The sequence below is a fragment of the Watersipora subatra genome, chromosome 6 (assembly GCF_963576615.1).
Source record: "Watersipora subatra chromosome 6, tzWatSuba1.1, whole genome shotgun sequence".
NCBI classification, from domain to species: Eukaryota; Metazoa; Bryozoa; class Gymnolaemata; order Cheilostomatida; family Watersiporidae; genus Watersipora; species Watersipora subatra.
This window is the reverse complement of record NC_088713.1, coordinates 10,832,743-10,976,921: the sequence shown is the minus strand read 5'-3', so window position 1 is coordinate 10,976,921 and position 144,179 is coordinate 10,832,743. Positions and strand designations below refer to the sequence as shown.

Sequence of the window (144,179 nt, the reverse complement as noted above, 5' to 3'; positions counted from 1 at the left end):
TAGCTTCTGTCTACACTTTTGTGCAACCTCATTCGTCGAAATATTTTTACAACTATATTCACACATTAAATTAAGCCATGTCTATTGTGCTTATGCATCTGTCTGATTATCATGGTAATGCTGTCACTTTGAGCGCTGATATCTCAAAAACCAACATTCTAATTTAAATTTCTACTCCTAGCATGAAGAACATCCTATTATATTCTGATAAGCATGAGCAGCCTGTTGGTCACATTAGATGGTTAAAAGACTTCAGAAATTGTTTGTGCCATTTGGCAGGAAATATGGGTCACATGATCAGATTACAACTGGATGATTAGACCAAACAGAAACAAAACCTAAAATAGTGAGCATCTGTAAGTCATAAAGGCTTTCGGGTAGAAGCAGAAAAGTTTGTTGTAAACTGATGTTACGAGACATTTTATTTTGAGCATTTTATTCACCATGCATTTCATGTGATAACATCACATGTAAAAAATAATTATGCCGAGATGAGTATGTCATCGAAATAAAGGAATTCAATTTTTCGACAATTTGGTTATGGCTGTGATAAACTGTTCATTTTTGAGCTTTTAAGAGCTTTTAATTACATTTCTACATATTTTTGACCCACAACACAGCAGATTAAGCCATGGTAAACATTTTAATACCAAATTACTGCAATGTGAATTTTGTTGTAATCCTTTAGAATAGAAGTTTGGCATGGAATCAAATAGTTACCATAGTTTTACTTCATCATATATTGCTAGCTTTTGATGTCAATTTGGTCAGGCATAAAGGATTCTAACAATTACCTTAACCTCATGACTATCAAATTAAATATTTAAGCCGGACCAAAATTACATATGCTGTTATATTTAGTATTTGAAAAAGGTTTGTATATAATTTGCCAGTTTACAAACTTGCTAAACATGGTCTATAATACAATTGAATAATAACTATAAAAAACCTTTTGATTTAGCTGACACAGCACGAGACTGATGCAAGTGAGGAGCTTTTCAACATCATGGCATTCATTTTAACGATTCATTCAACAGCTTCGTTTGCTATTCCAACAACTACCTTTTTGATGCTTGAAGCTCAGTAATGTTGACCGATGCCATTAAAGTGACTGAAACCATGTAGACGCCACAACTAAGGCATAAATTGAGCTAAGACCGTTTTTGGGTCACTATTTTTACAACCATGAGCTTGTCTGAGATAAAAGATTCATCAAATATTTACAGCTAAAAACTAAATAAGCACTCTTCAGTGGCCATTATAATCAATAAAAATATCACATTTTGTTTAACTGTTTTTTCATTTAGGTTGAAGTATCAGTCTTGGTTAAACAAGAAACCGCTTTGAGTCAAATCTAGTAAAATACAGTTAATAATTGTCTTCATGAAGTCGCTTTCAAATATTACAATAATTTACATCATTTTTTAAAGTTAGAACATATACTTTGTTTCACGGTATCAGTGGCCGCTATAAGATGTTGTACGTTGATTTTTAAGATATTTATCATTGTTCATCAGACGCTTAGAAGTTTTTTAACCAGACTGTAATTCACAGTAAGAGCAACACTTGAAACAATGAACCAGATTTAGGCTTTGGCAACTTCAAACCAGTGTCTAGTTTGGACTATCGTTGAATTGATTATTCTCAGACATGCGGTCATGAAATATAAATAGTAAAGTATATATTAATAATAATTGTTATAGTAACAGGTATAGTAGTAGTTAAATATTAATAGTATTATTAAAGATGTTGAAAATAATAATGTAATCACTACCGCGCCATTTGTACTGCTTTGAAGTATCTTGTAATCACACCACGATCCAAAAAGTTCAATAGCAGTGTCATACAGTTAAATAATGGCATCGTATTTTCCACTCATCTCTGTGGCATCATATCAGATGACGCATTCAGAAAAAAGACATTCTTCAGACAAAAATGGCATTGAACTAAAAGTTGTATGATAAATAAAACCCATGGTGAAGTATTCTCCATCAACCGGTAGGTAACTCCATTGATATACTAAAATGAATGAAAAAGTTTATTCTGTGGTAGCTCTAGACATTTGGAGCATTGTTTTGATTTTATTGAAAATTGACATGAGTTTTAGAGGATTTTACATTGTTATTCACTTACATTCCTAGAACCAATCAAATTTTAGTTTTTCCAATGCTGAAAAATTTTACCAAAATAAGTTAATAGGTCCATTACTCTTATATAATCACTCAACATTTGCCATTAAACTTGACAAAAATTTAATAACTGAAATATTTTCAGAGCTAATCCGACTTCTATTTGCTCACACTCAATAGATATGAACTAAATATTAAAAACTGCTTCAATGCAAATGTTTGAAACTTTGCTAGCCATGAAGATGTGAATTAAAAATTACAGATTGAACTATATTCTATCACCTCTATTGAGCTTTAAAATAATTTATAACAATCATTAACCAAACTCCAAGTATGGTTATTATCTTATATACACAACTTATTCTCTAAGGAGGCTGACTGAACATGAAACAACAATAAATATATTCGCGTGAGATTTTACAAATGATTATCCATATAAATATAAACTTATGTGTTTTTACCTGATTGATCATTTGAATAAGTTGTAACAGTGCATGTCAAGCTTTTTAATTGAATCTAAATAACCAATTCAGTACTAATTAGTTATCGGTTGACTGCCCTTCCAGCCTAATTAATTTTTCAGTAGATTTATAATTATAATGGAGCTGGACAAAATTGAGTATAACTGGAGTAACTTTCAAAATAGTCTAGATTTGTTTTTTGCAGCTTAAAGGAATTATTCCTGGCTACAATTTGATATAAATGTCTGTGTACCTTTACAGATTATACTAATCGCAATTCATAGTACCTCCTTGAAAAATCTGTTTGATCAAGTTGATTATTTCTGTTTAAATGCAGCTCACAAACATGTATTTAGTGCTGAAATTGTTAGACTATGTTAGATTGATAGGAAGTTTTATCAGCAGCAAATCAATGGAAATTTCTCAATTCCAAGCAATAGAACATGAATTATGAGCTTCTAACCAATACTACGTCACAGCACTACCAAACACCAAGCGCTTATTTTTGTTCCTTTATGGCCTTGCCTTTGCCTATAACCTTTGGAGAACGCAACAATGGTAAAAGAAATTTGTTGCACTCCGGGAAAGCATTTAAAAAGCAAAAACAAAGGCAAACACGAGCTACATTACCAAATTCATTATACATTAGACAATATACCAAAATCATTTAACTACATTCCACAAAATTCCAAAATTGATTTTAGAAAATTTTTATTTTGGATTTTCATTTGTTTAGCATTGCAAAAACGGTTGTTCTTATTTCTCAAAACAGCTGATGCTTTTGTTGCTAACAGAAACCACTCTATTGCAGTTTACTATTGATAAAAAATTAAACAAAAAAGGCATAAAGATAACCAGACTTTGATTTATAAAAATAGTCGCCCATTAGCGTCAGCATCACAAAACAACATTTATGTCGCCATGCCTGCCAGTCGGTTAATTAAAATGTTATAACTATGTGAAGAATAAAAAATACAAATTTTACACTGTTAGAATATCTGTTAGAATATAGTTTGTTTGAAATTCACTATCAAAATTTCGGTTTTGTTCGTTTTTTTAGGTTTAATTCCATACAGTGTTACATAAAACATACCTTCTTCCATGCAAAAATTCTCATTTTCTTCTTAACATCACTTTCATCGATATTTTGTTCACCTGAGCAGATTACCACATCTGATTTCCTTAAGAAGTTGGCCATTGCCCAGATAAACTTTTTTCCAAAACGGGTATCAACAAACTTTCAGAACAGTTTATATCAATCACCTAATTTGTTCGTCAAAAAATTATTGTCCAATTACATATCGGGTATCAAAATTATTCACACCTCTTAAATGTTGTTTGGTGAATTAATAAAACTGATGTAGCCAAAAGGCTAAGCAATAGAGTGACTCAAATTTTATCTCGAAACATTCGAGATGAAGCTCCCAGAGAACACAACTCATTTTGAATTATTCGGGAACCGGCCTGAAAGGGTTTTAATGACAACCCTACTAGCGGAGTAAATTTAGCACAATCAAATGGTCAAGGGTAGACAGTGTTGTAATTCTGTCACAGATGGTTATAAAAAAATTTATGTCAATATAAATTTGATTGTACCTTGCCAATTCAAATATTTATAGAAGAGCAACAATATATGTACTCTATGTCAATTTTTGGGTCACAATTTCAATCATTCACACTTTGGGTTGCATGGACAGACCAATTTGAAGCGTATTGTTGCGCGTTATATGATAACGCAAAAATTCAATGTACTAATAATTAATCAAGAAAGTAACTAAAATAAGTAGAATATATTTTAATTTTTCATTTAGTAGCAAAACAATGAAGATCAAGTGTAGGTTATGCAAGAGGAAAAAGTCCTGACCGAGATTATTTGAAACCTAGTTTATTCTTTTCGAAGTTAAGTCAGAAGTAAGTTGACATTTTGGTTTTATTGTTCTTGTTTTGGTCATATTACTAATGCTAATCTATGACTAGTTGTGACTTAGTTACTATGCTTTGTTGTTCTTGTCATAATATTAACACCACACGACTTGTTATGGAAATTGAGTTTTCGTCAAACTAATCACGAGTAGATGTTTTTTACAATGATGTAAGTATAAGGTACACTAGATAGTTACTGCTTTTACCAGCCTCTGCACTGACGAGCGCGGTTGAGGCTGACACCGATTTTTCAAGATATGGTCTGGAGAATGCCAGCAGATCTTTGTTTGAGCCAGTGAGAAAGATTTTGCCAAGGAAGTGGCAATACTGAAATATTTCCTTTTAAACCTATTAACATCCCTGCTGCACAGTGGATGAAGCAGGATCAGCAAGCAAAAAAGAAATGGCATGGCCCTAACCCTTCTAGTGTATGCTTTGTGAAGGCCAGTAGCATATCCAAAAAAACTATCTATGTAAGAAACAACCAAACTGAGAAAACGGTTCATCAATCCAAATTTTCAGGCATATTTTCACATTGTAACTACAGTTAATTTTTTAGCTTTGCTAGATTTAGGAGTCAAAGCTGGCTTTTTGTGTGCAATCAAAATCTAGTTGCATACAATTTAATTTATAGGTGCAATTTGTAAGCTATATAAGAACATAACATGTGACACCAATATATACTAATAAACAAATAACAATACAATACTCATAACACTTGAAAACAAATTAAATATCTCTGTACTAAAAATAGTACAGAGTTTACTGTAACTACTAATTTCAAAAATGAGTTGTCGTAAGACAAACTTACAAACAAATAAACTGATTTTAAAAATGTCCATCACAAAACAAAACCACACAGACTCGCATAGGTTTGTAATGTTGGGACAAGTCTCTTACTACAATATAGGTGGGTTAAAGTGCAGTACAGACCAATGGTTTTAAAAGAAAGCAGATTTCCTATTTACACATCGTTAATTTGAATATTTAGAACCGTACAAAGAGGTTACAAGACTGTAATGTTCATTAACAAAATAAAGTATTGCATAAGTTTATTTGGGTTACTATTTCATTCTTACCTTACTTGGGATTTACTGAACTGGCAAAACCCCATGTTGAGTCTTTCCAGAGAGCCCAGATTTCTCATGACAACAGGGCTAACAGAACTGAATGTAGTGTTAGAAAGATTCAGCTCTTTCAAGCTGGCGAGTGATACAAGTCTGTAACAAAAAAATACAAAGGTTATCTAACGACTTCAAACTCTGCATGGAAAGTTACTTGTTCTACATTGGAATAAATACTTTCATAAGAATACAAAATATTATGTTAGTTGGGTCTACAGTTCAACAGTTCAACAGTCCAACCATGTGTATGTTGAGTAATCACTCGGCGTAAAATAATGATCATGTTATATTTAGCATTTTAAATCTTAAATTGATAAATATAAATGAGCAAAATAGTAAATGTTAACGAACATTAGTTTTATTGTCAAACTACTATAAAACAGTACCATAAATGCAGAGTTGGCACACAATCAAAGTTTTGACCAAATTATGAGGCTGACATTTAATTTCACAAAAACTTCAAGGAATCAGAATTTACTAATTATGTTTTGTTGATTTTCTATTACTCCCTCTCACAACTTCTGTTGAGTAAAATGACAGTTTCAACAAATTAAAAACTGCAAATTTTGCGCAATAACAATGAAATTCAGCATACAACGGCGCAAGCGGGACAAGAGTAGGGGTGTCTAATGCATGTCTTATGTTTTTCTCTAGCAAATGCATTCTTTTAATAGGACCTAAGTACATACATGTTAAAATCTAATATTTATAAAGGCTATGTATAACTGTTGTATTAACCTAATGCCATGAAAATGTCATGGCTGTGTTGTAGGTTGAGCTTGAACAGTCCTTTGGTCGATTTTGCTACAACTGGGAGCATGTCCGAGATGAGCCATTTACCAAAGTTGCTACAGCTAAAAATAAATGTAATACATCAAACTTCTAAGAATTTTGAGTGTCCTAATTTTGGGTCAATTGCATTTAAGTTTATATCATCTGCCTAGCACAGCCTCTCTGGTCAACTTAAACGAGTTCCTTGTTCAGTTATAAGATATGTAATGCATAAAACTGATAAACCATAGTACCTTTAAGGAGATTAAAATTTGAAACTCAGACAGTAATGTTAATAAACACGGTAGAGTCTTCCAGAGATTTTTTGTCATACTATTTCATATCTACCTCAGTGGCAATTCAGAGAAGTTCCAACCGCGCATGCTGAGTTTTTCCAGGAAGTCCAGATTTTCGATGACAACTGGACCGGTAGAATCCATTTTACTGTAAGTGAGGTTCAGCTCTTTCAAGCTGGGCAGTGAAGCAAGGCTGTAACAAACGATTAAAATTATTCAATGACTTCAACTTCTGCATTCAAAGTTATTTGGTGCATGATAAATCAAATCTTTCTACGAGATTCCATTATATTTTGTTTGTTGGTTCTACAGATCAACCATTAAACAAGGGGCATATATAATTTTTACGGATTTCACGTGTTAGTTAATGTTCAATAAAAAACAAACATGAAAGTGGGTGGTTTTTCAACCAGTATTTTCTGTCAATAATTAGTCACAGCTTCACAAGCCTATATAAGTTTTATTCGCTACAAAAATTTTTTAGAAAAATTTGAGTAATTTTTTACAGCGCAACTGACAACACTTCAAATTTTTGATAAATTGCACAAGTCGCATATTAAAATTACTTTCAGCATGAAGTCCAGTATTTTCTATAGCTTTACTTCATATGATCCTTACTTTTTGTGTGAAGCTGGTTGACAAGAAAGGTTTCTAACAATTGCCCTTACTTTTAAGCCAATAAATCAATTTTTTGTGGAACTTAATTCCGTATTTTGAAAGATTTAATACCTGGAAAAGGTATGCATTATTTGTCAAACCACAAAGTTTATGCTATGAAAACGCCACAATTATGACACAGATTGAGCTTAGCTATTTTGTTGTTCATTTTGATTATAACTGTGAGCATCTCAAAAGTCAATGATTTATCAAAATTAATTAATTTATCATTATTCAGTGGTCCACATAATCAACAGGAATTACCCAAAGTTCATAGAGTTAACATTAGCTAAACATTTGCAGCTTTAATGCATGTGACATGTCCAGTCGTTGCTAATAAGATATTGCGTTAGGATGACCTAAATAAAATAATATATAATCAGGATGAACTGTAAACATGCATGTACTATATATTGACTAAATATATCCAAAAAAATATAATTGTATAAAATTTAAAAAACTCAACTTTCTATTTGTAGCTTACAAACAATTGACCAAGCCGTATCATATGGCGTGTGGTAACGAAAGAGCTAACTTGTGTTCTACATATATCATCAAACTTCATAAGTTGTGAGTGGCGTAATATTTGGTGAGCTGAGTTTATTTGTTCTACTACCTGTCTAGTGAAACCACGCTTGTCAAATTGAATAAGCAAATTGTTGAATTGTAAGATATGTGATGAATAAAACTGATAAACCATGTATCATCTGCGTTAAATTTAATGTTTACGATTGGGCTATGTTTAGCTGTGTTCATAATATTTATCACTACCTGAATAAAATAATTTTTGTTAAATCGATAAAATTTTAATGCTTCAAATAACTGTAAAACTAACAATTGAACATTTTGGAGATTTACATGTAGATTCTGTATTTTTCAACCTTTCTCCTACAGTGAAGTTTTATTAGATGAAATTCAAATAAAGTTTAGAATTATACAATTCGACCAGCTCTTCAAAATGTTGAAAAATATAAAATAAACCATTTTGACAAAGCAATACTAATATTGCCTATAATCTGGACATCAACACTTATGTTTGACTGTTTATCATTTAAATTCCAAGTATCATATCAAGTTGAACAATGAACGGCTTTCATTAAAGCATAGTAATATTCATGTTCATATTATTTGTCATGAACACATATATGGTGTAAAATGCACACTCAGGATATGATTTTAATCCATTTCCCAGTTGGAATCGCATGGTCGGAAAGTCGGATAGCAGAGTATAGAAACCATAGTAACTATAAAATGCAAACATATTTTGGTAAGAATCATCAAAATTTTACACAATTACAGCATATATCTAAGTTAGTAATAAAATAGGTTGGGTACATTAGAAACTATAGTTACTTACAATAGCCTTAGTATACCACATAACTAAATTTGGTGTATTACCTGATTATGATCTGTATTAAATTATAATGATACAGCGTACTATGTGGAGTATGTACCATAGAGAGTTTCTACCTTTAATACAGATATACATATAACATAAGCGTACACTTTAAATATGTTCTGCTTACTAAACGGACATTCAAAGCTAAATTTTAGTCTATTTTTCTAATTACTTTTAAAAACTTAAACGTTTCATTACTAATATTTATCACTTCTTATTTTCTGGCTCTGTTTTCAATACAATTTTAACCAATCTCATTAAAACCTTTTCAACCTAATTTTGAAAAAAAGTCTGAATGATGTGATTTTTGTAATGAATTGGATTTTTGTTGACATGTAAAGAGAATTTGTCTGACCATAGGTTTATTGAAAAAAATCACAACTGAAAATTCGCTCTTGGTTGTAAAGAGAAAGGACTATAGTTTTACACATGATAATTGCTGAACTACGATAATACTGATGACAATATCACTTTCGACCATTGTGGAAAAGGTTTCAGATAAAATTTTGGCGTCTTCATTATTTTGATGTATGTTATAAGTACACCAACTGCCAAATTTGAACTCGAGAAAACTTTTTGCTGAAATCTTAAAGTGAAATAGCATTCAAATGGGGAAGTAAACAAATCATTGTGTTACACGCCACAAGGTGAAAAATATTGTATATCAGGGTAGTCGTATCCTGAGGGCGCACTGTATTAATTATTTTGATGGAGTCACTTTAAACTTAAAACTATTTACATCAAGCATACAAGTTGAAAATGGCTTTGTTACCAATAGCTGCTATTACACGTCATAAATTATTCTTAAACAATATTCACCTTGTTCATCATATATGTTGACCTTAGTAAGTTTGGTTAGCTACAGTAAATTTAGTGTATTTAGTTTATTTAGTGTTTATAATTCGCAATAATTTGTAACATTATAATCTAATATGTGCAAAACATACCGTAATGAGTTTTTGCCTTCCAGGCACCAATGGTGATAATATATGCTACCAATAATACCAACTGTGGAATAAGAGTTTTAGATTAAGTGGTTTAATGATGAAGTAATACAACAGCTAGGCTAACTGGCATCATATGCAACTGCTGCTACTACCATATGCCATTTCAAATAGTCATTCAAAAAAACCATCAGCCAAATTTAAAAGTTAAATGGCATTGGAACTCATAAGTCAGTGTGTTTGGGTAAAAGTTGAGAAACTAAAGATAATCCAAAGATTCCCCCGTTATGTATTTATTACTACAAACTGACTTATAAAAAGCAAACTGAGATTTTTTAAGTACTCAAAACAACAGCTTTATATATTCTTGCACCTCACTAACAATAAGATGACACATCGTGCTGCATTTTAGCATGTGTTCATTAGTATGTCACGGCTATGATGTGGTCGTTTTTCCGCACAAATTTGCATCATGTCGATAGATCGCAAAATTGTAAATATATCATGAACCATGATGCATATTTTAAAGTTCCCATGTTTTATATATATACATTGTATATATAATAAGTTATATAATGACATACTATCATAGTATATCATTATGTAACATCTTATATAATGCTAGAAATTTATTATAAATTTACAGTAATTGAGAAACTTTGAAGAAAGATTCAACAAATTGTAGACAAGTTTCTCATCAAAAAACCTCACTGCTGAGAAATGAAAACTGCGGTCAGGATAAACCCTACTAAGTTGTTCTACAGAGTTTATATTGCCAGTGACCTAAATGGAAGTTTTTTCAGGACACAAAAATGCAAGGCCAGTTTTTCTAGTGACATCAGTTTATCCAAACCAACTAGTACATCAGGATCCAGTTTCTGCGAGCTGATATCCAGTTCTTTCAGATTGGTCAGTGAATCAAATCTGTAACAAAAAGTCATTTGTAACTATAATATAACTTTACTTTAATCAACCAGTGCTGAGTAATTCATGTAAAGATTTTTTATTATTTTTGTCATAACATTTAGCTGTTAGGAAAACCACTATAAAATTTGAAGAGAGTTAGTTGGTCATAAAGGAATTCAGTACAATATATTTGCAGCTGTACCTCGAATGATGTAACTATACAAAGTATACATAAAAGTAAAAACTTTTTATTCAAATCACCAAATTTTATTAAACGTGTAATTTTACAAAAAATTCCTAATGATTTTTATCGCCTCATTTTATTTAATGTTGAACAGTACAAAATGAGTATTAACTTGAAATAAAATTAAAACTAACGTTTTTTTGCTAATGGGAATACAACGGTTACGGGTTTAGATGTATATTTCATGTTTATCGATATTTTTTTCTTTGTATAAATACAAATATACTCTAAAAGATCTTCTAAGGAAAGTAAACTGCTTTTATCACACTTTAAACATTATTCACAAGCATTTTAATCTGTTAACATCTGTTAACATCTGTTAACACCAGTGTTACCAAAACTAAGAACGGCCACACAGTTTGATGCTTGTCATTAAAATCATAAGACAGTTTATTTTAATCACACAATTTTTTAATTCCAATTCCAGTGCCGTGATCGTGAGACAAAAATGTTTTATTGACTAATGACTTATGTGTCTAATGCAATCACCATCTAATAAGAATATTCAACATTTTATATACATGTAAATACCATACATATAAAATTTTAGTAACAAAATAACAGGTTAATCTTAGTAATTATTTATACGTACAGTATCTGTAGTGTGTCTAGTTTATTTACTGTTTATGATCTGTAATAAAGTTCAATATTGCAATGTACTATGTGCAGGACAGACAATAGCAATTTTTTTCCTTTAAGACAGACATATACAATAGTCATACTCCGTAACTTAAATAAAATTGACTTACTAAAAACATACTAAAAGTTAAGCTTTGCAATGTATTTTGCTAAAATCAATCATTGTCATCGGTGAAAACTTCATTAACATATTTTTTGCTGGTTATGATTTTACTTTAGCTAAGGAAAAAAAAACAGAGCTGAGAAAGAGCGAGCATCGTATCTCTGTTTTGTGAAAGTTTCTGTTTTGTATAAAAAGTTACTGTGAATAATCAATCAATTTTTTGTTATTCCGACACATTCAGCACAAGGACTGCCAAAGGACTGCTAAAGGACAGCCAAAGGACTGCAAAATAACTGGCAACGGACTGCCAAATGACTGTCAAAGAACTGCCAAATGACCGCCAAAGGACTACATGTGTGTCTTCACGTGCATTACCGCGTCACTAGGTGACCATGTCATTTGGGTGTAAATTTACGTTTGAGCATGCATGTTCATCTGTGTGCGCGTGTGCGTGTGTGCCTGCGTGCGTGTGCGTGTGTGTGCCTGTGTTTGTGTGTTTGAGTGATGTATAACACTAACAAGAATAAAACTTGCATCAGCCGAGTAGAATTTAATGTTAATTATTTTGCCAAGGTTGGATGTGTTCATACTTTTTATCCTTATATTCGTGAAACATGCTTTGTCGGATGGAACACATGGTTTAGTGTTTCAAACTACCATAAACCCACTAATTAATAACCTTGGCTCTGACTTTTACAACCTTTCTAAAAATTTAATTTTGACTTGAAGTGATGATCAAGTAGAGTGTGGTGCAGTATATTTCGATTAGAATGTGGAAACATATAGTTAGCTGTTTTAGCGAACCAATGATAATTTTGCCAATACTTTGTAATTTATTTTCAGGCCGAGAGAAAATAATGTTGCTAACCTCATAAATATTCTCTAAAATGTATTCTATTAATGTTGAAGTATCAGACTGAATTTTACAATATAAATAAACTTGTTACAAATCTATGCTAATATAACACACAGATATAACAAGCATGCTACATAAGTATATGTGACAGGTCGTGTCATTTTCAATACAAACGAGGTCAGATCACAAAATAGTTTTTTAGCCCAATGTAATAGAGAAATTTCTCAGCTTTTCAAAACTGTTTTCGGAATTGAAATCGAAGCAACCTAACCTGAGACACAGGTTTTTATCGAAGAAGGTGTTGGTCAATATGGTCGTCACCACAAACTGAGAAATTCATCTTTAATGTTGATGGATTGAATTTTAAACAGTATTATTTGTTGACGTTTTGGAATGTCATAGCAACCGCACGCTACAGACATTATATTTTTATGAATATTGAGATCTATAGGGAAGAGAACATGGCGAACGATATGAAATGGGTCCCGATGATGTCACATCAACTCGAATACATAAAAACAGTGAGGTCAAGGTCACATGTTGGGTCGTTGTAAAGGAACACATTATTACACAGTAAAGGAGTTACTCCCAAAATGTGTTGCACATTGAATTGATTGTTTTGAGCATAAAATTGATGCAAATGTATTAGTGTTAGAATATATACTCAATGCACTCACAGAACTTTTACTGAGATGAATGATTTAGCAACTTTAGGGTAGACGATCCAAAGCTTCTGAGCCCCAGGAGACAATTTGAGATTAATGTTACCTGTTTAGTAGATAAATTAGGTTTAAGTTAAAGCTGGTTAAAATTGATTAAAACATTATTAAAACAACATGATTATAATATAATAATATAATATTAATAAAAAAATAAATTAATAGCACTGCTGCTACTGTCGATGATTGACGTTTACATTTCCGTATCAGGGCGATACAGCTAGCCTTAGTAGACTTTTTAGTAGTCTTTTTGGATTCTGCAGTCGTTGCAGCAGACGTATTGAGCTGTGATGGCTGTTGAATGGGCGCTGGGCACACAAGACTTATTTTGCTCTCATCACATAATTCTCTGATTTCTTTGAAAATATATATCTGACGTTCAACACTTAGACAAGGTGGCGGAATGATTTCAGGCCGCCCTGACCTGGCTGACTCTGCAGACATAAGATGTATATCTTCACTCTCCACGCTATTGGCATGCTTTTTACTTGGACACTGCCTGCAGCAAAAAAACGATTACTGCACACACTGTCTATTAGTATTACATTTATTGTACAACATTATCGAATTTCTCTATGTTGTACTTTCAACTCAGATTAAGTAACCAAGAACCTTCAGATAGTTTGTGTATAGATAGCGCATGCAAGAATTGCAAATTGTTATTTCACTAATTGACAAAATGAGAAACATACCTCAGCTATCTCAGAAAGAGAGGAACTCGGTTAGTTCTGTATTTCTTTTTTAGCAGGCCAAAGCAGACCACAGCTGAACTCCGTGTGACCTGCGACGAGAAAATTCAGTTCAATCTCCTTGTGCAGCTCGTTTGCAACGCACCAAGCCATGTACTGTATTACTGCGTTGTTTTTATTCTGGCCACTAAAAAATGTTTGATATGTGTACATAATTTTATCAATACATTTTCAATACAAACATGAAACTTCAAAACATTGGTTGTTGCTTGCATACCAACAGTTGTCAGCGTGGAAAAAAGCTTTCTCTTCACCAAGGCCATAGGTCTCTACATATTGATGAAAATTGGATACGACGCTGTTGACTCCTTTTGTTGTACAAGCAGTCTCATCAATCAGATAATTTACTTGTGCAGGGAAGGTGTCACAGACTACTCCAAATAGCGCACACCTCCGAGGGTTTTGAAATAGAGTGGCCCAGGTTGCTGTGGGTTGGCAGAGTAGTGGACCTAAGAATTAAACAAAAATAACATTTGTTGTTTTTTATAGGCTTGCAAGTACATTGTACATTTACTATTTTAATTTTTAGTTGTACATTTTTATTTATAAATTTGATTGTTTTTATAATTCTTAATTAGCATTTGCAATTGGCAATTGCTAATGATTAAAACTCAGCAATGTTCAAACATAAAACACTACATTTATAGCCTTAGACCCTTGTGATAGTCAAGTAATTATTATTATATTTCGGGCTGTATGTGTTTGTTTTTTACTAAAATAACATTTACGTTTTGTAACAAGCAACAAGAAATGTTTTGAATTTTTTTGACTAACCTAAATTGGGTTAGATTGGTAATGGAAAGTGCTAGTTAATCGTTTAAACCAAACTGTGGAAGAAGATAATAATACTACAAGATAATTCTAGTAAAATAATACCTAATAAAATAATACTCACAATAATACATTTATGTAATACTTTTCTTAGACTACACCTACCTGCTTGCAGTAAGTATTCATCATCACTGAGATGAAACTCTACATCTGTTGGCAGAGCTGTACTTAGATCATCTGAGCAGGGCTGAGCAGCTGCATTCTTTTTAGAAAGTGTCTCTAAATTACGACTGATATCAGTAAATTTGGCTGAGTATTCCCATCATTCTCAAGATTTAAATCGATATCACTGCTGCCAAAATCACTATCACTTTCTTCTCTACACTGTAAATCTAATTAATAAACATCTACCTCCTCAAAATCTTTCCAAAAATCACCATAATCGACATCGCGGTAAGACTTAAAAAACGATACGTAGACTGAATAACCGGAAATGAAATATCGCCATTTTTACCGTTCTTAGCAACCACTTTAAAGCCTGCAAAACAGTCTAATAAGGCGTGCTAGCAAATCAAACACATCAGAAAGTGATTGCTGACATATGATTCACCCTAGAAAAATCATGACCTCAAAACACAAAACTCTAAGCCGCATGTACGAGTTTCGCTTTGAGAGCCTATTGTGCGCTATATGAAATGCCGCGTTTGTATTGAAAATGATACGAGTCGTCACATATAAAAAGAACGTAAAATTAGATAAATTCCAATGAAATATTCTCAAAAGACATTCAAAGTTTAGCTGAAACAAGATGGATGAAGATGTGAACAATTTAAACTTAAAATGAGTATTTAAGCCTTCCTTGAGTCTAAGATTAGTATGCTCCCCTAAATTATTTTGAGCAAAAAATAGTCAGATACAGTTAATAATTATCTCTATGGTGTGGTTTTCAAAGTTTAAAAAAAATGTAAAGCTTTGAGGTTTGTAAATCGGTTATGATAGGCCATAACAATTGCTGCTGTTGCATGAATGTTGTAGAATAATCTTGAAGATTAGTCTCATTGTTCATCAGACTGTTTTAAAGTTCTTAGGTGGGATTCTTTTCTATTTATAGGGAAAACCTAAGACAATGAGTTGAGTCTAGACCTAACTAACTCCGAATAAAGGTCTAAGTTTGACTAATGTGACAATGGATCTTCCCAGGTACACAGTCATGAAAAGTTTCGTAACCATCACAACAGACCCAAAATATATAACTTTTACTGATAAAAATTGTTAACATTATTGTAATTATTGAATATAACAATATAATAACTATAAGATTATCTGTTCTTGTTAGTACTTATATTTGAGAACTTTTCCATTGATCACTGTCTATTATTGGTTTATGAAGAACAGAGAAGTAAATGGTAGCGATGTTCAAATTAAGGATGTAACTGTATGTATTACCCTTGTAATTACAAAAATAAATAAATGAATTTTTTCAGTGGCAGGTCTATGGACACTTGGAGCATTGTTTTGGTTTCATTTTATATTATCATGAAATTATTTTTGGAGGTTAGCCAATTTCTACAGTAATTCAAAGTAGCAGTATTTTAAAATAAAACTGACAAAAACAGTTTGAAACACTAAAAAATAGTTGCAAATTTTTTGAAGTGAGAACTAAAAACATGATTTGGAGAAGAAATGATATTTAATCAATATTACCTGTAAAACAAATATTGTCATCAAGCTTTTCAAAATAGTTTTCCATAAACCAATTAAATGGTAATTGTTTCCTTTTTATAGACTGACCTGATTTTTTGGAAACTACATTTTTCTAGTTTGAGCTTCTCTATTGATGTGAGTCTCTCTAAAGCTTCAACATCACTGTTATCCAATGCGGTATCCTTGACATTCAACTCTTTTAGACTGGTAAGTGACACAAATCTGTAACAGACAATTGGGACTCAGTTGCAGTACTGTGCACAAACATGATAACAACCAAATTTCAAAACAGTAAATACTTTCAAAACTAGCCTCAAACTTTGCATAAGGTATTGTTGCAAACATTTCCTTTCATGCAGAGTATTACAACCATCGCATCCTTTCTTCACTACTTTTCTAATGTTCATAAATGATGTGGAAACTTACTAAGGATATCCATAAGTTTTTGGTTAAGCTGTTGATGTTGTGCATTATAATAGACACAATTATACACTAAAAACATTACGTGTGCTTGAACTTTTCTATGACACTTTCCTACAGTAGACCCATAAAGAAACTGACTGCTTAGGCAGGATGATCTAAATGATCTATGAAAAAAATATGCTGCATAGATGAACTCGGAGCCAAGGAAAAAGAACAGTTCAGGTCATAAGACACTCGAATGAATGATGATCTCTAATATCAACACTGCAATGCCTGTGCATATCAAGGGCAGGGCCATTAATTCATCTAATAACACCCTAGTATAAATGCAGACATCTGGGTTTTCAGAAAGTTCAAATGAAAAAAAAAGTTACAGCAACGAGTTTTTTACTTAACAAAATTTTCAAAAACTTTTCACAAACACCAGTATCACAGACATTTTAACAGCAAAAAAAACTTTTTACTGTTTTACTATCTTTTCAAGATTTAGCCCGATATCATTAATAAATTAGCTTAACATAGAAACCACTCTCTTCCACATAGTAGTAAATTCTTAATATGTTATGACATTCTTAAAAAAACATCTAGCATACCGAATAACCTCTATTTGAACACCCGTTTTATTTGAATGTTGCCTCAATTAGACAGGTCCAATAGGAAAAATGATTAAAAAATAGAGTGCCACCTATTAATTAAGCGCCACCTTTTTGGATCCACACTTTGACTTTCTTTGATCATTACAAACCCACAGTGGCACGTGATCAATAACAGTATAAACAAAACGCTAATAGTGACTCGGTTACATCAAAAACAGTGGACTCTTTTTGAGGTCATTGTTTGCATCATAGTCTGATTTTTTAACTCTGAAGCTTACAGTGTTTTTAGATAATTTTAAAACAACGGCCATAAAAATAATTATTAACTGCCTTAAACTGATAATAGTTTTTTGTTTTAAAGTGGCCATAACAATTTGATGTATGAAAAAACGGTTAAAAATGACAATAGAAACTGCACCACTATTTTTACTGTATTTTCTGCAAAAATTTTATTTCTATTTTCGTGCTGAAAGCATTGAATGAAAATTTTAACTGGCTGAAAAATTGTTTGGAACCTATTATTGACGAAATTAGAAACTGTCTGACTATTTTGACTGTAACTTGCGCTAAAAGTTAACCACTATTTATGCTCAAATTTGCTCTAAAAGCAAAGCGTGAAAGTTGCGCTTGGTTGAAAAATGGTGTTGAGAACAACCACAATATTGAGCCAGTCCAGCGCTAAATATAAACAATTGAGGTCTGTAGCCACTAAAAAGTATTGTGTAACAAGAAGATACAATGATTCCAAACAATATCAACCATAAGATTGCAATCTGCTAAGGAAATGAAGCAAACACTCATGTTTCAAAAGTGTTCATTTCTTTCATGCATATATTACACTTATAGCTTGTTCATGTCACTTTTCTTTGAATAAAGTGCACGATTAATCAGAATAAGATTCCTCCGCTATGCTATTATTTCACCTGGTTAAGTGGAACATGACGATTTTTTAACCTCAGAAAAAGAACTTTATTTTACAATTTTATTTGCAAAATCTTCGCTCAAATTCAAATTTGGCAATTGGCGTGCTTATTACATACATCAAAACAACAAAGACACCATATCGCTGTTCACCGAAATCATTTTTAAAATGTTTGAAACGGACACAATGACCGATTCCTCTCAGGTCGGCATTTCCCATGTGTAGAACTATAATATTTTGCCTTTAAAATCAGCAGATAAGTTTGAGCTACAATCCTCCAAACAAAAGGTCGGCTGTCAGACAACTTATCTTAATTTGCTAACAACAACTCCATTTAACTATGTATGAAACAGAACCTTTAGGTCAAGTTAAGTTAAGGTTAACCAAGTTGAAAAAAGTTTCAATTGGCTGTCTAAGAGTTGTATTGAAAATAGAACCTGAAATTGGAAAGTGTTAGAATTTTACTGATAAAAAGTAGGAATTCAGATATATTGTTAAAGATACAGAGTACATCTTAGCTTCAAGTGTGTGTTTAGTAAGTTGAAAATATTTAACTCCGTGGCAACCATCGCAAAGTAACTAGCAAATTTATATCGTAGCTAAGCTAATACCGTGAGTTATTCCACCTTGGAAATTCACCCATTTTATGTACATTTTTTTCTATGTAATATAATTTTGTATGATTAATAATTAAGAAAAACTCCTGAATAATCCAAAAAGTCTACAAATATGCCTCAATAATATCTCTGGCAAAAGTTATAACCAAAATCCTAAACCCATGCCGGAAACCGTCTTGCCGACTTAAAGATTTATCATTGGCGAGCAACTTTTTTCAAATCAAGAAATAAGCAGATTCAGAAACTGTGAGACAGGGAAAGACTGCACAAATCAAACTAAAACTTTATTTGCAATGTTTCAAATCTTTCATAAAACTTAAATTTTGCCAGCTAGATTAGTTTTGCTTGAATAAAAACTTACTGTTTAGGCAGTCGCCAAAGTCAAGCTAAAGTTATCATTAACATTTGATAGAATTATGTTTCAACTCTAAAGACTTACCTTCTATTGAACATGAACAGCCTGTTTTAGCTGCGAACTGTAGCAAACATATCAATGAGTACCATGAACTTTAATTTCACATCTATAAATATATATATACATATATATATATATATATCTATATATATATATATATAAATATATATATGTGTATATATATGTATAAATATATATGTATATATATATATATATATATATATATATATATATATATATATATATATATATATATATATATATATATATATATATATATATATATATATATATATATATATATATATACATATACATATATATGCGTATATGCGTTTCCTGCAGCTAGCAGGAAACGCATACACTCAGAGCCATAATCATGTCGCAGGTGTTGTGTATAGAAGTCTATGTGATGAGTATGGCCTTAATAAGCCACAACACTGGTGGGAAGCTCCTGGTAAGGTCAATGAAAATGACCGCGCTAAGATCCTCTGGGACTTCTACATCCGAACTGACAAGCATGTCCTAGCAAACCAACCAGATATAGTGGTGGTAGACAAGGGAAACAAGAGGACTACAGTCTATAATAGATATAGCAGTACCTATTGACTACAAAATAGCCAGCAGAAACAAGAAAAGGTAGAGAAATTTCTCCCTCTTGGTGAAGAGATTGAAAAAATGCTCGAAGGTAAGAACAACTGTAATACCAGTAGTCATAGGGGCACTGGGCAATATAACACCAGCACATAAAATGTGGCTTGCCCAAATACCAACAACAATCAACTCCGGTGAGTTACAGAAAAGTGCGCTTTTGGGAACAGCTAAGATCTTGAGGCGAATGCTCAAACTCCCAGGTCTCTGGTAGGAGACCCGAGTTAGAGCAGAATTTACCACCGATACGGGGTATCCGGGGTGAGGAACCGATTTTTAATATATATATATATATATATATATATATATATATATATATATATATTTGTCAAAGTAGGTCCGTATATCTGTTTGCATTTCGGGCTATGGCCTTTATTAGAACAACTGTGGGTGGACAAAAATGCTGGCACAATGCCATGGAGTACTGCGCTTATGGAAGAGAAGAATGAAATTCTTTAATGGCAGTGTGGTAGACTACTAGCTTCAAAGTTACAGTTGTTTGACAAAGTTTTAAAACTTTCCCAATTGTTGTTTTTTTCCTAATTTATTTCAACTACACAAAATACTTCTCTCATGATATCTAGTTTTAAGGTTAGACTGGGAAATGTTCTTACATGTTAAATACAAATCTGTTTTATGTCCAGACTTTTTAATTACTTGGGCAATGCCGGGTGGGTGCCGGGTATCACAGCTAGTTCATATATATAGTTATAAAAAAATAACGTGCTTTCATATTTAGAAAATAAGAGGAACATAAAAGCTCCCATGCATTACAATACAAGCAATAACATCATCATCGGTTAACTGCGAAGAAGAAAAATATCAACTGGTATAGATTTTTCTCAGCTTCAAAAATTTACTACAATTTCAAAATTCTTTTTACCCGATTTATTGCACTCATATGGGCTACTGTCGCTACTTTTAAAGGTAAGTGTAAAATATAGGTGGCATTTGTTTTGCCCGTAAAAAGAATAAAATTAGCTAACCAATAAGTTTTTCACTGTGATTTGTTACCTTTCTTTGTCCTCTCTAAACTCAGCTTCACTTGATATGCAAAGGTATTTTTCAGAATTCTGCTCAGTCCCTTCAACTATACAGAAATAATAATTTATGTCAAACATACTAAACCTTGTATACAGTGATTCTGTTCACCATGTATATTTTCCTAACATCTCAAAGTCATGATAGTAATAGTCATAGAGTGTAACAAAACATGGCTGTTATAGCTGTAAAAAATCTACATTAAAATCTTATAAAATCGGAAAATAAAATGTTCAGCAAATTCAGCAACTTAATCCCTCATAAAAACTCAGAAAAAGTGACATAATTGATTATTTAGTGAGCATGGCTAGAGTGTGCTTATATTTGTTCTGTTTCTTTGAAAGTGTTTGAACCAGAGTTTTCGAAAGGCAAATTCAGTTTTACAATTTTCCATTTATAGCCATAAAACACTTGCTTTTTACTACTGTGGCTCTATTAGTCAGTCACAACATAGAAACTGAGGCTATCTCCATTCCTTTTAACTTACTGGAGACTACTTGTTGAAGAATGACGCGCAACAAAATTCACATTACAGTTTTTTGGCATCAACAGGTTTAGCATGTTTAAATTCGCTGTGTTTTAAGTGCAAATTAAGTGGAAATGAGATGACAAGCACTTGAAGCTCAAAATAAAACAGTTAATCGCAGCCATCACAAAAAGCTGTCGGTTAAAATATCATATTAAGACATGGTGAACCTTTTGATACCATATAACTGTAACGTGAAATTTTTGCAAGTAAACTCTTAAGCAGTCCTAATCTACAGTATATATATTCTTCAAAGTTTGTCTGTGTGTTTGTGTATTTTTCTGTCAATGTGATTGTCTAGTTATTGCTATTAACATCTTAAAAGAAATAATCTGTATTGCAGAAGATTTGATCTCATAACTTCTCATTCACTGATATAGCACATTACTAATTAGTTCGAACATGATTGATGGAGTCACTAGACAAAATGTGTCACTATATGAGAGTAAATACGCTACCGCTTTCTTTCATAGCATAACTTCATGAAAAATTGTTGCTCTTATTAGTAAGCTTACTCAAAATATCCAGTGGCATTGTGCCTGGCTAATAGCAAGTGGCATGCAATTCACATTACCTCTCATTGTTTATAAGCTGATTTTAATAATCTGGAAAAGCTGAGCATGCATATAGTGCGCGGTATATTATACTCTACATAATTATTTGCAAACTGAGTAGGGGATTTGGATTAAAATAATTTGAAAAATGAAACTGCATCTAATTTGTTTTAAAGTAAAAAATCAAAAACTTTACATGGCAGCAAAAGTGGTACCATTAACAATATTTCTGTTTAAAAAATATTTATTAATAACAAAAGCTTTTACTAAAGAATTACATGTAAATGTACACTGAGCAGACCACAATTTATAAAACAAACATATACCAATGTTCGAACTATGTATGGGTGTTATTTTAATCCTTGATACTAACTAGTCAGACAAATTTACATAGATCAATAAAACATCACTTCTCTTATCGAACTTAAAATGCCTGAGAATCTTTTCCTTACAGTCATCATCATGATTACATCTAACTTCTCCTGACCTCTGAATGAGGGTGGTTTGAACTTTAGTCAAATTAGTGAACAAAAATTGGATGAACTTTAGCGAGATTTCTGCAGTGCAAGTCAAGGTTATGCATTACAATGCAGGTGCATTTGATACTTCCAAACTCATAGTTATTTGACAAGTAAAATCTGAAAACTCTTTGTTTCATTAAAATGCAACAATTTAAAAAATTTTGCGGTGGGAGTAAATTGTGGTGGAATTTATGAACACTTGTGAGTAAAAAGAATATGCAAACTAAGCAATGGATAATATGGGTATGAAGATAACAGACCGAGTGAAGAGAGCTACCGCCTCATGACGCTGTGCTGTTGCGGAAAGCGGAAACGTATTCACACCCATAAAAATATACATATGTATATATATATATATATATATATACGTATATGTATATATACATATATATGAATATATATATACATATACATGTATATACATATACATATATATATATATATATATGTGTATATATATACAGTCAAACATGGATAACTCGAACTTCACGGGACCGAGCAAAAGTGTTCAAATTATCAGAGCGTTCAAGTTATCAGAGCACTGTCACAAGTCCATGTATTTACTTATTTATTAGTAGATACATGTACATATGCAAACTAGAATATAAATCAAAAGCACAAATGGCTTGTTTCAAATTAAATGCTTCTAATGTAAAGTTTAAATTGTTTTTATCAAAAAGTATAGAGATTTTTCTATCACTTGAGATTGGTTTGTTGTTTGAGGTGATGTTATTGCCAGGACGTTTTTTTAGATTGACATTGACAAAACTTGATCGTTGTTGAAATGCTCAAAAGAAAAGACTTATTTTTCTTTTGAGCGTTTTACCCACAATCAATTTTGCTGATTTTTCTTGAAGTTTATGCAAAGATTACCTTACTTTACCTGGGATTCGTTAAGAGCAACACTCCGAGGCAGTTCAATTAAAAGTTTTACGAGGTTTTACGGTACATTGTATATCACTCACGCTTTTTGAATGGATACTTATTGAATGTACACACGTATTCTGTGTTTAAGTCAAACGATTAAGAGTTTTTTTAGCTAAGACAACGTATACATTTAATTACAACAATTTTTAAAATGTTTTAAACATTCAACATTCCGACGTTGATTCAACACGGAATCAACGTCGGAAAACTATTCGTCACGGGCTAGCCGGATCACGCACTCAAGGATTTTTGCCACGGACATACAAAACAACATGCTGTTTTTGTTTTGTATGTGCGTGGCAAAAATCCTTGCGCGCGTGACCCGGCAAGCCCGTGCTATTCATCGTATAGCAGTATAAGTCAAATTTGACCAGACCTTTAGAAAAGTCGTCGACAAAAATATTTTGCCGATGGTGGTAATAACAACGCTTATGAATTACGAAAAGATGAGGTTTACCTCTATGGCTTTGAATAAAATGATTTTCTAAAGCGATAACAACCGTTTCGGTAGCCGTTGGGCAAAAAACAGTTTGAATTAACAGTGTTGAGTTCGAGTTATCTATAGCAATTTATCATCACGTGGGAACGGACCAAAGAAACCGTTCGAATTAACCATGTGTTCGAGCTATCCGTGGACGAGTTATCCATGTTTGACTGTATATATATATATGTATATATATATATATATATATATATATATATATATATATATAGATATATATATATATATACACGCAGGTACATCCAATTTTATATACATGTGTATGTTATTATACATGTATACATATGTACACAGATTTATATACACTGGTATATATGTACACACTCTCATTCTAGTTTTTTATAATGGTTAGAAGGTGTTGATCCGCATGTAACCTTTTCAAGCTGGCTACAGAACTGCTCTAAGTCGGTATGATCATTTTTTCTTGATATGTACAATAAACACATAGTTACAACAAACTGCAAAGTTAGTATGTCATTAAAGATGTGAGGGCATCTAAAAATTTATCAAATTAAGTTGAGAAATATAAAAGGCTAAAACATCACCTTAAATTTGATGTCATTTTTGTCATTGTAGAATAATCCTGTACAGAGATATAGGCATTAAAATGAGATCATATTTTGAAATGCTCAGTTTCAAGCGGGTGCTTTATTTGAGTCATGTACACGTATAGTGATACATATAAAAAGTGTCTACAAGCGATAAATATTGCATCTCTTCTTTAGCCAATCACTAACATGAATTTGTTTATATAAGTCATATTAAAAACTATCGCTCCTAAAACACGTTGTCGGTGATCTCGAAAATTCTTGTCGTTAGCGATTTTACTCAACTACTAGTTTGCACATCAAAATAATTACTAATTTTACTGAATTATTCGGCATCGTTAATTTACTGAATTACTTCATCGACACCTTTTATTGACGAACAACGGACATGTAAGAATGCTTCCAGTTCCAGCAAAGATGACTAAGAGTTTGCTGAGCAACAAGTGATTAAAGTTTGAGGCAGATACATGTAGCTTATGGTTAGAGCTGACAAGCGTCAGCAGCACCATGCTGCAGAGGAAGATAGGAGATGGAGGTAAATTTATCTTTAACTATTGGTCTATTATATATTTACTAAACTAACGGTAATAATTATAGTACTCATTAGTACATTTATTAACTAATGATATTATAACTTTTTGCTATTACTAATCATTGTTTCATAACTATTTTATATTTTCAACTAGCTATAATATTCACTTCAAAGTTTCTTTGGTCGTTTTAGCTAGTAGATTATATTCATGATGAGAATTTTCGTTCACTTCTCCCTTGTAGAATATAAAGAAAATGGATAGATCAGTGCTTATTTTCTATTACCAGAAACCAAGCTTCAAATTGATGCTTTGCTATACTCATGCTTTTATTAAACATTCGTTCATTTTGTACATTTACACTCACAATCAAATTCCCAAAAAAGAAAGCTTTGTGTAGATACACGTTAGAGTGACATATATGTGAATGACACACTCTTATTACACTTGTTTTATTGATTAAAATATATTTATGTCTCACCACCAGCAGGGAAGTGGTGTCAGTGTAGAAACTGCCATACATGGGAAAAAGAGACCTGAATTTGTCCTGCACAAACCATGATATGTTTGGTTTTAGTTTATTACAGTTGAGCATTTTGTCTTATTATATGAGTGGAAACTATGTGAGCGGCCACAACTTTATTGATGTTTTCAATAACCACTTTATGCTGAGATGAAAATCACCTATGATGAAATCTTGTTTGATAGATGAATTTTTGAAGCGTAATCAGTCCTGTATTGACACGTACTTTTGCATATCTTGACTCAATTCCAAAAGACAAAATGTTAAGAGCTCAAAAAATGTTATGCTCCAAGTGACTAAGTAAAAACAGCGAAGTTCACCAAAGGCCGATTGGGTACAAAAAAGGCTATATAAATTTGTTGCCACATTTGGTGGGTTAATTGATTTTAAAAAAGTATTATTTTGCATCCACTAAAGCAATCAACTCATAAAGACCATTTTTTTGTATTGAATCAACTAATCAAATGTGACCAGTAATTTTTTTGCAAACTGATAGCAATAATGACTAGATGATGTTGACTATATATGAATGTTTCAGGAATGCAGTTGGTTTTGCTACACACTTTTAACATATTATTTTTAGAGAGGCGGCTGGCCTATTTCATTAGGTAACTAGTTTTTGCTAAGGGTAGCAACTGATAAGATTGCTGATTCAAACGCCGCGATGAAATAATTCAACTCGACGACCTAATCACCAGAATTACTCAATTGGCAAAAACAGTCTGTAGTTAAATGTTTACACAGCATTTGGAAGCAAAAGATATATCAAGTTTTTAATTTCCGTTATTTGAGGCATTTCAGATATTTATAATAAAGTAGCTAGATTAAAAAAATATTGTAGCAACATTGAGCAAGAAAAATGCCGATAAAGCCCATGTGAGAGAAGACTTTTAGACCGATGTGATTATGAGAGATAAAAACAGGCTGTTTCACTTTTTACATCATTTCGGGTAAATTTAGGCGGGATTCTTTTTCTAAGCGATCAAATTATGTTAATTTTAGTATTTTAATATTTTGGAAATGAGATCGCATGAAACAATGAATAAAACCTCTACCGGTGGAAACAAATTGATAAACTATTTGATAATTACTAAACAAACTTCTTTTGCAGTCAATTAACAAAGCTTTTTCTTGCCACATGTATTCAAACTTTGAATTTACAAGTTGTAGAATGAACCTGATGATAAGCTACTTCATTTTCTAGACAATTTGGTTTTTATGTAAATTATATCTCAAAATCTTTAAATGTTAAATCTATACATGGTTAACTTATAAAACCCATTTAGCAGTTTCCCTGACTTCTGCACTTACATATATTATACAATTATAGTTAAATGTGAATACTGTTCCAAAATTTTTTTTTAACATAGCCTTTTTATTATTTTGTAACCACACTACTGTTGTTTTGAAAAGTTAACTATTAGTTAGAATTACTTTTGGTGGCAGTTTTGATAACAACGAAAACAAGATTGAACTGTCTTTCTAAAGTTATTTATTAAGGCTGAATACACATGTTAACTTAATAGACTGTGTGCTATTTAATTATTAATGCAGTACATTAAAACTTTGTAAGATTTTTTTATGCTTTGAAGTTTGAAAAAAAACTTTGTAAAGTTGGAAACCGTGTTTTTTGAAAATTAATCTAAACATTCCGAAGCTATTATAATTAAATAGTTCATAGAATTGTACTCAAAGTTGTGACCAGACGTCTGACTGCAAGATGGTAAATTATAAACCCTTTCTAAATTAAAGCCATCAGTCATTCAAAGCTTATGTAGTGGTATGGTACATCACTATCTTAAGAAAAATCAGTTAGCAAAGTTAGCAATTTCTTCCATTTAAGCAAACAAGCATTTAAGGATGAATACAAAGCCATCTCTTTCCTGAAGTTTTTTCGGCTTGACAGGTTCTCTTTCCAACAAGAAATGTCTTGTTAAAGGAGACGTGACGGTAGCGACGTTGGTGGATTTTAATAAAATTACAACTTTTGTCTTTGTAAAATGCCATTTCTTTATAGGACACATTATGATAGGGTAGCATGCTTGTGTAGAATATTAGATAACTTACTTTAGTTATATGTGCAATTGCACATGGGCACAAGTTTCAGAAAAAAATGCTTAAAAATTCCAGTCAACATCCAGCCGTCTATTAATGTAAGCATTAACATTTTCCTATCACATGGTGACTCAAATCATATAAAGGTTAAATTATATTTTAATTCCTGCTTATGTCTGACTATTCTACTGGCTACACTATTTCTTAGCGTTCTGGTTAAATTCTATAAACATAATGGATGTAGGCGCATCAATTATACCGCTTCTCCTAGTAAAAATGACTTTGTACAATATTTGCTAATTGTTTTACAAAAGATAGTTTGTAGTTTTTTAACAATCAGTTGTATAACAGTAAACCAAAATAGGTGAATCAAAAACTGATTTGGACAATAATCAAACACACATAAAAAATGTCTGTATGAAAAATACAAATTATAATTACCATATCATGTTTGTAATGATCAAGAAGACCACTTTTTTGCAAACATTTTTGTTAGACTCGTTAACAGTGTTATTATTTATAAAATAACATTGGTCTCCAAATTGCAATTTTATTTTGCTTTCAAGTAGTCATCACAGGTTGATTGTTTTGCGATTAATACTATTATGAATCTAAATGTAATATAGTGAAATGGTGCTGGCACTTTTTTATATCTATATTTAAGATTGCACTGCTTAAACTTTGCTGTACAACCGTGAATTTACAAAAATCCATTTTTTGATTTTATTACATAAAATTGCATGTAAATCATTGCGTCCAGCTGTATCATTGTATATGTACATATCAGGTATTAATGTTTGACTGCCTCCACCAGCAATTATGGTGGTGGAGGCAGTCAAACATTAACACCTGAATTAGACATGATAAAATTGGTGTGGTGAAAACAAACTAACATTGAATGTTGAAAAGAATAATTTGATAGTTATTCCCAGTCCATAAAAATAAATTTTGATTAGCAAATAAAATTTCCATGAACAGAAAAAAAACAAAAACAGATAACATAAATATTTTAGGCGTTACAGTACATATAGATAGTGCACAGAATTGGTTAAGACACATAGAACAACAGAGAAAATAACTGTGACAAAGCTTAGTATATTTTTAGTCATGAATTGAAGATGAACAAGTGCAACCTGGAAAGAATGCCACTATAAACGTTTTTACAATTTTATAAAATTTTTACAAACTTTAGTTTTATCCCGAATAAATAAATAATGGTTAAGTACTGTTTTGTTCTGTTTGATGAAATTTTTTGTGGATTATCAAACTCTCTTCTTAATGTTCTACAAAATATCATTGTATTATGAGAACATTTATATATTTTTATCTTTTTTGATAACTCGGGCACAGCGCCTCAAATAGCCATGATACTAGGCATATGGGCGCTCAATGCACCTTATTTTATTTCTCTCCTTTTCTTGTGATTTAATGTAAAAGGAAACAAACAAACATCTATGTTTTCTAAAGTGGCGGCTTGGATATGTATTCCAAAAATGACAGATGCTGGCTGATATAGCTGATATGGCTGGTGCAGCAGATATTAGGGATTCCCGATATGTGTCATAGCATTTACTGACCACTAATAATTATAAACCTTTGAACACTGACCATCTTTGTCAACGTGTGTCACTAACCCTGGGCAATCAGTCCAACAATCTGAAGTTTATAAACTTTCACTAAATATAATTAAATGTGTTCATATCACAATGATGTTTGATAAAACACTTGTAAAAAAGTCTGACAGAACACAGCAAATTTCAGTGAAAAGAAAAAAAAGGGTTTCAAAGTAACTGTTATTCAGTGTAGATGATAAGATTTTGTGTGACTTAAAAAAAATTTAAAAAGTTTACAGTACCATCATAACTGACAAGCACACATTTATCATCAGTTCATGACTGAAAACAAACTAGAAATTTATACTTATTATCATATAATTCTTCATTTGCAACGCAATCATTCATGACCTACCTTCAAATGAGTTGTATCAATTTTTCATGACATGATAAATAATTTTTAGTGTACAAAAGGAAGTAGATATAGATAATTGCAAACAATTGAAAACGGAAATTAAATTTCTGGTCTAATGCCCTGTGCATGAAATAATTTGGTTGGTTTCCTCTGTTACCTAGAAACGGAGGTTTTAAGCAAGGCCATCTGAATGTCGATATTTCAGCTGTTAAGCTTCACGGCGCTTCTTACATAATGCCAGAATACCGGCCGCTAGGGTTCCAAGGGTTAAAGGCAAAGCACGTGCTGCTATAAAATAGACCATACCTGACCAATTCTCTTTAATGTTCTTCAAATCATCAGATGAGTCTGAGTCAGGTACTTTGCTCGCCATAGCTACAAACATACTTGACATTAATTAATGCTTTATAAATGCTTTGGAAATAAATTGAGCTACCTATTTTAGGTAAACATCTCTGACACAAACAGTTGTTAAACGTAAAATCTGGATCAAAAATAATTTGCAATAAACTTTTATTTAAAGGACTACACAATGTGAACCACTCATAGAAAAAGGTTTTTGAGGTGTATAGACATTTTAAATGTGAAATAAAACTTCATGGTAAAACATCTGGTTCAAATAGGTCTGGTTATGAGAAGGAAATGCTGAAATGCCAGATTAGTGTTTGTTATTTAAGGGTTAGTAATCTATCGTGTAGATATTTAAATATTTCATTTCGTTGCAGGAACATTATTGTTCCATGACAAACCAATGATTTGTTCACTATCACCGATGTGTTATTTTATAAGAACACAATCAACAGTTTAGAGATTGCAAGTCGAAGTTGTGCATGCACAGATAGCTTTCCACCCATGACGATAGTGTTGGACAAGTTTGATGCAGGTATGACATACAAAATTTATTGCAGTCAAAGGATCGAGCTCCTCACCTGATTATTGAAAAAAAACGGTATTTTTCTACTAGCTCTATTCATTCTGACTGGCATACTAGCTGTCTACTTTTCTCCAATTAACTGCTTGAAATTCGGACTTTCAATTTATTATTTAAGCAGTTTTGCTGTTGAAAGGTTTGGTTACTCATTTGATGAGTAAGTGTGATATTTTGGTGTAATCAATATAAATTTATGCTGAAGAGCTAGATAGAATGAGTAGTGAGCAAAAAAGATGATACTCATCATCCGTGTTTTGATTTGCTTCAGTGCAGATAAGGGTCTCTCACTCACTGCATTAGTGGTGGGCAAAACCAATGCTAGATTAGTGAGCCTCATCATTAGTTGAGCTAGAGCACATCTAGCGCACATAATTAGCAGTTGGAAACTTCAAGTAAATCCGCTTACACTGGGATTCTTAGTACTCAGCTGGTAAAAATTACTAAAAGGTTGGGGCAGATCAACCACCCAGCAGCTCCAGGAAAAACGGGCATGTGTATAACCAGCTTTTTTCAGAGTTTTTAATAAGTGTAAGTAACTATAGTGCCTTCTAGACAACGATGTAAACAACTTCTGGTTTTGTTTGGCTGCAGTCGCTTAAACAAATTTCTTTATACAAGAAAAAACACATCTGGGTGCAAGCTTTTAATTTTTTTAAGTTGATGCAATGTGGCTGCAACATTGTTCAACTGATTATATTTATAATTATTTGTGCGGTGTCTTACTGGGCTGAATGTAAAACCTATGAGCTGTTCATTGTTCATTTCATGTTTTAATTGTAATGAAATAGTAAAATGTTGTTCTTAGAAATTGGTAAACATTGGAAAAATCTGTAGCCAAAAAAGTGCATTATGGGATAAAACACTAATCAAACCGCATATTGTGTGAGATAAACGCTGATTGAGCAAGTCTAGTGTTATCGTTTGGCATGAAGTTCACCAATGCAAATTCGCATAAAATGGCATCACACAGCAATATGTTGTACTTTTTTAGCCTAGTCTGTTGCATTTGAGCAAGTTTGGCTTTGTACAATAAAACAGCCTCAAGGTAGAGTTATAATATGCATGTAAATTACAACAACTACTTGCAAAAACTAATTTCTTTCCAAGAGTCAAGTTGCACATACAAAAAAGTTTCGGTGTTGTGGAGATTCATAGTTAAGTATAAGTATTAACACTTTTTTCTGGCTACAGTTTCGCTGGGTTGCTGTTATTGTTTTTAACAATGAGTATGCAGGCGATCAATCCAAACACACCCCTCTGAACAGTCACTCAACAAAAACTTTAAGCTGAAAGTGAGTCACACAATCTAGTATCCATCTATAAAATCACACTACACATTGTTATATACATTTATAATTCAGGAAAAATATAAGCTAGATGGTACAATGATTGGGCTATTTCACAAACTTTTAAAATTTTTAATTTGTAGCACTTCACGCAACCTGATATGTACTGGAAGATTCATATTTGAACGTTTTAGTGCTGTATTTTCTGAGTATTTTCTTATAATTAAAGGCAAAATTCGAATATTCGTGTATCCTGTGTTTTAACGAGCCTGCAGAATTATGCAAACATGCTAAATTTGCCTTTATTGGCATTCTCCTTTTAGCGACACAGCATTACTGCCTTTGGCACCCGAATTTTCGCTAAACCAGTTTCAACACGTCATATTATCAAACCAATTTAATCAAGAAACTATTCCGAGTACAAACGTATTTGTTGAATGCCATTATTTATCATTTTAATGATATCGGTTTCAAAGTTTGAAAGAAAAGTCTGTAAATCTTTGAAATTACAAAACACGTTACAGTATCCCATTAAAATGGATGCTATTTCGCCATAGAGCGCTTCTAAATGATATTTTCATTGTTCATCAAAACACGTTAAAGTATTCAAGAAAGATTGCAACTTTCATTATAGACTGAGCTAAAAAAATGGGTCTTATTAAAAACTTTGTGACTCAAAATCAAATGGTTTTGAAAATTATGATGATCTAATTTCTCATGCACAGCGTTACCAAACCTATGGCAACTACCGCGACAACAACAAAATATTCGGAGAGTGGCAAGCTGGTTAAAATTTTGTTAGGATCTATTTGTGATGAATGGGGAACAGCATGCCTATAAACCCAAATAAAGCTTAGCTAACTGAAATGGCCCTCACTAATGTTTGATGAAATATATCTATGTTTCCATTATTTATAGTATGGGCTGTGATGCTGTGAGAAAAGTGTCAGCATGTTAACATTATGTAATATAACAATAATACAGGGCACTGTAGATAACATTACCATAATAAAATTTAAATCGAGTAAAATTTATGATTGGTGAAACATCAAAAAATTAAAATGCATAAGAAGCAAAACCATGTTTGTACACCAATTTCTCTATGATGAAAAAAGTCAGCAGCAAATAACATTCACTTTTGGCAAGGAAAGATACTCTCATCGACCTTGGTCAGTCCACCAACTACATGCTGCTGAATGTCAATGGTAAGTAGAGCACGCCCTCAAGCTACATATGATATCTCTGTTGTAAGATTATTTTGCCTTCAGTTGTTTTTCGATCTCCACCATAAAACATTTTCTTGTCATACAATATCAACAAAATGTACTATCAAAATTAAAATTTGGCAGTTGGTGACCTGAATACCTCAAAATAACAAAGATACCGATAAGATATTACACAAAAATTCACTTCATGAAACGCCTGCAAGGAATACGACAGGTTAGTTCAGCGTCCTTTGTTGTAAGCTATGGTAAAACGACACCAAAGATAATGATAATACAATTTTAGGGGTCAACAAAAGTTAGACTTGGTTTAATAAAGTACACATTAAAACTTATCTTTAGGTATATGTTTAGTAAGCTGAATTTATTTAGGCTAAACTCAACATCTATGTTACATGCATGTCTTAAAGGTGAGAAAGTCGTCGACTAAAGTCGAAGCTCAAAGATTTTTATGGTACATAGTGCACATAGTATATTGTACTAATACAATCTGTATCTGAAAATGATCATTAAATACACTAAAATTAATGTAGGAACTATAGGCTAGTTACTAACCACTAGGCTAGTTACTAACTTTAATTTAATATTTTGTAAATAAACTTAATGTGCACAGTGTGTTTATAAAACTTTGATGTTTTTAAAGGAGGGGCTTGCATTAGATACTTATTATGGATTTCTATACATCTCCATATGACCATTCCACTCTACAATACCTTATACCTCTCTATACGACCATTTCACCTTACAATGCCAACTCAAGAACAAGTAAAATTCATATAGCGAAGAACAACCACATTGCCATGTTTAATTTAGTAAACAGTCTCCTTAGATCACAAGTTTTACCACACCTTGTGAAATATAGGTCTGTAATGGCCTTCCTTTTGAAGTAAGTTCTGCACAAGAATTCTTTTCCGCGAGCCATGCAAAAAATATTGTGGAGCATATCGCCCATAGCTTGTATGATGGATGATATTTTAAAACCATAATGTTTAGTTTAGACAATTAAATTAACACTCAAATCATATTTAATAAAGACAAGTGTGATTTTAGCAAAAAAGGTCAAGTTATTCGGTCATTCGATCAACCAGAACAGGATTCGTACTAAACACAACGGTTGTCAAGGAAGCTGCAGTGGATGCTGTATTTGAGTCTGTAGAACTTTGCTCTATGTAGAACATGTCACAAGCTCTACGTAGAATGAAAGCTTTAATGTCAAGAACTATATATTGGCCAAAATAAATAATAACGAGGCAGGTACAAAACTGTCATTACAGTTTTACAAACATGATCTGCCTCAACTAGGTTCAAATAAATCTTTCTCTTCAGCCATGGAATGGCTTAGAGCAGTTATTAGGTACGATAAAGAAAACATTACTGGTTGTCTATTCAACTTTCAACCAGCCCTTTTACTATTAAGAGTCTAGATAAATATGAGGAGTTCAGGGAACCATGACGAGTCTACATAACCATGACAAGCCTAGATGAAAAATGAGCATGATCAATTTGGTATCCTAGGTAATTTCTGTATATAATTTCTGTGCCAAACACGATAGCATCACTAACCAATCAAGTGTAACTTTGAGTATTGGCTAGTCACATTCCTTAACAAAATTGTGCAAGGCTTGGTTAGCACACATTTATTAAATACAATAAAGCAAAGAATATTGGGAAAGTCTACATAATGAACTTTCAAACAGATGCTTTTTATTATAACGAGTCTAGATAATCATAGCAAATTAGCATGAATAATTTTTTAGTCTAGGTAACGCCTATATTTATGTAACAAAAACTTACGTCATCACTGATGAATCAAAGGTACATTTGATTATTCTCTAGTCACATTACTGGACAAGATGGTGCAGGTGATAGATTATCACTTCAGGCAGGCTGGGTATACATTGATGCAGACTTGAGAAACGAACAATAACTCAAATACATTGACCAGATCAAAAACGATAGCTCAATAGTTATGTATGATTACTCACAAGTTTTGTTTATGGAATCTACAAAGCTCCAGTATGTCAAACCAAGTTATTTTACTGCACACGTGACTACACGTACCTCTACAGATGAATTTAGTCAATCAAAGTAAACTCGATACAGGATTTTGTTGGCTAGATGGAGTGATCTGAAAATACATAGTCTATCAAATTTAGCATACATAGTTAGTTGGATGGATTGCTTTAGTGAACATTATGAATAGGCACGATTCGTTCTAGCATGAAAAAATGAGCCTGCTATGTTTATGCTGGCCTTTAGGCACATCGATCTGACGATAGAACAACAATATACAAAGTTGTCATTCGAAAGGAGTTTTAAAAATTTGAAAAAATGATTTTAGGTTTTCCATATTGAAAGATTTCCTAAATTTACAATTACCTTGACAGATCCTAAAAAAATGTTTTATGTTACTCTGATTGGAGAACCATTTAGAATAAGGTAAAATTTTATAAGTCCAAATTCAGCTAAAAGTTAACATATCAACGTTACAGTATTAACGTGTTGAGCAGGTTTTAAAGTTTGTATCAGTTGCCACAGGAAAATAGATTTTTTCTTATTGGCTCTTTATAAACTGCTCATGATTAAGTCTTTGTGATTTGAGCAAATTATTACCAAAAAATGGTCGATACACTTCGCATTACTTTTGCAAAATTTAATAGGTGAGAACAACTGCTGAAACAAAAAATATCTGATTAAATTTGAGCAGTAGTGGTCTGCTAATGGTTATTTATGAGTCTAAACAACCATTAAAGCCCTAAACACCTACAAGGCACTAACCACCTACATATTTTGAACCAATTGAAAGTTAGCAATTTCGGGTTCGTGTTTGCAAGACATGTCTGCCAAAGTTTATCCAATTAGGGTAATGCACAAATCATGTGATAGGAGCGTTTTAATTGAATGTCAAAACCTAAAATTAGAAAGCTCAATTTCCAGGCATCATGGCCCATGGGCACTCATTTGCTTGATTGACGCATGATCAATGCACTTTATATTGCAAAATTGAAATTGTCTTTCAGTATAGCAGCCTAGTTAGGCACCTATGATTACAGATTAATTTGTTGGCTAGTCAAAAAATCATCTCGCAATATATACACGTAGTAGCAAAAAAGGAGGTAATAAACCAGTTATTTGAGATGTGAACCTAATGAGCAGATTGCTCAACAAGGTAGGTTCAATCATAGTCATATTGATAATTGGCATGAAAATAAGGGCATGCAAAAAGGTCACAATGGTTTCAAAGTTGGTTGGAAGCTCAACAACCTTTGACTCATTTGCCTCAACCAACTAACTTGAAACCTCATGTTACATATACCTCAACAACATTGCCACCAACAGCCCCAGACACTTGCCCTATTAATAACATTCTAACATAAAATAAGGTAAGTGAAATTCTAACAGTCATATATGACATCATGACAATATATTGTGTGGAAAATACCATAGTTAATAGCAGTGCTATGCTCCGATGTTGAAATTCGCAACACGCAGAAAATATTAACAGTAGAAATATTACCTTTAAAAGTCAGTTATCCGAAAGTAGCAGCGGTTAAACGGGTACCAGCGGTTAAACGGGTAACGGTATCTCTAGTTACGGAGCCGATTGTGCAGGCAAGGGAAATCTGGGTGAGCATGGAAAGTGTTGAGGCAGCTCAGGAAGCAGTTGTTAAAGAGTACTGCGTTATTGACAGTGTTAGTAGAGAGGTTTGTGCAGAACAATCCAGTCATAAACACTGAGGTGAGATTGAAAAAGCGTATGCCATCATAACATTTGATGAACTAGATACTTGAAAAGTGGCTGTAGCTCACTCCAACCAGCAAGCAGGCGGATGCGTATATGAAGGAAGCACTAGCAATGTTGACGCTTCAATAAGCGTAAGTAACATGACAATTCATCACCCGTCGCGACCACCAGAGGTCAACCCAGCACATTCCAGTGGTAAAACTAAAAGGTCAATGATTTTAACCTTATCGCCTCATTCACTTGTCTTTGTGTGTTGCTTAAGCTCAAAAAATAGGCCATTCTGGGCACACAATTGCTAATTTTAGGTTATCTACTGCGCTAAAATGCATCCTACCTGATGCTACGGCCACCCATGAACCAAAGGGTTTGACTATATAACTCTACTAAAACCAACATCGTCCAATATAAAAACATGGCGTCCTGCATGCTTGGTTCAGCCATTGATTTGGCTATACACATATTATTACACGGTTACCCACTGTCCCAGTCTATCAGCTGTTCTCAGAAAGCAGTAAAATAGATAGTTTTACTCACAGGGTTGTGATTTCACCAAACCTTGTCGCCATTTTATGTGTTTTTCATTACTTTTTCAGCCTTTCTGTTTAGGGTTTATAATCGGAAGCGTAATTAATTACTATTTGGCATCATCACACCTCTATTTTAGACAACTGTAAGCATTTATCTTGCCCACCTCAAACTGGTAACTTGTGTTTTTGAAAAAAAAAAAAGATTTTTGAGTCAGTATACCAGCAGTTAACCTCCTTATTAAATTAAGAAAGTTTCGATGAGGAAAATTTGGGATACAAAAACCAGCACAGAAAGAAGGAACATAATTAGAGTATTTTACTGCAAAATGAATGCTCCAGAACATACAATCATAAGAGTGCTTTGTCATAATATAGATCAGGTAGCTTTAAACCAAACTACCATTGCATAGAGAAGAAAGGTGGTGAATGTGAAAAGTAATTTATCTTCCAGAAAAAGAAAGACCCTAATAAAATACTTTAAATGGTGAGGAGCTGGAAGATCAATTGGAGTGAAAAGCAGCAAAGACAGAAGCTAACAAAAAGATGCAAAACAAAATACATGTAAAAAGTAAAGACCGACAACATAATTTACAAAGAAACTACCGCAATATGAAAATATATCCAACTCCAGAAATTTTAAAATCACAAAAAACATTGACTCCAAAAAACAATTAATTTTTTAACGCAAAAAACTTCACTAATAATAAAAGAGTAAAAGAGACTATTCTCAATACAATGTAACACCATAGAAAAGAAAAGCTAATGCAATGTGTCATGAAATACCAGACGCAGATGAGGACAGTTGTAAAGCACCTTAACAAAAAAGAGACAAATTCGTAAGAAATCTCATCACCTAAGCAAGCAAGACTTGAGCACAAATAACTTGCACGGCTTGGAGAATATGTGCAGTCCAAACTCAAAGAAGATAAGTTATGCTGCAACATCCAACAGAAACTAATGATGCATCGTCCAAAAAGTTAATTAGAGTATGAAGTGAAACTTAACCTAGCATCCCAGTTAAAATACGCACAGCTGAATAAAAAATATGGTGAATGCAGAAAGATCAGGTCGTCCTACTGACAACAAACATTAAGCCATGGTCCTGATAAAAAACAGGCACTAGAGATGAAATCCAAAGCACAGGTTTCTTTAGTGTGAATCACACAGCTCAGAAAATGTTTAGACTTCATTTTAGATAATCAACCGCCAAAAACTGCCTGCAGAACACAAAGGCATGTAGCCAAAAAATCCATGAAGTGAGGTGATAAGTAAACTACACATAAGTGCAGCCACAATGTAACCAGAACAAGAACATTTCTGAAATGTTCCTTCAGCGAAAACCAGCTTCAGCAGCATTTGCCATTATTTTTGGGAAAAGACACCATCATAATATTTCACTGAAGACGCCTCATCACATGCTATAATACTACACCAAGTAAGTCAAGCATTGAAAACACATATGACTGTAACCCTGATAGCTGAATTATTGCTAGTAACAGATGTGATAATAAATTAGGTAGATTTAAATTATTGAGAAGAGTAATGGTCTAAAGCAGAGGTTCGCAATTAGTTTTACTGGCTGGCCAAAATCGTAAGTTCAAGGCATAGCACGGACAGTCACGACAGTACATATAATCGATAAGTCAAATGAAGAAAACAATAGAACATTAAAATTCAAAAATCATGTTCATTGAAATGACACTAAAAGTATATTTAACATAAACCAAAGTGGGGTTGATATAATTTTAACATACAGGATCAATGTGAGAAGTGCCATTTTTTGGATGAAGTGTGTTTTTCAAAATTTGGTTTTTGAGACGTTGTTGCAGTTCGTAATATGGCTGATAAGTGTCCTTACGTAAGCTTTGAGCGGTGTCTGCTTTAAATATAACTCATTTTACTGAATCCACTTTCACAGGTCTTTGTTGTTCCATGAAGAGTTAATGATTGAATTCCCATTTTTCGAATAGTGGGATAAATTTCCTTATTCATGGTAGCATAGAAAACTTCTAGCGTTTGTAACAGGTGATTTCGTTGCAATTCCTCATTATCCTGTAAAAATGTTAGCTTCAACTAAATGTTCTTTGTGTCTATATCCGGCACCAACTTTTTAATTGATTGTTTCCCCAATCCGTGGAATTCAACCGTAAAAGGATCAGAGAATAATAAATTGACAGCTTTGCATTGACTGTCAAAGTTAGCGAAGCGAGATTCCATTTCAGATTTTAATTTCTGAATAAATATGCATCACACTTCTTGTACGACCGATCTGTTGATTCCATCGGAAGACTTGTTCAACTCATTGAGGGCATCAAAATGTGTAAAATCGCCTTCTCTCAGATCATCATGAAATAATTACAGTTTATTTTAAAAAGAACAAATCACAGCGTACATTTCAAAAACACTGCAGTTTTTACCTTGCAGGTTCACATTCAGACCATTAAGATGAGGAAAAATATCCATCAAAAATGCAAATTGTAGAATTATTCTCTTCTCTTGCAAAATAAATATGTATTTGTCACATCTTTTTTTTGTTGATTCCTTCAAATAGGCAAGTAATTTACTACGAATAGTTCACCACCGATTGAAGCACTCTTCGCGACTGAGTCATCTTACATCATCGTGTAAGAGGAGATTTGTATGTTTTGCCTCTACTTCTTCTAAAATGGCACGTAACAGTCGCCTTTGTACCTGAGAAGCTGTAACATAAAAATTAATCAGTAGCAGAAGTTTACCCATAATATTGCTGAGGTCATCCTATAGTTTTGCAGCTAAAAAAGAACAGTGAATACTGCAGTGATAGGATAGAAAATTCGAATTCATTTAACAAAGTCTATTTACAAGACGTTCACGAGTGCTTATCATAGGACAACCATCAGTCACATTGCGGACCATATTGGACATGCACATTTCATAGTGATCAAATAATCTTACCAAAGATTCAAAAACATATTTTCCTTTAATGTGGGCATGCTTAGGTAAAAGATCGAGCAATTCATCACTTATACGGTCTTTGAAATAGAGAACACATATTCTCAGTTGAGCAGCACCGTTTATATCATCAGGTTCAATTACAGCTAAAAATCCAGTCTCACTATGTTTGACGCCGTCAAGTATAAGCGCTTTTAGGTTGTTGTCAATATATTCTAACTGCCGTGGATTGGTGTCATGCGACTAGGGAATAGATTTAAATATCTTGATCACTCCATCATGTTGTGTATCTTTCAGCATTTCCGTGGAGACAGCAAAAAGACAATATTTCACAATTTACGAATAAGATATCGGGATCATTTTCTTGCGTAAAATTCATGATACACAAAGTGAAGCCACGTATGCTTTCTGTCACAAAGCAAAGGCATTCTTCATACCAATTTTGCTTTTCTCGGTTGCTGTTATCATTGCTGTTATCTTGTCGGTCCTCGCTTCACTTTTTGGTGGATACTTTGTGTTGAAGCTTCCATGCTCGGTCTCAAAATGTCTTTTCATGTTTGAGGACTTCATGACTGCAACAACTTTATGGCAGATGAGACAAAATGGGCGCGCGGACTTCACGGACAAAATAAAACTAAACATAGACATGAATTCGTTTTTCAATTGCCTGTTTTTGCAGTCAAATTTTCGTTTTTTATAAGATGACGCCATCTTATGAACTAAGGAACAAAAAAAACTATTAAGCGTTCTGGACAGAATTAATTCTACGCACCACGGGCCTTTCACACCGGCAAGCCGACAGAAACTGCTTTATTGCATGTATTGCACGTATTGCAATATCTTCTTTGGGACATATTTAGAATTTGCCTAAACGGGCAAGTTCTACAGCAATTACCACCTCGAAAGAATGTTGTTGCAGGCAAGAAAAATAGGTTTGCGGGCCAGATGTGGTCAGCAGGCTGCCAATTACGTACCCCTGGTCTAAAAGTTTTTTGTCTAAAAGTCTGAATACTATGCCACCTTGAGTGCCTTAGCAAGTAGGTGGTTTCCCATAATGAATTAAACCCAGCAGAACAGAGAAGAGTGACATCTGTTAGACATCTGTCAAAACAATAACCAAATAACCCTAGCATCAGTATTGTGACACGGTTTTAAAGAATTGCAAAGAATGGAAATGACCTATACAACTTATTTTGATGATTAGCACAAGCAAACACCAGTGCAGCTCAACACCCAACATAGAAAATGAACACCAAATCAAGAAACCCCAAGTTAGAACACTATAAGATTCAGACCAAATGTCCTAATGAATACATTAGAAAACCACTATAGAGGGTCCTACCACACAAAGTTATCGTCAGAATAGTCACTTTTAAAATCACTGTCGTCACTTTTAAAATCACTGTCGTCACTCTTAAAATCACTGTCACTTTTTTAAGTTGGTAACCAAAACAACCTCTTTCTTCACATTCGTTATTTAAATACAAATATCCATTCTGGTGGCACTGGGTTGCGTTAAAAACCTGAAACTCGCTCAGTTTGAACTTCTGCTAATCAAAAGCATGGCTCAACCAGCGATCTTCACAAACTTATTAGGGATGTTTGGGAGTGTTGCTGATTACTCCACAAAGAGTGACAGCCGTCTTGGGTTTTTAGGGCTACATTTCTTTACTGAAAATAGACCGAGATTGTCTTTCATAATCATTGCCAGTCACAGACTTGGAAACGGATTTGCTGTCAATGTCATGGCGTTTCATTGCTGTGTACTTTAATTATATGGCAGTCTATAAATGCTGGGCCAGATGCTTCAAACACAAACTAGTAAAGTTTCTGTTGAACGTGTTGATTTATGAACAAATAATAAGTTAGTAAAGGTATGGCTACACATAACAAATTTTTCGTCGGTTCTAACAAAAATCACGAAATGATTGAAACGCACAGAATTATTCTGCGCTGCTAGAATCGTGCTAGCGAGCACGATTCCAGCAGCTTTTGCAATTAGTATAGTCCAAGAGACCTATAATGACACACAATAAAAGTATAAGTGCAATTCAACATACCCTACAGGATGAATTTATTCGCGGAGTTATTTTTCGCGAAAATTGTCTTTTCATGCATATTCGCGGATGAATTTATTCGCGGCTGAAAACTGCCACTCTTTAGGTATAGTTAACTCTATTCCTACGCATGCGCACACCACGTTTTCCGGTCTATATTTAGCTTACAACTGCGTGGCGATCATGCTATTCTACGGTAAACAATTTTTGCTGCACCCAGAGGTTTCACGAATATTCATTGCTTTGGAGGCCTTTGATAAGCCAACAACTTGTGGTAAGTAATATGTTTTTTACATTTACTAAATTGGTTGAATTTTACTTTGGTTCTTCGGTAAAACGCAATATTATTTTTTTCCTTCCCTACTGCTTCATTATTTGTCTTAGTGTGAGAGAGAGATTTTTCATCATACCCCCAAGAACAATGATTGCAAGGGTGGTAGATGTCATTCTTAGAAGGTCACCAATCATTCAGGGAGGTCTGGAAATTGAGGTTGAAGTGACCGCAGCTACTTACGAGAAGAATATATCTGTTTTAAAAAAGGAACAAAAACGCCTTTACGAGCACAAATCTTTGGCCAACCGGCAGAACTTTGCAATAGTAAGCCACGAGGAGAGTTCTGATGATAACTTTCTTACTAGCCATGTAGTAGCGAGAGAATCGCCTTCAACACCTACCCAAGACAGTGACAGCGACCGAGCTGCTATTACCAAAATAACTAGTCAGAAAGCACCATTACACGCTAGTATTCACATATCAAGAGTACCAGTTTAATTTTATTGCTAGACAACCGCCATATGGACTAAACTGTTTATATTTACTCCATTCATCAATTGTAGAATTTTATTTGTATTTGAAATATTTTATTTGTACACTCAAGTTTGTAATAAATTATAATACAGCTGTACATGAAATAAAATATATAATTTAATCATGTTTGCTACAGCGATATCAAGGAGTTGTTGTCGATGAAGGGGTCTAGGTTGACTGGTTGCCTCTCTGCCAATATTCCTCCCTTGATGAATATTACTACTTGTCTCTAGTTTTCGTAATCGGAGTAGGTTGTTTCATTCTCAATCTGCAGTAAACACCAAAAAGAAAAAATATTAATAAGTGTTGAGGAAGTACAAAAACAATAGCTGAAGTATTTGATGAAAGCGATCAGTTTTTAAACAAAAGAATTAACTAATGCAGTTGATTATGGAAAAACGTATCTGCACTGCGAATCAAATACATACCATAATGTCCAGATCAGAATCATTTTCATCCTCGATTTCGGTATTAGAGATTGATGGAGTTGATTCTAATGTAAAAAGACAAGGAGAGCTTTTTTTTGCTATGCTGAAGCCATGCCGAATAACTTGTAAAAACCTTGAATAATTTTGTAAAGTTTGACGCAATGGCAATAAAGCTTGAAGCCTGGCGATGATTTTAAAGAAGTTTTGGAACTTGGCTACATCTAGTACTTCTGCCTCGCAGCTGTTTTTGCGATGACGCCATTCTGCATATTTTGTGACAACCTCGAATAATTTTGTAAATAAATGTGATGCATTGCCAATGGTGTTAGCTCAAAGCTCAAGCAATGATTTTAAAAATGTTTTGGAACTCAATTACGTTTAGTATTTACATTAAAAACTAGGCTAGCGACTGGTTTTCAATTTGATGCACTAGTTATTCTGTCTCGTGATTAAAAATAGAACTAATTATTCACTGAATTTAATAATTCGCGGGATTGACTGTTCGCGAAACCGCGAATTTTTATGACCAACGAATATTTTCATCCTGTAGGGTATTGCCCAGACACAATAATCCGTAATAATTAATCCTACTTTTTTACATTTTGGTGTCTGTGGCGTGTGACACATGACATGCGGGATGTGAGTTCTAGTGCGTGGGATGTGTGGTCTGATGTGTGGGGGTTGAGGTGGTCTGCGTAAATGCTATGAGCCCCCATGTTTTTGGCCAATTTTATTGTGACTTCACAAGCATATGGTTCAAGTTTTCCGTCATGTCTTAAAATGTTTTTAGATTTAGGACTCTGTCTAGTTCCTGAGAATCAGATTTTTAAATACCTACCGGTAGACAACCACATTAAAAAGGAACTTTATCCTCGCATTGCCTTATGCCTTATGTCTGATTTATGACCAATTCACTTCTCAAAGTATTGAAGTAACTCAGCTCCTGTCCTGAGAGTACATACCTATTACCTTAAAAACCGCTACTAATCTTTTTCATGAAGGAAAATAGAGCTATAGTCACTAAGGCTACTAGCAGAACTACAGAGATAGCTGATTGGACTAGGCTGCGTTAGAAAGCTTGAGATATATGGGTCTTGGCTGATGACAGTGATGCGCCAGCAGCAAGGCTTTACAACTCCTGTCTATAAACACAAGTTGAGTGAGTGTTTGTGTTTTTGCCAAGGCGGGTTTCATCATGGTGGGTTTAGCAATGGTGGGTGTCCTCAACATGCTTTGGCAAACATAAGCATTTACATGTTTTATATATAAAAATATAAAAAGGGCACGTCAAAAAGGTTAACAAGAGAGTATAGTGGGCATGCTAGTCATTTCAGTAGATATGTTTGAATGTGTAGAATCTAGTTGATCTTAATGATCGACAGTTCCAGATTTAAGTTCCATTGCTGACAGATATATTTTTAATTCTAAATTCAAGCGCAGGCAATAAAAACTATAACAGAGGTGTTTAGTCTCAATCATGTCACCATAAAAAGAGGGCAACGCCCACATATAAACAAATGCATAAATAATATTATAGTTACTTTACTGAACATTACTGGTGTCATAGTTGATTTAAAAGAAAATGAACACGTCGCAACCCAAACTTCCATTTAACTGTTAACGAACTACACGAGGAGGCTGAGCATACTAAAATTTAAAGAAATCGTATGACTGCTAAGTTATGGAACAAGTTCAACGTTGTTCATTATTAGCCATTGTGAAAACAAGACCCAAAACCGATGAATGACAAAAGCTTAGTTGTTGAAAAATTGCAGTTCAGTAAAATATAATTAATTAAATTTACGCAATGCTGCGGTTTTTTATACTAATTTGCTACAAAGCTTGAAAACTCAAAACCTAAACTGGAGAAAATGAGCGATAATTAGAAGTTGATACAGGTTCAAATTACAAAAGCACATTTTATTTTTAGCTGACTGAAGATAACTGATCTACTCAAAAACCACAGTTAAAAAGTAACCTACTCAGATTCGCCTATAAAGTGGAAGATGCTAGAGAGAATTTGAAACGTAAACTATTTTGTGACAAGTCAACGAGCCTATGTTATAATTAGGGCAAACTTTTGTCAATAAAGTCAGTTTTTTTACATGTTTGGATCACTTTAAAACACAAAAAATCCCACATATGAGCACCCTAGGTACATTAATAGGCAAGTTATAAGGTCAATAAATTGTCAATTTTTAGCTTTTAGGTCAACTTTTATATTTTTGAGTCAATTTTCATTCTTTATGCATACTGGGAATTCAGATTTTGCACTTACTAAAGTATTTTGTTAATTCACTTCCCTAATGGAAATTTAGTGTGTTTTTTCCTTGTGCTTTTTTGTTAAATAGGCCTATGGGATGAGTCAGCGTGGCAAATTAAAATCTGCGCAAGCCACTGGTTGAAAATTATAGCATATGCGCTGCCCAATTATATGACTAGTCAGTTTCACACTAGCAAAGATGCCAAAAGCTAGGCAATCAGGAAGGTTCTTCAGATTATAGGAGAGTTTTCTACCGAGTTCACCAAGACACCAGGCAATGAGCTGTATTGTAAACTATGCAGTTGTGTGGTAAAGTCTTCTAAACGATTTTTGGTGGAAAGCCATAAAAAACTGCCAAGCATAAGAACCAAGTGGAACAGCCAAACTAGTCAATGCAAAAGTTCTTACCAGCAACATGCAATGCATCTAATATGTAGTTACATGTATTAATGTTATTTTTTCAAACTACACTTGCACAGCTCGATTTGTTAATTTATTAGAAAACTATGTATCTTAAATTTAAAGTCAAAAAAGTCAATTTCCCAAAACAATGAGGTCAATTTTTTTAATTTTGAGGTCAGTAAAAAATTTGCCCTAGTTATAATTCATGATCTACAAAAATGAGGCGCTTTAAATCTACCAGCCTGCAATAAATAAAAAGACACACACTAGCTGTATTAATTTAACTACAGTAATAACAATTTTAAATAATCAATATACATGATTGCATAAACGCTATTTGATTACAAGCTAAAAGACAAAAATGTTAGAAAGACCATTTCAGGTAATGCAAAGTGATGCAACTATTAAAAAACCCAAAAAGAACTTAAACATGAATTGATGGTTGAATTTAACAGACACTTCGCATAGTTTCAAAGTATGCTTAACAAGTTTTAAAATTTTTGCTGCAGAATCTGCTCATAGCAGCTCACAATTGTTTCTCATTTGGCCCGAAAGCTTCTATATCGGGTCATCTTAATACCATGGTTTTACCATCTTATGTATCTAAAAGATATCCATCCTAATAGCAACTCATTTCAAATCCATAAATATTAGTAGTTAAGATTTGCTGAAGAAAGTTATGTCTGCCCATTTTCTGTATATTTGAGTAGTTGATCCCGTTTTCCTATTTGCTTATTAAATCTCTAGTTTCTCATTTTTAGTTCCTTATTTATTAAGGTGCTAAAATTTAGTTGTGCAGCATTTGGCATTTGCTGACGTTATGCAACAAAAATACTATTTTATTGATATAGTTTGTTAAAAATCTTTGATCACACCAACCTAAAAAGTGACTGTCATGAAATGAGATTTTATTAGAATTTAACAGACCGTATCTGCATATTTCTACCATTTGCAATTGTTTTTGATGTTTGATGTTTTCATGTCTGACTACAAGGATATCTTAGTATTAACATCATTAAATTGTTTTTTGCTTAAACTGCTCAGATCAAGCAAAACTGCAATTATGATGCGTATATTTGCTAAACAATTGTCGGTATAGGGGTTCTGAGTGATGCAACTTAAATGCAATAGCTATAAACTATAGCTAATGTTATAGTTTATAGCTATAAACTATAGCATTAGCTACAGCAATGATAGCAACTAATGCAGTAAATTTGCGCACATTTTTCTTCTCAACATTTTCAAGGGGGATCAAGTTTTGTTCATATTAGTTTTGAAACATATTGACAGCCTGAGGCCCCCAAACATCAAAAACAATTGCAAATGATAGAAACAAAATAAGAATTTTGATAAAACCTGCTAAAATTTCGTGCAAGCTCATTTTTAAGTAGCAATGTCAAAGAAGTAAGAAACTTGTTAAATTTTTACAAGTTGATTGAAATAATCAGAAAACTTTAGTCCTGTGGTTGAACATGACTTATTATGTTTAATGACTGTTGAAGGGCCATGACCTTATTCTTAAAATTGCCAAAGCTATTATTTTTTGTTGAAAATATTTTTAAATGCTTTATGTCAATGGTGGGCTGTGCTAATGGGCGCAAAATAGTGCAGTTGTTTTACAAAAAAATTTTTTCCGACATTCATGAGACACAGTAAGATAGGATTTGTGTTTGGCTAGCTAATCTTTCAAAACACTATTTTGCTGGTGCATTATTTAGTAATTTTGCATGTTATTTGTGTTTGTATTTATATATGTAGAGAGATAGTATTTTAGTTAATAACCATCACTTCTACATTGAAATACTTTGTTCCACTCATTTATCTTTCCTTGCTAGGACTGAAATCATGGAGCTCCCAGATAACACCAGTGATGTTGCTCGCAAATAAAATTTGACCAGCAAAAATAGTTTTTTTATCCATTCACATGTCTGATTTCAGTATAAAGAAAACCCTAAAATTTGGAAATGATCACCCGGCATAAATCAATGGTTTTTAAACAAAAAAGTAATAATGAGACAACTATTAAGACAAAATAGATACATTGAAAACCAAAACCTGATACAAAAACAAAATATCAAACAAGAATCAAACAAATAAGCACACAGCCAACGTTTTGTCAAATAACACAAACACTTATGTAAAAAAAGCATGGTAATGATGCCTGAAATGGATCATGATACAGGTTTAACATATATCATAATTCACTACAGATTTCAAAACACATAGAAATAAGTTTAAAAAAGAGAGTTCCTGACGTTGCCTATCTTCACCAATAACCAAGTTTACAACTTTTTAGGTAACTTCTTTGTCACAACGAAAAAAAATTTATAAAGGATTTATCATCCTATTTCTGATCTTTTTCATCAAAATCTAAACATAACATAAAAGTGTGACAACGTCAACTGAGCACATTTTCATGACAGATATAGTGTAAAGCTATGGTACAAATTAGTTGATATATGAAAACTCACTTTTTCAGGAAATTGAAGCACTTTCTTTTCTTGCATTTCCCATTTGTGGAGTCACCGCTGCATATTTTAGTAAACATTTATATTTACTGGGTTTCCATGCTTCAAATGAATTCAGATTTTCATCTGCAGACAAGTTTTCTCTCTAGAGTTTCAACCACTCAACTTTGACCATCAATGTACTCCTTGAAACAGAGCTTGGTGAAATACATGTAAGCTTGCCCACGAGTCACGGTCACTCTTTAATTTATTCTATGTACCCTTGTCGCACTAACTCAGTAAGAATAACCGGTCAGAATTTAGTTTTAAATTTTTCTTATTGTTTACTTTTGTATTAAAAACAATAACTGAATATACTACTCACTTCACAAGGATTATTTTTAAGGTCACATGAATGATACTATACTTTCTATACTAAAAGAGTTGATCCTAGAAACTGGTCAGCACCAGTACAGCAGAAATCTGTATAATTGGGAGATTCAGTTATGTAATGAATAACAAGGAGATAAAATAAATAAGAAAAAAACATTATCTTCATAGTGGTAGAATCAACTTTTCTTTGGAAATATATTGGCAGTGTAGTTAGAATATGCCCACATTGTAGTGTGATAAATTGCTCTGAGTTTTTTCATCTCTAATGGGAGAGCTTAAGAGGGATTTTACATATAATGATTCTAATTATCAACTAGAATTGACCTACAGTGAATGTTCCTCTGACACCCATTAGCAGTATCAATGCAAATGCTGAAAACGAAATGGCCCAAATCATTTCAAATTTTTCCCTTTGCTATGGTTTAAAGAATAAAAACACTTGATCAGAAAAAGCAGGTTGAGAGTTTTTTATACAGCGCCACTGTCTTGTTCACTAGAGCAGGAGCAGTTGTCGGGAAGTAGCCTTCTTTACCCCATCAATGCTTTTTCAATGATTCAAACTACTGAGCTATAAATTGTATTCCAGCACACTAACCACCAAACCAAAGCTGCTGTAGTAAAGTATTTGTTTAACTTGCGACAGTCATGTTGGCCAATCAAATTAACTTTCCCTAGAATAGCCGAGACAGGCTACCTTCTTAGAGTGAAAAACGAAATTAATCCTTAATGGCTAAACCCTGCAGACTATTGATATTAAACTGTGTTCAAATGTCAGGCTGCAAGTACTGATAAAAAGTGACTAAGAGTGCATGTATCAGATATATTTTGGAAAAAAACTTTCACTGCTGGCAGCAGAGGTTTAGTGTACTGGTCAGGACCAGGTCATGATAGCCTGAGTTATGTTTTTTCATAAACTGCTTAAGTAGCTTTCTTTTTAATATATACCTTAGACATGGCAGCTGCAATCAAAGTGTCATAATTCTTGAAATCTCAAATATTATTCATCAATGTGTAATTATAATTTATAAATTTATGAATTGCAGGTAGTGTTTTAGTGTTTTGTGTTTAAGCCATTTTTACAAATAGCTCATAATGTGCAAAAACACTTTTATAAATTTTGATTTGAGTTATATTTCAAATTTTTAGTTGTACAGCAAAATTTGTTAGTGTTTATTAGTAAGTTGAAATGTCCTGTTATAAACTTTCATTACTTCATATTAAGGGATTACAATGTAAAAAAAACTTAATAAGTACTAAAAAGGCACAAGCTGTTCCTTTTAATGATACTGATCTTACCAAAAAAGGGCATAGTTATTACGAAGGCAGTGAGTACAAACATGTAAGGCTGGTTAGGTTTTCAACTTAACTATCAGCAATTGGTAGCAAACAATGGAAACTTGCTAGCACAGGCAAAAAACCACTGACCTGAGAAAATAAATATTTTGGAAAGTTTTCCGCTCTCCATCTCTGCTTTAAATAATATATTATTCTTACTTGAGAAAAGCATTAATTCACAATTTCAGCTAGTTTATGCCATGCTAGCTTATTTTTACTGCTCTTTTCTAATGAAATAAAACAAACAAAAAAAAAGTTCTAAAATAAAAATGGTGGGGATTCTGGCATATAAGGCAAGTTAAAAGAGCAAAAACACACTAAGCTAAGGATTCCAGCTTACAAGTGCCTTACTCTGGTTTCCCTCAAATGAAATTACATTAAACTAACTTAATCCCAACAACTACAACTCAAGTCATGCTGGTCATTCAGCAGTAGCCTGATATAATTAGTATTTTTACTTCATTGCTATAACCATGCTACCACAACTTTAGGCTGTTTTTAGTCATATGTGATGACACTAATATTATTGCTCGTAAATTTATTACTGCTAAAAATAAATAATCACCATCTACAGTTCTACTGTGGTAGATCGTGGGCCATTACTCTGTAATTCTTGTAAATATTTCTATATTTATATATCTTGCATGTTGTTTTGCTAATTTTAATATACTGGTAACAACTTGTTTGTTATACTATATCGCTATTATGTTTTGCCTTGGTTTATGTTTTATTGCCGTTATAATGCATTATAACCATGTCAACGCATTATTGATCTTATTTATTGACAATTTTAGTCAGTTTTTTTTGACTCGGTTCCATTGTCCAAAACAGGTAAATAATCGTATATTGCTGGAGCGCACTTGATAAGGGAGCAGAGCAGTGGTCGCAAGCTCTTCCATTAATGGATTTTCTTTCCCAAATGAAGGCTAATGCAAACTATACTTATTATCACTTCTTTATGCAAAATTCTAGATTATGCCTAAAAAAGTCTAGCAAATTTCTTCACGCCATCCCTCAATAAACAATCATCAGAAGTCCATTCATCTACAAATGGCGGAACCTCAATAATTGTAAAGGGTCCATCATGTTTGGTAATTGTGAGGTAGAAAATGCAATAAAAGAGGAAGTTTTGGCGAGGTGAACAAAAGCTCATCATTGTCTGTAAAAACAGTTATCGTTGGCCATCATAAACAGATGATTGTTTCCTTCTGCGCAAGTGGAGTTTACAAGAACTGTAATAAGCTTCTACTGGCTATGCTTAAACATCATGCCAACCTGCATTACACAGCTGCTGATACACAATGAATTATCTCTCTTACGCAACATCTTGTCATGGTAGAAAGGTACAGCAGGTTGCAGTTTTTATGGTCAGCTTGTATGTAGATTGTTTTTGCATAACTAATGCAAATTTAGTGCGTTTTTTTCAAGGTTGGCTTTCGTGCAAGTGGAATGTATGGTCAAAAATCTGCAGTAAATATTTTCATATTTTGGTAACGTGGGTGTTTGACAAAAAATACAAAGTTATTTTTGTTAGCAATCATATGTCAGTTAGTGCTTGGTGGTAATTATAGTTGTATACCAAGATGTATGTAAACTATTTGCGTTCATAGTCTTTACTTGGTATAAAAGACTTGATGAATAATATAGTTTTTTATCGTAAATTATGTTTATTGATAAATTCTTCAAATTTTTGCTTCCATTAATTATGTTTTTGCTGGTCTATATACTTCAACCACATAATTGATTTCACACGTAAAACTGTTTACATACTTCAAGTTGAAAAGTTGTTAGAACTTTGCTTTCTGTAAAGCAGAGTGTAAATAAGTTGATGAATTTCGATTAGTGTAATTTTCTCAAGACATATTAAAAACACACAACTTCATCTACATACTAAAAGTTAACGAACATTCGGCAATTTTTGTCTGTGATTATGCAAAGATATTATTTGTATCACACAGTTTTATCATATTGCAGCATCCTTTCATCTAACAAACAACCACAACCTTCGATATCGTCTCCTAAAGCCTGGTTCCCATATACGTCGCAAAGCACCAGCGATAGCACCGCAGGCTATTAGTGGTGAAATGGGAAACTAGGCGCCGGTTACTGCCGAGGACCGTCAGTAGTTGCTGACGGCACTGCAATAGTTTAGCGCTGTTCAAGTTTTGCAAAAGGCCGCAGGCAAAATCTCCCCAAATTGCACTGTACGAGTGAAGGTCACCATTATAGAAACGGTATGGCGAGCGAACATTTTGTTTGAGTTTAGCGATGGAGCTTATACGCGAACATATGCCACCGAGCCCAACGTCGCAAACATTTTGCTGCGCTAGTTACCGCCTGAGTCTCACAATTGATATAGGAACCAGGCTTTACATAACTACTAAAACTAAACAAATTTTGGGAAAGCATAGCTAAAATATTACTATAGCAAACATATTTTGGGAAAGCAACTGTTTGAGGATCAACTACCATGCATTTTTTTGTTAGCAATCATAATGTTGTTATCATTCAATTGGATCTGAGTTAGTACTTGGTATTAATTACATATTTATACATAGATGTCTGAAAGTTATTTGTATCTATGATATTTTCTTGTTTTACGATTCTTGATTAAAAATAGAGTTTTTTTTATCTACGTACTACAAGTTAAACAACATTCAGAAATCATTATCTGCCCTTACGCAAAGACAACATGTGTATCACACAGTGTGATCATATTGCAGCATAATTTCACCTAGGATAGCAGTCACAACTTTTAAGCAGTACCCTTTCACCTAGCAAACAGCTGCAATCTAAAACATTGTCTCCGTAGATAACTACTATGGCAGAACAAAGTTCATTTACTACAATGAAAATTGCATTTGTCTCAATTTATCTGTTGAAAACCACTTTTGTTTTTTTGTTCGTTTAAGTGCCTCTCTTTTTTGTAACATGCAAAACATTTCTTCAGGTAAACAGACACAAAACAAATTGATGAATTTTGCTTAGTTAATAACTTATAACTTATAAGTTTATGTCACTCAAGTTCATCCCTTACAAACCAGAAACTGAAAGTCATCCAAGAAAGAACTTTTAGATAACAGGATTTCTTAAACACAAAATTGAAATAGAGTAACTGAATAAGATATAGAAGTATGAATAGTCAACACATTTTATCTACATTTAGAACATTCATTCTAAAGGTGTGACGATCACTAGATTAATACAGGCTTTTTTTGATCAAGAGTTAACATCGGATGAGTCAGCAAAAGTTTAGTGTCTTTAGGAGAGGCAGTACCTTAACTTTTCACTTTGTCACTTCTTTGTGCGTTTGTTCTAAAACAGCAAAAAATAGATAAAAATAGTTAGAGTTTATAGATGGTAAAGTAAGGAGAAAAATTCCAAATAAAAAACTATCGAAATTGACTTGTGAGCTAGTTTGAGAATATTTCTAAAATAGTATATACCTATTTATATACTGTTACATATTTTCCCATTTTGGTTAGATTTCACTTAACCTATTGTAAAAGCCAGGAATAGACAAGTCCAATGTCACAAAACAAGCTACATGTAATTTACTTTGAGAAACTGACCAATTCCTATTTATCAATGAATAACTGCTGATAACACTAATTATCGCAGCGAGAAAATCTCTAATAATTAAAACTCATTGTATATGAAGTCCAGACCCTGAATGGATGATACTTAGTACAGAACTTTGTTAATATAAAGTTTTTTAAATTGTACAGCATCAATTGATGAATTTACTTATGCATACAAATGAAAAGTTATATATACCCAAATTAGTGTATGAATGTATGTATTAATATATGTCTATTTTTGTATTGAAAAATTAAACATATATGAATACATCCATTGTAAAACCTTTAGCTGAATGCTACGGCGCTCTATTTTTCAACATTTTCTTATAATAGTTGTGATTAATTGGAAGCAGCGTTCAAATAGAGGCTTGCGGTGTATTTTTTAAATGTATCGTGACAATTTTCGAAAGATAAATTTAGCCCCATTACAGGTGATGCTAATTTTGCCTATATTTTGCTCACATTTTTCTAGGGGAGCGATATTAAACTTGTTGGATGCAATAAAACTTCAAAATTACCTCTAATTTGTCAAAGATGTCTTACTAAATGTGTATAAAGAAATTAAAAACTATTTCTACGCGTTGATAAATATTGCCTGCAATTGACCAGCGGTGATATTATAGCCTGTGTCCTTTTTTGCAATTGGTTGGCTTTTCCAAATTTCATTTCGTTCCAAATTTGAAAAATATTTTTATTTTTTCACAACCAAACGAGCGGAGTGAATGTTTGAGAGTTTTATGATAAATGCATGTGCACACAACTCACGGGAATTATTCATCAACAACATTGCAAACCCTTGTACCGAAATCTCATCAACAAATTTAACTCTTTTTCTGTGGAGTCGTTTAAATATAATAAGGATACAAAACATGTATAAACCTATTTGAATATTTTACCAAGTCTTTGAAAAGTGTCGACAGTATCTTAAAACTTACCCATCTGAACGGATTATACACCAATAGACAGATTTATTTGACCGAAAATCGTTATTAAAACTTGCTAAGCCTTACTTTTATCAAAATTAAGACCGGCAATTGAAACGCCGAGCGACAGAGAATAAAACCATTAAGTCGTGCGCATTTCACGAAAAAATAACGTGCACAATTCACCAGTCAACAGCATTTTCGAATTGCCGAAGGTTTCAGTAATTAATGTAGAAGTACTGAAATATAATCGCTTCTTTTTTGCCGATTTCAAAGTTACTGACATTTTAGACCCTTTAGGGTACTTTAGTATTCTAACTAATGTCCAACACAGTGAAAGTAAAGGAAATGACAATGAAATTTTTTTCTAACAATTGTTATGAGATTATTACAATATTTGATTATGAATTTGGATGACTATTGAAGTGTTATAGTCACACTAACAACATCGATGATGGGCAATATGTTACTGTTATTATTTTTTCTATATAATTTTGTTAAATAAATTTTCTAAAAATCTATGTAAATATCACAACTTCTTGACATTGTTAGCTATGACGTCTAGAAATGTAAACAGAATTGTGCATTGGTTTTCTATTATTACTGTATTCCTATATTAATAATATTGGCTATTCTAATGATATCAGTGCATTTTACTTCTAATACTGCATTTCTCCTATTGCAGGAGGAAAGATATAAACATATAATCATTTCATTATTGCTGCTTGTTGTACATAATAACACCCACACCCAGTACATTACAGCTACCATTGCAGTTATCCTATTGCACTGCAGTGCCCTTTGACTGCTAATATTGCATTTCTCAACCATCCCTTAATTTTTCCAGTATCACTTTGATCGTGGGCTATATGACCGGGGAATTTTTAGGGTATCTATATTTAACGAATTTGTATACAAGCTCATTGCACTCATTGATATGTTTTCTGCAGTTTGGAGCCAAAACTAACTTTTTTACATGTATGTGCAATAGAAGCGTTTTTTTGAGTATCGATCCAATGTAATCCGTGTTGAGATAGCCGCAAAAATGCTGTTACGTGTAAATAAAATGTTAGAAATCTGTGTATTTATAAGTTATATAATGATAATTTATCAAATGATACAAATAATATATATTCATGAACAAGTGACATGAACAAACCATACTAATATCACATGGAGAAACAAAAGGTAAAGTTTGTAAAACCAAGATGTGACCATCGTTTGATCGAAAAGCTGCGTTCTGATTGTGGCTTTCGATGAAATGAATATCTTTTAGTTTCCCAATACTTTCCACAGTATTTTGTGGCTTCAAATCTGCTTTTGCACTGCTACACTAGTCGATATTTGCGTTCAAACCATTTTGACAAAGCAAAACTTTCACGCGTGGCATTTAGCCCAAGTGCCGCACATAAAAGTTGGCTCGTTAAACGTAACTTTTGGCCCTAAACTTGGAAACCGTTTAATATGCATGTTTGTCATAATATTAAAACCGTGTTAAGCAGTGAGCTACAAGTAGCTTAAGAAAGTTAGGAATTATTTCTATGATGTTGCTTTCAAAATTCACCTAACACCTCAAATTTAAACTGCTTTTTAGATGTACGTGTACTTCGAAATGTCAAAACCATGTTAAACAATAAATTAGTATTAGTGTGAGGCTGTTATTGATTATTTCTATTTCTGTTGTTTTCAAAATTTTAACCAAAAAAAACAAAAGCTTTGAAGTTGAACACAGAGATAATTGAATGTTATTAATGTAAACAATTCATTAACAATTCGATTTTGTGTACATTTTTCCACAGATCACCTGATATTATGAGTTCACAAAGAGCAAAGATAGTCAAAGCGTAGGTCAAATGGATGTGGTGTTCAAATAGAGGCTGCCGCTTTATTTTCAAACCTTATCTCATAGTGGCATTCATTTACAGGTGGAGTTCAATTGAAGGTTTTGCGGTATATTATAAATATAGAATCTTGTGCATGTATTTTGGCATAAAATTCAGTCACCTTTTGTAGAAGTTGGCTTTTTTACCAGATCTCCTTCTCCGGTGTGAAGTTTGTGTAAATTAGGCAGATATTCGCTGGAATGAGGCACTATAAATAGACATACCAAAATATATACATGTACAGAAATAAGCAAATATAAATACATAGATATCATACATAAATAATATTGTGCATATATTTTTGGATAAGACTCAGTCACCTTTTCTAGAAGTATGCTTTTCTAGCAGCTCTGCTTTCTCAAAGTTAGGTTGAGATGAAGTAGCTACCGGCTTGCTCCACAGTTCCTCTAGAAATAGAGGGGCATCAAGCCAATGTTTACAAGGTTATGTTTAATACAATATTTTTGCTCAGAATATAGCTGACGACATATTGGAGACTACATAAGAATTTAGGTTATGCGGTTAAACGCTTAATAATTAGCCTCCACAAACAGAAAATGTGCAAACCAACATATTAGCTGTTTTTTTTAAATGGGATATTTCACCGAGAATATTGGTAGCAAACAAAAAAAAATTGGTAAATTAAACTCATGATATATAGAAATCTATAAAGTACAGCTTCTGTAAATAATGTATGTGTTGTTAACTGCCATATTTCCATGTATATAAACCATACATAAGAAGATAATTTTTTGTTTAACTTTTTTGTTGGCGAATTTAATTCTAACTCTAACCAAATTTATTTTTATTCACACAAATGTTGACATAACGCTACTAATTTTGTGATAAATTGAGAAAAAATTAAGATATCCACCTAATTTACAACAAAGGTTGTTGAAAATTAAATACTTTAGTAAGAAATAGATAAAAAAATTAAATTAACTTCATTAAAAAAACTTGCAAAAAGTTTACAAACTTTGACAACAATATTTTGCCAGGAATTTTGATGTCCCTATAATATTCGATTACTATTAATTTTTAAAATGAAATACAAATGCTAGAATAGTCAGAATCACTCAATATAGAGTTACTGGAGTCCGAATAGCTAAAAATTTTGGAAAGTTCTACAGCTGTAAACAATCAGTTTTTCTTTTGTTCGAGCTTTCCAGCGGTGAACTTTCTGTTTGATAATTTGTGAGCCGTTAGCGAGAGGCCTGCTGATTAGTCGATATCATTAGTGACAAGTTTGTATTCACTTTTGACCAGATATTACTGTTCTCTCTGAAGCAAAGGGTGAGTAATTATAAATAAACTAACACATTGTCTAATAGCCGATGTTTCGGCTTCCGACAACAAAGAGAAGATAACCTGAGCCGATACATGGACTGGCAGTAGTAAAAGAGTTAAAACTTTTGGGTGTGGCTTATATATGCAGTCTAAAATTTTATCTACAAACTCTTTCTTGCGTTCAGAAATGAGGTACCTTTTGAAATGCTCAAAAGCCTAAAGTAATTTTTGGCAGTAGGGCGTTGGGAAATATCCAGTATTTGTACTGACATAATGAGGTCATTAGTTATATTTATTTATCCGTGACGACTCCAGCAATTGATTCCATTTGTTGAATTGTTTTTCCTTGATGAAAGAATTGAGGCAGCATTTTGGCTGGCAATTACTAAAGCCAAATTAAGAACAGGACATTTAAAAGGTGTGCTATATTTTGCCCTTCTTGATGACCTGGGTTGCAAATTTCACTTGCTGATTTGTTACTGTACTTGTACTATTTGTACTTGTTCTATTTGTACTTGTTTACTGTAAATTAATTGACTGAAAGCATAGTGAATTATCTTAAAAAAAGAAAAAATGTGCATTGCCACTTTGGGAGTCATTGCGTGCGCATGAGGACAAGCAACGACCATTGAAATGACAAATTTTTTCTTGTAGCTAGCTTAAATTAAGTGTTTTAAACCAACAAAAAACTGTGGTCGCGGCTTTTACACACATTACACATGTAATTCAACACCAGCTTTCAACTTTTGGGTTCTAATCTATACACCATGATAACTTACTGCAAGTAATTGAATTTTTATAATTTTACAATCAAGCAATACATAGTATTTACACAATACAAATATTTTCTAAAGCACCATAAGCAGTATTGGTGTGTTAGCAGCATCACCTACAGTCTCCAGCATTGGGTTCAGGTTAAGTGTTTCTAGTGCAGATTTCACATTTTACTTTACATACCTTTATCTGTTTCATCAGACAGTTCTACTGACCAGTCAATTTCCATTTTGTCACCTAATAACATATTTTCTTGCCAAAAATCGTCTGACAAAGTGTCCAAAGGCATCAATTAAAGTTTGTATGAATCAATCCAGTTTTTTTGAATACAATCACCTGTGTTTTAGCTGCTGGTCATATTCCATTTCTCAAAGCTGTTTAAATACTGATTTGTTCTAAATTAAAAATTATTTTTTCATTTTTATTTAATTTAAAACATATTTAACCCATTTTCACCTAAAAAATGCTATTAATACTATTTTGCAATAAAATGAGTAAAATGATATGATGTGTTCTAGTTTAATAAAATATTGTACAACTTATCGCAAATCCTACAAAAAACATTTTGCAGTTAAATGAAATCTCACAGCCAGGCCTGTATTCACTGGTAGCAAGATGGGGCAGCTAATGTTAGGCGACGATTTATGAACACCTGGGGTGTTGAGGGGGGTGTTGTAAGCCCCCAACAGGTTTTTCTTATATACGGCCTTAGCCGGGCCTCTTGTGTGAAAGTTTATAAATAATTTTATTGGAAAGTATGAACATTTTGCTATTTTTCGAGATTTGTTTTGTTTTAGGTGATGTGACTGATGAGACAATTTTAAATAAGATAGGCAAAATTTGACTGCAGTTAAAACGCTCAAAAACAGACGTATTTTTCATTTGAGCGTTTTAACAAAGATGAATTTTGCCGATTTTATTTCAAGTTCATATGGAGGTTTCCACACTTTCGATGGGACATGGCCAAGCAGATGTTTAGTAAAACTTAATATTTTGCAAACCTTTATAGCGGTCGTTAACAAGAATATTTTGCCGCTGATGATGATAATAATGACGCCTAAGAACTACCAAAAGTTGATGTTTGTATCTATGGCTTCGAATAAAGTGATATTCTACAGCGATAAAAAACTGTCTCCATAGCTGTTGGGAAAATAGCTTTTCAAATAAATGATGTTGAGGTCGAGTTATCTAAAGCAATTTATCATTGCGTAGGAACGGACCAAACAAATCCGTTCCAGTTAACCTTGTGTTTGAGATGAAATGTTACATTTTATTCGAGGGCGAGTTATCCGAGTTTGACGGTACTTAGCTGTGGAAAGTTTCTGAAAAGTTGGGACGACTCAGCTGGCCAGCCGCCCCAGGGAATACGGGCCTGCTCACAACAACATTAACTGGTAACAGAATTTTGTTAGAAAACCTTTTCCCTGAATAGGTGAATTGGAATAAAAATTATCACAGAAAAATTGCATAACAATGACTTTCAATAAACTCAATAATAATAATTATTATAATTATTGCAGTTATTATAATGATAATATTAACGGTAGATAATACTTAGCAGTGTTATCTACCGTGTCCAGCATTGAGTTCAGGTTAAATGTTTCTAGTGCACATTTCACATTATACTTTACTAACCCTCATATGTTTCATGATAGAAGCAGTCTAGATGAAGAAAGTGTTTTAGACTGTCCTATATAAACAAATCTTTTGGATTACACACATTAAACAAAACTTCGAATATTACCACTTTTTGTGATATATATTTTTATATAGACTTGCACACTCACATACCAAAACACTAGACACACACACACACACACGCACGCACACACGCACCCACGCACCCACGCACACAGACACACCTGACACACGCACACACATGTGTACGCATTTACACACACCCGCGCACACGCACAGACCCATACGTACACGGATATGCATACACGCATACACACGCACTCATCTAGACCAACGCATGCGTACAGGCACGCACAAACAACTTGGTTTTTTTATATAGATATGAGCCTCCTTATTTGGATATATATCTGGCATTATACACATATATTTAGTTATATTTGGATAGTTATACTTAACCTTTCTATATACAGTTATATGTATATATATATACATATATACACTGTACATATATATACTGTGTACAGCAGACAGTGAAAGAAGAGGAGCAAAGCATCAAAGCATATGCAGCCTCCATGGCCATCTCAGATAAGTTGCTAGCTGAATTTCAATCGGCTGCTCTTACAACGGACCTACGTCCTGATGATGAGGAAATTGACTGGCACACGAAACCTCTTCATGGTGCTTACCACCAACAAATATCTAATGTTGGCAATCTTCAGCAGACATATATGTGGCTGAACAAAGGAAACCTAACGGCCAATACAGAGTCGCTAATCATGGCAGCCCAGGAGCAAGTGCTCCCAACAAGGCAACTCCAAACGAAAATCTATCACACTAGAGACGACCCTAGATGCAGGCTGTGCTAAGATGCACCTGAGACTATCCAACACATCATCAGTGGATGCAGGCAGCTAGCAGGGAATGCATACAGTGAGAGGCATAATCATGTCACAGGTATTGTGTATAAAAGTCTATGTGATGAGTATGGCCTTAATAAACCACAACACTGGTGGGAAGCTCCTGGTAAGGTGAATGAAAATGACGGCGCTAAGATCCTCTGGGATTTCTACATCCAAACTGACAAGCATGTCCTAGCAAACCAACCAGATATAGTGGTGGTAGACGAGGAGAGCAAGAGGGCTACTATAACAGATATAGCAGTACCCAATGACTACAAGATAGCAGCAAAGAAAAAGAAAAGGTAGAGAAATATCTCCCTCTTGGAGAAGAAATTGAAAAATGCTGGAATGTAAAAACGACTGTAATCCCAGTAGTCATTGGGCACTAGGCGCAATAACACCGGCGCAGAAAATGTGGCTTGCCCAAATACCAACAACAATCAACTCAGGTGAGTTGCAGAAAAGTGCGCTATTGGGAACAGCTAAGATCTTGGGGCGAGAGCTCAAACTCCCAGGTCTCTGGTAGGAGACCCGAGTTAGAGCATAATTTACCACCCATACGGGGTATCAGGGGTGAGGAAACAATTTGTTATATATATATATATTTATATATACATGCAGCATATATATATATATATATATATATATATATATATATATATATATATATATATATATATATATATATATAGAACTATATTTCCCAACTAGGAGGCTTCTATCAATATATAATCCATGTTAGGAGGCTCTGAAAAATTAGGAGGCGTCCAGGGAGCCTCCTAATTCTAGCAGTGCTTATAGTGCTTAACAACCCTATAGAAGTATTTTAAACATGATTCCCATAATTGCCTTATATATCTATATTCATATATATGGAAAAGAGGAGACAACTCCAACAAAAATGTGTAATTTTCTATCAATAAATTATCAACTCTAGGAGGCTCTTATATATGGAACTAGGAGGCATATATCAATTTTAAAATATTCTTACTTTTAATTGTTTTGGTATCGTTTCAGTTAATAGCACAATCTATTTAAAAACACATTGCAATAAGCTTATGACTAAGCATCAACCAATACAAGAAATTAGCAGCTATGTCGGATACAGTCAGTTTTGCTAATATTCATGATAGCTTTATTAGATTTGAGAAATAGTTGTATATTAACAAACTACAATACATTACAATTTATTTGCTGACCCTCTTTATGGTTTTCAAGACTGCCATTTAAGCACTCCCTTTTTTTGCAAGGTTTCTCATTGATCTGCTCTTTTTTGTGAAAATTCACAATAATTGCACATTATGGTTTCAACTGATGTTTAAGCATGGCTGTAGTAAAAGTTTAAATAAGTCTATAATCAGTACAATTCATATTTTCGCTGCCGTTGCGTCCAGCCACAAAATAAATCTTTTTTTGAAACTTTGCATCCGAACGCAATACCTGAGAGATGGTTTTCTAGTCGAAGAATTGATTTTTTAAATTTATTGAAGTAAAGTGGCAAAAGTATAACACAGTATATAACAGCTAGAGAGATGTGGCTGTTATAATGTTGCTGTGGCTGTTAGGACTATTAGCTCTTCACCCATGTAGTCTACTAGAGCTTGGTAGCAGCAGAAGAACTACATGTAAGGGAGCACGTCACATTTGGTAAGTTGATCATGTTATTTTAATCAATTTACAGTTTATTTACTTGAAACATACAGTTGTAGAAAAACAGTATAAATTTTATTTAAATTGAAATAGGACTAGCGTGAAAAAAGTATGTTTCAATTATTATAGCTTTTAAGGAATGTAGCATAGAACACGTTTGATATATATTTTTACACCCGTTTATGTCATCCAACTGCTGATATTGTTCTGCATAGAAAAGTCAAGAAAGGTCAGCATTATAATACCATAAAGGAGAATATCAAAACTTTTGTAAAATCCTAATTTTGGACTTTATTATTGTTACACAAATGTTCAGTTTTGTAACATCAACACAGACACGCCAGCTGACAATTAATAGTTATTTTAGTGAATCAGTTAAGTCTCCAACTTTAATCTATTTTCAGTTATTATTATAATAATTTTTGATGCTTTTTTATAATGATAAGTAAAGTTATTAATGTGGTTCTACTAACAGTCAAAACTGTTATTAGAATAACATGATCATTATGTTATTGTATTATTGTCATCATGAATAGTGAGAGTTTGCGTAGTTCAGTTATGATTTTGTAAGTAATAGTAGTACATGCATATAGGCATAAGCAAGTAAGTGGGGTATATGCAGCCTTTGAATTTTAAAACTTTTAGTATTTAGTTTGAATCTTGTGTAGTAATTGTGTAGTAATTAGGAGCTTAGCTGTTTTATAGAGCTTCAGTAGTAGGAGGCAGATATTCAAGTTTGCCAAAAAAACCTAACCAGTGAACTGAAATGTGTATTTTGCATTCATTTTGGTTTGTATATCTGTTTATGCTATTTGAATTATCTATTCATTTTTTGTAGAAACTTGGAAAGCATTAATGCCAGTATATTCATCAGATGGCAGAGAGTATTAGACAAAGTTGGATGTTCTCTTCTAGAAAAGGTATGTTGCTAAAAACACGTTGGTTTGCATAAAAAATATGTCAAAATAATCAAGGTTTCATCTACCAAATTTTATAATATTTTTGAACATATACATAATTATAGATTAAAAACTATAAAACATTATATCAGTAAGGTTGTATTTTGAAATGTAGTAATGTTTGACGTTTTGGCAAAGTTACTATGATAAGCAAAACTTTAAATTCACCAACAGAAAATATACTGTACAAAGTTTTACTGTAACTAGCAAATGTATACCTGATGTAAGAATGTAACAGCATGCCCAAAAGTAGTTTTTCTTTGTATAGTTGCAAATAATCAATGACGCTTTAGTTATAGATAACTGCTGGATGAGAAGCATTGATGGCCCACACCAAAGACTGATTTGCAGACATCAATTTAAAGGTATGCGATATCGCAATAAGTTGCTGTAAAATAGCACATTATACATGCGAGCCAAAAACTAGTGTGATAATTTGATATAGCCATAGCTTCAGTAAGAAAAGTTGTCAATTTTTATAGGCTTTGTATTATTTCAAACACTTACATAAACCATTATGCCACTTTTGTGTTCTATTCATCTATTATTGGCAGATTACATAATACAGATAGTGCAAACCAATCAAAGGAATGTAGCATAGCATAGAGATTTAGTATTACTCTTCTTAGTCTTTATGAGTCATGGTAGCAATTGCTTAGCAATTGCATAATTATATAAAATGAATAGTTTTCTATGGTTACCCATTACCATTTTTAGTTACTCAGCCAACACTGAGAGTAATTATCAGATTTGAGATATCATGTTTAGAGGCAGGAGATTGACAAATAATTTGTTTGTTTTTACTCTTACCCTACCGTATGCGAATTTATGCTAAATCTATCAGCAACTGTCGTATACACATTTATGCGAATTTTCTAACAATTGCGTGGTCACCTAATTTTATTATCCGTTGAAAACATAACCGATGATTTAAAAACTTTTATTGTATTGTCAGTGTGGTCCGAAGATTTCTCTAAAAGATTAGTCTAAGATAACCAAGCAGTTTCAAATTTTTTTTGGGAATTTTCAAAATAGAAATGGACATTTTTTGTGTAAGTTTTGTTAAGTATCGCGCAAGTCAGAAAACAGATAATTACTTATGTTGATGACATCATAGCCAATTCAAATTCGGATTTTTGTGATTACACAGATAATTAAAGTAGCAGCAGTGACTCTGATGATAGTGAAAGTAATAGTTTTGTAAGTGTAAGGGACATTGTAGAGGATCGTTTTAGCTTCGTAGCGATCGTAGCTTCACATAGCTTTAGCAATGCACAAAGTGAAGGTACATTGATTTTTGCATAGCACTATAATAGCTACTAGTATTGAAATATGTTAACATTTTAGCAAAATAAAATATATTACAAAAAGTTTCTAGATAAACTTTGAAGTTGAAACAAAATTGTATACATATCATGAAGCTAAATTGGCAATTTTCGGTGAAATGGCTGGCGGTAGGCCGGTAGCTTAATTTGTACATGGGTGGCAGTAAAAGGGTAAAGCTATAGAAGAATTAGAGATACAAAAGTATGTATTTCCTTTTGAATGATTAAGTGAACTTTGATGATTCAAGACAATGAGTTTGGCGAATGATATATATATATATATAAGATGCTGCTGAAGTTGCACAATGACTTGCCTTTAATAGTTTGTTAGAAATTCAACTCATGACTTTTAGTTATTACCTCAAAATGTTGAAAACACGCGATAGGAAGGGTCAGAACACTACTAAAACTCATAGTTGCTCAAACCTGAAATACCGTAGGTTTTATACAATTTGCTATACAATAACAAAACTGCAAAACTATTGATAAAAATATAAATAGCAATATATATTATTATTTTTGGCCTTCGGTATCGGGCAGCATGTATGCAGTTTGTTTGCTGATGTTAACAAAAGTTCCACTAATAAGCTACATAATTTGCTCAATTATTGGTGTCAACTTTAAAATTTAAAACAAATGTAGTGTTAGCACTTTTAGAATATACTACAAACAACGCAGAGGAATTTTTTGTGGCATATGACTTCAATTGAAGAGTTCTCTGAAAATGCAACTTGTATTTGCCCATTTAATACTTTAAAATGTCAAAGGGAGCTCATAATGAAAGCAACTTTAATATAATTTCAAGATGCTCAAAGCGGTATGGATGATATGTTGACAAACATTAAAAGGTCACTCTGTACTATGGCTAGTAAGTATTTACATGTATTTAGATTTTGCATTGATGCTTTCAATTAGGTAGCGTAGGAAATCTATTTACATTAGCTAAACTACCAGCATGTGCAATACCCAGCTTTGTTTCCTATCCATCACAAACATTTTGCCAACGCTTATAATAATTCATTGCTCTTTTTAAATCTGATTTCTGAACCAAAGGTAGTTTTAGCGGTATAAGAACATATACTACTCTTCCTATGGGTCTACTCACTGTTTTGTAGCAGCAAAGGCCATTGTTTTTATAAGGTCTGTAAGAATTGTATTACTTATTTTGACTGCCATCGGTGCTCGTAGCAAATATAATTTCAGTACCACTAGCATCAATAAAATTATTATTACTTGTTTCGTAAAGTATTTAGAGCAAAACAATATTTTATGTGCACAACAAACATTTTTGCTGCAAGCTTACCAAAACAAACTAAAACGTTTATTTTTATGTTACATTTTAATTAAAGAGCATGTTCTATACAGTTATTGCTGTCAGTACTATGCAGTTATTGCTGTCAATGTTCTTTGTGCATTCTTGGCACACTTTTATGTTAAACTGCCAATGCATTAAACACTTTAGAAATAAAGTGTCCAAACAAGGATGCATAACATGAGATTTGTCACTGGCTTGTTTTGACCTATATCTAGCACTCTTTAGCCAAAGGTGTCTAGCTTTACTAAAATATTTGGTAGTGAAATTGTACATAAATTCATTGCCTGCATACACATCAATCATGATGCCTATGCTCTTATTATGTGTGTTCTACTATTGCCTGCTTAGCTAATTCACTTTCTACTTCTCAATAGCCTCAGCCTCCGAATGAAAGCTATTGTTGTTATTCCTATTCTTTGTAAATTTATAATGAAGGAGGTTGTGGTTGGGCAGCTCATTTGCTTTTCACTCTATTAGAAGTATTGCAGCACAATTATAACTGCAGTAATAAAATCTGCACAGAATTGCATAATGTGGTCTTATTCTCCAAGGTCTTCTCACTAGCAGAAATCACCTATGTACTTATGCAATTGTGGTTTGTGCTTAAAGTGACTCATTATCCTAATGTGGCATGGCTTGCTACCCCTTCTTGCATGCTAGTCAATTGATTAAATAGATTGTAAGAAACCAGTCAACCTCTCATTCCTACACAACCTAAAGACTCATCACATAAGTTCAACCTTCTAGCGAGATTGTAGCTGCTAAAACTTTTGCTTTTTTCATGCGTCTAGCCATTTAGGGTTTTGCAGCAGCAGAAGAACAGACTAAGCATGTCACAATTGGTATATTTGTTTGTCACAATTGTTTTATATTACTTTTGCCAATTTTGTCACTGAATTTATTGTACCATATTATGGTGAAAGTCCTCATGAAAAGTAGTTTACTTTGCCTCAATGCCAATGCAAAAGGTTAGAACGGTAGTGGCCTATTTTGATATTTAGGGCGAGCCACTTTAAATACTATTTCTAAGCAACTTACTCATGTCATCAAATTGCGACGGCAAACAACAATGCATAGGTTTTCGCAGCTATTTTCGATTTGGATTTTACTGCCTTAATTGCAGGATCGTAATATTGTCAAGTTAAAAAGGTCAAGAAACCCCAACTTTATAATGCTAAAAGAATGAAATTATATCTAATTTTCATAAAATGATAACTTTGTAATTATACACGAGGGTAGCTTTGTGAGATTAACCGACACACATCAAAATAATTATGGTAACATATAGCATGGTAGCCAGCAATTGATGAATATCTGTGACTCTATCGATGCTCCTAACTTTTGTTACTTTTTAAAAAGCATTAAAATAATTATGGATGCTTTTTATTCTGATTAGTAGTGTTAGCTGATTGATAGCACCAAACAGGCAGAATTATTAGTATACTATACTGCCCTGAGCAAGCAAAACGCCGTATCTTGATATTTGTAAATTGTTCAGCACAAGCACAAACGCGTTTTTGTCGAGCCTGGCATCAGTATTAGCAGTATTTTAGTTGTTTTTTTATTTATTATGGTGAGATATCCAACAATCTTTAGCAAAAAACGTTTTTCGTGAAACTTTAAAATCAAAGGAGTTATTTCACTTAGGGCATTTTGTTTGCTTAAATTGACAATTTACTAAGCTGGCACTAGGCAATCAAACGCCCTATCACAGCAGATAGGGCCTTTTGATTGCTTAATTGGACTGGTTTCTCATTGTTAGTTTGCCACAAGACCATTTGCCATGACTGGATTATCAAAGGATTACAAGTTTAAATTCTGATATTAATCCGCAATTAGTCAACAAAATGATATATGTTGCAATTCCTATTACTCATCCAGTCAACACATGGATTAAAGCCCTGTAATAGCCATATTCAACTCAAAAGTTAAGAGATGATCAAAGATCATGGTATCCTTCAAACCTGATGTTATGAAATGAAAGGAATAAGTAAAATAGTAGTTTAAAAAAGATCAAACGCTTTTATTGAAAATAATTTAAAACAAACAACTGAGTGCAATAATGTCAGTATTTTAAAAAAGCAAAACCTTCCAATGGACATGTAATTAAAACAAATTTTTCATCAACTCTCTGAGTCGGATTTTTAAATTGAGACTTTTGTCACTTAGATATCGTCCTGTCATAATAAATATATTATGATAAAAAATATAGCAATAAGATTGAGCACTTAGAAGTGCACTAGCTTGTATGAGCTGCCTTACAACAACCAATTATATATGCTTCAGTTTCGCTTCCCTTTGTTTATATACTCTTTGATTACGTAATGCTGTTCATAATGTCCAACTTTGTGCATGTTCAGGCCAATCAAAACGCTGTATCTGCAGATAGAGCGCTTTGATTGCCACTTTATGTGTGGTAAATGTGGATAGGGCGTTTTGCACATTGTGAAAAGTGCTATTTCTGGTGGTCTCAGATATATGAAATTTCGAGACATGTTAGATCTCAACCTAAATTACATTAAAGCACAAAAAAGTGAATTTTGAAAAACTTGTCAGATAGGGCATTTTGCTTGCTTAGGGCTGTATAAAGTTATGATAATGTATTATTTTCATTGTAGTTAACAAGTTGATGCATTTTAGTTGTAATTTGATACAGATTTAAACAAGAGGCTGAGTCATAAGTAAGTGACTGGAGTAAATGAAATCCTTTAAATTGTTGAAGCTTTAAAATCAATGTTTCAATTTTGTAGAAGAATATCGCATGAGATAAATTATTACTGCTTCATGGAATTTTAGTAATGGGAGGTATGGACACGGATTTGCTGAAAAATCTAAAAACATCAGGCATCTTTTCCATCAATTTTTAATCTGCATAACATCTGTTTCGGCTATTCAAATTGTTTTGCTTATTTTGGTAGAAACCTGGTCACCGCATCCAAGCACTATATCCACCAGATGGAAAATGGTACGAAGCACAGCTGGACGTTTTCTTGAAGGGGGTATGTTGCTGATTAACGGTTAATTTACACAAGAGCGCGCCACATTAATAAAAGTTTTATTTCACAAAGTTTATAAGAACTAAGATTACTGTAAAACCTTTGTTTGAATGCCATGGCACTGCAGTTTTTAACCCTTCTAATTATAGTGGCAAAAATTGTCGATTGCGCTTCATAGTATATGTTCAACTTTTATTAGCTTCAAATTCTATCTAAAACACTTTTGTTATAGATTTTATTTTTCGAACACGTTTAAAAATAGTACTATTCAAAAAACTTAATGCATTCCTACTTCGTGCATTGCTAAAGCTATGTGAAGCTACGATCACTTCGAAGCTCGAAAAACGATGCTTTGCCATGTTCCTTACTCTTACGAAACTATTACTTTGACCACCATTGGAGTCACTATTGGAGCTGCTACTTTTATTATATGTGTAATCACTAAAATCTGAATCGGTCATCAACAATCATCAATACTGTCATCAAAATAAGTAATTCTCTGTTTTTCAATTCTGGATGTACTTGCGAAAGCTATAATAGCACTAACTAATTTGAGAATCAGAAAGAATCTCAAATTAGTAAATCAAGAAACCTAAATGTTTCTTTTCAGGTTGAAAAGTCCTAAACAAAAATTTCAAATTGCTTTGTGAGTTTAGAGCAATTTTATAGGGAAATCTTCGGACAACACTGTCAATACCATAAAAAGTCTTGTACTACAACATAATATTATTATGCTTTACTATTTATCTTGAGGTGTTGACTGATGTTCTAAAAAAAGAATCAAGGAGATTGACCAACCAGAAGCTGAGATATAGCCAGCCAAACCCAAGTCTACCAAAAAACAAGCGTTTTGGTAATCATCATTATATGACGTATGAAATCGACTTGTGTGCCATTGGTCAATTAAACCAACTAATGTGCTCTCCTATAACAATCACGACCTTTTAATTGGTTTAATCCCTGGAAGTATAGAACAATCAAATTGGGCCTCACAATCACTGCTCTGAGAATTCCGAACCAGTCCCTCTGACGTGTAGATTAGTTTTAGCATAAAATGATTACACGCATCTATCATTTTGCAACATTTCGCTATCTTGCTAGTTCAGCTCAGTTTTGTTGTTCTCCCACTTAGCTTCCTTATTCAGACTCATCTTTAGCGCTGTTCATATTTTTTCAACTATAGCTAATAAATGGAATCAATTAAATCAATCATTAATCTCGGTTATCAATTTTACTTTTGTACAAATTATATTAGTTACATCATTTATTCCATACGCAGTTATATTATTATTTTGTATAATATACATTATGATTATTATATTAATCATAAAAATAATTACAGATAAGATAATAGATAAATAGAAAAATCAAATTAAAAACTATCGTTTTCTTTTCATACAGCAAGAGCAGCACGGTCAAGATATTCTTTTTTAAAATTATAGCTGTAGTGAACTTACCGTCTGTTAATAGTGACGATAGTCATGATAATCTACTGAATGCTGCAGTAGGTACACAGTAGAAAAATGATGAATGAACAAAAATCCACCATCCTATTTCTTATTCTAAACAAACTGCAAATCGCGGATGTCGCATGTAGACTATACACAGGCTGTTCGTTGAACAGAGGATCTTCGGAGCAGATCCGAAGAGATCGAGTTAAAATTTGAAGCACAATAGTAAAAATCTGCTCTTCTGTTTTGAAAAATCACGGCGAGGGGTTGTGGGCAAATGCCTTTACCACACAATGTTTGCTTGATTTTTTTGAGAAACCAGAGCTAGTCTGTAAATTCTTTACTATCGTGAGAAGCATTTCACATCTCGTAGCCTAAAACAATCATTATATGTAACAGTGGTAAGGGTGCGCAACACCGGCACATGACCAATAAGTCGATTTCATATGTCATATATCTCCGGATTTTTGAAGGGTTTTCCTCTGATTCGTTATTAGGTAGACCTGTGTTTGGCTGGCTATATCTCAGCTCCTAGTGGGTCAGTCTCCTTGATTCTTTTTTTAGAACATTAGTCAAAGCCTCAAGAAAACTAATAAAACATAATAATATTATGTTTTCTCTATTCTTTAAGCTATAGAATAATTAGCATTACAAATATTTGTATTTCTTTTTGAATGATTTGGTGAACTTTGATGATTCAAGACAATGAGTTTGGCGAATGATATATATAAGATGCTGCTGAAGTTGCGCAATGACTTGCTTTTAATAGTTTGTTAGAAATTCCACTCATGGCTTTTCATTGTTACCTCAAAATGTTGAAACCACCTGATAGGAAGGGTCAGAACACTACTAAAACTCATATTTGCTCAAACCTGAAATACAATAGGTTGCATATAAATTGCAATACAAAGACAAAACTGCAAAACTATTGGTAAAAACATAAATAGCAATATATATTATTATTTTTGGCCTTCGGTATTGGGCAGCATTTATGCGGTTTGTTTGCCGATGTTAACAAAAGTTTTACTAATAAGCTACATAATTTGCTAAATTACTGGTGTCAACTTTAAAAATTGAAACAAATGTAATGTTAGCACTTATAGAATATTCTACAAACAACGTAGAGAAATTTTTGTGGCATACGACTTCAATTGAATAGTTCCCTAAAATTGCAATTTGTATTTGCCCATTTTAGTACTTTGAAATGTCAAAGGAACTCATAATGAAATCCACTTTAATAGAATTTAAAGATGCTCAAAGCGGACGGATGCTATGTAGACCAACAATAAAAGGTCACTCCGTACTATGGCTAGTAAGTAGTTACATGTATTTAGATTTTGCATTGATGCTTTCAATTAGATAGTGTAGGAAATCTATTTACATTAGCTAAATTACCCTCATGTGCAAGACCCAGCTTTGTTTCCTAGCCATCACAACATTATGCCAATGCATATTATAATTCATTGCTTTGTTCAAAACTGATTTCTGAGCCAAAGGTAGTTTTAGCAGTATAAGAACATGTACTTCTTTTCCTATGGGTCTACTCACTGTTTTGTAGCAGCAAAGGCAATTGTTTTTTAAAAGGTCTGTAAGAATTTTATTACTTATTTTGATTTTCATTGGTGCTCGTAGCAAACATAATTTCAGTACAATTTGCATCAATAAAGTTATTACCACTTGTTTCGTAAAGTATTTGGAGCAAAATAATATTTTAGGTGCAAAATAAACATTTTTGCTGCAAGCTTACCAAAACAAAATAAAACATTTTTTATGTTACATTTTAATTAAACACCATGTTCTATTCAGTTATTGCTGTCAGTACTCTGGCCTATGCTGGTAAAACTAGTTACCAAACCAAATTTTAGTTTTTCCGCTCGCCGCTCCAGAGTATTTAATCAACTGAGCTAGTTTTTACAACAGACCTGTATTACAAGACAAAGAATGTTCATATTTATTTTGAATGATCAAAGTAAAACCTAATCCTCAATAATCCCATTTAACTAGTTATGCAAGCAAAATGTTGAGTAATTATGCCAGGTATTCTGCTGGATTAACTAAAAAAATCAGAAATTCACTACACAATAAGAAATAACTTTTTTGGGTCATTTTCCAAATTTAAGTGAATGTGTTTGAGTAGAATGTTTTATCAATTTCTTGACAGTTCAGGGCATTATTATTACTGGTAAAATGTGAATAATAGGACTCAGTATTACTATTGATCAATAAAACCACCCAAAGTCGAGAGATCTAAAGTTAGAAAAAATTTGGTGCCGTGCTAGGTTCAGCCCGACTGATCATCGCTAACAATAAATTGCAGTCAAAAAGAAGTTTTGAACAGCGAAAATGCCCTCAAGATAGAATGTTATTGTATTTTTATTGGCTCTCTATGTGACATTAATTTTTTCCCTGGGTTCTACATAGACACAATGGGCTTGTTTGGAATCTACCCAATTTATGGTGTTGTGGTATTGTGCCGGTTTTGCAACCTGACTCTCCAGGTTCCATCCCCGAGTGGGAAAATGTTTATACTTAACGTTCTAAGAGTGGCTTAAGATGAATAGAAAGAAATTGCTGTTATTGTATGTTAGATTGAGTAACTAAGTATGTTGTGCAAGTAAATCATATTATTACTGTAGATAATATGCACAGCAAGGAAAAATGTGTGAGTTTCATTTTAGCAATCACAGTAACTGAGTTGTGTCCATGCATTGTTTCCAACTAATTTTTTTAAGTTTTTGTATGCAGTGTAGCAGCGATATGTGACTGAATAAGAAACTATAACATAGATCATATTTATAAATATTGAGTTACATTATTTGTTTATTTTAGTGAGTAGAAAGTTATGCAGCCTAAAAGAAAATGGAGCGTTCAAAAAGCCATGATCGGATGATTTATGCAAACTACCAACAATGTCAGAGCTGTATACTGTTAAAAGAAATTGGTGTTTGAAAATTATAATGATGACTTATGCCCGAGCCCACAACTTACTCAAGAAGCTGCAAAATTAAACTGGCAGCAGGGTCTTCTTGTCGTTGAGGCTTTTGTAATATCGCATTAAACTTGACGTCTGAATAAATTTACTCCGTTTGGCGACTAAGCAACAACCATTCTATGGTACTTGACTAGTTGAATTTTTTGGTATCAAGCATGGTGGCTGTTGTTGTTTTATATACACATTTATGGAATCCTACCTTAAAGTTTAACATACTATACAATATGTAAGTTTTAACAACAATTAAGTTATTTCAGAAAAAAATACTTGGAAATGTGCAACAGAGGCCGGTTTGCCCACAACTCATGATCGCACCAATAGGCAAAAAGATATAGTAGATTCTATAGTAAAATGTTGTGAGTGTTTTTAGATAATTTTGTTACTTTTCTGATATGTCATAAGTCAGAGAAGTCATTATGCTTTTAAGTTGCTAAAAGAGAACAAGATTTTATGGCCTCTTAGCTAATGTGTGCAAGTTATGTTACCTTCTTAACATAGTACATAATCGATCATAGCCTTTTTGAAGTATGTACACTGTATACGTCATAGGTACCTCTAGAACCTATGTTTAAGTTAAATAGTTTTTTACAAATGTGAAAGGTATATCGCTATAAGATACAAGTTGTATAGTTTCATGCAACCTTCTGACTAGTACATAAATTATGTTTGTTAAGTAATAATAACAGATAAATAAGTTATAGCAACCTACTAAATGATATATAAATAGCAGCAACCTCTTAAATAATATACAACTCATAGCAGCCTCCTAACTGATATATAAATAGTAGCTACCAACTAAATGAAATTCAAATTATAGCAAACTCTTACGTGATCTATAAGTCATAGCAACATCCTAAATTCTATGTAACCCATAGCAACCTCTGCAATGATATGTAAGTTATAGCAACCTCCTAAATGATATATAAATAGCAGCAGCCTCCTAATTAATATATAATTCATAGCAGCCTACTAACTGATATATAAATAATTGCTATCAACTATGGAAAATTCAAATTATAGCAAGGTCTTAGATGATCTATAAGTCATAGCAACATCCTAAATTATATGTAACCCATAGCAACCTCTGCAATGATATGTAAGTTATTGCAACCTCCTAAATGATATATAAATAGCAGCAGCCTCCTAATTAATATATAATTCACAGCAGCCTACTAACTGATATACAAATAATTGCTATCAACTATGGAAAATTTAAATTATAGCAAGGTCTTAAGTGATCTATAAGTGATAGCAACATCCTAAATTATATGTAACTCATAGCAGCATCTGCAATGATATGTAAGTTATAGCAACCTCCTAAACGATATATAAATATCAGTAGCCTCCTAATTAATATATAATTCATAGCAGCCTCCTAACTGATATATAAATAATAGCTATAAACTATGAAAATTCAAATTATAGCAAGGTCTTAGGTGATCTATAAGTGATAGCATCATCCTAAATTATATGTAACTTATAGCAGCCTCTGCAATGATATGTAAGTTATAGCAACCTCCTAAATGATATATAAATATCAGCAGCCTCCTAATTAATATATAATTCATAGCAGTCTCCTAACTGATATATAAATAATAGATATCAACGATGGAAAATTCAAAATATAGCAAGGTCTTAGGTGATCCATAAGTGATAGCATCATCCTAAATTATATGTAACTCATAGCAGCCTCTGCAATGATATGTAAGTTATAGCAACCTCCTAAATAATATATAAATATCAGCAGCCTCCTAATTAATATATAATCCATAGCAGCCTCCTAACTGATATATAAATAATAGCTATAAACTATGAAAATTCAAATTATAGCAAGGTCTTAGGTGATCTATAAGTGATAGCATCATCCTAAATTATATGTAACTCATAGCAGCCTCTGCAATGATATGTAAGTTATAGCAACCTCCTAAATGATATATAAATATCAGCAGCCTCCTAATTAATATATAATTCATAGCAGCCTCCTAACTGATATATAAATAATAGCTATCAACTATGGAAAATTCAAATTATAGCAAGGTCTTAGGTGATCTACAAGTGATAGCAACATCTTAAATTAGATGTAACTCATAGCAGCCTCTGCAATGATATGTAAGTTATAGCAACCTCCTAAATAATATATAAATATCAGCAGCCTCCTAATTAATATATAATCCATAGCAGCCTCCTAACTGATATATAAATAATAGCTATCAACTATGGAAAATTCAAATTATAGCAAGGTCTTAGGTGATCTATAAGTGATAGCAACATCCTAAATTATATGTAACTCATTTCTGCCTCTGCAATGATATGTAAGTTATAGCAACCTCCTAAATGATATATAAATATCAGCAGCCTCCTAATTAATATATAATCCATAGCAGCCTCCTAACTGATATATACATAATACCTATCAACTATGGAAAATTCAAATTATAGCAAGGTCTTAGGTGATCTATAAGTGATAGCAACATCCTAAATTATATGTAACTCATAGCAGCCTCTGCAATGATATGTAAGTTATAGCAACCTCCAAAACAATTTATAAACAGCAGCAGCCTCCTAAATAATATATAACTTATAGCAGGCTCCTCACTGATATAACTTATAGATAATTGCTACCAACTATGTGAAATTCAAATTATAGCAATTTCTCAAGTGATCTATAAGTTATAGCAACATACTTTATTATATATAAATCAGAGCAGCCTCTAAAAGAAACAAGTTATAGCAAACTCCTAAATGATATAAGTTATGGCATCTTACTAAAGGGTATGTAAGCTATGCCATGCTATGTAATGTTTCCATTGTAACTATTACATAAGTTACAATGGTAACATTCTAATTTATGTGTAATTTGTAGCAATCTGCTAACTGGTAATCATTACTTTTGCTTACTCATTGAGGTTTGAATCATTTTACCTTCAAATTGATATGTAATTTACAACAACCATCTCAAGACATTCTCCAAGTTTTGACAGTTTTTCTAGTATGCATATATACAAAGTATGATAAGGCGATGAATATATATTGTATGATACCATATTCTCCTAAAATTCCCATAAAAATATATAGTAATTAGGAGGTGAATAAATATATATATATCTACAATGTAGATAAATTAGACCATATAGGAGGCTTACCCATATATATTTGCGTTAACTCCTAATCCCTTATATTCCGAAACCTCCTAACTGGTATATATTTATTCAACTCCTAACTCGGAAATATGGGTATATATATATGCATACAGTATATATATATATATATATATATATACATATAGTTATTTATACATATCTGTATATATATTTATCAAAGTATGTCCGTATGTATGCATTCCGGCTATTGCTTTTAAGTTCTTACAATAAAGAATCCGTACTTAAAGAAATTGGATCTACGAGCTTACCATTTGCAAATCCAATGTCCTACCCAATAGGCCACAGATAATGAGTTGATAGCTTGCCGATATAAGTCGCTTTATGAGAGCACATATCCAATAGTTTTGCACACCAGACAGGGCGATTGCATAGGTAATTTATTGTCATTAGCCAGTTTACTAAAATTACTATTGGCAATCTGATAAGTTAATAAGAAGTGGCAGGCAACTCTCATTACTGCTAATTGTTTATAAGCTGATTTTTAATACTTTGACCTTGCCGGGTAGGTCAGCTAGCTCAGCTTACTATATTTTAATTGACACACAAAAATCAATGCACTCGAAAGACAACATTGATGTTTTTGTTAATATTATTTTCTGTTTAGTGAAACCAGATTTGAAAAAAAAACTTTATTGTTTCTGCGGTTTGACTAAAACACCAAACTCCATTCTTTAAAATACTATATAGTAATTCGAAATAACATTTAGCAATCAGAATTATCTGAGCCCCCACTATTGATAACTATCACTTGAGAAAGACGTTTAGGGCGTCATTTGCAATCTTTTTGAACCAAAATTTAAAATTTTTGAAAACTCTAATATTGTGTTATAAATTTGGAGTTAAAAGAAAGCTAACTCTGGTTCACTCTTTTAACAAAATAATGAGCCAACATCGCAATCCTATTGTGAAAACTTTGGAGTTGATGTGCGAAATCCATTGTTCGAGATGTATGTTTTTGTAGAAGTGCTAAGACTAGCTGTTATAAAGACTGTCCTACAGTATGAAAAACGTGGGAGAGTAAAGGTAGTGAATTTTTTTTTATTTTTCCAGCAGCTACAACATCTCAAAAAGACCAGGAAAGGCCATTTCATCTAACATGAAATATTGCAAGCACACTCAGTCTGTTGAAACCATACATTTATGATTAGATTAGGTAATGGTAAACATTGAACGCAGTCAAATCTAAAGCTTTGCATTTAATCAATATTCCTTTTTAACTTTTAAGCAACATCTATGGTGGTGAAGACTTGAAGCAATGTGCAGTAGCAGTGAAATTACAGTAAAAGGCGCTAGAAGTACCATAAGCGTCAGCTAATCCACATTATCAAACTTTTACTAATTTATCGCTGCAGCAAACCTGAAGGTTCTATGGTTGTTCATTGTACATTCAAATTATATATGAGTTGTTGGTTTTAGAGTATTATGGAATTTAATGCTCGATAGACAGCAGAGAACCATTTGCATTAGGAGCACAGTTGCATGATCAGTAAATTCCTAGTATGCATTGTAATTGTAATACATTGCAAAATTAATGGATACTGTAAAGTATTGATGCAGTGAACTTACAATGTGTAACAACTTTGTCTGATAGAGTAGCTAAAAGTGGCTGATAAGGAGGCTGAGCAATACCTCTGGTGGTGCTGTGTTTTGAAAAGTCAGAATCCCTGATGTCAATAGAAGTATGTCTTGGCAAACTCCTGAGAACTGAGGGATACTCTTCAAAGTAGTTTTTTCTCAGCCGAAGTTGTCTCAGTTTCTTCAGCCTTTTAAAACTACAAACAAATGTTTCATCCTTACTTTAGTCTTGGTATGTATACTCTTAATATTTTAGTAAGACTATCCCTTTTAACAAGTTCTGTGGGCTAGTTTGACCAGTAAAATGGGATATCAAAATATATTATATTAATTAAACTAGCATGTTATAATTAGTTGGATTTGTCCATTAAAACTTTTTTATACTATAAAAGTTGTTAGTTTTTTGTATTGTATTTTAACTTTTTCTGCTCAGTGTCGATGGCCTGCAGCTAAGTATTTTAAAATGAATTTGCTTCGCTTACCCAAATAACATGAAAAGAGTGTATTATGTACCATACATGTTCCAATTATTATGAGTATATATTCGTGTAGAATTTTTTTATATAATTCCAAAGTATAAAAGCTAGGATGATATTACATTTTTGTGCTGTTGTTGACTTCATTTGATTTGACAAATGACCCTGACATATGGATATTTTATGTAGTAAACTGGAAAAATTTTTTCAAAAAACTAAAGACCTGTGGTGAATATTTAAAAGGAACTCAAACGTTTTACAAACCACACACAGCAGAGTTTAAAACAATATGATCTACAAGAAAGCAGATGGGAAAAAATAAAATGACATTCCCAATTTGATATAATAGTTTTTATATGAAACAAACTACTTGCATTAAAATATATTTTTATGGATAGTAAATGCGGCTTTAAAAAATATTTTTATGAGATGTACAGTTTGAAGTAAATGGCTATGAGTTATATTACTCATCTTGTTGCATTTGTGGTGCCTATTCTCAATTTAAAAAAAAGAAAAACTATTCACACGTCTAGGTGTTGAGATAATTATAATATAATTGGCATTGACACAATTTTTTAAGTGTTGTAAAAACCAAGCATAATTCATTTTTATTAAAGGAAGAAGAAACATGCATAAATGGTGTTGCGTGCATGAATAGTTTAGTAACAATAAAAGTTGGTAGTGATGGTAAGAAATATAAACAAATCTTAGACTAGAGATGAGCATTTTTAATTTTATGATAATTATAACGACAAAATTTGTTGATTAAAGGAAATTGGGGTGAAAATCTTTTGAAAATTTTATGTTTATTGCAAAAAATGATTTTCTGTAAACTGATACAAATATTGAGAAAAAAAGAGTCATTCAGTTTGTTTTGTAAAAAGAATTAAAAATGAAAACAGCTGAAGAGAACTACACCAAAGTAGCTCCGACTACAGAAATCTTATCTATGAACATTAGCAAATAATTCACTTTATCAAAAGCTTTGCATGTATTATCATCAATAATACCTTGACTGTCTAGTACACTGTGAGAGGTTATCAGGTGTGCCGATAAGGATGTAGGATCTGCGTTATGATTCTAGGATGTGGTTATCACTAAATTTATTTGTGCTAGGTAATGTGCTATTACTGTAAAACCTGTATTGGAACAATACCTTTATTTGAAGGCCACCTCTATTTGATCACCACTATAGGAAATTGGTTAAAAAGTAGAATTCCACCTTGTATTTGAAGGCAACTTTTATTTGAAGGCCACATATATTTGAGCAACACTGACATTCAGCTAATTGGTAAAAAAGATGCCTAACTAGGCATGTTGTACTAGAAGAGCAGTGAAATTTTGCACTATTAAACTCATTGAATCGCATCAAACACAGGAATAAACGCACCTGGATCATGGTGCCAAGCGATTGAGTCTACTACATTGAGTCCTGGGCACTCAATTAAACTGCTCTTACCTATAAGTTGTGTGTTAAACATCTTCTAGGCACCACAAGAGAGCATCTATAAACTTTGGCAGACATGTCAAGGACGTACCAACCCATATACCCAAATCATCAAGTCGATCAAGGAATGTGTGTTGACCATGGCTCTAGATGACTCTGAGTATAACACTATTTATTGTTTCAGGTCAGACGGTGCTAAATAGTTTTTCATATGTGTGAAAATATCAGACCGAGTTAAAAAAGGAAATACTCCAAATAAAACATTAGATAAAGTTAATAATTATGTCAATTGGGTCGCTTTCAACATTTCAAAGCATTATTACAGTGCACCCTTAGGATACGATTATCCTGATATACGATTTTGTCACCTTACAAAGTGAAACGGGATGATTTTTACCTCACCAAACAAATCCTATTTAATCATACGAATATAACAACATTTTTTCAGAAGTTCACATTTTGCGGCTGTTGTGCTTATTACCTATGTTAAAATTACAAAGACACCATGATCCTGCTTGTTAAAAAAATTCACACAACACCTGAAAGAAAGACGATGACCGATTGTTCACAATTAGGCTTTTCCCGATGTTTTGTGTGTGTGTGTGTGCATGCATGTGTATGTGCTTAGTAAGATAAACTTATTTATAGTGAATTCAAAGTTCATGTTATATGTATGTCTGTCTTGGAAGTAAGAACTGTCAACGGTACGCCCTTTGCCACATATTGCAATTTAAAATTTCAATGCCGATCATAACCAATAAATACACTAAATACAACAACGCAACTGTGGATAACTACAATTACTAAAGTTAACATGCTTTTTGTAGCTAATTTTTAATATGTACACCACTTATATAAATTTTTGACAATTTTTACCAGAGGATGTTGGCATTATATAATTATTACAGTTTCTTTACCCCCACATACAATTTTTCACAATAAGATGCTAACACTGAAACCGATCAAAATCATATCTTGAGGGTGAATTGTACTTTGAGTAAAACAATTCACAAGTACATTTATTGATTATTTCCATGGTATCACTTTCAACATTTTAAGAAAAGCCGTGAATCTTTTCGAATATTAAAACATACTTCGATACGCTATAGCATTGGCTGAAATTCCATAATGCGGCATTCCCAAAGAGTATTTTCATTCTTCACCACAAAGCGTCTACTTTTCAGATCAGATTTTAAATCACATCATAGATAAATCTGGAGACAATTGATATGTTTTATATTTTGGTGACTGAATCAGAGTGCAGTTCCAATGATTGTGATCATCGATCTTTTCAGGTACACCGCCACTAAAACCGTGGCAACACTACAGCAATGAAAAATAACTAACTGTCATTGATGCAACCATGTTATTATTATTATTATCATTTGTGGACATTTTTATACTGATAACTTTCTATTAAGAGTTCATAAAAACCGAACATAATGAATGTCAAAGTGGTGGTCAATTAGTGGTTGCGTTTGATTGTATGATGATATTGTATTTTTTAACTTTTTTCTCATAGTGGTATTCTATCAGATGTAGTGTATAAATAAAAATAATATTCAAATACAGGTTTTACATTAGTTTATATTCAGGTTTTATATCAGTAAATCTTTAAACGTTTGTTTACAGATTCACTGTTTCAAAAAAAGTTTACTGAAAAACTTGTTTGCTAAAAACTAAAAACATTAGTTATTTTTTAGTTTATTTTGGTTTTTTATTTAAATTTGTTTCATATGATCAAAGTTATATTTTAATTCATTTATATAGTTCATTAGCATCATATTGCCTATTTTAATGATATTAGAATAGGCAATACAATACAATACAGTCTAACAAGACAATTTAGTTACTGTTACAACATGAACTCTTTTGATAGATTTTAAATGGGCAGAAGTGTTAACTATAACAGGAAAATTATTATTTCATTAGTTCATGGTAAGATTTTACTTTTCTGGTAAAGTGATTTGCATTCAGAACAAAGCTACCTAGAAATACAGCGAAAATATCAGCTTAAAAAAATGCATACCTTTTACATGTCACAAGCTGCAACCCATTTAACAAAGCAGTTCCTCTTTGAAAATCAGTCTTTTGAATGACCTTTTATATTGCTGTAGATGACAACTTGATAAATATTCAGTTTCATAAACCAAATTGAATAATTTGAGCACTCAATTATTTTCGGTCATTAAAACTTTGACAGTTAGATTTAAAATTAGGAAAGTCAAATCCAGTGTATTCTCCTAACATAGACATGCTTGCTTCAAAATAAAGAAAACGATACATCAACAAAGCTTTAACTACCTTAAAACTGAAGTTAAATATTTGAAGTGATTGGTATTCATAACAATACAAAACTTTCTAAAAATGCCATGCGAAAAATTGTTTGCAAAACTATGTTGGCCCAATAGCACCCCAATGTCTATTACAGTTTTAGTTCATTAATGAAAAAATAAATCTTTTTTAAAGCAAAATTGTTGTGAATGGAAAACTGATAAATTTGATTTTAAAATTTGATTTAATAAATGTAGGCAACCAAAAACCTTTTCCAAAATATTTATATCAATGAATAAGGTTTTTAGACTGACCCGCTTGGTAATTTGGCCAGCTGGCAGGAACCCAAGTCAAGATACTCCAGTGAATCAAGCTTGACTATTTCATCAAGAGTCTCAGGATTTAATGGATTGCCCCATAAGGCTAAGTTTCTCAGCTTGATCAACGATGAAAGTCTGCAACAGAGAGCTCCAGCAACTTATTTTTACAACAAATAAATCAGCCTAAATAACAATATATGCGAGACTCTACATCTAAGAACAGTATGATAGAACATTTTTGGTGTAGCCTGAGAATGTAATAACCTATCATGGTACCATCTCTATTAAAAATAGATGTGAGATGCTAATGTTTTAAAAAATATCGTTGCTGACCTCATTAAATTTCCTTTTCATTTGAAGTAGTATCTATATTCATTAGCAAGGCATTCAGTGAAAATGATTCTCTATGTCATTCATTTATTTTACAATTTTGCTTAAAAAAATCCGTGACTGATAAATAGCCATGTCACCTAAAATAAATGTTTAGATGAGAGGAAACAAGCCTTTACCATTGATAACACTCTGTTGCTAAGGTTGTTATTACACATCTATGAATAATCTTACTGTCAATCATATAACACCAGCAGACGGTAGTACAACCTTTAATGAAGGATTTTCAGTGAATTCGAGTTACATGCATAATTTCATTTCAACAAAGGTAAACAAATGTTATTGAAAACTTGAAAATGATTGTGATTGAGATACCTAACTTTAATGAATTAATCACTGTTACCTGCACGCTAAAGGTACACACAACCATGTGCCGACACAAGAAATAAAAATTTATTGAAATTAACTAGTTTGGCTCAAGTAAATGTTAGATGAAGATAAACAGCTTGTGAGTAATTAAAGTATTTGTGAAGTGTCAGAAGTTTCATTTAGAAATTATTACATTATTACTTGTATTTGTACTATTATCATTAGGGCAATAGAAAATTAGCACAAAAGTAGTTAACTCTAATTTCTTACTAAGTCCATTTTATGTTCATTAAACAGTGTCTCAAAAAATTGAATAATAGAACCTTGCTAAGGTGTTCGATTGAGTGTATATAGATACTGACCTAAATGGAAGTTTTTTCAGGTCACAAGACCCCAACCTGAGCTTCTCCAGTGACACGAGCTTTTCTAAACCGACAAGTGAATCAGAATCCAGTTTATTCAAGTTTAAATCCAGTTCTTTCAGATTGGTCAGTGAATCAAAGCTGTAACCAATATACATAGGCTACCATAATATCTGTAACAATAGCCAATCAGGCAAAAGTAATACATGTAACGATCTGACATTCTACTTTCTTAGATTGGTGAAAGGATCGATTCCGTAACAAACAGTCGTAAATATCCACCATATTGCTCGCATTATTCAATAAGAATAAAGTATTTTATGTTTGTTTATAGCTTTAGGTGACACCAACTTGTCAGTGTGTAAAATGATACAGTTTATTGCAACTTATATTCAACTCTGAAATATTTTTCTGTGAATTACATGTGAAACATAACATGACTTATTTATCAAATGTGGTTATACCTCCCATTAAAATTTTTAATCACACAGATTAAAACCTAAATCTGCAGATTATAACATATTTTGTAAACTTCTAAAATTGTCAGTGAATTATCATGCTGCTGTTATTTTATTCTCACACTGAACGTCAGCAGTTGTGAGCTGTCTCGTCAGTTCATACTCATTTTAGATCTTTCTACAATAATCAAATTAAATTGTCAGTTGAAACACAAAATATTAACTTCTGAATGTGCAGTTTTAACAATATTAAAACTAATTATGAGCAGTATGTAAGTAAAAAATAACACAATTACATGATTTCATCACCTAGAAGAACTACTTTATCAATATTACTCGACAAGCTATGAAGTCAGTCGATTCATAAAAAAACAAGAGAAATTGTCCATGAAAGCTAATATGACAAAGTTTTATTACTCTAATAATGCATCAAAAGTTAATAAATGTTGTAAATTATTATGGAAATTTAATCAGACGCAATATCGTGAATGTTTTCATTAGTTGTAACAATTACGCTACTTAATTAAAAGATAATGTATTACGGGAAAAGTATTTTACTGCATGTTTTGTGAAAATGATAGGGTTGTCGGCATTTGTTTTCAATTAGCTTCACTTGAACCAATTAAATGTTTAATAGTATATTATGCTAGTGATTTGAGGGATCAAAGAGCAGGTTTTACTGAAAACTAAATTTTTTGTTTCACACAAACAAAAACTCATGACGCAGCCTCAAAACATATTTTTGAAAAAGGAAGGTTTATAAATTAAAGAGCAGCCCAACAATCTGATTCAAAATGCATTTCACAGTCACAAAGCATTTATTAATACAGCTGTCATATAAAATTGTTTATTACATCTCATCACCTAAGCATTACTGTTTATCACATATTCAAGTATGACTTAACTGAAAACTTAAAAAATACCTCAGCTTGAATCCAGCCACAACTAATCATTGATTAGACCTTTTTCATACTTCTTTGAGAAATTGGTCCCTACAACTGACGACTGATAAAATATTATTTAGCAGGAAATTGAAGTATATATGCAACAGAATAAAGTTCTCAAACATGGTTATGCTCACTTGTTGAAGTTTGGGAATTTTATTAACTAAAAATTCCTTGTCATACAGCCCACGACCAAAGTGATATTGGAACAAAAAAAATGGTACTGATGGTTGAGAAATGCAATATTAGCAGTCAAATGGCACTGCAGTGCAATCGGACAACTGCAATGGTAGCTGTAATGTTCTGGGTGTTATTATGTACAACAAACAGCAATAATGAAAGGAAAAGATTATATATTTATATTTCTCCCTCGCAATAAGATAAATTCAATATAAGAAGTAAAATGCACTGATATTATTAGAATAACAAATATTAATAATATAGTAATACAGTAATAATAGAAAACCAATGCACAATTTTGTTTACAGTTCAAAACGTCATAGCTAACAGCATCAGGAATTTGTGATACTGTATTTATATAGATTTTTAGAAAATCTATTTAACAAAAGCATTTAGAAAAAACAATAACAATAACATAATAATAACATAATATACTTTGATCTTGTAAGTTTGAATGCTTATTCTTCTATTTAAATCTTATAAAATTGAAAAGTTATTCTTATAATTAAACCTTATAAAATTGAATAATTATTCTTATAATTAAATATTGTAATAATCACATGAGAAATGTTAGAAAAAACATCATTGTCATTTCCTTTACTTAAACTGCGTTGGACATCAGTTAGAATACCAAAGTACTCATGAGTGTCTGAAATGTCAGTTACTTTGAAATCGGAAAAAAAATAAACGATTACTTTTCAGTACTTTTACGTTAATTACAGAATTACAGATTTTTATCGTTAGAATCACCAGATTTTTGAACCTACTATTAAACATCTATGAAATTATTATTGAATAGAATTTCACCAAAAACCTTTTTATTTTCATAATATCAGCGTTTTATTGTATCTTAAACTGTTCAGTATAATGAAAATTAGTTGAAAAAAATAAAATAAATGTTTTGTTTGTCATCAAGGTCTCAATGGTATATTGTCTAGAAGTAGCTTTCTGTTTTTTCGTTGTCGATCCCTGCCAAAAGATGAAAATTTTATTCTAAAACGTTCTCAAATTGAGGTTAAGCAGCTTTTCTTATAATTTAAATATAACTCACGATCATTCAAATTTACAAAATTAAAGTATATAGTGACCAATGGTGTGCAATTTGCTACGGTTATTATTTTTCTAAAAATTTTGTTGATGATATTACGGTTGTGCCCAATGTCGCAATTCTGCCAAGCCGTTTTTAATATTTGCAAAATTAAGTAATACCTTTTCTTATAGATACTCATATATTTCTATGACAGCCAGCAAAAATCTGTTTAGATTTTTAAATTCAACATATTTTTTTGGATATAAACCGTAAAATCTAGATAAATATCACATCTTTATGATATTGGTTGATATGACGTCTTAAAATGTAAAAAGAATTGTGCATTTGTTTTCGTTTCTCAAACTTTAACACCAGTTTTCTCAGAACTATGTTTTCGCACTAATGGTCAACGTGCTTTCACTTTATTGACCATAATATATGCTGTAATTAGGCTAAAATCAAATTTTTTTTGCAAGCGAACTTTATAATTTTATCCTCCTGCTATAAGCTTGCTAATTCAGCTCTAGTATTGCATTTCTTTTATTGCAGGGGAGAGATATAAACATGTAGCATTTTCCTTTAATTATTGTTGTTTGTTGTGCGTAATAACACCCAGTACATTACAGCTACCATTGCAGCTCTCCTATTGCACTGCAGTGCCATTTGACTGTTAATATTACATTTCCCAACCGGAAGTATCCTTTCTTTTTTTCCATTATCACATTTTGTCATGGGCTGTATCACATGGAAATTTTTAGCATGATAATAATAATCACCAGATTATGCCATCCAGACAAACTTTTTATTTTATGTGAAGATTTTTATATCAATAGTGATTTTGTTTAAACTAAACCCATATTTTTTGACCTCAACCCTTTTTGCACTTCTGAACTAGTTGATATCATAATACAAATGACCTTTTTGGCTGAGCAAAACTTCTACGCATAGCCACTGAGACTACATACTTTTTTTCCATGCGTCAAGAAAAAATTTTGGTCACATGTACAGCTTGAACATTTGTGCTATATGCTGAATTCACAATGAAACGGTAGTATGGTGTCTATTGCAATTATTGAAGTCAAAAATTGGTTGTTTTAACACATACTAACAAACCAATACACTCATTTTAAAATTGTCTATCACAAAGTGAGCCCGCCCAAAGCTGACATTTGTTTGTTAGGGTAAGACAAATCTCTAACTACTATATAATATGTTTTGGTAAACACTAATTATTTACCCAGAAATCTAATTTCCTATTTATAGGTCTGTAGTTTAAACATTTAGAACCATACGAAGAGGTTAAAAGCAGAGACAGTAATGTCCCTAAACATGACAGAGTCTTGCGAAAGTTTTTTGTGTGACAGTATTTCGCACCTACCTGGATGGTAACTTGGAAAGGTTGCAAGAGCACATAGCAAGTTTCTCTAAAGAAACCAGACTTTCTAGGACCACAGGACCAGCAGACTCCATTTTACTGTAAGAGAGGTTCAGCTCTTTCAAACTAGGCAGTGAAGCAAGTCTGCAACAAAAGGTTCAAAATTATTCAATGATTTCAAATAAAGCTTTCGAATTTACTTGTTGCACATTGAGTCAAAGGCTTCTACAAGAATGATATTTTTAAAAGATTTGAATTTCTGTTATTTGGTTCTACAGGTCAACGGACTAACCATGCACGCAATAAATAATCACTCATTGAAAAACCATTAATCACATCATTTTGATCGTTTTTAAATCAGAATTGACAAAATTGAATGAACAAAGCAGTCAAAATCAAAGAATTTTGAGATTTCTTGCCAAATCACATTAGAGACATTATAGTGTAAATGCAGATTTTGCAAGAGGCAGTTCTTGTAACAAAAACATCAGGCAAAATTTAATTTTAAAAATATTACGCAAAATTAGAGCTGAATAATTTGTTTGCTTGGTTTTCTATTGTTTAATTTTTGCAGCTTTTTCATTTACAATGAAAAACCTGAACACCTTAATAAATGCATACAACTTGCACAGGTTGCATATTGACAGTGACTTTTAGCATAGAATGTAACAAGCTGCTCAAGTGTAGCCAAGTTTATTATTTTACAGCACATAATGACATAAATACTCATTTTATAAAATATAATATATGAAAAGAATGTATACAAGTAGTTGTATTATTAAGCTTACCTCATAAAAATGCCGCAATTTTTGTGAAATGAGCTTAGAAATATTCTCTGTCATTTTTGCTAAAACCGTGTGTGATTGAGAGAGTGAGAGTGGCGTAATTTCGGATGAGCTGAGTTTATGTTTTCTAACACCTGCCTGGTGAAACTCTGCTTGTCAAATTGAACCAGTAAATGGTCGGATTATGTGACAGGTGAGATAAAAAATTAATGAATTCTGAAACACAGGTTCCATGCCAAAATTTTGGACTTGTAACAATCAAAAACTTAATTAGAACTCACAGTGGACTACTTTCTATTATTTCTGTAGAGCTTTGAAGTAACATACAAGTATTTTTAAAGTATAACAATAAAGCTTATAATTTTTCAGAGACTAATTATTCTCTAAGGAAATTGACTGAAAACTAGCGAGAACTGTGTTTCTTTTTTTTCAGATCTATTGGCTAGTGAATTAGTTTTATTTCAGTTTATTCATTAAAGAACAAGGCTGGTTTCTAAACACAGATAAAACCAGTATATTACAACAATCGGTTAAACAGAGTTTAAAAATATAAAAAATCTATTTTCAAAGAACCTTTAGATTTAACTGAAATTACGCGAGACCGATATGAAAGATAAATTTTTCCACAAAACGGCACTATTTTGTGCAAAAAATTCAACAGTTTAGTTTCATATTCAAGAATCAACAACTTTGACACTTGAAGCTCAGGGTAAGGGTTTATGAAAAAAACTCATACGGAAAAGTTCAAAAATGTTAGAAAATCATACCAAGACCAAAATATCAATTGTTAACGCCTTCATGCCCATCTATTCGAAATCTATGGGCAACTGTTGTATCCGTATTTATGAGAATTTCCCAGGCATTGCCTAGTAACTTAAATTTATTATTTGTTGAAAACACAACCAACATTTTTTAGGACTTTTGTGGTATTGACAGTGTTGTCTGAAGATTTCTCAATAAAATTACCCTAAAATAGCAAAGCAGTTCCGAAGCATATTCCAAATTTTCAAATGAGAGTTTCCAACAAAAACAAACACTTTTTGTGTAAGTTTTGTTAAGTACCGTGCGAGTTAAAAAACCAATAATTAGTTTTGTTGATGACATTATATCCAATTCAGATACAGATTTTTGTGATTAAACATATAATTAAACTAGCAGCATTGACTCTAATAATGGTGAAAGTAATTATTTTGAAAATTTTGTAAGAGTAAAGAACATTGTAGAGGGGCGTTTTTGCTTCATAACGAACGTCGCTTCACACTGCTTTTGATATGCACAAGGTGTAAATGCATTGATTTTTTTGCACAGCACTATTTGTTAACATGTTAACAAAATAGAACATATAACAAAAGTGTTCGAGATATTTTTGAAGTTTAAAAAAGCATACATATCATAACGCAAAATCGGCAATTTTCGTTAAAATTTTTGGCAGAAGGCCAATAGCTAAATTTGTACATAGGTAGCAATGAAAGGGTTAAGAAAAAATAAATTAACACATATTTTAATTGTCAATTTATAAAAAATACACTAAAGCACAAAGGTTAGCTATGCAAGAGGAAAAAGTCTTGCTAGAGAAATGCTGTTAAACTTAATCAAATCTTGTTAAAGTGAAACCGGTGGTAATTTGGTGTTTGTCTTTTATCGTTTTTTCTATTGGTCATGTTATTAAATAATTTTCGATGAATTACTAGCTACAATTCAGTTAACATGTTTGGTTGCATTCTTGGTACTATTATCACACAATTATTTATTTTGGTCAATAAATTTTGGTTGAACTTTTCGAGAGCAGATTGCTTTTTACAATCGTCTAAAAGAAGTTGTATTAGATACTTACTGCCCCGACCAACCCTTACACTGATCGAAGTTGTTCAGGCTGACACAGATTTTGTCTACATGTGGTTTGAAAAGTGTAAGTAAATTTTTATTCAGTCCGCACAGTAATATCTTGCCAAAAAGTTGGCAATATTGCAAAATAATATCATCAACTGGCTACCATTCCTGCTGCACAACTGATTAAGCAAGTTCAGCGGTTGCAAAAAGAATGACATGATCTTATTTCCCATTGCGTCAAGTTTTTGAAGTCTAGTGGCTCATCTAAAAAAATTGTCTCAGAAAGAAACTGCTTAATTGGAGAAACCGCTCCTCATTCTAAATTTGTAGGCATTTTACCTTATGTAAAGGAATTTGCCAGCCTTTACTTGGCACTATTTCATACAGAAATAAATTGCGCGTGGTTTCGTTCAACGTTTTATTAGAAATGGAATTCCACTAGCCGACGAGCGTACGGCCATTTGCTCTGCTCAACTATGTGAGCACGCTCCTTTATTTATAATAGCATCACCCGTTCTGGCTAACGGCAAACAGTGATAATACTGGCTAACAAGGTGAATAAACAGGATCGCTAGTGTGTTGGTATGACAACAAGTGATGATAAGTGATAGTATAATCAGTAAAACAACGATATAACAAAAAAAGCACAACACATACAATAAAATAAGAAGCGTAACGTCATGACCCAGCATCGACCACACCCTCCTCTCCATTAGAGGCATTATCTAATTAAACAACATAGGTGAAGCAACCAGACGGGCCCACGTCTCAAGCTGCTTAACATGGTGTTCTAAGCAGCTAATTTCTTGTTTAAGAAAATGTTGGTCGTCGGTCGCTGGTGTATCCTGTTTCTGGTACTATGGGCTGCCTTTTGGAATTGTCTCTTTTCCTCCTGAAGTTATCGCGGCATGGCCTGAATACAGGTGGCCAGCTTGAAGCTGTCCTAATAAAGTGGTCTGGCAGTCTGGACTAGATTCCCAGGTCATCTGGTCTGTGGCCAGGTCGTCGTACCCTCTTATTGTCTGATAGACCCAATTACCGTAACAGCCTTTTTCTAGTGCGGGACGATTAATGATTTAGATCTTTTGTAGCGGTGCTGGGATTTTCCACTGCCTAGAGGAACATCGCTAGGTGTTTGGAGTCCAAGTACATAGCTAACTCATCGGGACTTTCTAGAGGGGGAAGGTTTATTTCCTCTCCAACTTTGCTTTGAGGAGGTGCTGCACGAGGTCCGGAGTTCGAACCCTCGTGCAAGTTTTATTTTCCGGCATTGGTCTGTAGAGTCGCCTTTCCCATATCGTCGAGCTTATCAGCTAGACTCATTTAGAAAGGGAACTTCATTAATTCTTCATCAGGATGCGGGTAGCTTCTTCGTGAGGGCCAAGCCCTCCTGGCTCTTTTCATATTTGTCCCCCTTCGAGGTTCAAGCGTCGCCGGAGCACTGCCAGTGCTCCCTTGGCAGGCATGATAGGGTTTCAATCTGGACTCGTGTTGAGTCAAGGTTTGGCTCTGTCTTTTTACCACATAGATGTGGTTCAGCCAGACGGTTATGACTTGGTAAGGGCCCACAAACTCAGCTTGTAGATTAGCGTTTGCCCCTCTTCGCCGCTGCATGTTTACCTACCACACCCAATCCCCAGGTGTGAAGAGCTGTGGCTTTTTTTGATCTGTCTGCCTAGTCTCCATCTGCGCCTCCCTGAGGGCTTCATGTGCTTTTGCCAAACTCTGTTGCTTCTGCAGTATGTAGTTGCTTGCTGATTGCATCTCCATGGAAGGGGGTGACATTCTAAATGTTTGGGCAGGCGCAACTCCCTGCCGAAAATTATGAACTCGGCCGTCTCGCCTGTGACGGTGTGGGAAGTGCCTCAAAACGCCTGCATCAGCTGGAACAGGAGCTCATCCTATTCTTCCTGGCATCGTTCCAACAACATGGCCGTCAGAGAGTCGCCCAGACCTCAATTGTTCCTCTCTACAATCTCCGTTGGCCTGTGGATGGTAAGGAGTAGTCCGTGTCTTGTTCACTTTCCAGAGCTGGCAGGGCTCCTCCATCAGTTGGCTATCAAATTAAGCACCTTGGTCTGTATGAATTTGCTCATGAAGCTCCAGGTAGCAGAACACTCTTTCATCGAGGGCACTGGCCACCACTGGAGCAGTGGCCTGCAAAATGGCAATGGCATCCTGCTATGAGTAAAGTGGTCCGAGAGCACTAAGAACCACTTATTTCTCCTTGGGGTGGTGGGGAAGAGGCCTACTAGGTCAATGGCGACCTTTTGCCAGGGTCAGCCAGCGTATAATCGCTTCTGGCTTCTTGCAGATTTGGTCCCTCTATGCTTGGCGGCCTGACACACCTTACAGCTATGTACTAACCTGCAGACAGTGGCTGTCAGTCTGGGCCAGTACCATGTAAGCTGGAGGCGGCTTACCATCCTGCCCACTCCAAATAGGTTATGGTATGTGTCTGCCAGATAACTGGCTCCCTTAGAAGTTGGGGGCACACAGCGCACCATCGGATTTGACCATGAGGGGCCACTCTGGCTTTTAGCACGCCATCTCGACTGATACTCAGCAATTTCTTTTTACTAGGCAGAACCCTGAGCTCCTGGCTCAGTTGTTCCAAACAACTCCAGTTGTTCCAATGGTACTTCAATGTGGCTCTGAAACGCTCGTTACATTAGGGCTACAGCATTTTTGCCCTCGCTTTGCAACCAAGCTAATTAGTTAGTTAGCTGAGCCGATGTCTCAGGTCCCAGGGTAGCCTCGACCAGCCTCGAGCCGGCTTGTGCTACCAAGGCAGCAAAGTGCTGGCCCAAATGGCCGGTCGTCTTGCACGCGGTCCTGGTGACCCCTGCCCAGCTCTTATGTGAATCCTGGTGGCGACTAGTTGTGCTTCGGGTTATCACCCACTCAATGTCAGGGGATCCCAGAATAGCCTCGACTGGTCTCGGGTCGACCTTAGCTGTTTCTGCGGAAACAGGGGTTCACACCAGCAGACCGGCGACCACGTGAAGGCCTGGCAATCCATGACAGAACGTGGTTTCTCCAATCACCCTAGCCTCATCCTGCTCCTCTCGGTCCAACTCCAGCCGGGTTGGACCCCCATCGCGGTAAACTATCTAAGCACACTGTTGACAGTCTTTGCAGGTCTGACTGCTCAGGCCATCGGCGTTGCCGTGGTTTAGTCCTGTGCGGTGTTCCAGCTTATACTTGAACTCGGCTAGTACCTCTAGCTAATGTGCGACCCAGTGGGAGGGCCCCTTCCTGCGGCAGTGCCGTCGCAGGAAGGCATGGTCCGTGCAAAGCCAAAACTCTTGCCTATATAAGTACGAGCGGAAGTGATTTACCGCTTTGACCACTGCCAACATCTTTCTGTGTGTCACGCAGCAATTTCCCTCCAAGGGGTGAGTGTTTTGCTGTAGTGATCTATTGTTCCTGGTTACGATACTGTTGTGACAGCGAAGCTCCTACGACGCACCCGTTGGCATCTATATCCAGGATATAGTTATTTTTCAGATCCGGACCCTCCAGCACCGGTGCTGTGTTGAGGCTTGGGTGCAGTGTGTCAAACGCTGCCTGCTCCTTACCTGTTCTATCACTAGGGCATTTCCTTCTCCACTAGCCAGTGGAGGGGTTTCACAATGGTGGCAAATCCAGGGATGTACTGCCGGTATCTGACGGTACCCAGGAACCCTTGCAACTCTCGGACTCTACGCAAAACTTGCCACTGCTCAACTACAGAACATTTCCTTGGACTGGGTCCGTGGCAACCCCTTCACTACATACTATGTGGCCCAAGTACCACACTTGAGACTGTAGAATTTTGCACTTTGCTGGTTTGAGCTTGAGTCCGGTTTGCTGCAGCCACTTGAATACTTCCTCCAGCCGCTGGAAGCGGGTCTGAAAATTTAGTGCAATAACATTCCTGTCATCCCGGTATAATAGTTATGTGTGCTAGTTGAGCCCATTCAAAACTTTCTCCATCCATCACTAGAATTTGGCTGGGGCAGAATACAGTTCGAAAGGAAGTACTCTCCATTTCCACAATCCTGGGTGAGTGATGAAGCGTGGATTTTCCCTGGCATCTTCGTAAAGCAGAACTTGCCAGTATCTGCTGACGAGATCGAGGGTATTAAATTATGAGCTTCCACCTAAGGCATATAGACTTTTGTCTATCTGGGAAAGGGATAGGCGTCTTGTTTTGTTACCGCATTGAGCCTTTGGTAATCCACACAGAACCGCCATTTTCCATCCTTCTTCTTTACTAACACAATAGGCGACCTCCATGCTCCTCCTGCCGGCTCAATCTACCCTCTGGCAAACAGGTCCTGTACCTATCTCTCAGTCTATGTTTTCTTTTTAGGCCCTAAGCAGTGAGGAGGTTGATGAACAGGTTGGGTCCCATCTTTCACATGTATAGAGTGCTCCATGAGCGACGTTCAACCCATATCATCATCTACAGTGCTAAACACTGACCCATACTTGGTCAGTAGGGTAGCCAGTTTTCTAGCCTACTCTGCATTCTGGCACGAGGGTCTGGCAGCCTGGTACAATTATTTGAGATGCTGGGAGATTTGTGGATTAGCCTTGACTCATGTGATCGGCACAGCAGGGCCTTCTTTGAGGGGAGGAATGCCGGCATTGGGAGGAGAGTCTTCCACAGAAGAGTAAGTGCCTACAGTGGTTCCCGAACGGATGGTCAGAGGTTGGGGGTTGGATTGAGACACCTAACCAACACATTTCCATCTGCTCCGGGCTCGTTCATGCTTGTAGCTAGAGGCGGGCCTTCAGGGAACCATCCATTATCTCGAGTGGACAGAAATTTCATGAGGTCAACCTACACTTCTCCGCAACCTCTGTTCTAGCTGACACAACCAAGTCTCTAATTTCTTGGACTTTGTTCTGGAGCAGCTTCCCAGCTCGGTCGGTACATGCCAATGGCTTTCCATCCACCTTCACCACGGGTCGTGCGAGCTCCATCGAGAATTGGTTTGCCATAAAGAAAGGCGTTCCAAGAATTGCGTCTTCACTAGTTTGACTTACTATGAAGACTTTTTCGGTCTTCACTTCGCCGAGCCTTACTAAGAGACAGATTACACCATAAAAGGGTAACTTGGTCCCATCAGCAAACATGCCATGGGTGTCACTCTCCTCAAATGTTTCTCTTATACCACAAGAAGTCGGTCGAACACCTGTTTTCCCAGCAGGTTAGTGGTGCATCCGGTATTAAACAGGCAGTGCACTGCTCGACCTTCGATTTTACTTGAGAGGAAGTAACTGGCAGAGTGTGGACGCTCCAGCAGGTGTGCTTGCGCAAGGTCTCTGTGCTCAAAGGAGGCTGCTTGAGGCTGCTCCGTTTGTGCAGGTATAGAACATGCCTGCGCAAGTCTCTTTTGATGGCAGGGTTGTCCTCTGCGAGACAGGGCACCAAGGTACCTGAGAGGAAGCCAAAGTGCTTACTTCTGGAGGACTCATGCCTGACTCTTCTAGGTGTAATGTATGGAATAGATTCTAGGTAGCTGTGGGGTGACTTGGGGTAGAGTTCTAGGTCAGCCTGATTTTTTCGGGTAGGTCCACCTGGGTGAGGCCTGGGCTGAATCAGTACTTTGGTTTTTCCTGGTTTCCGCAAGGGCCTTATTGCAGCTAGTAGTGGTTGCTACTGCTGCAGCCATCTTCCATTTCTCAGCTCCTTTTTCCCTTGACTGGGGCACTCCTTTTGGAGGGGTCTTGTGCCTCCTTATTCCAAAAAATAGCAGGCTTAGTTTTTGGAAGCTCTGTTGGCTTGTTTTGCAGCTGTTTGACCTGGTCCGCCAGCTGCTTTACTGTGGATAGCAGTACATTCAAGGTGTATTGTTTGACACTGCATATCACACCATGTCTTGTAATGGCCTCCAAGTTTTCTACAGTCCAGGCGGCTTTGCCCAAACTCCATTCTCTAGATTTGTTCTGGAGAAATTCTTCTCCAGCTTGCATTGCATCCACGAGAGTCTCTGTGAGTACCGCTAAAGGTTGCCGCTGTAGGATGGATGGTCTAAGGAGTTTGAGAAGTACTCCTTTGCCATGTTACTTCTGAACGGTTAGGGCAGTCAGTGTAGGCTATTTGGACTAGCCATTCAACTTCCGTTGCATTTTCCTGCAGGGAAGTTTTGGTTCCTTTCTTCAAACTGCTCAACTGGGCTCTGGCTTGTCGGGGAAATAGTCCAAATCGGGCTCGAATGTCTTCAAAGAATGCTGCAACTCCAACCGTCCGTCCGCAAGACTCTGCATCTCTTTTTAAAGCCTCTTTGAGGTGCAGTGTGCTGGCCTCGATGGCCCACCTCTTTGCAGCTGCAAATTCTTTAAACCTAGTAATGAAATATTCTGGGTCCCCGACACCATTATACTCGGGCGTTTGGAACTGGGAGGCCTGTTCTGGGTTCCGACTTAATCTGAAAAGCTACCCAATGGTGTCAGCTAGTCGGTCTGTGTCCCGGTCTACACTCCTTGCCCTCCTTTGAGACATGACTTTAGCTTTTTTCCTAGTGATGGGGACCGTTATAATTATACAATCGTAGCCTGACATGGAGTGTTTAAGCGTTTTTTTTTTGCAGTATCAAGCGCCTTGTATCGAGCGCGGCGTAGTTTCAGTCATCAATCCTTTTCTGGAGTGCTAGATAACTTGCTTATTCTCAAACACCAGGTTTCTCTAAGAATATGGGGGATAGCCGTACTGCTATTTTTGCCAGATTCGGAACTACTGAGGCTGCTTTTGCAAGCAGGGCAGGAGGTCTGCGGAAGTTTGATTTCTAAATTTCCAGATAGGGCCTGCCGGGTTCAACACAATTCCATTGTTGCCACCAGTGTAAAAGAATTTCCCAGCCTTTCCTTCGCACAATGTAGACTATTTCATACAGATTAAATTGCGTGTGGTTTCGTTTAATGTTCTATTATAAAAAGAAATCCACTAGCCGAGAAGTGTAGGCCATTTGCTCTGCTCAAATATGTGAGCGTGCTCCTTAATATATAACAGCATCACTCGTTCCGGCTAACGGCAAACAGTAAAAATACCGGTTAACAAGGTGAATTTACAGAATCGCTAGTGCGTTTGTATGGCAGCAAGTGATGATAAGTGATAGCATAACAAGTAAAACAACATAATAATAAAAAATCACAACACATCCAAAAAATAAGAAATGTAACATCATGGCCCAGCATCCATACTTATAACTATATTTAGCAATATTGCGTAAAAGCTAGATGTTTGCTAGAGTTTGAAGTAAAAACCGGTTTTTGGTGCAATGGAAAATGGGCTATATGTACATGTAAGTTAATTTATAAGTGCATTTTCCAAGCAATATAACAATAATAACCTAACCTGTGACCTAAATGTCTATTAAAAAACCGATAACATAAAAACAGTACTCATGTCACATGAAAACTTTTTTTAGCAATCTTTGAATCAAAATTTATTGTCATCAGGTAAATGGCAGTGTTGCCTTGGCAATACAAGTCTGCACAAAAATTTTATTTTTATTTGACATGTGCCAACTGGTACCTTTCTAACTTTTAAACTTCATATCATGAAAAAGTGTTTTGCAGTTTAAACGAATTGAGAGAAGACATAAAACCCCTGTATAGGTTTTCAAACTTTGTCAAACAAATGTAAATTAAATCTGTTTTGCTACAATTACAATAAAAAGTTAATTAGGTAGTGATACAAATTAATAAGAACTGAGAAACAAATAAAAGTTTTGAATATATTGAAATAATAACAACAATTCATGCATATTTTGTGTGTATAAAAAAGTTACTGTTCCAGCAGAAGCTATCCACCAAAACTTTGAATACAGCTATACTGTACTCTCGACGCTGGTGCAAATGTAAACATGGGATATCGGACAGTTTTTGTATCACAGGGTAGAGAGAGAATCTCGAGGCTAATCTTCCTCAAGATAAAACAGCTTGATATTGACCTTGTCTGTGATATAGCAATTGAATCTTGTGGTGCAGGCTAATTAATTCTTAAAGCAACCTAGTTAACATTTTACAGGTTTTGAATTTAAACAATGAAGACTGCTCTAGGAGATTAAAACCCTTAACTAAGACAGTAATGTTTATAAACACAATAGAGTCTTGCAGAAGTTTTCTGTTGATGCTATTTCACACCTACCTGAGTGAAGATTTGAAGAAGTTGCAAGAACCCATGTCAAGTTTCTCCAGGGAATCTAGATTTTCTAGAACAAGATGACCAGGAAAATCCATGTTACTGTGAGAAAGGTTCAGCTCTTTCAAACTGGGCAGTGAAGCAAGTCTGCAACAAAAGGCTAAAAGTTATCGAATGATTTCAAGTCAAATAATCACATTTACTTGTTGCACATTTAAGCAAAATATTCTACAAGAATGACATTTTTACAGAAATACATTTCTGTTATTTGGTTCTACAGGCCAACAGTCTAACCATGCACACAATAATTAATCAATCATTGAAAACCAATAATACCATCATATTGATCATTTTTAAATGAGGATTGACAAAACTGGACACATTCAGGACTGTGCAAAGAGGTTAAAATCAGAAATTATTTTGTGATATTGTTTCACACCTACCTGAGTGGCAATTTGGAGAAGTTAAAAAAGCACATGTTGAGTTTCTCTAAGGAATCCAGGTTTTCTAGGACAACAGGACCAAAAGAATCCATATTATTGTGAGAGAAGTTCAGCTCTTTTAAACTGGGCAGTGAAGCAAGTCTGCAACAAAAGGTTTAAAATTAATCAATGATTTCAAATCAAGCCTTTAGATTTACTAGTTGCACAATGAAGAAAAGTTTCTATAATAATGAAACTTCTACAAGAATACATTTCTGTTATTTGGGTCTACAGGTCAAAATCTAACCGGGCTCACGATAAATAATCACCCATTAAAAACCAATAAGCGCATCATATTGATCATTTTTGAATCAGTATTGACAAAAGTTCACACATTGAGGACCGAACAAAGAGGTTTTTTGTGATAATACTTCAAACCTACCTGAGTGGCGATTTGGAAAAGTTGCAAGAGCGCATGTCAAGTTTCTCCAGAGAATCAAGATTTTCTAAGACAACAGGATGAATAGATTCTGTGATACTGGAAGGCAGTTTCAACTCTTTCAAACTAGGCAGTGAAGCAAGTCTATAACAACATGTTTACAGTTATCAAATGATTTCAAATCCATCATTCAATTTTACTTGTTGCATATTGAACCAAACAATTTTAAATTGGCAGTTTGAGTTTTATTTCAGTTCTATTCACTAAAAATTTAAGCAGGTTTTAAACACACCAATAACAAGCATATTACAAAAAAATATTAAACCTAGTCTAAATTAGAATAAAAATATAATTCCAAATGAACTTTAGATTCAAATTTCACAACAGATACAGTTTAGCTACAATATTTTGCTGCTTTGTTGGTACTATTAATACTGACTTATTTATTTTGGACAATAAATTTTTGGGGAACTTGTCAAAAGTAGATGGCTTTTTACCATTGTCTACAAATATGTTATATTAGCTAGTTACTGTTCATACTAACCCCTACGCTGATTGAAGTGGTTCAGAATGAGGCCAATTTTTTTAAACAAAGTCAAGAGAACACCAGCAATTCTCTGTCCATTCCTTAGAGAAACATCTTGCTATAAAAGTGGCAATATCGTAAAATCGTAATATCATCAAACGGCTAGCATCCCTGCTGAACAGCTGATAAGGCAAGTTCAGCTGTTGCAAAAAAGAATGACACGACCTTATTCCCTGTCGTTTCACATTTTCACAGGCCAGTCACGCATACAGAAAAATCTTTTCAAGAAGAAACAACTAAATTGGAAAATGGTTGATCATTCTAAACTTGTAGGCTTATTTTTAACTTATAAATATATTTAATAATATTGCGTAAAAGTTCATTGCACCCATTGATATACGTGCTAGTGTTTGGAGCAAAAAATGGTTTTTTGTGCTATGGTAAAGGAATTATATGTAAGTTAATTTATCGGTGCAATTTATAAGCTATATAATGATAACTTAACCTGTTGCCAAAATATATATTAAAAAAAAATGATATACAAAATAATACTCAGAACACATGAAGAAATCAAATCCACAAAATTGGAATCAAATATATTATACAATGTAATTTGCTTTGTCAGATGCATTCTGATTGTTGCTTTTGTTTGAACGCAACCCATATCTTCTTACACCAAGTATATTTTGCACTACTGAGCTAGTTGATAGGACCATTGAAACATCTTTTAGCCGAACTGAACTTTGACCCTTAGAAGATATAATTTTTGTGTCAATGGAAAGAAGTTTTCAGCCATATTGTGTGCATGCAAGCTAAGCACAGAATTTAGCCCTGAAAAACTAGTAAAGAGTTTATCTTAATTACTGATGCCAATAATTAGTTGTGGTACCGCAAATTTGCAAACTGATCAACTGATTTTAAAAAGGTGCATCACAAAATGAAACCACATGCCTCCCAAAGGTATTTTATAGTGGGACAATTCTTTTTCTACAATATAGGTGGTTACAGTGCAGTGCGGGCTAATTATTTTTAAAGCAACCTAATTTACGATTAACAGGTATTGAATTTAAACAATGAAAACTGCAAAAGGAGGTTAGAATCAAAAACTAAGTCAGTAACGTTCATAAACACAACATAGTCTTGCAGAAGCTTTTTTGTGATACTATTTCACACCTACCTGAGTGAGGATTTGAAGAAGTTGCAAGAACTCATGTCAAGTTTCTTTAGGGAATCCAAATTTTCTAGAGCAACATGACCAGGAAAATCCATTTTACTGTGGGAGAGGTTTAGCTCTTTCAAACTGGGAAGGGCAGCAAAGCTGCAACAAAAGGCTAAAAGTTATCGAATGATTTCAAGTCAAATAATCACATTTACTTGTTGTACATTGAAGCAAAAAATTCTACGTGATTGACATTTCTACAAGTATACATTTCTGTTTTTGGTTCTACACGTCCACAATCTAACCATGCACACAATAAATAATCATTCATTGAAAACCAATAATCGCATCATATTGATCGCTTTTAAATCAGGATTGACAAAATAGAACACATTCAGAACTGCGCAATAGGTTAAAATCAGAAATTATTTTGTGATACTGTTTCACGCCTACCTGAGTGGCAATTTGGAGAAGTCAAAGAAGCGCATGTCAAGTTTCTCTAGAGAATCCAGATTTTTTAAGACAACAGGACCAGTAGATTTTATGATACTGCAAGATAGGTCCAGCTCTTTCAAACTGGGCAGTGAAGCAAGGCTGTAATAAAAGGCTTAAAATTATCCAATAATTTCAAATCAAGCTTTCAAATTACCTTGTTGCACAATGAAGAAAAATTTTTTAGTTTGGCAGTTTGAGTCTTATTCTAGTTCTGTTCACTCCAAATTTAGGCTGGTTTTAAACACAGATGAAACAAGTATATTACAAGAATCTATTAAGCAGAGTCTTAATTATACTAAAATATATTTCCAAATAACCTTTAGATTCAAATTCCACAATAGTTACAGTTTAGCTACAATATTTTGCTGCTTTGTTGGTACTATTAATACTAACTTATTTATTTTGGACAATAAATTTGTTGGGGAACTTGTCAAAAGTAGATGGCTTTTTACCATTGTCTACAAATATGTTATATTAGCTAGTTACTGTTCATACTAACCCCTACGCTGATTGACGTGGTTCAGAATGACGCCAATTTTTTTAAACAAAGTCAAGAGAACACCAGCAATTTTCTGTCCATTCCTTAGAGAAATATCTTGCTATAAAAGTGGCAATATCGTAAAATCGTAATATCATCAAACGGCTAGCATCCCTGCTGAACAGCTGATAAGGCAAGTTCAGCTGTTGCAAAAAAGAATGACACAACCTTATTCCCTGTCGTTTCACATTTTCACAGGCCAGTCACGCATACAGAAAAATCTTTTCAAGAAGAAACAACTAAATTGGAAAATGGTTGATCATTCTAAACTTGTAGGCGTATTTTTAACTTATAAATATATTTAATAATATTGCGTAAAAGTTCATTGCACCCATTGATATATGTGCTAGTGTTTGGAGCAAAAACTGGTTTTTTGTGCTATGGTAAAGGAATTATATGTAAGTTAATTTATCGGTGCAATTTATAAGCTATATAATTATAACTTAACCTGTTGCCAAAATATATATTAAAAAAAAATGATATACAAAATAATACTCAGAACACATGAAGAAATCAAATCCACAAAATTGGAATCAAATATATTATAGAATGTAACTTGCTTTGTCAGATGCATTCTGATTGTTGCTTTTGTTTGAACACAACCCATATCTTCTTACACCAAGTAGATTTTGCACTACTGAGCTAGTTGATAGGACCATTGAAACATCTTTTAGCCGAACTAAACTTTGACCCTTAGAAGATATAATTTTTGTGCCAATGGAAAGAAGTTTTCAGCCATATTGTGTGCATGCAAGCTAAGCACAGATTTTAGCCCTGAAAAACTAGTAAAGAGTTTATCTTAATTACTGATGCCAATAATTAGTTGTGGTACCACAAATTTGCCAACTGATCAACTGATTTTAAAAAGGTGCATCACAAAATGAAACCACATGCCTCCCAAAAGTTTTTTATAGTGGGACAATTCTTTTTCTACAATATAGGTGGTTACAGTGCAGTGCGCGCTAATTATTTTTAAAGCAACCTAATTTACGATTAACAGGTATTGAATTTAAGCAATGAAAACTGCAAAAGGAGGTTAGAATCAAAAACTAAGTCAGTAACGTTCATAAACACAACATAGTCTTGCAGAAGCTTTTTTGTGATACTATTTCACACCTACCTGAGTGAGGATTTGAAGAAGTTGCAAGAACTCATGTCAAGTTTCTTTAGGGAATCCAGATTTTCTAGAGCAACATGACCAGGAAAATCCATTTTACTGTGAGAGAGGTTTAGCTCTTTCAAACTGGGAAGGGCAGCAAAGCTGCAACAAAAGGCTAAAAGTTATCGAATGATTTCAAGTCAAATAATCACATTTACTTGTTGCACATTGAAGCAAAAAATTCTACGTGATTGACATTTCTACAAGTATACATTTCTCTTTTTGGTTCTACACGTCCACAATCTAACCATGCACACAATAAATAATCATTCATTGAAAACCAATAATCGCATCATATTGATCGCTTTTAAATCAGGATTGACAAAATAGAACACATTCAGAACTGGTTAAAATCAGAAATTATTTTGTGATACTGTTTCACGCCTACCTGAGTGGGAATTTGGAGAAGTCAAAGAAGCGCATGTCAAGTTTCTCTAGAGAATCCAGATTTTTTAAGACAACAGGACCAGTAGATTTTATGATACTGCAAGATAGGTCCAGCTCTTTCAAACTGGGCAGTGAAGCAAGGCTGTAATAAAAGGCTTAAAATTATCCAATAATTTCAAATCAAGCTTTCAAATTACCTTGTTGCACAACGAAGAAAATTTTTTTAGTTTGGCAGTTTGAGTCTTATTCTAGTTCCGTTCACTCCAAATTTAGGCTGGTTTTAAACACAGATGAAACAAGTATATTACAAGAATCTATTAAGCAGAGTCTTAATTATACTAAAATATATTTCCAAATAACCTTTAGATTCAAATTCCACAATAGTTAGTAGTATGTAAAGGGACTGATCTAGATCAGAATTTTTGATTTAGCTTTTTTGAACTAAAGATGTCTAAAAAGTATAGAATTTTAAAACTTTTTCAAATCCTCGAATTTGAAAAAAGATGAATAAATCTTTTTAAAAATTTTCAAAAGTCCAGAGACTTTGAAAAAAATGTAGAATATTAGAAATCTATACAGAGAGGGTGGTCCGGTTGCCAAAGAGCACGGAACTGCAGCAACTAAGTGCTGGTCATGCTTCCCATTGGTACAATCTCCTTTATTATATGCTTTTATTTAACCATACATCAATTGATACGCTTGACTGAACATCAGGTCAGACACTTGGTATTAAAAGTTACTTGGGCTGACAATCACTTACATTTCAGCTCTTTTCAACTTCCAAAATCTATGGTGAGGAAGTTTAATCTTCTCAAATTCCCACCCTTCTCTTATTGGAAAAACTTTTGCTTTTTCCCAATCACACAATTCCAACATTCAATTCATCATTATCCATATTGTTATAATCGAAATATAGAATCGTTTATTTCATCAGAGATCATTTTACTGTATCCCTTCACACCCACTCTTTCAACATTCTTTTCTTCTTCTCTTTGTTCAAAAAGATTGGATAGTTCAAAAAGAAAGATAGGATTATCTCCATTTACCGCACCGTCCTACTTTACTTCTAATATGTCTGCAAATCGTTTCCTCTCATCACATCACTCTTTTAAATTGCTTACAGCTTCCTTTATCAAATCTAAAGTTTTTCATTCTAGATAGACGTCATGCCATGAAAATATGGTTTTCATGACATCATCCAGATCAGCCCTTTTACATACTACTGGTAAGTAATGGAATATTATAACAATGGAATATTCCAAGTTTAAAATATCTGTCATTTGTATTAACTTCTCCATTTATTATAGCTTTTCTTTAATATATCAGATCATCAAGCACAATTTTTCTCTGACAGGCTTAGTTTGTAATGGATGTGTGCTCGCTATTTTACCAATTCACTAAGACATTTTACAAATTCACTAAACAATTTACAAATTCACTAAAACATTTCAAAGATTCACTAAGACATTTCACAAATTCACTGAAACATTTTACAAATTCACTACAACATTTTACAAATTCACTAAGACAGTTTACAAATCCACCAAAACATTTTCCAAATTTGTTGTAATAAATAGAAAAACTTTAAAAATTGTATTATTCATCAGCCGGTTATCAGCGGGGTACAAGAGCCTCTGCAAAACTCCATAAAAATCTTCCCGAGCTATCTAGAAAATATATTCAGCGTTGGTTAAATAGACAACCTGTATGCCAAGTTTACAAACCAAAGCCTAAAAGTAATGTTTCCCCATTTCGGTTAAGAATGGCCAAATAACACTTACCAAGTAGATATACTTTATCACGAAGGTTTTTGCACAAAGGAAAATCTAAATACGCATTGACTGTAATAGACATAGCTTCTAGATACAAAGAAGCCAAACCTCTCAAAACTAAAAGAACAACGGAGACTGTAGAAGCGATACAGAATATATATTCTAGATCACCACTAAACTACTCAAAAGAGCTTATGGCAGATAAGGGTAATGAGTTTATTGAAGCGTTTATCGAACTGATGAAAGATTGTGGTGTAAAAGTTAAAAGAGCACTAAACATGAAAAAAATGGTATTTATTAAGAGATTTAATTGCACTTTAGTGGAAAAGGTTTTTGCTTTTCAGTACACTGAATAGATTGAGACAAAAAATGCATCACGTCAGTTGGTTAAAATGCGACCAGCACTGCTAAATTCAATTGATGATGAGGAAACTTGAATGATCGGAATGAAACCAGTTGAAGCAACAAAGCTAGACAATGTTCCACAGCCTCAATACCAAAAAATACTAGAAGATTTGCCAATTGAAATTCTTTAGTTCGACAACTCTATAATCCAGATGAAGAACACAATGACACACGTACTGAGCTACTGATGGTCTGTCGTCATTTACAAAATTGATGAATTTTCTTTATTTGAAAAACAGCCAGCATTGTGCACTTTGCGAGGTATTGAAAACAGAACATTTACAAAAGAGCAGTGGCGAGTTGTACCCCCGGTACTGAAGGTATAATGCATGACAGACAAAATATGTCCACATTGCCGTCAGCGCCTGATGGTGATTTGGAGTGATATAATTGTGTGTGACCAATTCGCAATGAACTTTATGATCTAAATATTAGCAGGTGGAGCTTGTATAAAAATATAGTAAGGTAATGAGTTTTTTACAAAATATCACAAAAGTCTTAGAATCTTTGGCAGCGGCGGAGTCAACTGCTAGGATTGTAACTTCACTCACCGTAGTGGGTATACCAGTAAGATTAGTGCTTACTTTGTTGGGAGCCGCATCCGGTTTAAAAGCAGTAAAAAAATCACACTAGGAAGCATTCTATACTGAACGCTGGAATATCATTAGTGCCAAAAAAAGTCTTGAGTGCATTAGAGGATGATTTAATTACGGATGATGAGTTTAATGTTATAGACGATGAGCAAGAAAAGGTTTTTTGTCTGTTGGAAACTATCAATGTTGATAAAGTAAAAGCTGAAGCCAGAAAAAATTTTACTAAGGAAGTGATCAGAAATTATTACAACGAGTGCGATAAAAGATTTCAATTTCATAGGCTGCCTGTAAAATCTTATGTGAATATTTTGGTTGGTATTGTATTGCTGTCTTGCAATTTTTGTACTATGTAAGTACCAGCTCCAATGTCTAAAGCGAGCATTGCCAAACTTTTTGGTTTGATTTTTATGGGTCTATTTTTCAAACCCATAGATTTTGCCACGTACCTTGATCCTGCAACTGCCAAGGCTATTAGACCCCCCTGGTATAGTGCGTTCCCTAAGTCTTTTATCAAATTTGTAGTCATTTATTATATACTAAACTTTGCGAGTTTTGGTGGTGGGTTTCACTGCTGGCACTTCCGATTCACACGCTTGAGGCAATAGTTTTTGTGGGAGCCAATGTAAATATATGACTTCTACAGCTAGACCAATGGTTAAAACACATCAGATATACTTTTGGGATGTCTCGGGAGTTTTCTCAGATGTCTTGACAAATTCAGATACCACCTCATTACTGATTATTGGGCAGTTTATTCTGATATTTTTTGATGGTCGGTTTCTCCGACCGCGTTTGCTCTGTCTGGTCCGACGTTTATTAATACATTTCTGTCAAAATTGATGTGGCTCGCTGTAGTACCTAAAACAGAAATGGGCGCGAGGTACATTCCGTAGTCGTAATAAAACGCAGGAAAATACTCGTTTATAGCAGCCTTGAGAAAATGTCCTTGTTTAGATCATCTTTCAATTTTTCCTCATGATTTATTGACACTACTCTAACCACAGTTTTGGTCCAAGTTTTAGCAAGTTTTTTTGGAATTTGATCTGCCTCTTTTCGATGACCCCTTGTTTGTGTTTTAGATACAGCTTGTTTACATCCTCATCCGACATCTTACAAATATCATTTTCAATATTTAATCGCAATTTGACTAATCTCTGGCAATATTTATCTGACTCATATTGTCGAGTTGCGAATTCAGGAATACTTATCAATAGTTCTGCCAGTTTATTATATAGAAATATTATTCACGTGTAAGCTTTTACGATTACGAAGCTGGTTACTGTAAAAAAGATCAGCCCCGCGAGGTAAAATAGTTGTTCTATTTTTTTACTGAGGGTTAGATATTTACCAGGTCGATGTTGAGAAAAATCACAAAAACATTTACAAGGCCCGCTTTTATTTCAGTGGAAAGCGCTTGGGGAATTATATCATTTTGCTAAACAATGTTTTAAAATATTTTTTTACACGTGTTTTTAGTGACTAGTAGCCTGTAAATAGTATTTGGGTCATGATCTCAGAAAGTGGGGTCAAGTTGGAAAATATCAAAATTTAGATAGTAGCCCAGCTTAACAAAGAAAAACCTACACAATTCTCTGCAGAAAGAATTTTGTTTCGACGTTAATTAGAACTGATTTTATAGTCAAAAGTCTACATATATCTTGTTAAAACAGTCGAAACGATAACTCGAGAAAATTGCCCTTAAAGTTTCCAGTCACGTAACTAGTTGTTTACCGTTAGAATCACCATAGCAACCACTACTAAATTTAACCGTAATTACACAAATACCTAGACTCTAAGACAGAATTTTATTCTGAATCTGAATATCTAAATTAGAAAGTTGTAAATATTTAATGTTTATAGATAATATTAGCTACAAGTGGACAACCAAATTTTGTTGATTGCAAAAAAATCGATTTGTTATTGCACTGTTATTGCACTTGTTATTGCACTTGTAAGCATATGGCAACATGTAGCATAACAATGCTTTTCACCTTATAGGCAATACAATAAAATTTAATTGCAAATACCAATAGCTCAATTAAAATATTTTCATTAGTAATGATTCATACTAATAATAATCTATAAAGAGTCCAAATTCAAGGGCGGATTTGTGGCTGATTTTGGCTACTTCACTGTTAATATTTCTTCCGTTGTTTAGATGGACACTCGTTCATACTAGATGCATCGGAAGTGTTGGAAAGAGTTTTCGGTATTTTCACCGGGGGGCAAACTAAGTCTCGGCAATGCTCCTTACAAAATTCTCTTATATTGTTGTACAGGTAATGCTGTTGATCAACTGGCAATCCAAGTGGCATCAGCTGGTCAGGCATGGAGTTATCGATTGGTTTTATATTGAGGGTTCAGTAGCGCTGAGGGTTGAATTGCTGAATTGTCTAATTGTTAGATTTTCTGGTGATTTACTATCAAATACAAACTGATGTGCTGTTTTGATTCCAGGAATTTTTCTGTAGTAAGTTTGTAGGTATGAACTCCAATCATACGTAGGCACAAGTACTTTTCCATCTTGTGAGCATACATAAGCATGTAATTATTTTTATTTTGTCCTGCGCAATTATCTGCGTGTATGATCAGGGAGTTTTTAGCTTCGTCAGACTGGTGTGTCTCCAAGTAGTGATGCAGATAGGATATCACACTGTTGCATCCTTTGCCTATGCTAATCGCCTCATCAACTAGGTAGTTTGTCTGACGGGGTAGGGATTCATCTGTGATTCTAAATATTGCACACTTTCTTGGTGTCTTAAAGTATACAGGTCCTGGCTGTAATGGATTTGATGGATAATGCACTTGCTGCGCCATATCAAATGAAATGTGCATGCATTTTTTTTTATTTAGCTTTAGCTATCATATCTCTGTAATGTAATCTAGCCTGGGAGGCAACTGCTAGATGATCTTCCTGTTGCTTCAAGACTGCGTGTTTTTCCTCATCAGATTTAGATGTACTTCTACGATAAACAATATCAAACCTTTTACAAGAAAAAACTGATATGAAAACAATTGATTATTAAATCATAGCACAGACTGAAAATTAAATTATTGTATAGAAGCACACTAAAGAGTCTTGTATAAAGATAATTCAAGATTTAGCTACATCAAACATTAGACTATAGTAGCAAACCTTAGTATACTTACTGGTAAATAAAGGTGTTGTTCCGCTGACAAGTCCAGCACAAATCTGACATTGGTTTACAGCAGTGTACTCCAGGGAACAGCAACTTCCACAGTCGTTTAAAACTAGAGATGCTGACTTTTAAAAATTCAGCATTAGAGTTTGTTTCACAATATTTGCTGTAGACATATTTTTTAGTCATGTGTGAAGGCAACACTTCAGTAGCTTCTCTAGATATTCCGTTCAATCTACCAGGTAGCAGTAAACTGTGCTGTTGCAGGAAATTTGTCATGAATCTTTGAAAGCATACGGACTGTTCATATGGGATTTTTGTTTTGCTTCCGCGATTTAGCTTCCTTGGAATGATTGACCGGACCGACTTGTAGCGCTTTACCATCTTGTCCAGCGTGTTGACACATATTGTGTGCATATATGCAAACATAGGTCTGCATACTGGCTTATTATAATGCTTATATTCAGTTCTAGCTTTCTGTCTAAGTAGATTACTAGCTCTTTTTGTCGAAACTGTGTGCTCACTAGCATGAAATCCACATTCAATCTTTGCTAAGATAGCAATGTCCAACTCAGTAGTGGATAGCTCAGAGCAAACATATCTACAGAGACTGATTTCATTGTTATCAAATTGAAGTAAACACTTGGAGCCTTCTGGACCCAACTTACAGGAACATTTACAAAAAAGAGAGTGGTTAGGAAAGTTAACATTTTCATTACCAGCGTGAAGTTCACTTTCATGAAGGAAATTTCCTAACGCAGTCTGAACTCTAACGGCTTCTTGCTCTTCTAACCGTGCAATTACCTTTTCATAATTATCTTCAGCATCGATCGAACATGGAACATCATCCACATCAAAACCTTCCTCTTCATCAGATGATTCTGTATCAGTTACATTGCCAAAGTATTCTTCGAATGTATCATTTATTTCTTTATTAACACTCGAGTCAATGAAAAAAAAACGCTCGTTCGACTTTTGCGACGCCATGTTTTACTATTTCCGGTTTGCATAGCAACGGCTTGGCGAGGCAAATTTAGGCTGTTTTAAGCTTCTGTTCGTTAAACAGAGTTCAGATTTTGAAAGAGCATTCTTGATTAGCCTAAATAAATGTAATTTTCAAAACACAACAAATGCACGTGGAATTGAGTTTACTAACTTGCGATCGCTATAACGCAAATTCAATACGCGCGACTTAACCCCACTTACCGAGATCGCGACCCATTTTCTCTAATGTCTTTTGGTGCGGACGAATAACGCTGGGTTATAAATTGAGTGGTAAGATTAGCGTGGCTTCCACTAAATGCAATTTTGCTGAGGGAGGTGCGATGTGTGTTGAGATCTTGTTCGGCGTTACAATCATCAATGATTATTAAAGACTTTTTTTGCAGAAAGTTTCAGTGGCTGTTTAAAAAGCTGCAGACTTGACAGAGCAGATACAACAACTCGATGCGAAAGAGGACAAATATCGTAATGAACTCGCAAAGTTGCAAAAACTGAAAGATGAGTTGGATGCCCAAAATGATTTAATAAGCGATATAAAAAGCGAACTTGTGGATAATACGACAAAGATGCAAAAGCACCACAACCTAATTTTAAGCATTGTTGGTGGATTAGCCGCTGGAGGAATTTTAACAGCCATTTTCCAAGTGGTAGCGAATGCGTTGGGATCTGATGTGGTAAAAGATCTTATTCCTAAATCTACTGATCCGAAGGGTATTATCGAAAGCGGCATTGGCAAAATTATCAAGAAAAACCTGGAAGACTTAGTCGCGTACTTTCATGACAGATATCTAAACATATCCGGCATTGTACAAGCGCTTTGGCACATGATGGAAAACGCTGTAGAGTTTCTCGAAAGCAACTTGTAGATAATCATCGCCGTTAACTTTGTTAATGTATGAAACAAATAAGCACAGATCTCTTATGACGCTATGAAAGATTGTTGCAAGATTTTTGCGTAGGTGGTTGTGAAGATCGTTACAAAGATTGTTACAAAGATTGTTACAATGTTCATTGCGAAGATTGTTGCGACTGATAGGTGTGAAGATTCATCAACAAAAACTGGATTCTTATCAAAATGAAAGGTATAGCAGGTACAAAAAAGTGTTTTTACACGAGATATGTGTAAAAATGTCTGTTAAAAGTATACAAAAAAAAACCTCTGTTCAAAAAGAAATTTTATGCTAACCTTGTCCAAATCTGAAAAGAGTCTCGGATCACCCTGTCCAGTGTGTTGGAGTTTATTGCATTAGCGCAAAACCTCCTACACCTGCAGCCGTGGCAGCACCTACAAATACTAGCTCTTTTTTTTTATTCAGAGCTAGGGGTGTGTTCTAAAGAAGCCGCTTTTATATCAGGGTGAGGTAGTGTTGGCTTTTCACCAGAGTTTTTCAGTATAAAAGGTAGAATTTATCAAGTATATTTCTTCAGTAGCCTCCGGCTTTCGCGCATTTTGCTCGTTTAGCAAATCTTGGTTTGTTGCTCGTTTGATGTTGTAATCAGCTTGTTCAACGTTTAGTTTTTTTAGTGCCGCATTATGTCTCTTGGCTTTTTCTTGAGCTCCATTTTTATCCATTTTTATCTCCATCTCTATCATTTTTATTATTGAAAAAAGATAACTTTCACCGGCAAACGCTAATGAGTTTACGACGACTCCTACTACCATAGTCACGATACTAGCAGTTTAATATGTGCCATAAAAGCTATAAGCTCTTTATATCATTACTGGATACGATAAAGGTCACAATTCCATCTACTTGAATGTTCAGCGTGTGTAGTTTAATAATTAACACCCCAGAATACTTGAAAATCTTTAATTTGTCATTAAAAGTTGTACATCTAACCCCACAACGGATGAATATGGCCAGTAGAGAATAACATCTTTACTATTTCCACCTCGGGGAATAACTAGCTGAAACGATGCTCTTTTATCAAAAGTATTTATCCGCTTTAGTCTGACTTGATACACATTCACAGATTTTGATTTTGATCTGCCATGCATTTATTGTACTACAACTCAATCTCAGCCACAAATTTGCCAAGATAGGCATTACCTCATTCATCCGAGATGGCCAAATTTAAGCTGTTTGAGCTCCCAATGAACATGGACTTGTAATTATTGGTAGGATGGTGTTGTATGATTTCTACCACATCAGTTTTACTAAGGGAATAATTGAAAGGAGATTTGACTGTTTACCGTACCAGGAATTTTTGATGCGTCTAATCCATCGATATATATGTAAATAAAACATATTGGGGTAAAATGTAAATATTCATTAACTATCAGTTTGGCTAGTCCACCCATAATCATCAAGTCAGTACTAACTTTTAAAGCGTTTTGATGAACTCTAAATGAGCCTAGTAATTTGGAAAGGAGCTGCTCATATGTGTAATAGCCAAGCTGAATAGTAGTTGTTCTACAGTTGTACGTCTAACTGGTCACTTCGGTCAAATTATAAAAAGATAAATATAGCGTAATTGTCTTGAAACTAATACCGGTTGCCTTCACGGGCTGATCGAGCTTAATGCGACCGATTTTTTTATTGTCGACGAGGTCATTTGTTAATAAATGACTGGACAACTATTTAGTTGTTATCTTATAGATTTTTACAACCTAACTTGGGTCATAGCAATAAACGAACATAATAAAATATCGCGTAGCTTTGTCAAAAAGCTTGTTGAAATCTCATCAGCACCGGTAGTGATAAAATGCTTTCACAATGTCAATTGATGGCATGATGACCACATGTTATATTATTTAAAGCAATATAAACTTGCCTTATAGTGCACGACTGTTTTGTGCAGTGTGAGTAAAAATCAGCTGACATGAGGTCTACCTCTTACCAAAGTTATTTCAAATTTTCAAATTAAATAGCAAACTAAAATGGTGTTGGCACAAATAGAAACAAGAAATCACTGAGATTGAAATTTTGATCCGTTCACCAATCCCTACAACAAAACCGAGTGCTGCAAAATGCTAAATGAGTTTAGAGTAACCGCTAAAGATGTTCCTGAGATTGATCAACTAGCCAGAGCTCTTAGATTTATAATACAAAACAGTAGTTGTAAAGTAGGTTCTCTACAAAAACAATTGTCTGATTTAGGCATGCATCACCAACCGTCTCCAAAATATCCATCAAACAGTAAACATAAGACGGATATGGATGTGCAACGGAGTGGTGCCAATAGTTTGGGTACTTACTACCGGCTTCAAGAGTGGAATTCTAGCGTGGGTACTAAAATGCCTTTTGTAACTCAATACGCCATTCGACTACAAAAGGATAGTGCCCGACCATAGTAAGTCATTCATATCTCCCGGAATAGTTAGACTTAATGATAGTATTAGAGCTTACGTTTTCTGTTTACTGGAAGCTCAGGTGCAAGCGAGATAAGCGAGTTCCTTCCTCAAGTCTCAACAAGGATTTTTAGTTCTTGTCAATGACTTTATCATGAAAAAACAAGCTTTCCAAGATTCTATACCAATCTTTGAAGACGCCCTTCATAAAACTCTCGAGCAAATAAATTATGCTATAGTCTAAAGGTCTGTACATGATACCGTCAGACTTGAACACTTAAGGACAAAACATAAAAGGATTTAACAAAAAATGAAAATAGCTCAAACATTTGATAGCGAAGGACTAAAACCTCCACCACCGAAACACAAACCTGCACCGCTAAAACAGCCACCACCAAATCCTGTGCCACTACTACACCTAAAATCAATGCCTTCTGTAAAACCATCCACAAATATGTTTTCACCAACTGATCCATCCGTAAGAGAGGGTGACGTTCACAAAAGAAATAAACTGTTCATCAGCAGCTCTATTATTAATAGTTGCGGGTATAGCCTATTCTATGATGTAATTTTTTACGGTCGTATAAAATTATGACAATGCGACTTGTAAAGCAGCCTTTTTCATGGTTTTGTACCCGGGTATACCTTGTGCAATGGCCAAGTTTTTGAGTTTGGGTAACTTAACATGCCATTCCGGTGGAATTTCATACCTAGGTACGGTCTACCTTGAGGTGTATATTTTTCAGTAGACTCTTTATATTCATCGTACACGCGAGGTCTGACGAGATCAGACAACTTCACTTACTACTACTCAAAACCTTTAAGGCTACCCTCTCACAGAGCCCCAGACCTTCAAGAACTTTACAAAGTAAGCGAGTGTTTTATTCTATAATGCCCATTGCGAGGTTTTTTGCCGCATCCATGTAATAACGTTTGTCATCAAAGGCGGAAACGGTCTCTTTTCTAAAAGTCTAGTTCTAAATCTCATGCAGTCGTTATTAGAGGTTTGTCATTTCCATTTCTGGAGCAGGTTCTCCGGTAATCAGACACCGCTTGTACGTCTCTAAGCTTAGACTTTTAGTTACACACTTTTTCACACCCTTGCAGTTGGTCAGTCTCCAGCCCACCCCTGCAACGCTGTAAGACTTGGCACATAAAGCTGCAATTTCTACAATTGGTTGTCCACCGCCTTCATCTTTAGGCAGACCTATCACTTTTTTGTTTTTCTAACTTTAGTATTGATGATCTTTAGGGCAGTTTCTCGTATCATACCTTTCTAGTGGCATTTCCTTATAACAATAATTTGGCTCTATAAATAAAACAAAGCTGTCCGTGTTAGTATACGTCATTTGAGCATCAGGGTTTTGCCATCGTATATCATCGTAAAATAATTTGCACATGAGCAATTTGAACAGATCTAACAGCGCTTAACCGAAGTAAATACCCAACTAACAACGACATTCCTGGGATGTTCCGTAACGTTACGCTGAAATAAGGTTCTAAACAAACATTGTCATAACGTTCTACAAACGTTATTTGATGATCATTGTAGAATTATGTTCCAACAATGTCGCAGGAACGTTGCATAGAATGTCGCGCAAAAATATTATCATAACATTCAGCAGAATGTTACAGGAATATACTTTGCTAACGTTATCATAACGCCGTTAGAGAACATTATTAATGAATGTCCCAGGAATGTCCCAGGAACGTTACTCTGGAATGTTCGAGTGCAAACATTCATGTAACATTGGCTTGCAATGTAACTAGAATATTATGGGGTGACATCATATTTACATTCAAATAATTGTCCCAGCAATGTTTCAGGAATGTTACTTTTGAATGTTCGAGGGTTAATGTTCATATAACATTGGCTTGCAATGTAACTAGAATATTATGGTGTGACACCATATTTAACTTCAAATGAATTTTGTAGCAATGTTTCAGGAATGTTACTTTTGAATGTCTGAGTGTTAACATTCATATAACATTGCCTTGCAATGTAACTAGAATATTATGGTGTGACATCATATTTAACTTCAAATGAATGTCCTAGGAATGTCCCAGGAACGTTACTCTGGAATGTTCGAGTGAAAACATTCATATAACACTGGCTTGCAATGTAGTTGAAATATTATGGTGTGACATCATATTTAACTTCAAGTGAATGTTCCAGGAATGTCCCAGGAACGTTACCCTGGAATGTTCGAGTGCAAACATTCATGTAACATTGGCTTGAAATGTAATTAGAATATTATGGTGTGACACCATATTTAACTTCAAATAAATTTTGTAGCAATGTTTCAGGAATGTTACTTTTGAATGTTTGAGTGTTAACATTCATATAACATTGGCTTGCAATGTAACTAGATTATTATGGTGTGACACCTTATTTAACTTCAAATGAATTTTGTAGCAATGTTTCAGGAATGTTACTTTTGAATGTTTGAGTGTTAACATTAATATAACATTGGCTTGCAATGTAACTAGAATATTGTGGTGTGACCTCATATTTAACTTCAAATGAATGTCCTAGGATTGTCCCAGGAGCGTTACTCTGGAATGTTCGAGTGAAAACATTCATATAACATTGGCTTGCAATGTAACTAGAATATTATGGTGTGACATCATATTTAACTTCAAATGAATGTTCCAGGAATGTCCCAGGAATGTTACTCTGGAATGTTCGAGTGTTAACATTCATATAACATTGGCTTGCAATGTAGTTGGAATATTATTGTGTGACATCATATTTAACTTAAAATGAATGTTTCAGGAATGTCCCAGGAACGTTACCCTGGAATGTTCGAGTGGTAACATTCATGTAACATTGGCTTGAAATGTAACTGGAATATTATGGGGTGACATCATATTTACATTCAAATAATTGTCCCAGCAATGTTTCAGGAATGTTACTTTTGAATGTTCGAGAGTTAATGTTCATATAACATTGGCTTGCAATGTAGTTAGAACATTATGGTGTTACATCAAATGTACCTTCAAATGAATGTCCTAGCAATGTTACAGAAATGTTACTTTTGAATGTTCAAGGGTTAACAATCATATATTATAGGCTTGCAATGTAACTAGAATATTATGGTGTGACACCATATTTAACTTCAAATGAATTTTGTAGCAATGTTTCAGGAATGTTACTTTTGAATGTTTGAGTGTTAACATTCATATATTTAGGTTGCTTTGGAGATGTAATGTTGGTGGAATGTTGTATAGCTTAAGGAAAAAATATTGTCAACGGTTATGCTCGGTACATTACAGTAACGTTGTACGAACTTCATTAGAGGATCATTCTGTGAAACATCAAAATGTTAGAAATTGTCTACACAATTACACCCAACTAATGTTCTGGACGAAAACGTTCTTAGGATGTTAGCTAGTATCTTTGAGGCAACATCATGGAAGGCATGCTTGTGGAATATTCTGTAACATATTCTCCCCATGTCGTAGGAATTTTGCACCAGATCATCTGCTCAATGTTCCATAATGGTTAAACTCCATACTGTTCCGAATATATTAGAAAACAATATTATGTGAATGTTTACACCCAAACATTTCAAAGCAGCAATCCTGTAACATTGCTAGGACATTCAATAACAATGTTTTGTAACAACGTTATAATAACGTTAGCAAACCTTTTTCTCTAACTTTCTAGCTAAAATGGTACAAAAACGCATGATTTAATTTTTGGAAGTTGTCACCCTTTCATAACAAAACATTATTTAAAATGATGCAAATTAAAGATTTCATAGATTTTTCATTACAGATATAGAAACAAACAAAATAATGAAAAACAATAATGATAATTTTGAATGATTTATGTAAATGAATTGAAAAGTCACTACAAATTTCAATTTTCGCACTTCATTAAACGTATCGCAAAAATGACTAGGGTCCATTAAGCTTTCTGGGTGCAGTAAAGTGTCATACCATGACGCGACAGTGTGAGTGCATTGCAACTGATCACACTGCCACAAGTACGGTTGGTTTCAAGTGTCATGTGCTAGTCTATTTTACGATAGATTAAAGCTACGATGTCCATCTGACTAGCTAACGAGTATAAAATCATTACTTTCGTTGAGCGAACCCAATGCCCAACTATGTGTCAACAACTTTTCTGCCTTCAAGTTTTGTTTCAGCTCAAAGAACTAACGCGGAAAGGAAAGCGATGCGTAATAGCTAGGAATACTACTATATACTACTAAGTTGGAAAATCCCTACGCATTAATGTCCCATCAATGTTCTAGGCGTAACCTTCCTGGGATGTTAGCTAATAGCCTTGAGCCAATATTATGGAAAAAATGTTTGTGGAATATTACGCAATGTTCTCCCAATATTGTGGGAATGTTATGCGAGATCATTTGCTAACATTCCAGCAACGTATTTTCCACAACGTTGTAGGGACATTATGGGAAATACGTTCCAGCAAAGTATTTCCCACAACATTGCTGGAACGTTGTGAGAGTTACGTTCCAGCAATGTATTTCCGACAACGTTTCTGGAACGTTGAAAATGTGTATACAAATAATCTTGTGACAGTGTTATGATGAAACATTTCTGGAACTTTTTGGAACATCCCTGAAACGTTCTGGGAACGTAAAATTGTTAGTTGGGTAGGTTTGCTTAGGATCTAAGTAGAATTGCTCATGAGAATGGCTGCCAAGTTGTCATTAAATTCTTTTTACCCTTAAATCGCGGCTTATTTATGAGCTTTTGTTAGCGTTTCATTACAGTAGTCAACTCCACATCTATTCATTTGCAAACATTTTCCATAGATTTTCCAAATACCGCGTTGTTCAATGGCTTAAAAAAGTCCTTTTCGAAATCAGTCTTGGCCTTTTGTAATGATCGGTATTTAGCCGAATGTACGGCTCCATCCATGCACTTTCCTTAAATTTAAGGACTCGGTGTACTTTGGTCAGATGCAAACCCTTTTTCAAATAAAACTTTAGATTTTTGTGATGCACGATGTACTTGCACTTATCTTGAATGTTTGGCGCCAGCTTAGGAACTTTTGCATAGCACGATTCACCGTGCTTGTCAAGCTCTCCCACATCACGCAAATACTCTGACCACTGATCAGGTTTTATATGTAGATTCAGGTGCCAGCGGATAATCATTGTGTTCATCGTGTAGCTTGGCTGGGTATTTTAGATCTACCTCCGCAATGTAGCCTTCATCATCATTAATGTCGCGCAGTTTATCTTTCCACTGAAACTTACCAGTCGGTAACTTTTGCGACATGACCCACCCATACAAGTTGTTCTGGTCTAAGTAAATTATGTAAGCGTTATCTTTTTGTTCATTATATCCCTCTACATAAGAATTGTTGGCCTTGGCGTATCGCAAACCTCTGCATGTATACACACCACCTATTTCACCACTCTCTACAAAATTGTTCATGTGTACATCACTGATGAGCTCCAGTCTTTGTTTTGTTATTTTAAGCAATCCATTCCACGACAATAAGGGTGCTGAAATGTAATGACACAGATCAAGACTGTATATGTCCATGGCTGTTGATCTATGGCTCTTAAAAACATCCGTCATAAGCAAGACATCTGTTTTAAGATAGAGATCATGATAATCACCCAAAGTCTCACACCCCAGCTCTTTCCACACTTTTTGAGCATGCCGGTAGTCCTTTTCACGTACACCGGCATAATTTTCAATCGATAAACTAAAGTGCACTTTATCTGGGAGTTGTCGTTTTTTAAACCGCTCGTGAGAATACATGTACTCGTACAGGAATACAACCTTCTTGGAAAGTAGGCTGGCATGCTCTGGATAATCTCGTTTAAGTTGGGGTAGATCATCCAGACCTTCCATCACTTTGACCAATTATCTATTGAGGTGCTGAAGGCTGTCCATAAACTCAAAACCTACATATTCTCATAGACACATACTTCTCATCAGTGTTGGTTATAACATCATTATCGTCTGCCCCCTCAAATTTTGTACACTTGTGCATCTGCTGCCACATGGATGACTTTTCATTTGCACAGGCGTTATGCGCCACTCCCAACTTTTTGTTTAGGTTTTTTGTATTACTAAGGGATCATCTTCATATCCCTCCAAACCGCATGCAAAGCAGCATTTATCATTCTGCGACTCATCAACACCAGAGTCTTGATAAAGTTTGCATTTTTAGGTACAAACGATTCATCAAAATTCTGTTTGTACTCAGTAACTAGATCCGCATCAACGTCGGCCTTTTTTTTACCCACATAGCATTTTATTTGTTTACCTTTCCAAGCTTTGACAATAAGGTGAGAGTCATAGCCACGAAATTGGTAAAATATCACCTTAATATTTCTAAATTGTCTTAGTTTAACATTGCATTTGCCGTGAGCCGGACCTCTGTACAACCCCGATACATGATCGTGGTACCTAACCATAGTCATATCACCCAGTTCTCCACCCGGCTTTCTACATACCCAACACTCCAATGTACCCTTTTCATAATCCTTACAAATATTTGGCTCCTGTTCAGGAGTGATGATCATCGCAGCAATCGGTAAAATCACAACATATTCTTCCAACTCTTCTAACACAATAAATAACTGTTCTATACAATCTTCTCCTCTGTACATTTTAAACTTTACTGACACACCCGTGCTGTCAATTAACTTTAATCCATACCCACACATGCTTCGTGCTTTTGTCTCTCTAATTATAATTGACTCCAAATCTGTGTTGACTGCATACGGTGCTTTCTCCATATTTTTATTGTTCTTGAATTTCATTACCGACCCTGGAACGGGCCTTTTGACAGCCTGAGTTTTATCATGCAGCTTTAGGCACACCTCAACATGATCTTTAAAAGTTCGCTCACAAGTAGAATGATGAACGCATCGTACACAAGTGTATTTGCTACGACCTCCTGTTTTATCAGTTTGCTTCCTCATTAATGCTGACATTCTTTTGATCCACATGTAGTGATCTTTATTAATAATTAAATTCACCTCAGGGAATCCTTTCTCTCGGTATAGACAATTATCCGTATGTACAATCTCCATCCCGCTTTTAATTTGCTTACAACTTTTAATCTGCTTACAACTATCTTTCCACTCAAACACATTAATCACAAATTTGTTCTTGTTGGCAAACTTTTGGATCTGGTCTACTGTAACTGGGTACTTTAACATTTTGATATGCGAGATATTTTGATATGGGATGTAATTCCATAGTCTGTCTACATGTTTCAATGACAGGTATAGACATGAGAATACCACTCACAAGAAAGCACTTGTTGCCAACCAAAACTTCTGGATCTATTTATTCTAGTTTATTCATTAATTCCGACCTCTTCTTCTTGGCAGTAAACTTTATGCTTAGCTACTTCGCAAATTCTTTAATCTCAGGCATCGTCTTGTCACCTCTATTATTAACAATTATAACTGCTTTTTTATTTGCTAGAATCTTTGGAATTGGTCTGTAAGTTGCACCCCTGAGAGGTTGCCAACAATAGATTTCCAAATATAATATGGACACTCACTCCAAAAATCCATGAAGAGCCATTGTTTGTAAATTCATCTATATTTCTAATAATTTTTGCTAGCTGTCAGATCAACTCATTAGATAGATTAGTTGACGCTAAGATAAGTACCACCCGTTCCTGAGAGTACCCCAAAACCGAGTGGTTATAGCACCACGCTTCAAATGGGAGAATACAGCCTCTACACTCACACGAGCCTTTTTTGTATCAAATGTTTGCTGAATCCTATCAATAATGACGGCTTTGGCATATTTCCACACAAAATATGTGTCAGCTGATTGAAAGCTAAACACATCAACAGTACACTTGTTTTTTACATCATCCACCAAAAGCATTTCTTATCTCAACCCATGATGTTCTGTCAGTTCCACCTCTCAGCACACTGACCAGGTCTGCTTTTTCATGCGCGGTGTAACTGATTTATATCTATTTTCAGCTAAAGATTTTAAGCCTTTCGCACTCAGATCGTTTGGTGGAAGGCGTCACTTACCATTTACAATATCTTCAAGCTCAGTTTTTTGAAGCTTACTCATATTTCCAAACCCCAAGCACATTGCATCCTCTCTTATTTAGTTTGCCGAAGCTTCTGCATACAATTTCTTCACATTGCAAAGAGCATTATCCGAGCCAGGCTTTTTATGAACACTGTCTACCAATATCGGTATACCATTGCTAGTTTTACCAATTACCTTACATCGACCGGCAATGCGCTACGCCAGCTCAGCCTTGCTCAATCGACTATACTTTATCATTTTACTTTGCTTCTCTTGGCATCTTGTCGAAGCCAACTCTTATTCCACTTTCCGTATAAATTTTCACATTGGTCAACCTCTATTGATTTGGCTCGCTGGCCATGTTTTCTATTTTGTTAATCCATCTTATTTATACTATATATATTTTTAACCCTACATTATATGACCTAATGTTCAATCAAGTGTATAATAAATAGACAATCAGAGGCTTAAAGAAAAGCGTATAATAAAAGAGGTTGTAAAAATGGCAAGCGTGACCAGCACATAGGTCTTCCTGTCGCGTGCCCTTTAGCAGCCGTACAACTCTTAATAAGTTCTTTCATGTTTTTTATATTGTAAATCCATCTTTTTCCAGATCCCTCTATTTGGAGAAGTTTCTAAAATTTTAGAATTTTTCGACATCTGTAGATGAAAAAAGGTAGGTCAAAAATTCTGGTTCAGATCAGCCCTTTTACACACTACTATAGTTACAATTTAGTTACAATAGTTTCCTGCTTTGTTGGTAATACTAACACTAGTTTATTTATTTTGGACAATAACTTTTGGTCAAACTTGTCGAGAGTAGATGGCTTTTTACCATCATCTACAAATAAGTTATATTAAATTGTAAAGGACAGCCTTTTGTATTGGACTACCCTTCTATTTGACTTAGTTAATAAAAAGAAACACGAATCAACTTTGTGACTTTAAATACGTAAACATTAATGCCTTAACAAAGCTAACAATGATGGGTTAGTGCGTGTGAGTGGTGCAATGAAAATTTATGGCTGGGGTGCGGTTTTGCCGTTGCGATGGCCCGGTCACGGGCGGTGCGGTATTGGCCGATAATTTCAGTGCCGTTTTTTCGGTGCGTCATCCGGAATGGTTTAGGTTTTTCTACGCTTTTCATCTAGAGCAAATCAGTTGGTCACACCGATCTCTGTGTTTTGGTTGTATCAATATGTTGGGTATCGGACAACTATACCACTCTATTCTTAAGTACAAGGTATTTACCATTTAATAGTCATCCAGCTTCTGATTTTGTCGTTTACTTTTCAGCCAACTTGAATTGTTTGTGTACAAACTTTTCTTAAAAGTCTGTTTTTTTATTAGTTATAGACCACTGCAGCTTGACAACTTATACAATATTATAAACTAACATAAACCTAGCCGTACCAGAACAATAAAGGGTAAAAGGTAATTACTAATCTTTTTTAAAAACGTATTTTTTATCGCATTCTTGCCGATTTTCATGCATTTTACTCGTAACATTATGACTTTTAGTTTAGCTTTCACGGTGCATACCTAGAACTGGCATGTATAACAAAGTAACCTATTCAACCTCAAAGAATTGTGTCTAGTCATATTGCACCCGTAGACGCATACCCTTACTCATAACCTGGTACAGCTATATAGATAGTTACTGACCATACTAACCCCTTCTCTGACCAGCGTGGTTCAGGATGACACCGGTTTTTTTCTCGACAATTTTAAGAGAACACCAGTAAATCTCTGTCCTGACCAGTTCTTACAGAAATATATTGCCAAAAAAACAAGCGAAATCACCAAATCTTAATATCATCAAACGGCTAGCATTCTTGCTGCGCAGCTCATGAGGCAGGTTCAGTGGTAGCAAAAAAGAACGACACAGCCTTATTCTCAGTTCTTTCACGTTTGTCAAGGACAGTCGTGCATCCAAAAAAATTTTCCCAGGCAGAAACAACTAATCTGGACAAATGGTTAATCATTATAAACTTGTAGGCATATTTTTAACTTATAACTATATTTAATAATATTGTGTAAAAGTTCATTGCAGCCATTGATATGTTGGCTAGAGTTTGCAGCAAAAACTGGTTTTTGTGCCATAGAAAAGAATTATATGCAAAGTAACTTATGAGAGCAGTTTATAAGCTATATAATAATAACCTAACCTGCGACCCAAATATGTATTAAAAAACTAATAACATAAAAATAATACTCACAACACATGAAAAAAATCCACAAAATTTGAATCAAATATGTTATAATTTGCTTTCCCAGTCGCATTTTGAATTTTGATTTTGTGTGGATACAACCCATCTCTTTTCACACCAAGTATATTTTGCATTGCTAAACTAGTTGATATCAACGTTCAAACAATTTTTAGCCGAGCTAAACTTTGACATTCAGAGCATGTACTTTTTGCGCCAATGAGGAGAAGCTTTCAGCCACATGCGCATTTAGCACAGGCAGGTTAAGCACTAATTTTAGCTCTGAAATATTATTAAAGAGTTTATCGAAACTACCAATGCCAACAATTAGTGGTTGTATCACAAATTTGCAAACCGATCAACTGATTTTAAAAAGATGCATCACAAAATGAAACCAGACGGCCTCATAAAGGTTTGTTATAGTGAGACGAGTCTCTTTCTACAATAGAGACAGTTACAGTGTGGTGCAGCCTAATTATGTTGTAAAGCAACCTAAATTTGATTAACATGTTTTGAATTGAACAATCAAGACTGCGCAAGGAGGTTAAAACCATTAACTAGGACAGTAATGTTCCTAAACGCAACAGACTCTTGCCAAAGTTTTTTGTGTGATACAACTTCATACCTACCTGAGTGAGGATTTGAAGAAGTTGCAAGAACCCATGTCAAGTTTCTCCAGGGAATCCAGGTTTTCTAGAACAACATGACCAGGAAAATCCATCTTACTGCAAGAGAGGTTCAGCTCTTTCAAACTGGGCAGGGCAACAAGTCTGTAACAAAAGTTTCTAAGCTATCCAGTAATTTCAAACCAACCTTCAAATTTACTTGTTGCACGTTGAAGCAAAATTTTCTACAAGAATGACATTTCTACAAGATTTACTATTCTTTTATTTGGTTCTACAGGTGAACGATCTAACCATGCACACAATAAATAATCAATCATTGAAAACTATTAATCACATCAGATTGATTGTTTAAAATGAGGATTGACAACATTAGATTGACACATTCAGCACTGTGCAAAGAGGTTAAAATCAGAAATTCTTTTGTGATATTGTTTCACAACTACCTGAGTGGCGATTTAGAGAAGTTAATACTGTGCATGTAGAGCTTCTCTAAGGAATCCAGATTTTCTAGGACAACAGGACCAACAGAATCCATTTTGCTGCGAGAGAGGTTCAGCTCTTTTAAACTGTGCAGTGAAGCCAGTCTGTAACAAAAGGTTATAACTTATCCCATGAATTAACATCAAGCCTTCCACTTTACTTGCGAATTTTGCTCATTTAGCCAATCTTGGATTGTTGCTCGTTTGATGTTGTAATCAGCTTGTTCAACGTTTAGTTTTTTAGTGCCGCAATATGTCTCTTGGCTTTTTCTTGAGCTCCATTTTTATCCATTTTTATCTCCATCTCTATCATTTTTATTTTTGAAAATAGATAACTTCTAACGGCAAACGCTAATGAGTTTACGACGACTCCCACTACCATAACCGTAATACAAGCAATCTATTGTGTGCCATAAAATACTATAAGCTCTTCATATCATTACTGGATACGATAAATAACACAATTCCATCTATTTGAATGTTGATTGCGTGTAGTTTATTAATTAACACCCCGGAATACTTGACAATCTTGAATTTGTCATTAAAAGTTGTACATTGAATCGCACACTGGATGCATATGTCCAGTAGAGAATAATATCTTTAATATTCCACCTCGAGGAATAACTAGCTCAAACAATGCTTTTATATCAGAAGCACTTATCCACTTTAGTCTGACTTGATACACATTCACAGATTTTGATTTTGATCTGCCATGCATGTATTATACAACAACTCAACCTCAGCAACAAATTTGCCAATATAGGCGTTACCTCATTCATCCGAGATTGACAAGTTTAAACCGTTGAGCTCCCAATGAACATGGATTTGTAATTATTGGTAGGATGGCGTGGTATGGTTTCTACCACATCAGCTTTACTCTGGGAATAATCGAAAGGAGATTTGACTGTTTACCGTTCCAGGAATTTTTGACGTGCCAATTCCATTGATATATAAATAAAACATATTGGGGTAAAATTTAAATATTCATTAACTATTAGTTTGGCTAGTCCACCCATAATCATTGCGTCAGTACTAACTTTTAAAGCGTTTTGATGAACTCTAAATGAGCCTGGTAATTTGGAAAGGAGCTGCTCATACGTGTAATAGCCCAGCTGAATAGTAGTTGTTCTACAGTTGTACGTCTAACTGGTCACTTCAGTCAAATTGTAAAAAGATAAATATAACGTAATTGTCTTGAAACTAATACCGGTTGCCTTCACGGGCTGATCAAGTTTCATGCGACCGGTTTTTTATTGTCGATGAAGTCATTTATTAAAAATATGACTGAACAACTATTTAGCGGTTATCCTATAGATTTTTACAACTTAACTCTCATCATAGCGATCAACGAACATAACAAAATATTACATAGGTTTGTCAAAATATTTGTCGAATCTCATCAGCAGCGGTAGCAAGAAAATGATTTGACAATGTCAATTGATGGCATGATGATCCCATCTTATATTATTTGAAGCAATATAAATTATCCTTATACTGCACGACTGCTTTGTGCAGTGTGAGTAAAAATCAGCTGGCATGAGGTCTACCTCTTACCAAAACTATTTCAAACTTTCAAATTAAATAGCAAAATAAAATGGTGTTGGCACAAATGGAGATAAAAAATCCCTGAGATTGAGATTTTGATCCGTACAACAATCCCTACAACAAAACCAAGTACTGCAAATTGCCCAATGAGTTTAGAGTAACCGCTGAAGATATTCTTGAGATTGATCAACTAGCCAGAGCTCTCAGATTTATCATACAAGACAGTAGTTGTAAAGTAGGTTCTCTACAAAAACAATTGTCTGATCTAGGCATGCATCACAAACCGTCTCCAAAATACCCATCAAACAGTAAACATAAGACGGATATGGATGTGCAACGGAGTGGTGCCAATAGTTAAGGTACTTACTACCGGCTTCCTGAGTGTAATTCAAGTGTGGGTACTAAAATGCCTTCTGTAACTCAATACCCCATTTGACTACAAAAGGGTAGTGCCCAACCATAGTAAGTCATTCATATCTCTCGGAATAGTTAGACTTAATGATAGTATTAGATCTTACGTTTACTGTTTACTGGAGGCTCAGGTGCAAGCGAGATAAGCGAGTTCCTTCCTCGAGTCTCAACAAGGATTTTTAGTTCTTGTCAATGACTTTATCATGAAAAAACAAGCTTTCCAAGATTCTATACCAATCTTTGAAGACGCCCTTCATAAAACTTTCGGGCAAATAAATTATGCTATAGTCAAAGGTCTGTACATGATACCGTCAGACTTGAACACTTAAGGACAAAACATAAAAGGATTTAACGAAAAATTAAAATAGCTCAAACATTTGATAGCGTAAGAATAAAACCTCCACCACCGAAACACAAACTTGCACCGCTAAAACAGCCACCACCCAATCCTGTGCCACTACTACACCTAAAATCAATGACTTCTGTAAAACCATCCACAAAATTGTTTTCACCGACTGATCCATCCGTAAGAGAGGGTGACGTTCGCAAAGGAAATAAACTGTTCATCAGCAGCTCTATTATTAATAGTTGCCACGGGTATAGCCTATTCTAAGATGTAACTTTTTGCGGTCGTATAAAATTATGACAATGCGGCTTGTTGAGCAGCCTTTTTCATGGTTTTTTACGCGGGTATACCTTGTGCCTTGGCCAAGTTTTTGAGTTTGGGTAACTTAACATGCCATTCCGGTGGAATTTCATACCTAGGTACGGTCTACCTTGTGGTGTTTATTTTTCAGTAGACTCTTTATATTCATCGTACACGCCAGGTCTGATGAGATCAGACAACTCCACTTACTACTACTCAAAACTTTTAAGGCTACCCTCTCACAGAGCCCCAGACCTTCAAGAACTTTACAAAGTAAGCGAGTGTTTTATTCTATAATGCCCATTGCGAGGTTGTTTGCCGCATCCATGTAATAACGTTTGTCATCAAAGGCGGAAACGGTCTCTTTTGTAAAAGTCTAGTTCTAAATCTCGTGCAGTTGTGATCAGAGGTTTGTCATTTCCGTTTCTGGAGCAGGTTCTCCGGTAATCAGACACCGCTTGTACGTCTCTAAGCTTAGATTTTTAGTTACACACTTTTTCACACCCTTGCATTTTGTCAGTCTCCAGCCCACCCCTGCAACGCTATAAGACTTGGCACATAAAGCTGCAAATTCTACAATTGGTTTTCCACTGCCTTCATCCTTAGACAGACCTATCACTTTCTTGTTTTTCCAACTTTAGTATTGATGATCTTTAGGGCAGTTTCTCGTATCATACCTTTCTAGTGGCATTTCCTTATAAAAATAATTTGGCTCTATAAATAAAACAAAGCTGTCCGTGTTAGTATACGTCATTCGAGCATCAGGGTATTGCCATCGTATCTCATCATAAAATAATTTGCACATGAGCAATTTGAACAGATCTAAGATCGCTTGACCGAAGTAAATAGGTTTGCTTAGGATCTATGTAGAACTTCTCATGAGAATGGCTGCCAAGTTGTCATTAAATTCTTTTTACACTTAAATCGCGGCTTATTTATGAGCTTTTGTTTGCGATTCATTACAGTAGTCAACTCCACATCTATTCATTTGCAAACATTCTCCATAGATTTTCCAAATACCGCGTTGTTCAATTGCTTAAAAAAGTCCTTTTCGAAATCAGTCTTGGCCTTTTGTAATGATCGGTATTTAGCCGAATGTACGGCTCCATCCATGCACTTTCCTTAAATTTAAGGACTCGGTGTATTTTGGTCAGATGCAAACCCTTTTTCAAATAAAACTTTAGATTTTTGTGATGCACGATGTACTTGCACTTATCTTGAATGTTTGGCGCCAGCTTAGGAACTTTTGCATAGCACGATTCACCGTGCTTGTCAAGCTCTCCCACATCACGCAAATACTCTGACCACTGATCAGGTTTTATATGTAGATTCAGGTGCCAGCGGATAATCATTGTGTTCATCGTGTAGCTTTGCTGGGTATTTTAGATCTACCTCCGCAATGTAGCCTTCATCATCATTAATGTCGCGCAGTTTATCTTTCCACTGAAACTTACCAGTCGGTAACTTTTGCGACATGACCCACCCATACAAGTTGTTCTGGTCTAAGTAAATTATGTAAGCGTTATCTTTTTGTTCATTATATCCCTCTACATAAGAATTGTTGGCCTTGGCGTATTGCAAGCCTCTGCATGTAGACACACCACCTATTTTACCACTCTCTATAAAATTGTTCATGTGTACATCACTGATGAGCTCCAGTCTTTGTTTTGTTATTTTAAGCAATCCATTCCACTACAATAAGGGTGCTAAAATGTAATGACACAGATCAAGACTGTATATGTCCATGGCTGTTGATCTATGGCTCTTAAAAACATCCGTCATAAGCAAGACATCTGTTTTAAGATAGAGATCATGATAATCACCCAAAGTCTCACACCCCAGCTCTTTCCACACTTTTTGAGCATGCCGGTAGTCCTTTTCACGTACACCGGCATAATTTTCAATCGATAAACTAAAGTGCACTTTATCTGGGAGTTGTCGTTTTTTAAACCGCTCGTGAGAATACATGTACTCGTACAGGAATACAACCTTCTTGGAAAGTAGGCTGGCATGCTCTGGATAATCTCGTTTAAGTTGGGGTAGATCATTCAGACCTTCCATCACTTTGACCAATTATCTATTGAGGTGCTGAAGGCTGTCCATAAACTCAAAACCTACATATTCTCATAGACACATACTTCTCATCAGTGTTGGTTATAACATCATTATCGTCTGTCCCCTCAAATTTTGTACACTTGTGCATCTGCTGCCACATGGATGACTTTTCATTTGCACAGGCGTTATGCGCCACTCCCAACTTTTTGTTTAGGTTTTTTGTATCACTAAGGGATCATCTTCATATCCCTCCAAACCGCATGCAAAGCAGCATTTATCATTCTGCGACTCATCAACACCAGAGTCTTGATAAAGTTTGCATTTTTAGGTAAAAACGATTCATCAAAATTCTGTTTGTACTCAGTAACTAGATCCGCATCAACGTCGGCCTTTTTTTTACCCACGTAGTATTTTATTTGTTTACCTTTCCAAGCTTTGACAATAAGGTGAGAGTCATAGCCACGAAATTGGTAAAATATCACCTTAATATTTCTAAATTGTCTTAGTTTAACATTGCATTTGTTGTGAGCCGGACCTCTGTACAACCCCGATACATGATCGTGGTACCTAACCATAGTCATATCACCCAGTTCTCCACCCGGCTTTCTACATACCCAACACTCCAATGTACCCTTTTCATAATCCTTACAAATATTTGGCTCCTGTTCAGGAGTGATGATCATCGCAGCAACCGGTAAAATCACAAAATATTCTTCCAACTCTTCTAACACAATAAATAACTGTTCTATACAATCTTCTCCTCTGTACATTTTAAACTTTACTGACACACCCGTGCTGTCAATTAACTTTAATCCATACCCACACATGCTTCGTGCTTTTGTCTCTCTAAATATAATTGACTCCAAATCTGTGTTGACTGCATACGGTGCTTTCTCCATATTTTTATTGTTCTTGAATTTCATTACCGACCCTGGAACGGGCCTTTTGACAGCCTGAGTTTTATCATGGAGCTTTAGGCACACCTCAACATGATCTTTAAAAGTTCGCTCACAAGTAGAATGATGAACGCATCGTACACAAGTGTATTTGCTACGACATCCTGTTTTATCAGTTTGCTTCCTCATTAATGCTGACATACTTTTGATCCACATGTAGTGATCTTTATAAATAATTAAATTCACCTCAGGGAATCCTTCCTCTCGGTATAGACAATTATCCATGTGTACAATCTCTATCCCCCTTTTAATTTGCTTACAACCTTTTATTTGCTTACAACTTCCTTTCCACTCAAACACATTAATCACAAGTTTGTTCTTGTTGGCAAACTTTTATATCTGGTGTACTGTAAGCGGGTACTTTAACATTTTGATATGCAAGATATTTTGATACGGTATGTAATTCGATAGTCTGTCTACATGATTCGATGACAGGTATAGACATGAGACTACCGCCCACAAGAAAGTACTTGTTGCCAACAAAAATCTCTAGATCTATTTATTTTATTTTTTCCACCAATTCCGACCCTTTTGTCTTGACAGTAAACTTTATGCTTAGCGACTTCGCAAATTCTTTAATCTCAGGCATCGTCTTGTCACCTCTATTATTAACAATAATAACTGCCTTTTTATTTGCTAGAATTTTTGGAGTTGGTCTGTAAGTTCCACCCCTGAGAGGTTGCATACAATAGATTTCCAAGTATAATATGGACACTCATTCCAAAATCCATGCAGAGCCATTTTTTGTAAATTCGTTTATTTTTCTAAAAATTTTTGCTAGCTGTCAGATCAACTCATTAAATAGATTAGTTGACGGTAAGATAGGTACCGCCCGTTCCTGAGAGTACCCAAAAACCGAGTGGTTATAGAACCACGCTTTAAATGGGAGAATACAGCCTCTACACTCACACGAGCCTTTTTTGTATCCAATGTTTGCTGAATCCTATCAATAATGTCGGTTTGGGCATATTTCCACACAAAATATATGTCAGCTGATTGAAAGCTAAACACATCCACAGTACCCTTGTTTTTTACATCATCCACCAAAAGCATTTATTATCTCAACCCGCGATGTTCTGTCAGTTCCACCTCTCAGCCGACTGACCAGGTCTGCTTTTTCATGCGCGGTGTAACTGGTATATCTCTATTTTCAGCTAAAGATTTTAAGCCTTTCGCACTCAGATCGTTTGGTGGAAGGCGTCACTTACCATTTACAATATCTTCAAGCTCAGTTTTTTGAAGCTTGCTCATATTTCCAAACCCCAAGCGGATTGCATCCTCTCTCATTTAGTTTGCCGAAGCCTCTCCATACAAATTCTTCACATTGCGAAGAGCATTATCCGAGCCAGGCTTTTTATGAACACTGTCTACCAATATCGGTATACCATTGCTAGTTTTACCAATTACCTTACATCGATCGGCAGTGAAGTACGCCAGCTCAGCCTTGCTCAACCGGCTATACTATATCCTTTTACTTCGCTTCTCTTGGCATCTTCTCAAAGCCAACTTTTATTCCCATTTTCGTATAAATTTTTCACATTGGTCAACCTCTATTGATTTAGCTTGCTGGCCATGTTTTCTATTTTGTAAATCTATCTCATTTATACTATAGATATCTTTAACCCTACATCAACTGACCTAATTTTCAGTAAAGAGTATAATAAATAGACAATCAGAGGCTTAAAGAAAAGCGTATAATAAAGGAGATTGTAAAAATGGCAAGCGTGACCAGTGCATAGGTCTTGCTGTCGCGTGCTCTTTAGCAGTCGTAAAACTCTGAATAAGTTCTTCCATGTTTTTTATACTGTAAATCCATCTTTTTTCTAAATCCCTGTATATGGAGAAGTTTCTAAAATTTTAGAATTTTTAGACATCTGTAGATGAAAAAAGGTAGGACAAAACTTCTGGTTCAGATCAGACCTTTTACCTACTACTATAGTTACAATTTAGTTACAATAGTTTCCTGCTTTGTTGGTAATACTAACACTAGTTTATTTATTTTGGACAATAACTTTTGGTCAAACTTGTCAAAAGTAGATGGCTTTTTACCATCATCTTTAAATAAGTTATATTAGATTGTAAAGGAAAGCCTCTTATATTGGACTACCCTTCTATTTAACTTAGTTCATAAAAAGAAACACAAATCAACTTTGTGACTTTAAATATGTGAAAATTTATGCCTTAACAAAGCTAACAATGCTGGATTAGTGTGTGTGAGTGGTGCAGTGAAAAGTTTTGGCTGGGGTGCGCTTTTGCCGTTGCAATGCGCCCGGTCACGGTGCGGTATTGGCTGATAGTTTCAGTGCCGTATTCTCGGTGAGTCATCCGGAACGGCTTAGGTTTTTCTACGCTTTTTGTCTAGAGCAGATCACTTGGTCACACCGATCTCTGTGTTTTGGTTGTGTTAATATATTGTGTATCGGACAACTATACCACTCTATTCTTAAGTACAAGGTATTTACCATTTAATATTCATCCAGCTTCTGATTTTGTCATTTTCTTTTTAGCCAACTTGAATTGTTTGTGTATAAACTTTTCTTAAAACTCTGTTCTTTTTTTAGTTAGAGACCGCTGCAGTCTGACAACTTATACAATATTATAAACTAACATAAACCTAGCCGTACCAGAACTATAAAGGTAAAAGGTAATTACTAATATTTTTCATAAACGTAGTTCTTATCGCATTCTTGCCAATTTTCATGCATTTTACTCGTAACATTATGACTTTTATTTTAACTTTCACGGTGCATACCAAAAACTGGCATGTATAACAAAGTAACCTATTCAACCTCAAATAATTGTGTCTAGTCATATGGCACCCATAGACGCATACCCTTACTCATAACCTGGTACAGCTATATAGATAGTTACTGACCATACTAACCCCTTCTCTGACCAGTGTGGTTCAGGATGACACCGTTTTTTTTTAGACAAAGTCAGGAACACACCAGTAAATTTCTGTTCTGACCAGTTTGTACAGAAAGATATTGCCGAAAAAACAAGCAAAATCGCAAAATCTTATTATCATCAAACGGTTAGCATTCCTGCTGCGCAGCTCATGAGGCAGGTTCAGTGGTAGCAAAAAAGAACGACACAGCCTTATCCCCAGTTGTTTCACGTTTGTCAAGGCCAGTCGTGCATCCAAAAAAACTTTCCCAGGAAGAAACAACTAATCTGGACAAATGGTTGATCATTATAAACTTGTAGGCATATTTTTAACTTATAACTATATTTAATAATATTGCGTAAAATTTCATTGCACCCATTGATATGTTGGCTAGAGTTTGCAGCAAAAACTGGTTTTTGTGCCAAAGAAAACGAATTATATGCAAAGTAACTTATGAGAGCAGTTTTTAAGCTATATAATGATAACCTAACCCGCAACCCAAATATGTATTAAAAAACTGATAACATAAAAATAATACTCACAACACGTGAAAAAAATCCACAAAATTTGAATCAAATATGTTATAATTTGCTTTCCCAGTTGCATTTTGATTTTGTATTTTGTGTGAACACAACCCATCTCTTTTCACACCAAGTATATTTTGCATTGCTAAGCTAGTTGATATTAGCATTCAAACAATTTTTAGCCGAGCTAAACTTTGACATTCAGAGCATATACTTTTTGCGCCAATGAAGAGAAGCTTTCAGCCACATACGCACTAAGCACATGCAGGCTAAGCACAGATTTTAGCTCTGAAATATTAGGAAATAGTTTTTCGTAACTACCAATGCCAACAATTAGTGGCTGTACCACAAATTTGCAAACTGATGAACCGATTTTAAAAAGGTGCATCACATAATGAAACCACACGGCCTCACAAAGGTTTGTTATAGTGAGACTAGTTTCTTTCTGTGATAGAGGCAGTTACAGTGCGGTGCAGCCTAATTAGGTTGTAAAGCAATCTAAATTTGAGTAACATGTATTGAATTGAACAATCAAGACTGCGCAAGGAGGTTAAAACCATTTGCCAAAGTTTTTTTGTGATACTACTTCATACCTACCTGAGTGAAGATTTGAAGAAGTTGCAAAAACCCATGTCAAGTTTCTCCAGGGAATCCAGGTGTTCTAGAACAACATGACCAGGAAAATCCATCTTACTTTGAGAGAGGTTCAGCTCTTTCAAACTGGGTAGGGCAACAAGTCTGTAACAAAAGTTTCAAAGCTATCCAATGATTTCAAACCAACCTTCAAATTTACTTGTTGTACATCGAAGCAAAATTTTCTACAAGAATGAAATTTCTACAAGATTTACTATTCTTTTATTTGGTTCTACATGTGAACGATCTAACCATGCACACAATAAATAATCAATCATTGAAAACTAATAATCACATCAGATTGATCGTTTTAAATGAGGATTGACAACATTAGATTGACACATTCAGCACTGCACAAAGAGGTTAAAATCAGAAATTATTTTGTGATGATGTTTCACAACTACCTGGGTGGCGATTTAGAGAAGTTAATACTGCGCATGTAGAGCTTCTCTAAGGAATCCAGATTTTCTAGGACAACAGGACCAACATAATCCATTTTGCTGTGAGAGAGGTTCAGCTCTTTTAAACTGGGCAGTGAAGCAAGTCTGTAACAAAAGGTTATAACTTATCCAATGAATTAAAATCAAGCCTTCCAATTTACTTGTTGCACGTTGAAGCAAAATTTTTTATAATTATAAAATTTCTACAAAATTTACTACTCTTTTATTTGGTTCTACAGGTCAGCTGTCAAACCATGCACACAAAAAGTAATCACCCATTGAAAACCAATAATAACGTCATATTGATCATTTTTAAATCAGTATTGAAAAAATTGAACACATTCAGGATCATGCAAAGAGGTTAAAATCGGATACTACTTTTGGTACTATTTCACACCTACCTGAGTGGCGATTTGGAGAAGTTGCAAAAGCGCATGTCAAGTTTTTCAAGAGAATCTAGATGTTCTAGAACAACCGGAGCAGTAGACTCTATGATACTGTAAGAGATATTCAGCTCTTTCAAACTGGGCAGTGAAGCAAATCTGTAACAAAAAGTTCACAATTATCAAATTATCTCCAATCCAGCCTTCAAATTTACTTGTCACACGTTGAAGCAAAAATTGGAAGAAAAGGTTTGACACATCGAATTTCATTCCTGTTCTATTCGCTTCAATTTTAGGCTAGTTTTAAACACGGATACAACAAGTATATTACAAGAATCTTTTAAACAGAGTCTAAATTATAATAAAAATATTATTCCAAATAACATTTACAATTAAATTTCACATTAGTAAAAGTATAACTAAGATTTTTTTCTGCTTTGTTGGTACTATTAACACTAATTTATTTATTTTGGACCACATATTTTTTGTCAAACTTGTCGAGAGTAGATGGATTTTTACCATGTTTTACAAATAATTTATCTTAGATAATTACTGCCTATACTAACCCCTACACTGACTTTTGTAGCTCAGGGTGACACCGACTTTCTCTAGATAAAGTCAGGAGAACACCAGCAAATCTCTGTCCAGTCCTTAAAAAAAAGATCGTGCCAAAAAGTGGCAATATCGCAAAATCATAATATCATCAACTGGCTAGCATTCCCACTGCACAGCTGATACCAGTGGCATACCCAAAAAAACTTACTTAGAAAAAACAACTACACTGAACAAATGGTTCATTATTCTAAAATTGTAGGCATGTTTTAACTTTATAACTATATTTAATAGTATTGCGTAAAAGTTCATTGCACCCATTGATATTTTTGCTAGAGTTTGGAGCCAAATTGGGTTTTTTGTGCCATAGAAAATGAGTTATATGTAAATTAATTTATAAGAGCAATTTATAAGCTATATAATAATAATAACCTAAGCTTGAACGCAAATGTATGTTGAAAACAAATAAAATAAAAAACAATACTCCTATCAGATGAAAAAAACTACAATTTTTGAATCAAATATATTATAGTACGCTTTGCCAGATGCATTCTGATTGTTGCTTTTGTTTGAACACAACCCATATCTTCTGACACAAGTATGTTTTGCACTGCTGAACCAGTTGATATTATTGTAACACACAAACAATTTTTTAGTTGAGCTAAATTTGGAAATTGAGAATATATACTTGTTGCGCCAATAAAGAGAAGCTTTTTGCCACATAAAAATTATGCACATGCAAATAAGCACAGATTTTAACCATGAAGAGATTAGTGGGGAGTTTATCATAACTACTAATGCCAATAATTAGTTGTTGCACCACACATTTTCAAACCGAAAAAACTGATTTTAAAAAGGTACATGTATATCACAAATTGAAACCACACGGCCTCACAAAGGTTTGTTATAGTAGGACAAGTCTCTTTCTATGATATAAGCAGTTACAGTGCAGTGCAGGCTAATTTTTTACAAAGCAACCTAAATTAGGATCTACAAGTAAATTGGGTTTAAGGATTCAAAACTACGCAAGGAGATTAAAATCATGAACTCAGACAGTATTGTTCATAAACACAAACGAGTCTTGCAAAAGTTTTTTGGTGATACTATTTTACCCCTACCTCAGTGAGCATTTGAAGAATTTGCAAAAATCCATGTCAAGTTTCTCCAGGGAATCCAGATTTTCTAGAACAACTTGACCAGGAAAATCCATTTTACTGTGAGAGAGCTTCAGCTCTTTTAACCTTGGCAGTGAAGCAAGACTGTAACAAAAGATTCAAAATTATCCAATGACTTAAAATCCAGCTTTCAAATTTACTTGTTTCAAGAAGAAACTAAAATCTCTACAAGGACGAATTTGCTAATAAGATATTGACATAAACTAATCTACCTAAGTAAAATAAATAAGATCAGCATGGGCTGTAGAAATATTTTACATTGGCTCAACACTCGCAGATAATTGTGTCTATTCGTTTAACCATAGATACAATATGCTCATTAGTTAGCTAGTCACTAATCAGATATGCTTCAAGTACAAGAACAAGTACGTTGACATATTATGACATTGTGATACATAAAATAGAGAAACATCAATCACTTGAGTTACCTTTAATGGTTAATAATTGGCTAGATTTAGCTGTGTTCATGCTCTTTATCAATATCATAATGAAATACTGCTTGTCAGGTAAACGCATGTAATACTGCTTAAAATTACCAAAAACCGTAATTTTATTGCCTAGGCTCTGTATTTTTCAATCATTTTGTAGAGTGAAGCTTTATCAGAGGTGACAATGAAATAGTTGGTGGCACTCTATATAATGATCAGCTCATTAAAATCTAGAGAAAATAAACTTTGCCTTTTGTTGGCAAAGCAATGCTATTTTTGTCAATATTTTGGAGTTTCCTTTGTTCTGAGATACACTAACGCTTTGCTAGCATTTTTTTATTTAACCTAAACTTAGCAATACATCAGCTTGACATATAAACCACTCTTCCACATAATCTTAATTTTTTACTTTTCGATGACATCTTCAAAAACATCTTATATACTGGAAAGCTTGTATTTGAACAAAATCTTCATTTGAATGCCGCCTCAATTGAACTGGCACTGTGGGAAAAAAGTTGAAAAATAAAATGTCACTGTTTACTTTAGCGTCACATTTTTCGACCAGTGATTTGGGTTTCTTGATCTTTAGAAACCCACAATAGAAAGTGATAAGCAAAAGTGTACACAAAATAGTATTAATAATGACTCGGCTACATCAATAAAAATTAATTATTTAGCGGTTGATGTTTGAATCAAAGTTTGTTTATTAAATACAAAGCTTACATTTTTGTAATAACTTTAAAACCAATAGCGTAGACATACTTAATAACTAGCTCAGACTAACAACAGTTATTTTGTTTAATGCAGCAATGATAATTTGACGTATGAAAAAACTATTCCAAATGATAATCGAAACTGCACCACTATTTTGAATGTAACTTGTGTTGAAAGCTTAAGACTATTTTTACACAAAGTTACTCTAAAATTTTCACTTTGCTAATAAAAAATATCTGAACCTTAATATCGACTAGTTCAGCAATGCAGATGAACAGTTGAGATCAGCAGGCACTACAAAATATTAAGCGACAAAAAGGTACAATAACTCCATACAAAATCAGCCATTATTTTAAAATCTGCTAAGCAAACAAAGCAAAATATGTTTTTAATGTTTTTTTATGCATATTTTGGTGAATGGCGTTTATCTGCACATGAGCCAAGCCGAGCTGAGACAGAGCCGAGCCGAGCCAGGCTGAGCCGAGCTGAGCCAGACTGAGCCGAGCCGAGCCGAGCCGAGCCGAGCCTGGCCAGGCCAGGCCGGGCCGGGCCGGGCCGGGCCGGGCCGGGCCGGGCCGGGCCGGGCCGGGCCGGGCCGGGCCGGACCGGGCCGGGCCGGGCCAGGCCAGGCCAGGCCCAGTCAAGTAGAACAGAGGCGGGGCCTACCTGCTATAGAAGCTTGAAAAAAGACTCGGTAAAGATACTGCTCTGGAGAGGTAGCAGAAACCTAATAAAAGCCAAACATGGCTATTAGAAGAGCACGAAGAGCCAATTCAGGATCTGACCTACTAGTCAAAGCACTAGAACGGGTGCTTTTGATCCAAGGGCTCAGAAACCGGTTCAACGCTTCACGACTCCCCAGTACACAGAAAAAAGGGAAGTAGAGTATTTTATTGCTTGCTTGATGGAGGTAGCGGTAGACAGAAGGAGCAGCCCTGTTGCACCTCCAAGAGGAACTAGGTAAACAGGCTAAAGGCTGCAGACGGGCCGAGGATCAGGAGGCCATCTTCAATGCCCTCCGGGCAAAATTCGAGCTATCTACCTGGCACGCACTAAGCCAGCTTAACACCCTTAGACGGGAGGAAGGAACTACACTTCAGTAGCATGCTATGGTGGTCGAAAGGCTGGTACGCATTGTGTACAGAGACCTGCTGAACCATCAGGGGAATAGCATGGCCAAGAAGACATTCTGTAGCTCACTAAGGGTCCCTGCCCTGCAGGGACATGTGTTGGCTGTACACACGCCCACACTGATGCTCACACTGATGCCCACACTAGCTGATGCTGCACGTGTCGGAAATGATTACTTCCAGACTCGAGGAGGCAAGGGCAAACCTATCGAATCTTCGGTGCGAGCCATGGAAGGAAGATCTTCTGACCAGGTAAACCGAACGTTTTTGGAAACCAACATTATTACACAACTAGCCCGGCTAGTTCAAACTTTTGTGGAAAAGGTGGACTGGCTCAGGGGTGGGGACACGCTCGAACCGAAAGGAGGAACCAGCTAGCTAGCTTTATTGAGGTTGTGGCCGACTCGGGCCTGTACGGAAAAACTGCCTCCACCACTCATAACAGGCTTCAGGAAGCGAGGAGTGGCCACAGCAGTAGCTCTGACTACTGACTGTGCCAAGGCCAAGCAACCACAGAAACATATTAACCCTTTGGCGACCGCGAGTTTACGGCTGGAAATTCCCCAGCGCACCAGTGCATTTACTATAGCGATTTGAGCCTTGGACACCACCGCGTAACAACTGCATCAATTTTCATCAAAATTGAAGTAGAAACATAAATTAACATGCATAGGAATGCTGAGAAATTCCTCTACAAGCTGATACTTTTTTCATGTAGCTAGCTTGCATTTGCTTTTCTGCAAAAGTCTCAACTCGTTGAGGTTACGAGTTTTTTTCATTTTTGTACGTCTTTTTCAATTGTATTTTATATTGACTAAAAGCTTTTGGCAATGTTGTATAAACAATTCTTGCATGGATTCATATGTTCGCAAGAACTTGCAAAAAAATTAGTCGTATAAGAGCATTGAAAGCGGAGTTATGAGCTCCGATGTATAGGGGGAGTGCCACTGGAAATGCTCGAGACACCTTGTCCATAAGCAGCACAAGACAGTCACCTGACAAGGTTGCTCCAATTTTCGTCCAAATTGGCACAAAACTGCAAATAAATATGCATCTGGAAGCTGAGCCATTTTCCTGCAGAATGAGATTTTTTCCTCCACATAGCTTGCAAAAACTTTGCAGCTAGACATCTATATATACACAGTTACGATTTTATGCTCTGAATTTTTATGCATTTCTTGAGACTATAGATTTATGTAAAAATTTTGCATGTAAAATCATCGCACAGGTTCATGCATGCTGCAGCAAAATATTAACTGGTTGTGTGCAAGAAGAATTAAGTGGTGAGCCTATATTCACACATTTGGTGAAGCCGCAAAAGACAGGAAGCATCATTTATTATGAGCAGAAACAGCAAACCATAGACTGCTAGATTGCAAAACAATATGAGAACAGAACTCTTTAATTACACTGCTACTCTGAAGATGGCAGTGTGCATCAAAAACAGCACACCAATGCACAACTAATACAATATATTAGCAAATGTATGTACAAAAGCTAGCAATGCAAAGCAGTGAAGCATTTGCAGAAACTAAATAAAATACCATTTGTAAATAAATTTAGTTAGCATGATAAGGATCAAAACATGACTCGCACAAAGATATTCCACAAGTGACTCCGCTGCCAGTGCATTCAGCTTGCTCATCAACGATGTATACAGACAACTGGTGCACATAGCCAGAGACAGCAACAGATAGCAAATAGCTTAATTCCAAATTTAGATCTGTTAGATGGAATATACTGACTGAAGATGAGCCATCCTTTCCATACCAGCAAGCTTTCATCTACAGATATAAATTTGTCAGATAGAAAAAAAGGATAGAACCAGTCGCATGTCATGGTAAAAACATTTTCTAACTTGAAAAATATATTGCCAGCAAGGTTTTTAAAATTGTCAATAAAGTGTAAACTTGCTTCTAATTTTCTTACAATTTTTAAGTTGATTCAAAATCCGCAAAGATAATAAAGGAATGTAGACCAGTATGGCAACATAGAAGGCGTTTTGAGAATACCTATATGCAAAACTAAAAAAACAACTTGCCAAATGTTTATCATCAACAGGCTCCGAAGCATCGCAATGTTTTCGAAGGCCATATTTATTTGTTTCGATAAATGTAATAATAATTATGGCCAGTGTTTAAAAAGCTTTGAGTAATTAAAAACACTTACCTGTTTAAGAATGCAAACTTATACTCCTGCCAGGCTGTCAGCAAAATGTCATTCTTTTGGTTTTAAATCAGCTCCTCTTTGATATCAGTCAATATTCGCCGTTTCAACACCGGCCGTTTCAGTCTCACTTTTGCAATCTAATTCATTATGTTGATTTTGTTTTTTACTTTCATCGTCTTCCTCACATTTTTCTCGTCTGAAATCTGCTTCTTCACTTTAAGACCAGTCGGTATCTTCCTATAAACAAATTTTTTAGCAGCGCTTCAAGTTTCGCGTCCGTTCACGATGATCAGCTTTCCATAAATAACGTCCAACTTTTAACAGCGTGTTCTTTTTGCACATGCGTAGAAGAGAATAATTATAGTATTAAAAAGTAGTATGATATATTTTAAAACTTTTCAAAATATTAATTAAAAAGTTTAAAGTTGTTTTTAAAATAAATAAATGAATTTAAAAAATACCTATCGAAGACTCAGATCTGACGGGCAATTACGAGTTTGGTACGCTGAGACTGCGCTCTCAGCCTGTCAGATTACAGGAACAGTGTTCAAAAGGTTAAAGCCACACGGGGTTCGGTGGAAGCTGATGGATGGTCTTAACCAGCATAGACTAGATCGAGGGAAGTTCGTGCGCAGGAAGGACCTATGGAGACACGAAATTGCTATTCGTGCTTGGGTGAGGCAAGCCCTGACGCTTTCCCAATCCCGGATACCGCCTACGCTCCTCTCTGTGAATGGCAAAGATGTAATCCAAAACAAAGAATAATGACCCCCAAATGCCCTCCACTCAGACATCTAGAACCATCCCAACCTGACCGGACAGTCAGAAGCCTGCCCTAAAAGCGGCAGGACTGGTACTTTCCCTACCTTGGGAATGGCAACCGCAGGAATCACAAACCTACCACAGACGTTAGACGGCCCAAAAGACTGGTCCTACTCCACCGCAGAAAGAAAGTCTTCCAGGCCGCACAAAATATGTCCTGGAAGACCCCACTAAGGCAAAAAGCCCTCAGCCGACCGCATTCCACCTGATATTTCCTCCCATAAAGAATGGAGGGGCGGCCCATCCAGTTTCTCTTAGACATGGGATGCACTGCAAACCTGATGAATAAGCAGGTCTTTAACCGACTGCCTAGAGCCGTTCGAAACCGACTCAAGAAGAGTGACAGCCACAGGTTACTGGCCGACAAAACCTGGCTACCCTTCTATAGGATATTTTGGCTGACAATTCGTCTGAGAGATGTGAGGACTGAGGAGGTCTTTGTAGTCAATCGCTTAAGCAAGGATGCCATACTGGGAATACCATTCTTCATGGCCCATCAGTGTTCGTTTGAGTATGAACAACCGGTGGTCCGAGTGGATGACGGGCAGCTAGTCTGCACAGATGGGCTTTAACGACTGTTACATAGCAAAGTACAGTGATCGGGAAAAGGTGGTTCCAGCCCGGAGGGAGTTGGCAATTCATTGTTGCATCACCGTGAGGAATTATTGCTCTATGGGGCTGATTGAAGGGTTTCTCGACAAAATCTCAGTGGCAAATAGCCACTGAGAGTAGCCACTGAATCAGCCAGGACCCAAAGGACTTGTCATCACCCCTAGTATGAACACGACGGAGTGGCCATTGGATATCTGGTCCGAAGCCACCGTTGGCACATACACGGGGATGGA

At 34.6% G+C, this 144,179-nt stretch overlaps 3 protein-coding genes across 3 annotated transcripts; all 3 read right to left on the bottom strand.

Annotated features, from left to right (window-relative positions):
- Positions 1-40,086: 40,086 nt before the first annotated feature.
- Positions 40,087-92,350, bottom strand: LOC137398027 (leucine-rich repeat and IQ domain-containing protein 4-like). Its single transcript, XM_068084127.1, has 8 exons — positions 92,283-92,350; positions 88,468-88,608; positions 84,478-84,618; positions 83,411-83,551; positions 78,954-79,096; positions 43,651-43,715; positions 40,361-40,600; positions 40,087-40,125 (listed from the first exon to the last, which is right to left on the bottom strand). Exons 1-8 carry the CDS (start codon positions 92,348-92,350, stop codon positions 40,087-40,089), a joined length of 978 nt encoding a protein of 325 aa, XP_067940228.1.
- Positions 92,351-97,104: 4,754 nt separating this feature from the next.
- On the bottom strand, positions 97,105-108,220 carry LOC137398026 (uncharacterized). Its single transcript, XM_068084126.1, has 9 exons — positions 108,111-108,220; positions 104,343-104,483; positions 103,916-104,056; positions 102,216-102,356; positions 101,781-101,921; positions 100,081-100,221; positions 99,660-99,800; positions 99,223-99,363; positions 97,105-97,501 (listed from the first exon to the last, which is right to left on the bottom strand). Exons 1-9 carry the CDS (start codon positions 108,218-108,220, stop codon positions 97,105-97,107), a joined length of 1,494 nt encoding a protein of 497 aa, XP_067940227.1.
- A 26,855-nt stretch (positions 108,221-135,075) lies between these two features.
- On the bottom strand, positions 135,076-140,373 carry LOC137398025 (uncharacterized). Its single transcript, XM_068084125.1, has 6 exons — positions 140,267-140,373; positions 138,015-138,155; positions 136,363-136,503; positions 135,926-136,066; positions 135,486-135,626; positions 135,076-135,205 (listed from the first exon to the last, which is right to left on the bottom strand). The coding sequence occupies exons 1-6, from the start codon at positions 140,371-140,373 to the stop codon at positions 135,076-135,078; spliced, it is 801 nt and encodes a 266-aa protein (XP_067940226.1).
- Positions 140,374-144,179: the final 3,806 nt, after the last annotated feature.

What these genes read in the sequence shown, in the direction of transcription:
- LOC137398027 (XM_068084127.1), bottom strand. Translation starts at nt 92,350, where the DNA reads ATGCCGGAAAATAAAACTTGCACGAGGGTTCGAACTCCGGACCTCGTG. An exon ending in AAAACACAGCACCACCAGAG is followed by an intron (nt 43,716 to 78,953) that starts GTATTGCTCAGC and finishes TTTTTACATTAG; the next exon opens with AATCAACTCCATCAATCTCT. An exon ending in AATATGTTTTTGAATCTTTG is followed by an intron (nt 40,126 to 40,360) that starts GTAAGATTATTT and finishes TTTATGTTACAG; the next exon opens with CTTCTCAGGTACAAAGGCGA.
- LOC137398026 (XM_068084126.1), bottom strand. Translation starts at nt 108,220, where the DNA reads ATGTCGGATGAGGATGTAAACAAGCTGTATCTAAAACACAAACAAGGG. An exon ending in TTCTTCAAATCCTCACTCAG is followed by an intron (nt 102,357 to 103,915) that starts GTAGGTGTGAAA and finishes CTTTTATTACAG; the next exon opens with CCTTGCTTCACTGCCCAGTT. An exon ending in TTTTCCAAATCGCCACTCAG is followed by an intron (nt 99,801 to 100,080) that starts GTAGGTTTGAAG and finishes CTTTTGTTGCAG; the next exon opens with ACTTGCTTCACTGCCCAGTT.
- LOC137398025 (XM_068084125.1), bottom strand. Translation starts at nt 140,373, where the DNA reads ATGGTTCAGCAGGTCTCTGTACACAATGCGTACCAGCCTTTCGACCAC. An exon ending in TTCTCCAAATCGCCACTCAG is followed by an intron (nt 136,067 to 136,362) that starts GTAGGTGTGAAA and finishes CTTTTGTTACAG; the next exon opens with ACTTGCTTCACTGCCCAGTT. An exon ending in TTCTCTAAATCGCCACCCAG is followed by an intron (nt 135,627 to 135,925) that starts GTAGTTGTGAAA and finishes CTTTTGTTACAG; the next exon opens with ACTTGTTGCCCTACCCAGTT.